The 140,345-nt window shown below is 37.1% G+C and overlaps 14 protein-coding genes, 2 long non-coding RNA genes and 2 other non-coding genes across 56 annotated transcripts in view; 6 read left to right on the top strand and 12 right to left on the bottom strand.

Annotated features, from left to right (window-relative positions):
- Positions 1–2,525: 2,525 nt before the first annotated feature.
- LOC113710739 (chromatin remodeling protein EBS-like) lies at positions 2,526–7,608 on the bottom strand. The gene is made up of 5 exons (XM_027233857.2): positions 7,403–7,608; positions 5,386–5,728; positions 5,228–5,296; positions 4,479–4,614; positions 2,526–2,815 (listed from the first exon to the last, which is right to left on the bottom strand). The coding sequence occupies exons 1-5, from the start codon at positions 7,473–7,475 to the stop codon at positions 2,789–2,791; spliced, it is 648 nt and encodes a 215-aa protein (XP_027089658.1). The 5' UTR covers positions 7,476–7,608; the 3' UTR covers positions 2,526–2,788.
- A 4,407-nt stretch (positions 7,609–12,015) lies between these two features.
- Positions 12,016–17,949, bottom strand: LOC113710546 (homeobox protein knotted-1-like LET6). Of its 3 annotated transcripts, none has more exons than XM_027233609.2 (4): positions 17,088–17,949; positions 16,374–16,617; positions 12,873–13,150; positions 12,016–12,576 (listed from the first exon to the last, which is right to left on the bottom strand). In XM_027233609.2, exons 1-4 carry the CDS (start codon positions 17,532–17,534, stop codon positions 12,373–12,375), a joined length of 1,173 nt encoding a protein of 390 aa, XP_027089410.1. In that variant the 5' UTR covers positions 17,535–17,949; the 3' UTR covers positions 12,016–12,372. The 3 variants fall into 3 exon arrangements, with proteins under 3 accessions (XP_027089410.1, XP_071921555.1, XP_027089412.1); XM_072065454.1 differs by having other exon boundaries at positions 12,873–13,120; positions 17,088–17,948; XM_027233611.2 differs by having other exon boundaries at positions 12,873–13,117; positions 17,088–17,941.
- Positions 17,950–24,320: 6,371 nt separating this feature from the next.
- LOC140014786 (uncharacterized) lies at positions 24,321–25,712 on the top strand. The gene is made up of 2 exons (XR_011821464.1): positions 24,321–24,852; positions 25,372–25,712. It is a non-coding gene; the product is annotated as an uncharacterized lncRNA (long non-coding RNA).
- A 7,503-nt stretch (positions 25,713–33,215) lies between these two features.
- Positions 33,216–37,740, bottom strand: LOC113709428 (plant UBX domain-containing protein 4-like). Its single transcript, XM_027232194.2, has 4 exons — positions 37,510–37,740; positions 34,677–34,962; positions 34,334–34,429; positions 33,216–33,930 (listed from the first exon to the last, which is right to left on the bottom strand). The coding sequence occupies exons 1-4, from the start codon at positions 37,668–37,670 to the stop codon at positions 33,550–33,552; spliced, it is 924 nt and encodes a 307-aa protein (XP_027087995.2). The 5' UTR covers positions 37,671–37,740; the 3' UTR covers positions 33,216–33,549.
- Positions 37,741–38,476: 736 nt separating this feature from the next.
- Positions 38,477–45,322, bottom strand: LOC113709427 (26S proteasome regulatory subunit 6B homolog). 5 transcript variants are annotated; one of them, XM_027232190.2, is made up of 14 exons: positions 45,070–45,321; positions 44,085–44,224; positions 43,610–43,777; positions 43,258–43,388; positions 42,916–43,054; positions 42,521–42,780; positions 41,939–42,063; positions 40,771–40,814; positions 40,375–40,506; positions 40,203–40,280; positions 39,623–39,705; positions 39,419–39,514; positions 38,964–39,024; positions 38,477–38,877 (listed from the first exon to the last, which is right to left on the bottom strand). In XM_027232190.2, exons 1-14 carry the CDS (start codon positions 45,185–45,187, stop codon positions 38,692–38,694), a joined length of 1,761 nt encoding a protein of 586 aa, XP_027087991.1. In that variant the 5' UTR covers positions 45,188–45,321; the 3' UTR covers positions 38,477–38,691. The 5 variants fall into 5 exon arrangements, 3 of the variants coding, with proteins under 3 accessions (XP_027087991.1, XP_027087990.1, XP_027087992.1); XM_027232189.2 differs by having other exon boundaries at positions 39,419–39,541; positions 45,070–45,320; XR_011821420.1 differs by lacking the exon at positions 38,477–38,877 and adding an exon at positions 39,139–39,246 and having other exon boundaries at positions 38,965–39,024; positions 45,070–45,322.
- Positions 45,323–51,119: 5,797 nt separating this feature from the next.
- On the bottom strand, positions 51,120–52,740 carry LOC113710600 (uncharacterized). Its single transcript, XM_027233703.2, has one exon. It carries the CDS (start codon positions 52,562–52,564, stop codon positions 51,356–51,358), a length of 1,209 nt encoding a protein of 402 aa, XP_027089504.1. The 5' UTR covers positions 52,565–52,740; the 3' UTR covers positions 51,120–51,355.
- A 6,485-nt stretch (positions 52,741–59,225) lies between these two features.
- On the top strand, positions 59,226–61,850 carry LOC140014719 (uncharacterized). Its single transcript, XM_072065824.1, has one exon. The coding sequence runs from the start codon at positions 59,226–59,228 to the stop codon at positions 61,848–61,850; it is 2,625 nt and encodes an 874-aa protein (XP_071921925.1).
- Positions 61,851–76,631: 14,781 nt separating this feature from the next.
- LOC113710793 (U4 spliceosomal RNA) lies at positions 76,632–76,782 on the bottom strand. Its single transcript, XR_003452975.2, has one exon. It is a non-coding gene; the product is annotated as a U4 spliceosomal RNA (small nuclear RNA).
- A 784-nt stretch (positions 76,783–77,566) lies between these two features.
- Positions 77,567–84,573, bottom strand: LOC113710314 (pyrophosphate--fructose 6-phosphate 1-phosphotransferase subunit beta). The gene is made up of 16 exons (XM_027233256.2): positions 84,271–84,573; positions 82,840–82,995; positions 82,556–82,677; positions 81,912–81,965; positions 81,708–81,814; positions 81,453–81,558; positions 81,104–81,167; positions 80,158–80,246; positions 79,771–79,902; positions 79,374–79,544; positions 79,170–79,285; positions 78,881–78,992; positions 78,608–78,692; positions 78,397–78,441; positions 78,128–78,196; positions 77,567–77,899 (listed from the first exon to the last, which is right to left on the bottom strand). The coding sequence occupies exons 1-16, from the start codon at positions 84,455–84,457 to the stop codon at positions 77,823–77,825; spliced, it is 1,692 nt and encodes a 563-aa protein (XP_027089057.1). The 5' UTR covers positions 84,458–84,573; the 3' UTR covers positions 77,567–77,822.
- Positions 84,574–91,846: 7,273 nt separating this feature from the next.
- On the bottom strand, positions 91,847–94,848 carry LOC113710748 (light-induced protein, chloroplastic). Its single transcript, XM_027233871.2, has 3 exons — positions 94,263–94,848; positions 92,571–92,766; positions 91,847–92,270 (listed from the first exon to the last, which is right to left on the bottom strand). The coding sequence occupies exons 1-3, from the start codon at positions 94,712–94,714 to the stop codon at positions 91,956–91,958; spliced, it is 963 nt and encodes a 320-aa protein (XP_027089672.1). The 5' UTR covers positions 94,715–94,848; the 3' UTR covers positions 91,847–91,955.
- A 3,938-nt stretch (positions 94,849–98,786) lies between these two features.
- Positions 98,787–104,417, bottom strand: LOC113710160 (uncharacterized). 27 transcript variants are annotated; one of them, XR_011821590.1, is made up of 8 exons: positions 104,187–104,417; positions 103,660–103,706; positions 103,470–103,509; positions 101,435–101,473; positions 100,883–100,933; positions 99,635–99,714; positions 99,178–99,353; positions 98,787–99,054 (listed from the first exon to the last, which is right to left on the bottom strand). XR_011821590.1 is itself a non-coding variant. In XM_072066524.1 (8 exons), exons 2-8 carry the CDS (start codon positions 104,217–104,219, stop codon positions 99,299–99,301), a joined length of 345 nt encoding a protein of 114 aa, XP_071922625.1. In that variant the 5' UTR covers positions 104,220–104,224; positions 104,322–104,403; the 3' UTR covers positions 99,152–99,298. The 27 variants fall into 27 exon arrangements, 4 of the variants coding, with proteins under 4 accessions (XP_071922625.1, XP_027088804.1, XP_027088807.1 ...); XM_072066524.1 differs by lacking the exon at positions 98,787–99,054 and having other exon boundaries at positions 99,152–99,353; positions 104,187–104,224; positions 104,322–104,403; XR_011821606.1 differs by lacking the exon at positions 98,787–99,054 and adding exons at positions 101,778–101,844; positions 101,942–103,095 and having other exon boundaries at positions 99,285–99,353; positions 99,635–100,933.
- A 4,030-nt stretch (positions 104,418–108,447) lies between these two features.
- On the top strand, positions 108,448–110,053 carry LOC113709690 (uncharacterized). The gene is made up of 2 exons (XM_027232527.2): positions 108,448–108,801; positions 109,136–110,053. The coding sequence occupies exon 2, from the start codon at positions 109,199–109,201 to the stop codon at positions 109,838–109,840; it is 642 nt and encodes a 213-aa protein (XP_027088328.1). The 5' UTR covers positions 108,448–108,801; positions 109,136–109,198; the 3' UTR covers positions 109,841–110,053.
- Positions 110,054–123,372: 13,319 nt separating this feature from the next.
- Positions 123,373–125,374, top strand: LOC113710424 (1-aminocyclopropane-1-carboxylate oxidase). Its single transcript, XM_027233429.2, has 4 exons — positions 123,373–123,599; positions 123,760–123,986; positions 124,350–124,683; positions 124,786–125,374. The coding sequence occupies exons 1-4, from the start codon at positions 123,495–123,497 to the stop codon at positions 125,074–125,076; spliced, it is 957 nt and encodes a 318-aa protein (XP_027089230.2). The 5' UTR covers positions 123,373–123,494; the 3' UTR covers positions 125,077–125,374.
- A 1,311-nt stretch (positions 125,375–126,685) lies between these two features.
- Positions 126,686–130,846, bottom strand: LOC113710422 (protein CLMP1-like). Of its 4 annotated transcripts, none has more exons than XR_011821380.1 (2): positions 128,011–130,846; positions 126,686–127,250 (listed from the first exon to the last, which is right to left on the bottom strand). XR_011821380.1 is itself a non-coding variant. In XM_072065924.1 (2 exons), exon 2 carries the CDS (start codon positions 130,437–130,439, stop codon positions 128,088–128,090), a length of 2,352 nt encoding a protein of 783 aa, XP_071922025.1. In that variant the 5' UTR covers positions 130,440–130,521; positions 130,613–130,846; the 3' UTR covers positions 127,704–128,087. The 4 variants fall into 4 exon arrangements, 3 of the variants coding, with proteins under 3 accessions (XP_071922025.1, XP_027089229.1, XP_071922026.1); XM_072065924.1 differs by lacking the exon at positions 126,686–127,250 and having other exon boundaries at positions 127,704–130,521; positions 130,613–130,846; XM_027233428.2 differs by lacking the exon at positions 126,686–127,250 and having other exon boundaries at positions 127,704–130,097; positions 130,613–130,845.
- Positions 130,847–132,203: 1,357 nt separating this feature from the next.
- LOC140014556 (uncharacterized) lies at positions 132,204–135,084 on the top strand. Its single transcript, XR_011821351.1, has 2 exons — positions 132,204–132,760; positions 133,189–135,084. It is a non-coding gene; the product is annotated as an uncharacterized lncRNA (long non-coding RNA).
- On the top strand, positions 132,707–132,836 carry LOC113710774 (small nucleolar RNA snoR111). The gene has a single exon (XR_003452959.1). It is a non-coding gene; the product is annotated as a small nucleolar RNA snoR111 (small nucleolar RNA).
- A 128-nt stretch (positions 135,085–135,212) lies between the features above and the next one.
- Positions 135,213–137,662, bottom strand: LOC113710399 (inositol diphosphatase DSP4-like). Its single transcript, XM_027233376.2, has 5 exons — positions 137,174–137,662; positions 136,971–137,064; positions 135,762–135,819; positions 135,623–135,666; positions 135,213–135,549 (listed from the first exon to the last, which is right to left on the bottom strand). Exons 1-5 carry the CDS (start codon positions 137,428–137,430, stop codon positions 135,361–135,363), a joined length of 642 nt encoding a protein of 213 aa, XP_027089177.2. The 5' UTR covers positions 137,431–137,662; the 3' UTR covers positions 135,213–135,360.
- An 868-nt stretch (positions 137,663–138,530) lies between these two features.
- LOC113709395 (E3 ubiquitin-protein ligase COP1) overlaps positions 138,531–140,345 on the bottom strand; it is a 9,039-nt gene continuing 7,224 nt past the window's right edge. For 3 of the 4 annotated variants that reach the window (XM_027232146.2, XM_072066200.1, XM_027232144.2), the window contains 2 exons: positions 138,957–139,067; positions 138,531–138,850 (listed from right to left, as the gene is read on the bottom strand). In XM_027232146.2, coding sequence (XP_027087947.1) covers positions 138,683–138,850; positions 138,957–139,067 — 279 coding nt within the window. In that variant the 3' untranslated portion in view covers positions 138,531–138,682. Of the gene's footprint in view, positions 138,851–138,956; positions 139,068–139,456; positions 139,651–140,345 lie in introns of all 4 variants that reach the window. The other variant, XR_011821458.1, reaches the window with a different exon arrangement.

A 140,345-nucleotide genomic window follows, 5' to 3' on the forward strand; every position in this document is an offset into this window, starting at 1 on the left:
GAAGGTGAGTCCCACGAAGCCTATTTGGATTAAGGTATTACTAGTAAGACAGGAGGCCTGGAGATCTAGGTTGCGGTTATATTTATACCCTAGCAAAACAGCGAAGCAAAAGAAACAATAAAAAGAAGCGCAACCCAAGATTTTAACAATTAACGTCAACAAGAGTAAAGGAAAACAGATACTGCTAAAGAAAGGAGAAGACAATTCGCACCTTAGACCTTACACCTTAGTTAAACTAGATCTTGGTCGTCTTTTTGGAAACATGCAACTGCCCGAGTCAACAAAACTGATCACAATTAATTCCTTCACCAGCATTTCTGTCTCCTCCTTCCTGAGTCCGGGCTGCTGGCAACCCTAAGAAGTATGGTGTATAAGCTGTCATTGGTTTGGCTCTCCTATCTTTCTCTACCATCTTGACCCCAGGAACATTCTTTATTCTGTTAACCTGAATTTTAAAATTTTTCTATTTGTCAATTAAAGCCAAACAAGAAACGATATATGAATGTAGCAGAAAAAATTGAGCATTGATAAACGTGTTCAGGGTTTTCCCTGAGATGGGTTGGTATGGACTGCGAATCCATTAACAATGTGTTTAAAGCTGTGCAGAGCCTTGGAGACTTCACTAGCATTTCAATCAAGAATAAAATATTTTCCAGATAAGATTTCCAAATATAGAACTTGGCAACATGGAAGATTGATTAGGAAGCAACTAACTCCTCCATGTTTACTGGATCTGTAAACGAAAGGCAGTGGAGAAATTACTACCTGTTGGGATCCAATCCCTAACCTTTCTGATCGGTCGGCATCGTTCTAGCTAGTATTTCCTTGATGAAATGCAACTGGCTCACCTTCCATTAGATCTAAGGTAATATATCGCCCTCTTCTGTAACGCAAAATCTTGCAATCGGAAAATGAGTAGTAGTCGAGTCAGAGATGAAATCCATCTAACTCTCCTTGCCATGATTGGGCAACAATAATCAGAATGCAAATATTCATTTAGGGTTTGGTTGCCCGGAATATGAATTCTCTCCTCTCTGATAAGCCATGCAAATCCAAAACTTTAACCACATTATTAGCGTGAAAAAGCCTGGTTTCGCAAGCTTTTCAACTGATCTTAATGAAATCAACCGTTACTTTTTTCTGCTTTTAACTTCTTTTGTTCAAATTCTAGGCAAAAAAACTGTTGCTGAGACGTGTTTTTTTTTTTTTGTCGCGTTACTGCTCCCTGTTCACGCTAACCAACCTTGCAAGTCCTATATGCACAGCAATAGCAGATCCAGTTCAAGACCTTTTCCGAAAATCACTTGGCTCTTATTTCCAGAGTCGGCAAAGAAACATCATCATATCCTGATTAAATAATGTCCCATCAACAAGTATCTCAATATATGGCTTGGCTCTATTCTTTTACAGCCCTAATCAATCGGGTTATTTAAGAACCTTTAATCATAAAATCAAGGAACCGGTTGGCTTTGATAGGGCAATAGATGCAGCTAATTTTGATCACTTAATGACCTAAATGAACAGCATTACCTGTGACTTGTGAGCCGATAACTTTTTGAAGGCATACACGCAGGGCTGGTTCTGCAGTTTGAAATAATACTCCCTCTGTCCCAAATTTTTTGGGAAACGCACTTTTTATGTACAGTAACATTACGGGACAGGCTTATCTGACTCTTCCAAGCATACCCTTTGCTGTTTGTGGAGTGAAACAACAAACTGGTGGGACCACTTGCCATTAAGTCACTTTGACTAAAAGGCAAAGACAATCAGAAGGGTATAACTTCCGATGATGTGTTGTGGCTGGGTCCATCAGAATTGATTAGTGCAATCTTGACTTGTCAATAGAAGGGTATAACTGGAAAATAATTGTAAAAGTGATTTGACTTTTTCAAAGTGACTCAAATTTTGGGACAAGCAAAAAGTGGAAATATGATATTAACAATGGGATGGAGGGAGTAACAATTACGTAAAGCAACTAGTAATTACATTGTCATGTAAAAATGAAACGAATCAAAATTCTGATGATCTTCCATGCACCAGCAGAAGCATCTACAGATGCAGGAGTTAATTATTCGTGAAGCAGAAAACATAATTGAGTTGAAAGCGGCCATCCATCCTCCAGGCAATGATACCAGTGGTAGAGTTAGAACCCTAGGGTCGGAGGATTCAATTTCTGACACCACATCAAATGTAGTTACAGTAAATTTACAATTAAAAGGCGTTTATGTTAAACATATCTTTCTAGCGTTATGTCAATTATACTTTGGCGTCTAAATTGTACTTCAGAATTTTTAGATTATTAAGGGAGAACAATGAAAATAAGAAAGAAATATTAAAAATTTTTAGAAGGGGTAATACAGATAAGAAAAAGAATTTCATAAAATATTGGGAGCAAAATAGATAAGAATGGGGAAATTGCCTACCCTCAGTTGCTTTTGGCTCCGCCCCTGATATTATGACAGTAAAAATCCAAATTCTTCTGAGCATATATCCAAATTTTTATATGCAAATTTAGCCTTTCCAAATAAAGTAAAAGCCCAAATTCTTTGCTTGACATTGAAAATTCAAAACCAACAAAGTTAATTTATCTAAAATTTGGCTTCACATTTGCAACAGCAGAAGCTCATCCTGAGCATATCACAAGCTTCAAAGCCATCTACTAATATCCATACAATTTACCCATTCAGGAGATGACAAAATATATCCACCACAGCTATACAACATCACAACAACACCAGAATAATGAAAATTGACAATCTCTCCAACAGCATCGTTGTGCTCCCCCAGCTTACTTCTTCTGCCGCTTTGTTTCCAACTGTAAGAACCATAGGCTTTATTAAAATTTAAATGAGATCAGTAATAAATATTATATCACTTGGATGTTGGATAAGAAGGGATGAAGAAATAAATGTAATTACTCCTACCACATGGGTTTCAATACCAACAGGAGGAAAAACTTTCCTGTGATAGCAGTTGGCATGCAAAACACCCTTGTGACAAAAGAAATCATACATTGGAGTAATGTTGTGATAGTTGCTAGAACTTTTCTTGGCACAGCCCTAAACAAACTGAGGCATATGACATCCCTTTTTCTCTCTGACACTACAATTCACACTTCAGTAAATACCATGCAGCAACCATGCAAGAATTTATATGAGAGAGAGAGAGAGAGATCCTTGGCCCATAAAAGCCATAATGGGTGATAAAATACAACTGCTCAAGGCAACAGGACAAAAGAAATCACGCTAACCAAACAGACCCAATTTCAGCAGTTCAATTATAGGGAGAGGCTGAGACCTCCAGCATCAAGCTACTTCCAGACAGTTGCTGTCATACACACAACAAAACATATTGAATATGAACAAACTCTAAGCTGATGGTTTTGCAACAGTCGGATTCACTGTCAAAAAGTAAGGTGAGACGTAATCCAAGGACCAAACACTAAGGATCAAGCACTCAAAATGACAGCAATTCTTTATTTATATTCATGCAAAATATACTTACACATAAAGCAATCACATACGTGTAGCAAACATCTTAAAGACTAGTCACAACATATGGTAATCAACACCAGTCTTAATAGTAATCACAAATTGCTACATGATGCCTTTTCTGTCAACAGTAGAAAGTCTTCTCTTTCCATGTTTACATCTAAAGGCTATGGCACCTGAAGTAAAAACTAGTATGAGTTAAGGTCAGATAAAAAGTAGATGCTTTATGTATTGTCAATAAACAAAGATCCCGGGGCAGAGCAAACATATGATTTGGCCCTGCAGAATTTATATCTGTATACACAAGCATGAGTGTAGGCCTGCAGAACTTGTCTTCTACTTTGAAAGCTAAGCAGCCATTCCAACATTTTCTTTCCCCTTGCCAATTGACCAAATATACTTGTGTTTTCCTTGGTAAAGTCCATCTATGGCAAAAGAAAAATGTTAACAATGCTAACCCTTCCCATGAAGATGGGGACTAGAACCATATTCTTAAAGGTCAATGTCCATGATTATATATGCTGAAGTAATCACATAATAACTGCCCATAAAACAAAACACTATAACGTGGAAAATTGTAAAAGAGCATAAATCTTTGACAGTAAAATGGCAAGTATACACAAATCGTTGACAAATTTCACCCCACCAAAAAATCAATGGTGCTTCATGGAAATAAAACTAAAAAAAAAATGATTTTATTCGATTAGAAGTCACCTGCAAGCGTGCATCAACCTGCGACTGGTAGTAAGTACCAGAAAAATTTCAATATGCTGACCAATCAATGGATATTCAACAAATGTACATGTCACACCAAACAGTTAGTGATATATATATATATATATATATGCAGTTTAAAATACAGCCGCAATTGTTTTTATAACCACTTTATGCAAATGTTAAACTAATGTTGCATTCAAGCTATTCCTGCAGGAAAAATTGTAGACAAAGAACTGTAATTGGGCAAAATCTGCAATTAATGAGCCTCACCTTTCCATTCATTACTGGAGATTCAGTTAATTTGGTCTGATGCTTTTTCACATCAACAGATGCACAATCAGAACAAACAAACAGGTCCAATTGCTTCGCCTGTTCAATACTCACCCCAGAACAAGCAGGATGATACCTATCATGGCATCAGATATTGTTGCTCAGAAAATTAAGACTGGAGAGATTACAAGGTAGAAAAGAAACCCAAGAACAAACTAAACAAATACTTGAGTATAGGCTTATTTATTCCCACACTTAATTTTTATTGTTCATTTTTTCTTCCCTTTGAGGTGGAAGGGGGAGTTTATCGCCGAAAAAAGGGAACTAATCTTGATAGAGAATCATAGGAAGTATTGCTTTCCAGAAATAGAACAATACTTCAAAAATTTTATCTTCTTAACAATCCACATCTTGCACATATGAAAACTCAAGGTATATCATTACCAAAGGATAGCATTCTTCAAACATCATTTAGTTCCTGCTTTTCACTGAAAGGGGATAAAAAATGCTATGCCTATATCTTAACGCCCTTGCAAAACAGACAGTTAACAAAACCTTTCTCCCTTCTTTTCCCTACACTACAACTACATCTTGAGGGATGGGAAGTCTTTTAAGTGGCAGAAAGCATTTTTTTTCTCAAGCTTCTTTACTTGAACAATTCATATTACGCAGAAATTCAAGGTCCAAGTAATACAACTACAACCATGAATCCACTAATAGAAACACGAGAGAAAGTTGGTGAGCAATACCAGTCTTTGCACCCATCACATTGCACCATTAAATCATCAGGGTTATATGGCATCTCACATTTGCAGTACCTTCATTACAAACCATACAAGAGTGCTTAGCAACTAGAGAAAAGAGAAACTTAATCCTAAAAACTATACCAGCCATAAGCAATACTCACACTGCAACACGATCCGGAAGAAAAGCACCAGTAGCAGCTTTATACTCAAATCGGCAATAATAATCCTCAGGCCTTACATTTTCAAGTTTGGTATAATTCTTGAAAGTATGGACGATGCACTTCCCTTCAATAGTATCAGCACTCTGAACATCCAAATGGTCTGACAGGAACAACTCCTTTGCTCCATGGAACTGCCTCCGCCCCCCAAGTGACTCCTCTGGCCTATAATACCACCTTACTCGAACCTTGCAATTGCTTCGATTATCAGCCTCAATCTTCTCAACACGTGCCACATAGGGGGCCGTATCACTTTCCGACGGGCGCATCGACACACAATCCCCAGCTTCAAATCCACAAAAGAGGACAGTAAACAACCCTCAGTTACTAAGCACATCAAAAATTTCCTTTGACAAATTTATTTTCAATTCCGATACAAAGCAAGGCACCTTAAATAATAAATCTATCCCATATAACAAAAAAATATCTGCACAACCATCCTTCCGGGCCCAAAAGGGCATTAATATTTCAGTCACATTTTTCCCTAGGCTCAAACAAGAAAAGGAAAGAATAAAACACTTGTTATAACATACTGTCTCTATTACATGCATGCATAAAAAGTATGAATGTAATAGTGTCCTACATTACATTAGGAGGACAACTGGATAAGTGGCAACATGGATAATTGGTTGATTAATGGTTTTACTTAAAAGCATCATGAGTAAAATATATCCAAACCCATTACAAACATGTAGTTAATCAATCTAAATGGATAGGATTCAAATAAATAAATGCAAAACCATTATCCATCCATTTAACCAACTCTCCGAACACCAAAAACAACTAAATCCTCCTCCGGCTTAGTCAGTCCACATATACTCCAACTCCAACCCATAGGAAGCTTATGCTAAAAATAACCCTAAACATGCACATGTCCACTTAATTTTCCCATTTGCACCATCTCTTCTCAGTTCTGGGTCAATTTTGAACCCATGATTCAAATGCTGGTGAATAGTAATTAAGAGCAGTCTTCAAACAGCTCAAAAATCCAACCCAGTTCACAGTACCACGTATTTGCCCAAGTAATTATAACCATTGTTCAGTAACTTGGCAAGCTTCAGCGCAGCCTTAAATTCCAAACTTACCATCATCCATGCTAGTACCACATTTGGGCCAACCCAAAAAAATGCCCCAACTAATTCTTGTATTGCAGATAAAAAAAAGGACTTCAACTCCAAATTCAGATAAAGAATATAAATAAAATCAGTCAATGCTTCCCAATGGCTAAAAAAGCAGCTTCCTGAGACTTCCCAAGCGTACAAGTAGAACTACGGAGATGGGAACTCTTCAAAATTTTCAGGTGGGTCGAGTAGTCAAAGCTTGCAACAGAGCAGACGAGTGTTTGAGTGTGTGAATGTGTGTGTGCCAGTTTGTATTATGAAAAAACTTTTTTTTTTGGTTTTATAATTAATTGGATATGCATGAATGTCATGGATAATCCATTTAAATGCACCAACTTATGTGGATTAAATGGTCATCCATTTAAAATCATATAGATTATTTAAGTAATCGAAATCCAACTAAGCGAGGTTTATGTGGATGGATAGCTGGACATATACTCTAATTGCCAGCTCTAGACAACACCATTCTCCAACCCATAAGGGACATTTAGAAAAAAACCCAAATTTTTTCTTGGTTCTTCGTAAAAAGAAAAAAATCAAATGCAAAATTCATTTTAGGATTAGCTATCAGAAGCCAAAAAAGACAAACTTTGCACTTTATGACATGCATGTAAACTCAATTAGCACAGTTTACCCCAAACAAACATCATTAACCCCCCCAACCCTCGCCCTAAAACACTTCACTTCCCATTATAAGACCCCAGGCCCAAGCACATCAAAGTTAAAAAAAAAAAAAAAAATCATATGAATAATTCATCCATACGAATATTTCTATCACACAACGAGATAGGATATGCAAAATGAGAAAATAGGCAATCTAGCTATAAACATATATATACCTCTGACAACTTTGTTGGTGCCCTTGATTGTGTACGAGTCCAGGTCCCGCTTGCCAGGTCTGGTTTTGGCCATGGGAGAAATGGCGAAGGGGAAATGGGGAACAAGAAATGAGGAAAGAGGAGGGTTTCTTTCCTTTGACTGTGCTGCGCTTGGCTTTGCTGTAAAGACTGAGGAGCTTTGCTTGTATTTTTTATTTTATTTTCCGTTGAAATAAACGGGTTTTGGTAGTAATTATTTATAGCTGTTTTCTGGGTCTGCGTCTGCGCTATACCAAACGGTAAAATTTGTAGGGGGTAGGGATCGTTGGTTCGGTCTGCTTCGAGGATTTAGGGGCACTGGCATAATTTTGGTGAAATTGGAAGGCTATCTGTTTATAAACAGATAAGTCAAGTGACAACAAATACAGATCAGTTTGGATTTTGGAAATCCAACTTGCTTTGTTTCACTTTGGTGAAATTGAAATTGAAATTGAAAAAAACTCTGTTAAAAGTATTCGTGGTTGGAGTCGAAATTGAGAAGGATTATCATTTTCTCTGCACAAAAGCCCACAAAATATCATATAATTTCATTTTGAGGTCTACACTAGTTGCAAATAAAATGCAACACGTAACAGAAACAAAAGATCAGAAACTCTAAATATACCCCAAATTTGAGAAAATATCAAATATTTCATTATGAAATCACCAATCTATTCTTGATGATATCAATCTCTTTGATTTCAATAAACATATGTGCATGTCTTGTCTTGCCAAATTTACTGTTTAACTATTTCATCCCATATATCAAGTTGAAACGTGACAAAATAGATCTCAACAAATTTCGATTGTAACTTTTCACAGAAAAATTTTTACGTTTTCCGTGAACACATTTTTCAATCACTTTTTTATTTCACATACATTAAATCATTACAATATATTTTCCTACAAAAAAATCCTAAAAATAGCAATCCAAATGGGGCTTAAGAAAACTCTTACTACTAGAATACCATCTTGCTAAAAATTCTTATTCTATGAGAAAAAGGAAATCTTTAACAAGAAGATCTTAAGAGAGGATAATAACCCACTAAAAATTTAAGAGAGACTTTATTACCACAAATATAAAAAAAATATATAAATATGGAAAGGGAGGGAAACCAAATGACCTCCCTCCACCTATGGAGGAATACGTTATTTTATTTGAGAGAAGTGGAGGAAATTAAAAAGAAAGAAGAGTTTTTTTATTTGAATGTTAACATAACCTAGATACGCGTGGCCGCTTATGGAATTTCTTTGGTGCCAAATTGGCAATTGAAATGTTCTGGTTGTCCTCCAAAATTATGAAGTTTCTTTTGTTTGACAGAAAATATGAGGTAAGTTAAAGTTATTGGTAAGAAAGATGATTTTCCTCCTGTCAAAAAAAATTGTAGACGAGATGAGATGAGCGAATTGTTTACTTGAAAAAAAAATCCACATCTTAAACTCATTTTTGCTCATTTCAGTCAAAAGTGTTCACAAAATAAAGCTTCATTCAACATCAGTTGCATTTCTCTAATCCATACCATTTTTTACAAAGCTATGTCTCTTTAGCCTCCTACTAAGCAACCATAGAATATTTTAATTTGATGAATAAGTAATTGTTTAGGTTTTAATAGCACTGTTCAATGCAATTAATGAATGCACGTAGTCCGCATGAATAGATTCAAATGGATATCCAAACAAGCCTCTTTAGTTGTTCAACACTTGCCGATCATAATGAAATGTCTCCCTTAAGCACATATTAAACTCAAGTTTGAGCTCGTCAAGCAACTCGAGCTTGAACTTGGTTAATGCGAGCTCGAATTTTGAGTTGTGATTGATTAAACTCGCGAGTTACTCAAGTGAGATTTACTCATTTGCACTCCTAATATGCGCTCTCCACCATATGAAAATATGTTACTCATTGAATTAAACTCCCTAGATTTTGTAGTTGACTGATGTATCCCCTGATTGATTTTCCTTTCTATACGATTGAAAAAGAAATTAAATAGCTGAAAACATGTCCTATTCCAACCTCTCTGCTGGTTTAACATCTTGTTCACAAATTTGTGGCATTATTGCTTTCCTTTGTAATTTACTAAACAGTATGGACGATTATAGTCGTGATTCTCCCTCAAACAAATTCTAATTGTGATTATGATTTTGATCTTCAATTTGAAATTTTTATACAACAAATAATCTACATATTTGTAGACAACAAAATTTTATTTAGTCAATTTAAACCAATATCAACATTGATAAATACAAATTGAAGGAATGACATTCCAAAGGGACTATAGAATTTTTCTATCTCACGTGCCAATTTGGATATCATATACTTAAGCCATTTTTGAACTTAAATTTTGAAATTTGAAGTTTGGCGTACAAAAAATGGAGCCAATTTCATGACTTCTCATATTACTATTTAATTTTTCTTGGTTTGTTATTAGGAATCTAGGTTTAAATGAGGTAGTACATTACATGCATAGCATAAATGTACTCGTAATGAAAGTTAGGTGAAGCAAACGGCAATAATGACATCCTTTTGACAAAAAAAAAAAAAAAATTGGCAAAGACATCTTTTACTGTTCTTATTTTTGTTGAAAGATTATTTAGTGTTCACCTGCGATGCAGCTGGATTAAATCCGTTACCCAGTCCTTCTAGGGCCCAAGTTTTACGTCTTGGACACTTGGTGAGCATATCAAGTTGTTACCTCACAGCTAGGTAAGCAATGAATCTGTTTTAGGCCCAGGTACCCAATTTGATGAAGAGCATTTCCTGGAAATGCCACTTTCAATGCCACAATAATGTTATTTTTGGCAAGTATTATAAGCCCTCATTTTTAAACCAACTACTCCTAGAGGTTTAACTCTCTACTTTCTAATATCCAGGCTTTTTTGGAAAATTTTGCCAATGGGTGTGTAGGCACCTATCTGGACCGGTGGTGATTTACCAGGTTTCCTTTGACCTCTTTAGGTCCCCTTTCCTCTAGTACAGAGTAAAAGTACGTATAGAATAAATTTTATCGTGTCGACAAAAAAAAAAGAAGCCTCATTTGGTATTCGAGAATGCCAGAATAAAAAAGTTTTTCCACCCGAAATACCTTTCAACCTAGAATAGTAGGGGAAAAAATTTTATCATTTCAATGTCTGGTACCCAAGTAAAAATAGGATATTCATTCATTTTCCAATATTTGGTATAATCAATAGTTAGATGTAAAAATGGAACACAATAAATACAACTTTGACTTAATTGCCCTGGATTTAGTTTTTGGAACATAAGATATTTATTTGTACTACTATGTTATTTGTTTGTTTACGTGGAATTTTGACAGTTTTTGCTTTCAAAATAATTGATGATTGATATTAAAATTTTTCAATTGTAATTCATTCTAGCATATCGATTTTGATGTTAAAATTTTACATCCACTAGCAATATAATTAATTAATTAGTAATGTAAGTATAAATTACAAGAAGCCAAATGAATATAATATACTTTTAAATTTTATTATTTTTCATTTTTATATAAAAATTTTTAAAAATTCGGTACAATTGTTCAAAAGTCAAAGAATAAAGTTTCTTAAGACATTTGTTTGCTACTAGAAAAGAAAATTTTATTTTAAACACAAGAAAAATTACATTTAATTATTAATTGAGCTCACAAATATTCTAAGATATGGTGATGGAGTAAAATTATTTAGAAGGATAAACTTGGCATCTTGCTACTTTGGGATTCTATGATGAAATTAGAAAGAGTTTCCCTACATTTTTTTTTTTCAGAATGGAATTTCAGGAAAAAGTTGAAATTAGCATTTCAAGAAAAAATGACTTTTCCACTGAAATTATCCATACCAAAATTGAAATGGAATGACCAAATTGAAACAGCCTTTCTTTTCAGGCCATAGGTCATTCCTGAGTGCCAAACGTATGGCAAGAGTAATGTGAAAAGAAAGAAAGTTTTCAAGTTACAAGTACTTCAAAAATTTGCATAAATGATACTATGATAAGATTTCGAATTTGATCCTTCTCAGAAAGTCATCTTAGATCGCAAAAAACTAGACGGTCCATATGCGTTAAGTGCATCGAAATTATGCAAGAAGATTTTGGGTTTTCCAAACAAAGGAAGTCAAGAAATGTGCCATATAAAAGTTTTTAACTACGAGCAAAACGAGAGACAGGGCTAATGAGAGAAATTGGCTCTTTTCCCCTTCTCAATTTTGCTGTTACAAATACAGAATCCCGACCTCCGGAATGAATCCAGTCACCGAAAACGAGCAAAACGAGAGACAACGAGACCTGGTTCATTTTTCAGCTCTAGGGTCAATATGCCAAGTAACCTTCAAGTGCTTGGTAGTTTATCAAACGAAACTAACGTAAATATGGTCGCCAGTTTAAATGCACATTTCACATTATAACCTGGGGATCGTGTTTACCAGGCTGTGAATGATCAAGAGTGCATAGAAACCTCCTTCCCATTCAATAATTACCATGTCTTATCCAAGCAATCATGACTGCTGAGTCTTCCCGTGAGACAAATTCGCTTCAATCTTTTAGTCTTAAGTAAAAGCTAACACAGATAGGAAGTGCAGATGGCAATTCAACAAATTACTAGCATGTAAAAAATGTAATCCATCCTTGTACTCATTTTAGTCGAGGGCAGCTGGGTCGGATTTCATCGAGTATGGCCAAGAAAACACAGAAAATAACCACAGCAAATGGTTAATTATCTACTAACCTCCCAAATATTTTGCTGAAACAAGCAGCAAGCATTAAGGAAATATATATTCCAGCACATCGTATTTGAGTACCTATCCACTACGTGTCCAAGGTAGACACTGAAGAGTAGCAACCTTGATACCAGGAGGAGGATGCAGTTACAAAACATATATAGCAAGGATCCGGTGTTGATAGTAGCAAGTAGTGGTTCATAAATTTTAATGGCATCTAATGCAAAGTCCATTGCCTTACAGCTCAATTAGAGCAGTGCAGGCGAGATGTCCATTGGAAAGGGATTACCCAAAACATTGTCCATATAATAGTGGGGATGTGTGGCATCCATCACCACAAGTTGCATATCCTCTGAAGGCTTCCAGTGCCGCTTCCTTTGATTGATGAACCAATTATTAATTTGCTTCTGGTCTAGACCTGTTGATTCAGCAAGCGCCAGCTTCTGTGATTCCTGTTGATGCATTAAGTTGCCCCATTTTTAGAAACAGAATATAAGTCTACATCTATGTTATTGTCATCTTATTATTTGGACAGCTGCCCACAATTTGAGATGCTTTACTGTGATTGAACTTTAAATCATAGCATAATAAGGGGTGTGTAAATGCCTTCCTTGATGCTTTCATGGAAAGAGTAGAAGTTCACAACCGATTTATGATGTTACAAATGCGGGGAGAAATACAATTTCTAAATGTTTAGCAAATGAATGCACTCAGGTAATTATGAGGTGATCTAAGTTGAATTAGTTACCGATGGGTATGGCCATTTGTAATGCCTGCTCCACCAGTCCAACAACTGTTGCCTGGCTTCCTTTGGCAGCTTTCCTTTCTTTCTTTTCTTCATGAATTCCTGCTTCAGGCTGCCCAAATATCCACTGTACTTGCGCAAAAGCTGACCTTTAAGCTCCCGATCTTCTGCTTGAGGGTCAATGAAGCTGTTGTTCACATCAACCTCCTCTTCAGAGGATCCATTCCTGTCCATAGCCTCTCCACAAGCTGCTAGTATTTCAAGAGAGTTCTCATGAGCATCTAGAAACAAAAAGAACTACTTGTTGCAACAATCACCACGAGAGAAGACCTTGCAGACCATGCATTATCTAATCAGTTATTCATTGACCTCGTGCAGTTAATAACCAACCTTTGGTTTCAGATACCATGTGTTATTTTTTCACAACATAATTCGGAATAATAACCATGAAACTGATGCAGATATTCAGCATATTTAGGAAAAAGAATAAAAACCAAAGGCGCTCAAGATGTATTGTTCCAATTGTGAGCCCATCAAATAAGGTTCCTCAAGATTGATGAGCTACACATAAAGGAATTTAAATGAAATGAAGTATGCTTAACACTTTGAACATTAAAACAAGTAACATTTGGCTAATGAAAAAAAAGTTTAACAGCAGGAAAAATAAATTGGTGACTTGAAAAGTTATAAAATCTGTGAAGGTTCGAACCACTTCGCTATTGTTCACAAGGTTAAAGACCATCCCGCTCTAATCAAAAGAGATTTCTTTATTACTTGAAGCACTCCATTGCCACTTGTCCTCCTGATTTCTTTTGTTTGTTTTAGTTGATAAAGGATAGCCAGACATACTGTCCAACTAAAAAGGTAAATCAACCATGTCAGTTTATAAACAACAGATCAGTTCTTCCTATGCATTTTCTGTAATGAGCCATCTATCACCTTAATCATGAACTCTACTCATGTTTTACTGCTTGCTCCTCAATGGGGAACACTGAATAAACATATTTTAGAGCCCAAAACATACATAAATTTTGATGAAGGGCAGAAAAATCATATTGGATAATGACAACCCCCCCCCCCTCCAAAAAAAAAAATGCGCCTCTTTCCTTTCCTTTTAATTTCAGAAGGTTCAAACAATGAAAGGAAATCATATTACATCATTTCATGAAAATGTTCACTGTAGGAAAGTAAACCTACATGTTTCTGATACTAGTGTTGTGTTTTCCGATACAGAATGTGCATCATAGTATTCCATGTTAAAGGAGGAAAAGAAAAGCTTTAACTTCACAGCAGAAAGTGCAGCCCAAGTTAAGAAGCAAACAAAGTTATGTAAATAGTTGAACATGCTAATTGAACTCTTGAAAAGTACTTGTGAAAATGTGGAAATAAATAATTTCAAACAATGGCATCATCACGGTCCTAGGAGAGGCACATCATTCTGCTTCATTTCAAGCGAAAAGCACGGGACCCAAGGCTTGTCATTTCACCATAATTCTTCAATTATCATGATAGACACATTTTCTACCACTTCAATAAGAAGTCACTGTGTAGTAACTGCAATGATTTGCTTCCTACACAAATTGTGTACCGCACAAAGTTTGGAATTTAAGTAGCAAGTCTAACCAATAAGAAGCCTGTGAAACCATTCGCTGAAAGAATTCTATAAGATATTGATCAGGCTTGCTACCATTAATACAAGTAGCATGAATGAACTACCTTTCGTTTTTCAAGAAGCGATCTTAATAAATTAAATTTATAACTTTCAAGTGTAATTAGCTCCAAATGCAATATAAAGTCTAAAATTCAACTTATAAACTTCTCTAGAATTGTGTATTTCTCTTTTGAAAATTACTGCATCATTCTCAAAGTCTCGTTATAGGGCTTACCTATGTTGCTAGGTCCTCCAATTATTGCATTTCATTGTGCAATGAGAAGTAATTGCACATGAAGGCATTTCTCCTTAAATACCACTGCACTACACCAAAATTTCAAGCTATAAAAAGAGATTTGATAAGTAAACTCGCACTAAACGTGCATGCCATAAAAAATATCAGTAGTTTAACACACATATTCATTCATGCTGAACAACTAGACAGCTCTTTTCATACATCCAAGTTCAGCAAAGGTTCGCCTTTCTCTCCTTCTTTGGTTGGTAAAGAGAGACAGTTTTCAGTGAGGATTTCCACAGCAGTAATGCAACTAAGAGATTAGATTCAAATGGTACAGTGATTTAATGCAAACTTGACCTGTATGTGAAATCATCAACCATATTTTCACAGATGAGACATATCTACTTCAAGGCAAGTTCCAATGCACCCCATCAATTATGGGAACCTAAAGAGTAAAAGATGAAAAATTGTGCAAGTTGAAGCAACTTGGCACGTACCATAATAATAAGAAGACTTGAACAGAAACATAAATTTGAGTGTGCCCCTTGGCTTGTTGAATTTTGGCAAACAGCTAATGATGCGAGATATATCAAATAGAGTAAAAAACGAAAAGGTGACAAAAAGAGACAGCTAAGGAAGTCAAGTCAATGAAGAAACTCCCAAAGAGAACGCTAGTAAACAGTTCATCAACACGTTATGCTTTGTAACCGATGGTGTCGTAGAGGCAAGACTTCACCCTATCTTCCTCCGTTTTAAACCTAGATGCAAAAAGCCCAAAATCTAAGTTCAAAGTTTTCGGTCCACCTTTAACCCTTGCTCTCCTATACCGTATGTTCATCAAAACTTTACGACTTGTTAAAAAATAAAAGCACAAGATATACAATTTGAAATGAATAAAAACTGTATAAATGTTGAAACTAGAAAACCTTTCATTTTCTGAAGTCAACTAGAAAACACTGAGCTTGTCTTAGCTTGAATACTGTGTAAAAACTCTGGTAACTGTCCAGTTGATAGCAACTTCTATTAATGCCTTCTCACGGACTAAGAGCTGCATAACATGCTCCAAAATGAAGCTAGCTTCTGTCTACACTCACCAAAACTTTAAAAGTAACTACGAAACTGGAGATGAACAATGCATAAAAACTGAAAAGGTTCTTACTCCAGGAGTCGCAAACACCGAGAAGGAATTAACAAAGGCAGGGATCAGTCCCACAAAGCCTATTTGGATTAAGATATTACTCCTAAGACAGGAGACCTGGAGAGACCTAGGTTGCAGTCATATTTATACCCTAGTAAAACAGTGAAGCAAAAGAAACAATAAATAGAAGCCCAACCCAAGATTTTATCAATGTCAACAAGAGTAAAGAAAAATAAATACTACAAAAGGGAAGAGGAGACAATCCGCACCTTATACCTCACACCTTAGTTAATTAAATCTTGGTCGTCTTATTGGAACATGCACATGATGGACTTGTTCATTAAACTATGGAGTAAAAAGACAAAATCGACCAGCAAACAAACTCACAAACAGTTTTAGAAGATCTGATCTGAGAAGAATAACTGTCCTTCATCAAGAGAAAAAAGAAGAGGGAAATAGGTATTTAGGGCCATCTACCAGAATCTGAAGAAGCAAGAGTGAGAGCTTTGAACTGGCACTCGACTCTTGACAAGAAAAGCATGGCTTCCTTGAAGGGTTTCGAGAGTTCCTCTTCGTATTTAGTCAGCATTTCACAATAGGCTTCCATAAATTGATCAAGTGCCGGATCTTCACCAATACAGCTTGTGTTGTTACGGCTAAGACTTGCAGCAGAAGTGCAGACTTCCTCTAGCCTTGCCACCACTTCAGGAGGTGCTCCTATCTGCAGCAAAATTTTACAATGACTAGTTGAGTTAGTTCCATTTTTATTAGCTCTTTTGCAATAATGGTTTTCATTTTTGCTAAAGAGGGTTTTACACATTTAGCTGATATTACTGTCTCTTTCATCGTTATTTCCGAAAGGGTTTCCTGTTGCACATCTTTTTCAACAGAGTATGTGGTCCTTGGAGTATCAGTTAAGGCAAGAAAAGAAAGAATACAAAACCCCTCCCATCACAGCCATCTCTGTCTGTGCTGATGTGAGATAAACAACTGCATAAGAACTCACATAAATATTTCGACATAAATGCAAGTAGAAGTTTTCTAGTAGAACAACATTTGGAGGTAAATATGAAAGGGTAGTTTTTCGTTTTTGCAAGAAAAGATGCAGAAAGAATGGATCTTGTTCCTCAACAGGAGGAAAGCGGTGAATTTGGTTTAAAAGCTTTTAGGTTGTTTGATGTAGCTTTAAACCTTTTGGCAATTGATATAGGCAGCCAAGAGACGATGGTAGTGAGGATGAGCCATGATCTTAGCCTTGACAGATGGAGGAGGAGACGAAGAATAGCTTCCACCGATATCATTGTTGCTGTGATCCACGAAATAACTGCCACCGCCAGTGGTGCTGCTGCTCAAGTTATGATGACTGTTGTTGTGGTTTTCATCATCCAGCTGCATCATAGAAGAAGCAGAAGTAGCTGCAGTGCGACGATTATTGGGGTGGTCTTGGGTGTCGCCGGGATGAGCATGAGGTAGAGGAAGATATAGGGTATTGGTCTCTGCATTAAGGTGGGTAGAAGAAGTCATCTGAGGAGGCATCATCATCATCATCATAGGACTTGTAGGACCTCCTAAAGCACCACTACTGTTGTCCCCCCCAAAAGCCATCATCAAGCATGAAGTTGAACTTGAGCCCTCCATTATAAGAACGCACACAACACACTCTTCCTCTTTTGCACACCCTCACTTTAGCGTCTTCAGTTTACCCTTGTTATATACTACTAGTACTAGTGTATGACAAGGGCTTCCCTAACCCTTTGTTGTTATTCTACTCAAAAAACTTCAACAGTGATGATAAAGGTTGGTTGAGGTTCCCCTTGTTGTCTTATACTATGTGCTAGCAATCTTGCTTCTCCTTTTGATGCTGGCTAGGCAGAGGGCAGGGGTCTCCCGAGTTTTATGCTACTGGTTTCAGCCTTTTTACAGAAAATCCTAAATAGTGGTAGCGTTAGTCAGTAAGTAGCGGAGCTAGCTGGTGGAACCAGGATTTTTTTGTTTTCTTTTTCTTTACTTTAGTCTTTGCTCTCTGGGATGAATATAGATAAGGTCTGAGAAAGGCTGTTGAAATGAAATAGATTTAATATTTTTTTTCCTTTCTCCTCCCTATGCTTATAACTACTACTAACACGTTTCTCGTTTAACAGCAAATGAGAATTAGTTCTAAACTCTCTGTCTCTCTGTCTTTTCCAATAAAACAAAGCACAAATGAGTAGTAGTAAGTACACTAGACATTGCAGAGCGCACGCGGGAATTGTAGTAGTAGCTTTTTAGCAAGTACTAATAGTAGTAGTAGTATAGGTTTAGTAATTTAGGAGGAGCAGGAGGAGGAGAAGTTCAAGAGGAAGAGAGCGAGTTTTTAGAGTCTGTGTAGTCTCTCCTCCTTGCCATGGGAAAATGTTACAACTAGTAAATTGTGCAAGGGAAGTATGTAATAGTAGTCGTCGTAGTAGTAGTATGTTTGAGGCTTGTGGTGCAAAGCTTTACCTTCCCGATGAAAACTCTCTCCCTCTTTTCTTGCACTGCCACTGAGCCACTGCCATTACTGGCAAACTAGAAAGAAAGAAAGAGAGAGACAGAGAAGGATAGAGGGTGAAAAAGAGAGAGAGAGAGAGAGAGAGAGGAAGGAACGATCAAATCGAGGTGTAGTGTAGTGTAATATGTAGTGTATAATATGTGTAGTGTAGTAATGAAGTAGTGATGGATGACGAGAGGATGAAAGGTTTTGTGTTTGAGGGCACGGAATCACGATTTCTGCTGCCTTTTGTACTCTGCCTTCCCCCTGCTTCACACCTATTTGTCCACTTATTAAGTGGTTCCTTCTTCTTACTACTACGTTGTCTTCTTCTTCTGCACCTTTATCTATTGATAATATATTTTTCTCGTCTACTATTTCTTTTCTCTTCCTCTAATCTCTGACCCCACGTCCTCATTCACACCCAAGATTTTAATTGTTACTTGCAAGTTTTTTTTTTTTTTTTGTCTATTTCTGGTCTGGATTTGGATTCTTGCTGTTTCATTTCCAGTAGGATCAATTACGCCCAACCAAGTCCTCGAGTTTTCTTGTACTAGTAGATTTTTTTCCCTAATATAAAATCTATCAGCATGGGTTGTTTGTGCTTGTGCAATTCTCTCCCATTTGCATTGTATTTTTTGGTAGTTTCACAAGTTTTTGTAAAAAATTAGGGTATTTTTATTTTTTTAAAAATTTGATGTATTTAAAAAAAGGGATTTTTTTTAACGGGTACCTATTAGTATTCAATGTACATTTTATTTTTTTTTACCCTTTCACCTCTTTTCACACCATTTCTACCTTCAACTATTAGGCACAAGATTCAAATTTTAAATTTAACGCTAGGGAAAATGTACACTTGTTAATGTACTTAAATCACACTTAACTTGTTAATATACATAAATTACACTTAACCTAACATGTGAATGTACGTATTGACAATTATTATTTTTTCTTTCATTTATTTACTTTCTCTAATTATTTTTAGTTTTCCAAAAATTTAACACTTAAACTATATCTTTAAAATGTGTCAAAAAATATTCTCCAAAAATTACATTCAAGCAAGGATTCTACTAATATTTAGTACGAAAGAGATTTTGAATTCAAAACCTTTCACAAAAAAAAAAAGAACTAGTATTTAGTACTATTGTATGCATTTACCTATTCGAATTATCTTAGAAAAAAATTCAATTTTTGAAGTTTTGCTCACTTTTTTCTTTTTTATTAACATTTAAAATCTTGCATTTATTTTTTGAAAAAATCGTTCACAATATCTCTCACATTTTGCAAAAATAACTTTGTTCGTCCTTCACTTTTAAAAGTGTAATTTTATGTCCCTTATAGATTTATGTTGATCAAATTTGGTCTCTATCTAAGTTTTCAACTAATTTTTTGCCAGAATATACCACGTGCTTTGCACGTGATTATTTTTTAGAGGTAAAATTATCAAATCACATTTCACATAATTCAATCCATAGTTCCTCACATTTCACAAAATGAATTTTTTCATCCCTCATATTTCATAAAATGAATTTTTCTATTCCTCATACTTCACAAAATGAAATTTCCATCCCTCACTAATCATGTGCTGAATACTTTTTAAAAAAAAACATATATATGTCTATTTGATTTTACCTAATAATGCGAATAACATGTATTATACGTGATTATTTGATTTCATTTGATATTAATTAGTAAAAAGTCTTGCATTCATTGTCAAGTTGGCTAATAAAGCTATTCGCGATCAAAATACAATAAGAATAAATTTTGATCGGGAATAGCTTTATTAGCCAACTTAACAATGAATGCTATACTTTTTACTAGTTAATACCAGATGACATCAAATAATCACGTATAATACATGTTATTCGTAATGTTAGGTAAAATTAAATAGATATATACACGTGTAAATTCAATCTATAACATGTTCCTACAAAATTTTGTAGGTCAGTCATAACTTAAACCACTGAATAACTATTTTATCACATAACTGCAGCAATTTTGTAGATTGAATTTTTGCACATTTGACTGGTATTATATATGGGATTTGGACTTTGTTCAGTTGATATAATTCTTACAACATAAATTCTTGTAACTTTGGTAAAGGTATACGAGTTTACGCCAACTATTACACAAATTACGAAGTGGATAGAATTCGACTAGTTATTTACCCACCTTTAAAAAAAAAAGTTTCATTTTCTGATGTGTAGCTTGCTTGAGGAGACAAATGGAATGAAAGGCAACTCTATCTGAGGTGGCTGGAATAAAGCTGTAAAAGGGGGTTAAACAAGGAATCGTAGCACTAATGTTTGTAGAACCAAAATGAATAATGTTCAACTTGGTGCTACTTCAATCTTCACGGCAGCTCTTCATAGCTTTTGGCTTACTACTTGGTACTACTTGTTTTTCTTTTTCCTATTTAGAGCATTGTCTGGAAAAACTGGGTTCACAAATAAATATCCGTTAAAGTCTCTCCAAAAATTGAGTGTGTTTGGATCGTCAAATAATGACTATAAATTATTTACTTACATCACAAATACAATTTTCAACATACTTTTTTATTCTCAAATACCTTTTTATCTTAGATACGTAACAATATAAAAAGTGCTACACTAGTAAGTGTGTTTGGATTGTAAGTTATTTGCCCAAATATATTTGCTTACATCACCATTACAATTTCCAATACACCTTTTTATCTTCCCAATTACCTTTTTATCTCACATACATCACATCATAAAAAGTGTTACAGTAAAAATATGGGATAATTTCAGAAACCTCCCCTGAGGTTTCTGACATTTACACTCACCTCCCCTGTGGTTTGAACAATTACACTAACCTCCCCTGAGGTTACTAATCCTTTACAAATTCAGTCCAAATGATTAAAATATTGTTTTAGAGAGTGAAATTAGAATTTTGTACCTGATTTGCCCTTTGTGCTACATATCCAATGAATGACAAAGTATTACAAATTAATTAATAATTAATAAACTTTAAGGAGTGTAGTTTATAGGAAAAAACGCATTACTTATTTAAAGTACCAACTCTTTACGAGTATTTTACTTTCAAACATTTACTTTATTACAAATATTTATTCTTAAATACAGATTTGTATTACTCTCAAATATTTAATTTTTGTTAAATAAAAAACCTACCAGTTATTCTTCCGTAGAAATATTAATATAACACTTTTTCAATTTTAGTTATAAATATTTATGTATTTAGCATAAATTAAATGATTCAGGATTAAATACTCATAAAGAGCTAATACTTTACCCATGTAATGGATGAAAACCATAAAAAAATAATACTTTATGGGGGCATTTCTTTTTTAAAAAAATATTTAATTTATATTAAATAGATAACCTACTGATTTTCTTTTTGCGAGAATATTACCGTAACACTTTTTAATTTTTAATTACAAACGTTACTATATTTATCAAAAATTAAATATTTGAAAATAAAATATCTGTAAAGAGTCGTTACTTTAAATAGGTTATGCGTATTTGCCTATAAACTATACTCTTTAAAGTAAGGAGTATAGTTTATTGATTTAGCTAGTAGAGAATCTTTTGTAGGTGGCGGGATTAGTCCTCTTAAGAGATAAAAATGGGTATGCTTTTGGTAAAACGATTAGTTTATACGTGTAAGTACGAGCGTGCACACAAAAGTGGTTGGGTCTATTTAACTGTCCGCACAATCAATAATCTTTGGTAAGCCTTCGACGAAACTTCAGAGAGAGAGAGAGAGGGGGGGACCACACTGGATCAACGTAGTATTATGTAAACTATTGGTATAGTAGTTGTTATGGTACTTGTGTCTAAATAAAATATTTGTGCCTGAATCTCGCACCTTCTAAAGACGCCAGGGAAAAGGAAAAGAAACATATAAATATTATTGTTCTTTGAAACATTTTCAAAAAAGATGGGTGAAAATGAAAGAAAACTTTAATTCCGAGACCGTTTATTTTATCAACTACACTCCTTATTTAAATTAATAAACTACACTCCTTAACTTAAATCAATAAACTATACTCTTTACTTTAAAGAGTATAGTTTATAGGCAAATACACATAACTTATTTAAAGTACCCGCTCTTTACAGATATTTTATTTTCAAATATTTAATTTATGATAAATATAGTAACGTTTGTAATTAAAAATTAAAAAGTGTTACGGTAATATTCTCGCAAAAAGAAAATCAGTAGGTTATCTATTTAATATAAATTAAATATTTTTTTAAAAAAGAAATGCCCCCATAAAGTATTATTTTTTTATGGTTTTCATCCATTACATGGGTAAAGTATTAGCTCTTTATGAGTATTTAATCCTGAATCATTTAATTTATGCTAAATACATAAATATTTATAACTAAAATTGAAAAAGTGTTATATTAATATTTCTACGGAAGAATAACTGGTAGGTTTTTTATTTAACAAAAATTAAATATTTGAGAGTAATACAAATCTGTATTTAAGAATAAATATTTGTAATAAAGTAAATGTTTGAAAGTAAAATACTCGTAAAGAGTTGGTACTTTAAATAAGTAATGCGTTTTTTCCTATAAACTACACTCCTTAAAGTTTATTAATTATTAATTAATTTGTAATACTTTGTCATTCATTGGATATGTAGCACAAAGGGTAAATCGGGTACAAAATTCTAATTTCACTCTCTAAAACAATATTTTAATCATTTGGACTGAATTTGTAAAGGATTAGTGACCTCAGGGGAGGTTAGTGTAATTGTTCAAACCACAGGGGAGGTGAGTGTAAATGTCAGAAACCTCAGGGGAGGTTTCTGAAATTATCCCTAAAAATATCTCAAATAACTTACAATCCAAACACACTACTATTTTAGTACGGACTGTTTGGATTGGGTTTTATTTCTCCAAATTTATTTGCTTATATCATTATTACAATTTCCAATACACCTTTTTACCTTTTCAATTACCTTTTTATCTCACATACATCACATCACAAAAAGTGCTACAGTAAAAATATCTCTAATAATTCACAATCCAAACAGATTTGTAAAAAAGAAGGATTCCTGATTCAATTCTCAAATCTTCTTGTTTTAATCCTTTCCCTATCGAGACGTGACATCACCATGTCCATATTGATGGCATGTCTCGCGGATAAACCACAACAGCACAAAGTTTCAAACATCACATAAGTAAATTTATAAATTTTCAGGTCAACATTAACCATAATCCACAGAAGAGTGAAGACCCTCACAATATGCAAGTTAAATAAATAATACAAACCCAATGATACAAAAGCTATAAGCAGCATTATCGATAACTTACGAGTATAGACAATGTCGTAGGATCAACACATTAATTAATATCAAACTACTTAATTGCCCCTCAAAGTCTAGCAGCCCCAAGCATCGCCATAGTCTAATAGAAGTATACCCCATTCATCACTACTATAGTCGTCACATAAGTTCGGGATACAAAATTTCCTATCAATCATGGGTATCTAATTGCTAACTTTAACTCAAGCTAACACCGTCCAAAACTAACTATTATCCTGTTGATATGGTCAAAAACAAATAGTATTTTGCCTACTTAACGTGGTCCAAAAAACCAACTTAATTCAAGAAGTTAGTACGGTCCAAAATTATTATTCTCGATTTGTATAGTTGAAATTAGTCTCGTTAAAAGTCACAAGTGATCGAGATTTCATTCGCTAATTATATCAAAAACATTTAACGTAAGACATAATTAAGTTAAACTTCGGAAACAATAGGTTTCGTAAAATTTAGGGTTAAATGCAGAAAACCCCCTGAACTCTCATATGAGTTGCACAATACACCCCTAAATATATTTATAAGCATTTTGCACTCAAGCTCCACTGAAAAGTAACGGATATTTACACATCATTTATTTTATGACCCAAATGACAACTTTATCCTTAGATAATAACTGAACGGACAAAAGCACCCTTCTTCTACTCCAAACCTATTATGTCGAGCGGAAAGTACAAGGCAAAGCAGAATCTTGAGTTTGCCAAAATTTTTTGCCTTTTTCTTGCGATCGAGGAAGAACCAAAGCCGAATAACTGCAGAGGGTAACTAGAAGTGGGCAAAAGTCGGTTTGAAGAATCTAAAACAAGTGGAATATTTAAAGTATCTCAGCAAATCAGGTAATAAGCAAAGCCCTAATTTTTTCTTTATTTAATCGACTTTTTACCCTTTTTGTGTGGATCTGGATGCCCAAACTTGTAGTTTTATGCCCTCGTTCTGCTGGCAGTTCATTGTTGTTTTTTACTAGTTGGTTTTATGTTCTCCTCGCCGTGATAAATTAATGATCGAGAGCAGTGGTTGGCGGTAAACGGTGAAGCTTGCAACTGTTTCCCTTTTGTTCGCCGCTGCTTTCAATCAGTAGTAGAGTTCAAGTTGTGTTGTTTAACAATTGCCACTGGGTTTGTTCCGACGTCTAGCATTCATGGGTGAGTTTTTAATTTTACATTTTTTTCTTCGTTGTTGCTTTCTGAATGTGAGATTTTGATTGTTGAGTTTTGCTATGCTTTTTCCTTTATTGTTTCAGGCTTTTATTTTTTTGGTATTTCAAGTAGCTCAGAAATTTGTTCATTTTTCTCTGTGATTTTTTTTTTTTTAGTCTTTCATTTGGTTGTTAGCTAATTTATTGGGCTGGCTTTGGTTTTTTAATTTGTGGCTTTGTTCTTCCGCGTCTTCTTTTCACTTTTTTTTTTCTTTTTGTTCATTGTTGGAACACAGCTTTTATTTGACTGCACTTCCCTTGGTTGAGCTTGAGACTTGAGAGACCATTTGTATTGCTTGTGCTAATTTAGAAGCTTCTGCTTTTATGTAAAGTATTTTGAGTCAATTATTTCCACCATGGTTAAATCATTGTTCTACGGTTGGATGAAATGTTTTTTGAGATAAAGATAAGCCATATTGAAGGATTAGATCACTTTATTTAATAGTTGAAGTTTGTTGCTTCATAGGCATTGCTTGAGCTGCAACTATTTGGACTGTGTTCCATGTGAGTTGAAAAAGAATTGTGCATCTGTGAAGAAGAGGAAATACAAGGGGGGGAAATGAGAAGTGATGGTAGGTGATTCTCATTTATATTCACTCGAAAGAGGACAATTCTGTCAGCAAATTCAACGGACAGAAAGTGGCTTCCACGCGTTTTGTTTCACCGTGAAATGTGTGAACGGTTGTTTTCTCAGGGTGCAAAATGCCTATAAACATATTTCGTGGTGTTTTGTGCAACTTCCATGAAAGTTCATGGGTGTTTTCTGCATTTAACCCTAAAATTTATTGTAAGTTCCAAAACATAAAAGAGTATATGAATCACTTCCATCAATCAAAGAGCTGTCATCAACTTAAACTCGAGCGGTCTTAATGGTAATCACCTTCTCCGCCAAGGAAACAATCAAAAGAACTTTATTGTAAGTTTTAATGAAGAATACCTACAAACGAACCCGTAACACATCACGAGAGATGAGTATTAAATTACAATAAGCCATCTGTTTGGATTGTAAATTATTTGAGATATTTTTACTATAACACTTTTTGTGATGTGATGTATGTGAGATAAAAAGGTAATTGGGAATGTAATAAGGTGTGTTGGAAATTGTAATGATGATGTAAGCAAATAAATTTTGGCAAATAATCCTCAATCCAAGGTTTTCACCACAGCTATGTTGTAAAATTAGTGCTTGGTTCATAATGAAAGATTAGTTACTTTATTCTTTTTTGGATTACATCACAAAAGCCAAAAAGGTAGAATGGCTGCTATTGATATTAAAAATGACAATGGAATCCCTACCTGGAATAAAAGATTACGTAAATTTGCAAGTAAGGAAGACGGGTTGATTACACCCTCTTTATTTTGAATCCACACCTTTTATGCGTTAATGTTTTGTACCGTCATTCTAAAAATTTTATACAATATGTCAAATTAGAATGAAATGGAAACATCATAGAAAAAGTCGAGAGAAGTCTCTCCTGCACGTCCTTTCCAGCTAGATCTTTGTTGTATATCAGGGAAGAGAGAATCTCCATCATTTCTAGTCCTTTGTGTTTTTTCATCCTCATAACCTTCTATCAATTTGTGGTCAACCTATTTTTATGTTAATACACCCTTCATTTCATCTGGGTGGTCAACTACAATTAATTTAATAGGTCTGACCAAGAAAGTTTTTTTTTTTTTGGCATAACTATAATAATCTACACTATTTCTATACCATGAGGAAGAAGGCGTCGAACTAAACTTGTACAGGGATTGAGATATTAACCTCCAAAGCAAGCAGACAAGTGCACTGCTGCACGCATCTGAATTTTGGAACAAAGGAAGCACAATGGTTCCCTGTAACTCACCGCCCTGATCTAGCGCACGCACGCTGAGGGGTCTAAGAGGATTTTCTCAACCATTGGATCAAAGCCTAATAGTTAACTATGAAGATTAAAATACAAGTAAATTGATGAACTAGTAAAAATTTTCAACATGGCCAACTTTTGTCGAGTGGAAAGGTGACTGCAACCTGAAATCACCGTGCATGAGTTGTCTCCAAATAGAATTTGCTCAGGGGAAAATATACCTTGCCAACAAAATCAGGTTTCTCTCTACCATCCATCAGTCTGATCTCTAATTATATTTACCGAAGAAAAAGTGGAGTTTCAACTTAAAAAAAGCCGGAAATATGTGGGACAGTCCAGATGTCTCTTCTGATTTCTCTCTAGCATTTGTACATATGTCTATATGGAAGAAGGGCAGTCTATGCGTAGAGGCTATACCCAAAAGTTAAAAACAAAAAAACCTGCTCAGAAGTTTTGGTACTGCCAAACAGAACTACTCATGGTTCATCCTTTCCTGTTATGTACAGTATGTTGTCAAGCTCTTGAATTGGACGAGAAGGAGAACTTACCAATAACACGTGTTCATAGTTTAATAAATAAGGGTTTTTGTTCTTTATCGTAATTTGATGTTAACCATATTCGTAACTTTTCAATTTCTTCCACTTGTAACAAAAAAAAAAATGGATATTATAAAAAAATGAGTAATGCTGATGATTTAGATATAGATTGTTTTGAAATTTTTTAAAAATTAATATTGTAACGCCCGTGACACTTTTTATAACATGATCTATACAAAATAAAAAAGCCTGTTTGATTAACAAAATGAGTGGAAAGTGTGCTTATGATACAACAAAATTTTTTTCTCCAAAAACTTTGACTGCGCACAAGGATCAGAGACTATTTGAAAAAGTTGTTTGAAATAATTAACACTCTAGCATTTTTTTTTTATAATGTGAGATGAAAAGTTAATTAGACAATGAGTTTTTTCTTTTAATTTTTTTTAACAGGAAAACGGTAAGATTTAAGAAATGGAGAGAGCAAATGAAGATCAAAATCCAATACTGCTGAGTCTTGGAACTTCAATCTCGACCATTAAACCAAGACCTTCTTGGCAATTAGACAACAAGTTAATGATGCAAGCCAAAATTTTTTTTAATTAATGCGGAGATGTATCATCAATTTAAATATCTCAAAATTAACTGTCCCCGTCACAAAGGGATATTCATATATATATTTTTTGTACGCACAGAAGACAAGTATTTGTATCATGAAAAAGAAGAAGAAGATGGGGTTTGTCCGTGAGTGTTAGATTCATTGCTTTTGTCCGTGAATGTTACAGATGATGCGAGAAGAGGATCGATATCGAGGAATCTCCCCGCTGGTTATTACAGAGGAACAGTGCACAGATCAGCTGTAAGCTTTATCTTTGTGCCTTCAATCATTCTCACGCATCCATGTGCATCAAAAGAAATTTAAACACATTTACGTAGAGAAAACTTGTTAAGGGCTGGATTTTGGAGAGGCAGACTTGGCTAAAGGGAAACCAGAAAAGTCATATTTTCTTCTTTCTTTTTTTTTTTTCGAATGTTCATAGAGCAGCTTGGTGCTGAAACGGATTTGATATTCATGCACCAATACCATTTATTTATGCAACTATTACGGATTTTTTGTTTGGTGAAAAGTTCGAAATGGCTAAATGATCAGCTTGTACTCGTCTGTTGTTATAGAGTGCGATTCTGAACAAAGTTGAAAATTTTTTAGATACTGACTCTAGCATGATGCGCTATTTCTACCGCTACAAGATCTAATTATAAAAAATAACGCAGACGCACATAAAGCTTCAGATATAATCACCTAAAATCCTTTTGGTAGATTTTGAATTTTTGAATTTTTTGGTTATCTAAAATATAGCTGTAAAAACCAATGAGAAACAACGACAAACTCCTGTTTGGATTGAAATTTTTGTAGAAAAATGTATTACAGATATATGTATGACAAAAAATGATTTGTGGTAAACTTTAATGAGATATGATCACCTAACTTTTTGGTAAACTTTTAATCAGGTAGAACTGTAGAAGTAGAACAATCCAACAAGACAAACCAGACTTCTAATCGTGAGTTCAGATAGAGAATCTCCACCTAAAACTCCCTCTCGTTCAACTAATTAATTACTGTACTTAAGGAGGTCTATCATCTATGCCTAGCTAGACTCAAATAGAAGAAGGCCACCCCTGGACTGGACTGGAATGGAATGACATGCACAACTCCCAGTAAGTTGCAAAACATTTACATCCCCTCAGAGACTGAGAGACCCACGTCCATCATTAAGCAATTCAAGCCAAAGTACGGCTACTGCATTACAGAGTGGAGACATTAAGAACTTAAAGGCTACAAACTGAGCTGAGAAGTGAGACCTCAGCCGAAGGAAGCTGTAGGGTTAGGGTTGGTTGGTGTAGCAAAGGACTAAAGACAAGGAGTGTTATGGTACAAGAATCCGTCAAAACTCAAAAGAGCACAGCGGATTTTGATAAGTTGTGAGATGTCATTGCTGAGGGCCCTTAAAACTGACTCAGGAAGATTTACGGCAAGATCTGTGCAAAAGAAAGATAAGAAGGAGACCAGAAATATTCTGCTCCATCTAGCTTAGCTTGGCTAACTGGCCGAGGGGGTAACTATGAGTGTGAGGTACATGGAGGAATAGGAAGTGGGGTGTCTAGCTAGGCCCTTCCAGGCAAGCTTTTTTACCATGAAGTAGTATATATTTTCGCTTTACGTCATTTCCATCAGCAGTGGCCATGATCGAAAACGGAAAAAGGAGGAACAACTCGATGCTACAATGGTACAATCAATTAAAATATTTTTAATCCAGCTCAAGTCTTAAGGTGCTGCTAGTCTTTTGATTGCTTTATCTTTCCTTTTTAAAAGAAAAAAATGAAAAAAAAAAGTACATATAATTAAGTGTGCAGGGGTGTACTTTTCTTATGGCTAAACTAGCTTTAATCTTGTCTTTGTACCAACTAAACTAGTCAGAAAGCCAATGCCCTTTTGAGTTTTGAGTAGATGTTTTAATTACTCTGTTAAATCTAACTTTTTGAGCCATCTAATCATATGCTCCACATATAAAATTAAACTCATATATCTATGATTAAGCCTTTCTTTATTCCACTTTGGGGTCTTTCACATGTTTAATTGATTAAGTTCATATGCCCTAATTATTGCGCACCCCCATTAGCATATGTATCCCCATCATTTCAGCAAAGACAAAATTCTCTCTCTTTCTGTTCTTCTCTGGCTTGGTAGCCAGTTAAAAATCGTCACATTACACCTAATATAAATCGTGAACACAAAAGTTGAGCACTTTAGCTTCATGCAAATAGCCGTCCATAAGACCGTAATTCTCCACTAAGCAGGCAGCAGCATGGTGCCTACTTTGTGGGGCAAAAAAGGCACGCTTTAGATGATTTTGTCCCATTTGATTCACCAACTGAATTAGGATAAACAAAAAAGGAATAACAATTTGAGATTGATTATTCAAAATATTATTGTTTAATCTTTCTAAGCTTCCACCATGTAATACATATAGGATGACCAAACACGAAATTGGCCAAATGATCTCTAGTATTTGTCATTAACTTATCGCATAGTATATAAACCAAAATAAAATAGAGCAAACATTTGTGAGTGCAAAGAATTACGTCTGACAAATATGCTTTTTCAATCTTCTTTCCATCTTGGATAGGTAATTATTTTGGAAAAAATGCATGACATTGGGTAGATAGTTATTTGGGAAAAAAAGTTGATTGTATCTTAAATATACTTTTCAATTTTTAATTTATCTTTTCAACGACCTTTTTATCTACATCACATTTCAAAAATTTTCTAAATAATCTCCTATCCAACCACTCAGATATTCCTGTGTACATTGTCTATACCTGACAAAATTATCAAATTTTCCCTTTAATTTATATTCACATAATGTTCATTTATGTACAAAACACAATAAGTGAAAGTGGGATAACTCCCATTTGGATTATAGGTTTTTGAATTTTTTTTTTTTTAGAAAAATACTACTATAATGTAATGTAATAAAGTAAAAGAATGATTGGAAGATGTATCGAGAGAATTTTTCAACGAAAACTTGTTGCAATTCAAACAAGGCTAGAGAGATGAAATCAGGAGGAGAGTTTTTCTTTTTTGTTTCATTCACTCTAGGGGATCAAATAATTGTAGGAGAAACAAGTCTAGCTTCTCACCACATAATAATAATGAGGCAAAGGTTCAGTCACAGAAGCAGTTGTTGATTTGTAATTCGTTTCAATGGAAATTCAACACTGAACCAAAATTGACGGAAGGTGTCTGAGATTGAACGTTGCCTCTGATGAGTCACTTGGTGTGCAAGTTTGCAATAACAAGAAAGATAGGTTTCCAAATAACATAGAGCTTATCGTTTTATCCCATGACAGGCTGCCTATTTAATGGCTGGCCATGGTAGGAGTATTCTTTTTCTTTAGCACGATATGACACCTAAATATATCCTCCTCCTGGAGACACCACTAAAGCTCTTCTTAGATTGGCTATATATATTCTTACACGAAGGATTGAGATTTGAGGAGGGACCCTTTGTGGACCGAACCCTAGATAAGAAAAGTCTTTAGGATATCTACACTAATCTATCTTTTGGCCGACAAACATTTTGCCTTTTTTCTTGTCTAATTTTTATATGCCACTATGGATGGACGTGAACTATTTCACCAAGCGATGGAGAGATGCCTCAGTCCTTCCTGTTGTTACTCGACCATTTGTGCCTAAACTCTAAAGCGTTCTTTCGAAAAAGTTAACCTAAGTGCATAGAGGGATCATAGGAAGAGGCAAATATTTGAGATCGGCATATCCTTAGATTGCGGCTCATGCACCCACATGCACGACTTGCTCATTCGGGCATCTTTACAAGCATATAGTTTAAATCAAACGAATAAATTATAGGAAACTTTTGGAAGTTGGTTTAGTAAGTAAAAGATACCGAGTGTGTTTAAATAGAGAGTTATTTGAGTTCTTTTTCTCTAACGAATGCAAGTCAGATAGGTGTGATTTTCGATTATTGAAGAAACAATTAGAAATTGCGTCTAATAATAAAAAAGAGCTAGACAATGAATTGCGATTCAATTGATGAAACGCTTCATTTGTGATCGAGAGAGGGAGACGAAATGAGTTTCAGTCATAAATAAATATGTACAAAATCACTATTCATCTTTTTTTCCATTTTCAAGGATGGTTACCAATTTACATGCCGCAACGGTATTAAGCTTGTGCAAAGGTTATTTTGTTGTCTCAAAGAGCAACAGATACAATCAGCCATTTGAAAGGCTATCGGCTAATGAGGGCCAAACATGGACAAGCATTATGGGAAAAATCGTAGCAGATTCAATTGAAAAATGAGTCATGGATTCTGGTAATAGTCATCCAAAAGCAAGAGGTTAGAACTAAGTGGAGGAGGAATGTTGTCCCACAAAGCTAGGGCCAGTGGGTCTCCAGGTGTCCCAAGTTCAAATAGAGATGGCTACGTTGATAGATGATGATATTAACTCTTTTTTTCTTTTTTTTTTCTCGTCAAAGTAGATGACATTAACAACCTGAGCTCTTTGTTTCAAAATTGCTCCATCTGCATTCGATAGGGAGAGCTCCAATATTTGCAAAGTGATCAGTAAATATGCCTACTCATGTATAATGAGGAAGGGATTAATCCTCGCCGTCTTATCACTTTTGTACAGATATGGAACCTTTCCTCACCAAGTGTACAATTTTTTAATATCAATACAAATCTTATATATTGTTTTTGGCCAACAAAAAAAAAAAAAGATACGGAATATCTTCTCGCGAAGGGGCTTTACTTAACCCCTGCACATAGGGTTGCTTGCTGCCGCTGCCCTAGTGGCCTATTCTACTCCACCTCCACCTACCCTCTCTTTCGTTTTGGTTTTACCGATCATTCCTCACTCTACTCTCTCCTCCTGCCCTTGAGCTCTTTTAATTTTCCACATTTCCTCTCTTTTTTATCCTGGAAATTTGGTTTGTTTTTGAACCAAAGCTCTCAGCTTGTGGGCATGCAAGAACAAAACTTCAAACCTAGCAAAAGAAACTATAAAAGAAAAAATAGAGAAAAGAAAAGAAGAGGAGAAAACTTCTAGTCAGCTAATCTATAGGCCTTAATTTCATGGTGATCTGGGATTCCTTTTTATGCGAGTTCTTCCGTTTCTCACCTTCTCTCTCGTGGTTGCAGAATTGGGGGATAAATGAGCTCGTAAGCAAAGCCAATGGATACAAATCAAATGAGGTCCTCAATACTACGATATTATGCAACAGAATCTGTGTGTGTTATCCAATAGCATCACCTCGAACCCATCCCTTCTCGACACAAACTAAGAAAATTGAGGCTTCGCATACCACGACTTTGATTTCTCCAATTCCAACCACCAAATTTGGAAAATTTCAGAAATGAAGGTTGCTTCTCGCTTTGATTGAATAAGAATTGCAAAATCAAAACATGTTCCCGCAACAAAACCATGATCACTAATCATACAACTCCACATGTAGGAAGTTACACGACCTAAAAACAATATGATCAGCAACATTGCTATGTAATATCAAGTTTTCTCAGGCCAGAAGAATCTCCTTACCAGCCTGTACAACTTCTATAGATTCACTTCCCCGCAAAGCATGAAATGTCCGGGAGAAGACAGGGAAGTCTGAATGCAGAGATGTTTAGGTACGAGGAAGAATAGCCAGAAGTGATAATAGTAAAAGAGAGGCTATGCCACTTGTTAAAGCTTCTGAATTACTACTGAATTGGCTAGCCCTGCCTGCTCTATTGTCTGGGTGGCATCAGTGAGGACTTTGGGAGGAAATCCGACAGTCTGTAGTTGGTATGCTCTAGCGCTGCCGGGTCTAGATGCATCAATGAAGGCGCGGATATCGCCAACAGTATGATTATAGTTGAAGTGAGCAACCAGGCGGGTTCCATCAGCCAGCCTCAGTTGAATGGAGGTGGATGGCAATGATTCATCTACAACCAGACCCCTTGAAGGGGATGGAGCAGTATTAAGAGGGGCATTAACAGTTGGCTCAGGAACTTCCACAGCTGAAGAACTGCTACCAAGAGTTCTTCCCACACCCTGGAAAGGGACATGACGTTTCTCTGGCTCCTGCAAGCACAACCAGCAAACAATTTCTTCAGTACTATTTTGACTCTTTACACGTACCAAGAAAAAATAGAACACCATCATACGCTACTCCTACTTCAGGAAGGCAGGAAAGATGCATGCAAAGCTAGTCACAGAGATTATGGCAGGTGTTTGTGGCAAATCAAAAGCTAAGTCACATATCTGAATAGCTCCTATCTTGAAAAGAAAGATATGAGTACCCTACTAGCACGTAAAACGCAAGCGCTATTTTAAAATCAGGCCCACTGTTTTTTTTTTCTTTTTTTCCCCCCTTAAATCTCAATGCCCCACTGTCGACATTTGTACCATTTACCAAATAAAAATAAGGATTCCAACAGGAATATTGATAACAATGCAAAGAGGACAGAGATGAACAGGAGCTCACAGGGTAATTCTCCTCTCTTCTTGTGAGGTTGACACTAACTTGGGACCTCCTATCTGCTGGTTCCAGCTCTTTTGGGCACTCGGACCTTCTAATGCTCTGAAATGAGAAATTGCCATATAAGAACATCCTTATCAGTGCCAAATTCCGGAATTAACAAAACACTACAAGATGACAATCAAAGGCTGCACCAGAAAAGCAACTTGCCTTCTGCAGCAACTTAAAAGGCAAAAGAAAACCTTCTTAAAAGCACAAGCATATATAGTCGCATAGCATCTAGAAACTCCTAAATACCTTTTCAATTTTCCCAGAGTCTATTTGGCACTTTTACACGTATTTCTCTTACCTCCAAGAAAGGTGCATTCTCAGGATCATCCAACCTCCTTAAAGGTCCATCATTAATGGTGAAACCATTTCTCCAGAAAACAATGTTGTGTACAACTGCCTCAGGTTGTTGCGGTGCAGATGGCACGAATTCTCCATTAAGTGATCTTCCAGTTCCAGAAAAGCTTCTTGAACTTGAAGATGGACGAAGATTCTCTAGGGGACCTTGCACGGCACCCATTTGCCTAGCTTGGTCAAAAATGGCATCCACGTCATCACCCTTTGAAGGATCTTGGACAAGCATACCACTGCAATCATGTCATAACTAGAGTTAGACCACACAAATCATTCAGAAGAATCAAAGATATAGCTAGACATTTACTCATTTTTAGACACCACAATGTAAAGCACTATTGTTTGCATCGGAGGATAAAATTGAACTTTTCATAGCATTCACCCAACTCACTAGGAAGAACAAAGAATGATGAATGAAGGGAAGAAACAAAGAAAACCGAATTGATAAGAGAGATATTAAGAGATTAAGCTCACCAATGTTAGATGAATCACTTTAATTCCTATTAATTATTATCCTACATGGTAACAATTTCCTGAAGAACCCATTTTATATCAAATCAAAAGCTGCCTTCATATGTAGGTAGTACATAAAGCGTCTTATTTGGCTCTTCAAGCACTGCACCAAGAAACAAATTTTGCGATGATTATAATATAGCCCATCAATAATGAGCTGTACAGCTCATACATACTTTGAAACAAGTACTTGTATTGACCCCTGAAGTGGTACCAATCCAGTATGTTTTGGAGGCATGCATACTTTTGATGTGTCTGTCTGAGTAGGCATGCTCTCTTGATAAGATATTTACTATTGTGGCGTGTACCTTTGGTTCAATGAGAATTTCATCAAAAAAAAAAGACAGGTAATTCCAAGCTTATCAGGTTGCCTGGTGACCAATTTAATTGTTGACTGTCTCCAGTTATGTTGGCTCTGCGAACCATACATCTTTAACACCAAAATTACACTAACAGACAAGTTATCAAATTCTACTAAATCCACTTTATGGCATCTGTAATCAGTATTAAATAACTAGTACTACTGATTGATTAATGCCATGCATTAAAATTCTCATCACATTGAGTAAGAAATATACACTAGCATTACATAATGTGATATTATCGATAGCTCATCACTTACTTCTTGACTAAAACAAAATTGTACGAGAACCTAAAATATAACTGACACTGCACATTCAGCATACAATCATGAATAATTGGTGTGCATTAGGGCGACAGTATACAAAAGGAAGCTCTTTAATGCATTTGTTGGACCAGACCACATCAACAGCTATTGCTTGCTTCTTCAGTTCGACACATTCTGGGTGAAACTGAGGATCACCTAGATAGCATGCTCCTATCACCAATATACCTATCTATTATATGCTCAGAAATAGTAATTGAACAACTAAAATTATAGTTTTGCATTCCAAATAAAGCTGCCCTGAAAACCAACCCAACAAAAGCATTCTTTGAACATAAATTGAATTAGCAAAACAATATATTCAAACAATGAATTTGTGATGCTCTTAAGTTTGTCTATTTGGCCAAAAAACAAAAACATTTAAGCAGAGGTCTGGTCATAAAATTTGGTGTATGCATGAAAAGATTTGCCAGATGACAACACAATGCAAGAGATATACCATTCGCCAAAAGAACATTAAATCATGGCATATGCACATAAAACAGAGGCGAAAGGACAAGGCATTACAATGAATTCATAGAAGTACACTATAGTGACTGTATTTCTGTCAAACAACTGGGGAATATTTAGGCTGTCAACTGCTACAGCTTCCAGCTAGCAGTTTTCTCGTGATTAATCAACTAGAAATGCTCTGAGTTTCTCCCTCTAACAGAAATTAACCAGCTGATACAGATTTCTTCCACAAAGCTCTATGGTATATAATTCAATCAAATACAAATTTTTTCCATTTCTTACTTTCTCAAGGTAAAAGCTACCATACATAGTGGCAAATCCTATCCTGCCAAACACGTGTTTACAAGCCATCATGTCAACTACGAGAGGCAATAGTGAAGTAATGCATGCAGACAAGACAGACAGAGTACATGTATTAACTACATACGTGAGACACATATTAATTATCACCTTTCTTGTGGTGTCACAGATGGCTCCAAAGGTTTTGCAACATTATACATACTATCACATGGGAAATTTCCTTGTATGACAGATGACCTCAAAGGTCACAGGGGATAACCGTAAATTTACCCAAAAAAAAAGTGGCAATGCAAGGAAACACTTTCATGCTTCATTTCCCAGGGAATTATTTGGAAAAGAGCACATTCCACATCCAATCGAAAGCAGCCCAGAAATACTGCTGTCTTCATTTCTCTTGATATCCCAATTCCAATCAACACATAAATTTAGCTACAATGGGAGTGATCTTCCAAGAACTGGTATGGGGAAAAAACAACCAACTTTGGCACAAATTGGCGTTTAAGTTATTTGAAACAAGCCCCAAGTTTCTTAGTTTCTTTTGGTCAGAACAAAATTTGTAGCCGAAATCATTAATAAAACAATACTAATATCTATAACCTGTAATAACATACTAAACAATAGCGTCCAAATTTCATAAACCCTAACCTATCCAACTGTTATATGTATCAAATTCAATCTGCAGTGGAAGCTTCCCGTAATTACGGAATCTAGAAAAAAACTCATTCAACAATTTCAAGAGCTCCAACCATAAGCCTAAAAATAAATAGGCGTAACAAATTTAAGGACATGCAAGCATCATTAATTGACAAATAATGATTCCAAAGTAGACCTCTTTTCACCGCCGGTATAGTACTCCTGAGGAGCACCATCGTCGCTGTCGGAATCGTCGCCGGCGGAGGGGCGATTCAAATCGGAGAGAGTTCGGATTCGTCCGCTGCCGGTACGACTGCTGCTGGAGGGTTTTGAGGGTTTCTTATCGCGCGAAGACATGGTTGCCGTCTGAAAGACGATGATGGACTTTGGATACTTTTTTGCTTGTATCTTTTACTTCCAATGTATATATATATATAGAATAAAAAATTAGCGAATGACTGTAGAAGCTACTACGTAATAGGCACCAAGCAAAGTAATATTCGGTGCTTGAGTTTACAGCTTTGAACATTTAATAAAGATTAAGAAGACTTTTGTACTACTACGGAAAAACCGGTGCTGGCAATGGGGCCCCGTGGGGCCTTGATGTCTCGCTATAACAGTAGATGGAAGAATCGTGTTCGGCTCTCGATCACAGTCTTCAATTAAATTAAAATCAAGCAATATTACCAGATCAAAGGAATTAAATTTACTTTTATATCCCAACAAGATTGAATGGTCATTAATTTTATGATTTATACCAACCATGATTCCCCAAGCAAAAATTTTGAAATCGCTTCTAAATAAAGTTACTTTGAATATGATTTCAATACTGCTTTATTTTTATTTTTGTTCTTTTACCCAAAGAAGGATAATATTTACAAAAAAAAGGGACGAAAAAATTTGAATCCAACGTCTCTATCTCTTAAATTGCACCCTAATTTAGCACCCGCTATATTATTTTCAAAATTTAAGTGTATGTTATACAAAAGTAATATACTCTCACATTTACTTTCCTTTTATAGGGTTTGGACTCATCTTTAAAAAAAAAGGTGAAAACAGTTTCGTTTGAATTACTATTTTTAGAAATTTTTATTTCAAAAATATTATAACAACTTAATATATTTAAAATAAAAAATAATTGAAAAACGTGTTCACGAGTAAAATTTACAATCCAAACAACAATGAAATATTTACAGTAAGCACGAACGAGTAGTTCAAGGGTCACTAGGCTTTTTCTGTTTGGTACAATACTTCCAGGCGGTTCTAAAGCTCCTCCCGAAGACTAACGAACTTGACAGCTTCAGATAGATCACCTATTCAACAACACGCTACAAGCTTGATGATTAATCTTTTATAATGTTACAAGTGAAGAAAATCTTTAAACAAAATCAAACTGGGGTTTTTTCCCCAGAGGATTGGGGCGTCGATTCTCTCCTTCGATACTGAGTAGAGATCTTTGACGGTTTGTAGCGCAGTCGACGTATTCCTGGAGAGGTGGAAGCGACACTTGCTCATCACCTTGATTGGCTTGCCCTTCACCTGGATTGGCTTGCCCTCGTATAATCTATCATCCAAATGGAGAACATATAGATTGTCAGAGACCTTCGCACAATGCAACTGATGTCAAATTCATTAAAAGATTAATGATACCTTTGATGCCCAACGCCTCTCTGCTTGTTGGCAAACATCCCTGATATCTCGACCTGACATACTGAACTTGGCAGATAGTTCAGCAACAATTCTAATTCGTTAATAATGTTTTAAAGTCTAATTTGTGGAAACTCCAAAAGCCAGCAGAACTTATGCTGTTTTTAGAATAGCCGACCTCATTGAAAACATGAAGAGAAAACCATAGATTAAACAAAGGCAACAAAAATTTTCTGATCACAAGCGTGTTACAGTCCATCACTGCAAGAAGCAACAATCATACTTCCTGAAAACATAGGAGAAGTCAAGTTGCTTCATTATCATGGTTGAGAAATATATATTAAAGATTGCGTTCGTCCAATGATCTTTAAGTAGGTAACCAGTAATCCATCATATTTAGCTTCTTTTTTTTTTTATCGTTCTTCTACTTTTAGGTGATAAATTTTGTACAAACTTACTTTTCTGTAATATTAGCAAATTCAGCTAGTTCAGATTGCGTCAAGTGCTTCGCATACTGAGCAGCAATTTCTCGACGAGTCAGGTGATCCGGGAGGCTGAAAGTTATCATAGAATCAAACCGACTGCAAGGATGTTCATAACTTCAGCCATAAGCCTGAAAAAAAAAATTAAAATGCTTTGCCGAGAAAAACACATACACTTACCTAATTAAAGCAGGGTCAAGGTCTTGTTTCCTATTGGTTGCAGCAACTACTACTACTCTCTTCTCCTGCTCAAATCCATCGATCTGCAATTCACAACGTTCAAAAATGATATGACAAAAAGGAGGTTCACCTCAGCAGCTGCCTGCTAGGTTATTGTGCTGCCATATAGGGGGCTGTAGCGTCCATGAGTTCTGAGACAGATAAATTAATTTTGAAGACAATAAAAAGGTATTGTGTAGCCCAATCATCTTTCTACATCTATCTAACAGCAAACTAGAGCACAGCAGAAGTGATGCCTGTCATGGAAAGTTCCTACTAGTGTAGCTAATTCAGTTATAGAACAGGATATGAATCCCACATATGTCAACAAGTGCAAACCCAGAGAACAAAATCCAGAACCAGGCAAAAGAAGAAAGGAATAAGTTATGTTGATAGTACTGTTTCAAAGAAAGATAATGCAACAAAAGTAAAGAAATGACTTCATTCTCAAGTCCAAACATAAAAAATCTGAGTCTCTGCATACAAGGGGTTCTATATTATCGCTTCTTTCTTTCTGGGTTAAGAAGATTTCCAATTTCACCTGTCGCAATAGTACTGATAAAACTCTACGAGTTGCCTCATGTGTTTCACCATCACGAGCAACAGCAAAAGAATCAACCTGTTATAAGAGGACAGAAGGAACTACAGTTTTAGCATGACCGCAAAGAACTATTAGAGAGAAAATTGCCAAAATGAATTTTTGTGCAAAGTACCTCATCTAGGAAAACGATTGCACCCTTAGGTAGCTCATTGGCCAGTGAAAATGCTTTTCCCAATAAACGCTCACTTTCGCCATAATATTTCGACATGATAACCTCCAGCGGCACATATAATAATGGTACACCCTGCCAAGACAGAAGAAAACTCTGTGTCTTATTCAATGAAACTGTAACACAAGAATACAAACTAGGGCTTTTTAATATTTTAGAGCACATCAAAGGGAACTGAGGCAAGGGGGGGAAAATGAAAACAAAAAGAAAAAAAATCAAATGGGCTCTAGTGTAAGAAATATTCGTAATGTCCAAACTCAATCAAAGAGAACAATAAAGAAAACATCTCTATCTAAAAATTACAAATTAGTAATCAGGAACGGGTATGTAGTGAAATACCGCTTGATTAGCAATTACTCGAGCACAAGATGTCTTCCCGGTACCTGAAACCAAAAAGTTAGAATGGTTGTAGCACTCTCTGCAGCAAATATATTGCCAAAATGTGTAATTGCAGGTGGCATTATGCATTGCTAGTGCTAGTCAGTGAAACTCACGTGTAATCTCACCAAATGTCAGTCTTGGCAAACAGCTTTCTCAGATGCACACATAACTGACTTGCAGAACTATTATAATCATCTAAAGGAAGATGCCAAACTTGCGTCTTAAAAGATTTTGAGTAGAAGTGGATAATGACAACTCAGAGTTCTAGAAGCATGGGATCCGGTCAGCTTACTCTCTTTTTCAGAATGAGTTTCAAAAGACAGAAATATGCATAAAAATCAGCATAATCATCATAGTCCTTCTGCTAAATGGAAACTGTTGCTCCAAAAAAAGATACTTCGCAATAGAATAAAACACTGCATAATTGAATGACAACTATCAAGGAAAGAAACAAGGGGCTCAAAGTGATACAACAATACAAATTCCAAAAATTCCCACTTCTATGCCAGCCACACTCAAAATGCTCTCCATCAAATACCATTCAACCCTACTATCTATTATTGGGATGGTACCCCACTAACTGGACACGTGCTCCTCACAGCCCCCTCCCCCATTTTATCTTTTTTTTTTTTTTTGTATAAAAAAGAAAAAGAAAAAGAAAAAAAGAACCAAGCGATCTACTCAACCTGCATGTCAACATGCTACCTCCAAAAGCCACCATGAAAAGAACATCAGCAGCTATAATTTGTGGTGTCCTTGACTCCCCTACCAGGTATTTGTTGCCTGCTTTTTTTTGTTGATTTTTAATTTATAGCTGTAGTTTGCATCAGAAAGACAATTTCAATAATTAGCACAGACACACCTTTCATTCCTTCGTCAATCTCTGCTTGCAGTTGATTACATTAAGAGAGACCAATGTGCAGAACCCATCACTCCAATTCATTACCACCAAACAGAACGTCTTTAACAATACCTTCTCAGATTGGTTCAGGTTAAATTCAAGCTAGTCACAATGAATCAACAATAGAGACCTATGAGTTGGTTATATGCAACGAGTAGATGCTTTGTTCATGGATGCACCAAACAATATAAATGTGTTGCACATATTTTGGCAAAGGGAACAAACCTGGAGGACCTTCAAAAAGCACTGCTTTTGGTCTGTTGCTTTCAAACTTACAGCGTGTCCCACGAGCAATATCATCATATACTTCAGGACTTTGCAGTGCAAGCAATATCGTGTCTTCAATTTCTCTTGTATAAATTAAAAAAACAACATAAGTAATCCCTGCTAAATAAGAGATGACATGTATGTGTACTGCAGTATAAGATACATTTGCTTCTTCCCAAGATAGTGAAGCAGCATAACAAACTCTCACTCTTTTGAGAACTTCTACTCCTAGTTGGTATAACACAATCAATGGTCCAGAAATGTTTAACAAGAAAAAGGGGGAGAAAAGAGACATGACACAACACGAAAATGTATAAGCAAGACATTTTTTTTCTTTCTAATGTCTAACAATGATTCATCTGCAACATTTTCAGATAAATATGACAATGTCTGATACAAGAGTTCAGTACAAGATACAGCCAATCAACGGTACAAAAGAGTTTATATATATATATGTATATATATTTGGCTTTTTTTTGTTTTTTTTTGGGGGGGGGGGGGGGGGGGGGAACCACTTAAACTCCTGCTACATTGCCATACCTTTTTTGTTGACTGTAGCCGGCAATGTTGTCCCAAGAGATTTCCTGTTTTGCATGATCTACATTAGGTTCAGTAAGTCCAAAAATCTTCACTCCCATGGCCTCCAAACTGGCAACAGTTTTGTCCATTGGAGGAGCCCTAGCAACGTCACCCCTCGGTCTTACTGCCAATGTTTTCTGTTGTCCTGCTATTTGCAGGACAGATACCAAAGCATCAAGCTCCTCTGGACTTAAACTTCCTGACTTCATAAATTCAATTTCCTGCACATATCGCAGAAACTGCTTATGAAAGAATTGCACTACACCAGCATTCATATAGAATTGAAATAAAGAAACAGAATAAAACTAGTAACTTCATGAAGTTTATGCAAACAGCTGTCAGGAAAAGGTACTAACTGCTTTATCAGATCCAATTAGAGGACGGAACAAAAGAATGCACAGATCCTCCTTAGTGGCATTTGTATCCTTTTCTTGTGCATGATTTTCACCACTTTCTTGTTTTGGTTGGCTAAGTGTTAGTTGCCAAGCTACACCACTGAGATGAAGGAAATAATTAATATCTTTACAACCAAAATAGTGATAGATAACTAATTGCTTACAAAGAACAAACTCAAAGAATAGTAACAGAGAAGAAGATTAGTAGTCAGAAACGAGCGGACAGAAGTGAGAATAAAGCAACAATGCCACTATAACCTAACCATAAATTACTTAGGAAACCAATAAGAAATGCCGCTATACCTGTCCCAGGCCCGTAATAACATATCTGCTCCAGACGCACTGTCATCAACTTTCACTCCGAGACGTGAAACTAGATTTGCAATCAATAGCGGAATTTCACAGGCAGGAGGAATTTGGAACCTAATGGTTACCTGTCAACGTATCATCAATTTAATTAGGATATTAATCCAGTCTTTCAATCATATAGCCATTCTCTAAAGATAACCCCTGGCAGTTTCAGGCTTACAATTGCCAAACTGCAGCATCAAACAAAAACAACCAAATAAATAGACCAAAATTGGGGTAAAAAATTGTGTAGTGCCATGTAGTGTTACACAAGAAAGAAAATGGTGGAGAGGGATGTACTAATAACCTTTTGCCCCTTAACAGCCACTGTAAATCGAGGATAAAAGCCATATCCCACTCCTTTGCTCTTAAGCAGCTCTTCAAGTCGAAGCCTCTCTTTCTTGGCAGTTTCCTCAAGATCACTATAACTTGAAGTTTGAGAAGGCTGTGGAGGCATAGGGTTTTTAGCTGCATCCTGCAGATATTGAAGCCACAACATACGAATTCATTAATTCAGCATTACATATAAGCCCCACATACTATATCAGTTTAATGCAGACTCTTTTTTTACTAATAAGTGTTGCATTCCAAACAAGAATCACATACTTACTACATGCACAAGCAAAAAACCACAAATAAGGTGACTGACTGAGAATGGTTCCAAGAGTTGCCAACAAATTCAGACACTCAGCAACATACTTTCCATCCTAAAGCTGTCCTGCCTTTCACGAAACTAAAACCAAAAAAAGAAAAAAAAAAAGTGAAGGAAAGAAAGTATTAACCTCATCAGCATCTGCATAAGCCACATTTATTAGCCCACCTCCAAACAATGCAGCTAACATGGCAGGAAAATACATTTCAATCTTTAATCTGGATGGAAGACCTTCAGATGCATTGGAACATCCACGATGCTCAAAAACTCCTGCAAGTCACGATTTAATTATTCACACACAGAAAGACAGGTGTTCTCAATTGCAATTGCGAAGTGAAGAAGCAACCAAATTCTAAGTTAATCAAGTACCCATTTATAATTTAGAAGAGAATTAAAAACATTTAAAAGAAGGAGAAGAAGAAGTTCTAATGCGTATCAGGTTTATATAGGGAAGCCTTCATGGCATAACCAACAATGCTGTTACACCCCATGAACTGGAAAGATGTATCGTTCATAAACCTCTGTGTGTGTGCATGTGTAGATGGTGCCAATCGACTAAGCAAACAGTGGGATTTTCCAAAAGACACTCTTATTGAGTGAGTAACTAATCTGTAAATGCAAGGCAAAGAGCTACTACAAAACTTAAGAAGTTACTACTCTCTATGATGAGTTCAAAAAACAATGTTGGAAGGGCTTATCCGAAACATCCTAATTGCCATTTTAGCACAGGAAATGGACTTGCTAACCTAATTTCAAAATCCAAAATATATTCACACAGTTTCCCTGAATTAGTCATAGTTTGCAATAACCTAAATACAAAAGAACCACGGAATTGAGACAATTAGCATCCTCCTTGAGTTGTAGTTGAGGATTATTAGACAGTTAGACGAGTAATTAAGTGCAAATATCGCACAACTTACAACGTTTACACTAACACAATTCCCAAGTGAAGCCATAAATTAAGTATGGTATGAAAGATGAACATTTCTTTAACAATTACTATTAGCAAGCATAAAGGCCTCAAAGGCAATCAAAACAACAGAATTCGAAACTGAGATCAAAGCATATATACACATGTACTTGTAACAAGAGATACGGGGGGAAGCAAAGCGTACGATTGTAGAGCTGAGGGAGCTGAAGGCGGGGAGAAGAACGCGAGGAGAGGGGAGGAAAGGAAGCTGGGGTTTTGGAGGAGGCGGCAAGTGCCCTGGCAAGACGCCTCATGGACGCCATGGCCGTTCCGACTGTGTTCGTCGACTTTGATCAGTATTCGTGTCAGTCAGTATTCGCGTACTGTTTGTTCTCTGCAGTTCGCGAAGCGAACTTTTTCGCCCCCGTCCCCCACAGTTTTTCTTTTACTTTTACTTTTACTTCCTTTTTTTTTTTTTTTTTTTATTTCGGGTCTCTACGGCGCGAGGCTAGGGAGGGTAGAGTTCTTTTCGTGGCGCGCAAGCCTCGTTCGAGTTTTCAGCGATTGAAAAGTGACCACCACCGTATTTTCCAGAATTCAAAATCGTGATTTTAGGTCTTATTTAATAACTCGATTTAACATCTAAACTTAGTACATTCAGATTTAGACACATCTGATAATTAAAAATACAATATCTAAACTAAGTAGCATTAAATTTTTTTAAATAGAACTTGCTCTTAAAATACTATTTACTTATCATTTATTATGATATACATTCGAATGTATCAACTTTAGTACTTTAATTTATGTAGATTTCAAAATTCAATTTTATTAAATGCACCCTTAAGCCAATTATCTAACTATCGCACATCTAAAAGCACAACTTTGGGACCCGATTTTTGCCCAAGTAATATGGATAGCAAAAATATCTCAAATAATATTTCGCTTACATCATAAACACATTTCTCAATCTACCTTTTTATATTCCTAATTACCTTTTTATCTCAAATACATCACATCACAAAAAAAGTGATACAGTATTGATTCCAAATAATATTTCAAATAATACTCTATCCAAACAAACCCTGAGATGAGAAGTAAAATTACATCTAATAATTAATAGGATATGTTTGGATAGGAGATTATTTCCCGAAAAATATTTAGAATAATATTGTAACACCTTTTACAATATGACGTATGTAAGATAAAAAAATAATTAAAAATTGTGTTTATGATACAAGTTATTTTTTTCGCAAATAATGCTAAACCGTTTTTCTATTCTCTAGCTTGAGTGTGCAAAATAAGAGTTAGTTTCAAAATTTTGATATCTACTAAAGTTTATTTTCTTGTCTAAAGTTAATTTAATTCAAGAGTGGATAATAGCTCATTATTGGCACAAATTTATTTGACTATATCATAACACTATTTTCTAATCACTTGTTTACCTTACATATATCACATAAAAAAAGTGCTATAGTATTAAAAAAAAATCATTCCAAATAATCTCCTATCCAAACACAAAATATAAAATATAGAGTGAACTAGCTGACTATATTTTGTATCATAGGGACGCATCATTCATGTAAAATCCAATTTAACGCGACTAACAAATTATTGAAATTAGAGGTTCTAAATTTTCAAATCTCCTTATTCCCTCGCTACTTCTTAAGTCACATCCATTCCCTGCTAAAAAAAATTAAAATTAAAAACAAAAGATTATCGGAGTTTCAACGAAAACAAGAACACCATACACTTGAACATGTACAGTCTTCATGCCAAACCAGAGTTCATCCCCTCCATATAATTATGGTGCAAGGAGATAGTTGGAGAAACATGCAAGTCTTACCTGATTAGCTTACAAACGTTAATGATGGCGGGGAATGTTTTACGGCGTGATAAGTCTGTTGGCAAGCCCAGGATAAATTTTGGCCCGAAAGACCCTAAATGCTTGGGCTTGGCCCTTTTCCCCCATGCACATTGGGTCTGTTTGCTTGTCAAGATTTGCCCAAAAAAGAAAAATCTAAATTTGTTTTGCTTAAATTGTAAACACCATTACATCACATGGCAAAAAATGTCATAATATTATTTCAGATATATATATTTTTCAAATAATTTGTTCTTATCTAAACGAACCAAAAAATGTTGGAATTTGCACACTTGGGTTGCTTAGATTCTTCTCCTTTTAAGCCAAGCCAGCAGGAGCGGGCGGATTGTCCCACCATTGTCTTAATTTACGAATACTTGAGTGACTGTAGTGACCAGACGCATGGTGCAGCTGTTGGTTAGTAGATTATATATAAAAAAAAATGAATCTCGATCCGACTGAAAATTAGAAGCACAAAAAAGGTTCCAACTATGAAGACAGAATTTATATTCTGTACGTACTCATATCAGTTGCCTGAAATTTTAACTTTACATCAAACATGATTTGGTAACAGTTCGTTTGAATTTGGTTCGTCAGCTAGTCAAATCAAATTTGAACAACGCTTATATTCGATAGTATTCAAACTCGATAGAAAGCTCGTTCGAATTTGGTTCGGCAAATAAACAAGTCAAGTGCAAACAAATTTTCAAATTTGTTAAAATAATCAAAAAAATTTGAATAATAGAGTGTTCGATTTAATTAGACTCACTGCGCCCCTGTCAAGATATGTCCATGTGGAAAAGGAGAATCTTTAATTCACTTTCACTTATAAATGGACGTAGTGAGTCTGTTCCGAATGGCAAGTGGCCTCGAAGGAGCTCCTGTAAACTTCTGATGGGCTTCAGCCATTGTTAGGATCACTGGGGAGAGAGACAAATGGGGTTTGTAGCAATTAATGGGCTTCTTGCAACATATATATATATTTTTTAAATCTTGTTTCCCATTCTGTAAATATCTAATTACAATAGCTATTTGTGACGCAGAAGAAAAGAATTACCGGTTTCGATCATAGCATGTCGTTGGCTTCTAATTCGGCCCTCCAGAATAGGTCTATTTCTATCAATGTCACAATATGCATACTGCTCCATAATATTGCTTTAGATCAACAAACTGGCCTCTGGGCTGACAACAAAAAAGAATAAAGCGGAAAAGAAATGCTTTATAAATCTAGTAACTCTCCATAGAGTTTGAAGCTCTCGATTAATCTTTTTTACATTATCAGCGTAAATAACCTGTGATTTTTCTTTTTCACACACTGTTGAATCTGCATGTGCGTGTGTTAATAATTTCAAATTCGAATAACAAAGATTACGCGTCGTGCATTCGTTTTAATTTACACTACAGGAGAAATTAGTTAGAGTTTGAGAACAGTTGGAAGTGGAGGGACGCCTTTATGATGGTATCTTTCAAGTTATGAATGATCCATCAGGCATTACCCATTGATGCTCTCTGGCGCATGCATGCATGCGTAAATAGTAAGGCAGCTTGCGTGTATCTGTGACGAGGTGAATTCGCGCTTGTCAAAGACAGAACAAAAAAAGCTTATAATTATACACAGGTCAAGTTCATTGAAGAATGTTTCCATCTTACCTGCGAATTTCTGGCTTTCTTCTGCCTCGTAGAACACACACACTCAAGTCTATGAAGCAGATGCAGGGATCATCAGGGAATCGAAGGAAATGAAGAGTTAGAATGAATAAATGAAGGAAGAGAAGAGGGTATTGGGACTCCCACAGCATTACATTCATCATGTGACTCGTGCCTTCTTTAAGGTTTGCTCAGAAAACTGTCATCAGATCAGACGTGCAGTCTTTGCACCACCATCCCGCATGTAACTGAATTATCTCTGCAGCCAAACTGAAGCTCCATTATGGAATGGAGTCTAATTATGTGATGCTATGGTGACCTTGTAACTTGGTATAAATGTAACTCGGTTTTTCCCATGTTTTCAAATACTACTAGTTTTTTCTTTTCCCCATTCCCCATGGCGTGATGTCGTTTTCCAATTCACATTATGAATTCTCGAACCTCCCCAATTAGAGATGGTCCCGTAAAGAAAAAAAGTAATTTTTTTTTTTGAATAAAATATCATAATTTCATTAAAATCTGCACTAATAACGCGATAGAAGCTACGCCATCAAACATGCAAAGATATCAAAGAACAGATCTCTGAAGACTGTATGCTAAACGCTGTACATTTTCATTTTTAGACGAGGCATTTAACATTTACTAGACGATGCACATACTCGTTTACTCCGGTTGAGTAATGGTATATGGGTCATCATAGTGCATCCAAGTTCACATGAATGACTGTTGTCGAGTATGGTAGACATATTCATGGGGAAAGTGTAGGGGGGTAAGTACAAATTATTGTACTTGTACGATAGAAATTGATACGAAGACATGTATAATAGTGTACAAGAAGAGTAGTGAACAAAAACCAGAACTAATTGAGATCCTAGAAACCCTTACAAAATAAAAGAAGAGACTCAATTATCATCCCTTCCATGGAATTCAACCATATATGTTCCAGCAACAAGCGGTTTCCATGTTCCATGCTGTACAGACAGCCGAAAGCCAATCATCTGGCATTGGATGGGTACACTTTCGTTTTCTGATGCATGAAATTGCAACTCCTCATACTACTGCTGCTGCTGCGCAGCAAGTGTGTTATGATTTTTTCTCAGCTACGTGTTACTCTGTCTTATGATGTTCGATCTCTTCTATTTCTTCCTCACGAGCTAGGGCATGTTTTGGGATTATAAATTAGGGATAATATCTGAAACCTGCCCTGAGATTTCTCTTAATATCGCTTGGCACCCTTGAGGTTTTAGAAATATCACTTACCTCCTCCTAGTAACTGTAAAAAGACTATATTAACCCTCAGTTGATACATAATTCACAATATATCAAATAAATGGAGCTCAAAATTGCAAAAAACAAAAAAAGAAACAAAAGTCACTTTTTTCTTTTTTCCCTTTTCTTCATCATTCTCTCTTACTCATATTTTTTGGATGACAATGCAATATTTTATTTGTAAATTATAGTAATAAATTAAATTTTGTTTGCCTTTTATTTTTTGTGATTATGATAAAGTGGGGTATGATTTATTTGCTTATTTTGAGTTTATTTTTATAATGATTGGTACAGTTTAATAGTTTGAGCAATGGTTGGGAAGTTGTTAGAAAAAAAATATAAATTCATAAGAAATCGGTTTTGAGCATATAGAATTAAATTGATACAAGTGTATTTCTTTTCAAATATCTTTTTTATTTTTCAAATTTATATTTTTATGGGGTATAGCATTGTGATGTGGTAGTACTATAAGAGATTGTTTTTGAGTTGATGGTTTTCTTGAAGTGAATAAAGTGGTTTAGAAATATTTCTATTTAGCAAGTGAAAGGGTAATTTAGGATTTTTAAAAATTTTCTTACACAGATAACAAAAGTAAAGAAAATAAGTGATATTTTTTAAACCTTAAAAGTGCCAAGTGATGTTAAGAGAAACCTCATCCCATGAGGTTTCTCTTAATATCTCTATAAATTACTTACAGCCATTCTTACAAATCATCTGCTAACACAACTCTCACATTTACAGTAAAATTTGAATATATGATCTTTTAAAAGGAAGTGATTCATCCTAATCAACCGAACCACGAATTCGTATTGGCTACATCCCAAGATGATCAATTACCAGCTAGTAGCATTAAGCCTCCTTGCATTATTCGTCAACTGCACATGGAACCAATAATTGATTTGGGTACATTTGATGGTTTACACACCACAATAACCTTGACAATGACTACACTACAAAACAGGATCGGAGTCGCTTAACCATTGTGGCCCCAAGCAATGTAACATCAAGATTTTCTCACCTTGCTTGACACAGTAATCTTCCTGAAATAGTCTTCCTGAAATAGCTGCATTTAGTTTTCCCACATCTCCTCCTTGACACGTAGTGACAGTACCCTTTTTTTTTTTTTTGGACTACATGCACAACTAATTTAATTTGGATGTTAAAAGAAGTTGACGACAAAATCTAGGAATATATGCTCTGGAGAATATATATATATATATATATATATATCCGTTTTCAACTGTTAATAAATAAAATATTCCCACAACCACACAAAATTACGACATGTTTCCGCAAGAAGAATTGAACGCCACTATTCTCACAACCTCAAAAAAAAAAAAAAAAAGACAAGTATTACTACAAATTTGCTCCAAAAAGATTAATAGTAGTAGTATTAGGCTATTACAAATTCTATAATTATATAAATACTGAGTACTTAGCCTGTACACTGTATATTAATAATAAAGCTGTCGATCGATCCCATAATACTCTCAATAAAAATTAATAATAATTTACAATAATACACTACTGTTAAAATTGAACAGCAGGAGCTCTGGTTAGTAGCTGCCTATAACTTTTCTTTAATAGATACACATGGAGTCTAAAAAAAAAAGCACTTTAATAAATTACTACAAAAGAGGAAGGTAGGCTGGGGGGGCAAGAAGCAATTAAAATAGTAACATGGCAAATCGGCAATTATCTTTGGAAAGTGCTAATGCACTTTCTTGGTAAAGAGGCTTCGGATTTTAAATAAATTACTGCTGCCACGTACACCTTCGTCGGAGCCACCTCCTCCTCTATGAGCACCACCAAGACCAGCGGCCCCTTCAGCCGCACAACCAACAGCACTATTTTCATCACTTCTACAGCTCAAATGATTCCTATAACCAATACACATCGGAACATTCAAATGCAAGGCCTTTGCCTTGGCTGCGCCACTGCTTGACACGGCGGCAACAGACGTTTTCCGGCGAGCTTCATTGCTAACCTCTCTTTTAGCACCCTTCTCAGCATTCCTTGCCACGATGTCGGCGGCGGCTCCCTTCCCGCCACCGGCAGCACCGCGGCGGACTTGCCAAACCGGGCTGCTCCGGCCCAAGTGGACCCCACCTCGACTTGGACTGCTAGGCCACTGTTTCCTAGATTTGGACTCACCGGCTGAGTTGCTCCTCGAGCACGGCGCACTACTCACCTTGCGAGTTGCACCGGCACCCGCCATCCGCGGCCTATTTCCGCCGTTCCCGGCGGATCTACTCCTCCTGAATGGCCAGATATTTATGTTCAGCTCCGCCGCGGCGCTCACCCCACCATTACTCGGCCCTCCTCCACCACCTGCGATTTTCTTCTCTTTCTTCTTTTCTTTCCGGCTACTATCATCCTCTAACTTTCTCCGGTCACCGCTAATCTTGAAAATGTCTTTCCACCGCTTGGAAGAAGTGAATGTGGGTGCTGACAAAGCAGACAAGACGTTAGAGACATCGGGTCTCGATCCGGGCCCGGGTTGGTCTGACCCTGAAGTTTCAGGTGGGTCGGCGGATGATGGCTTTTGGTCGGGTGGGTCGTCGGAGGAATGGTTATTGAGGAGGTGGAGAGGGAGGAGGACACCGTCAGAGAAGAGCTCATCAGCTGAGAGAAGGTTGGGCTGGGGAAAAGACGGGTTTCGGAGCATATTCCAGAACTCAAATTCGGGTGAGTTGGAATCTGTAGTGGTTCTAGAAGTGCTTCTTCTTTTGGCGCTGGTGCAGGGGGAGAGCACAGGAGGTGTCCTCGTGAGCAGCTCAACTGGCTCTTCCATCATTCCAGAGAGAAATATTCGGTATGGGATGGTAGAGTAAGTAGGAGTACTTGGCCGGGGCTTTTGTTGCTCCACTATTTTCTCTATTGAGGAGGTTGTTTTGTTTTTGAAGTTTGGTGTTGGCATAAAAAGAAATGAGGACTGAGGAGCAGAGGAGAGAGACTTTGGGTTGGGTGGCGACTGGTGAGTTAGTAGCACAATTACATGCAATAAAGATAGATAGGGGGGAAGAATGAGAGAGAGAGAGAGAGAGAGAGGACAAGAGGATCAAATCAAACCATGAGAGAGTAATACAGATGTTTGCATCGTAGGGGAGAGAGAGAGAGAGAGAGGACAAGACATGTTAATCAAGTAAAATAAGGTTGAGAAAAAAAAAATAAATAATAAGCAAAGTAGCAAGATTGGCAGTACTAGATTGTTGGGATAGACGATTATTTAAAAAATTATTTTAGTTTGCGTTTGGATAGAGGGATTTAATGAATGATTTGAAATCGTTTCAAAATTTTTAATTATTTAAAATATTTAAGAGGTATTTGAATTTGTAAATCATAAATTATTATAGTGTTTAAAATGTATTTCAATAATTAGTGAATTATAAATTCAAATGCTTTTAAATAAGACAAATAACTAGAGTGATTTGGGTGAATTTAAAAATTTTTATCAAATTCCTCTATCCAAACTGAATAACTATATAGTACTTTCTAGTTCGTTGGGATGGAAGATTTTTTCTAAAAAATAAAAATAATATTATGGAGCAGTATTTTTGTAGTTTGATATATGTGAGATAAAATGATGGTTATAAAACAAAAAAGGCAATAAGAAAAGTATATCGCGATCAAAAAATTTTTTTAAAGAACTCTTCAACCATAAATTGTATTCCAGTTATAATTAAGCTATTTGGTAACTCTCCCAACTTAATCCAACAACAATAATTCCCCGCATAATTACAAGAGGAGCGCTGAAAGTTGAAATTTTCGGGTTTATTACACGGCAAGTTAATTTATGAGCGAAAGACATATGTTTATATTTTATAAAAGTTAAAACACGTAGAATTGCTACATATATGTATAATATAGAAATCAAGTGAATAATCAACCCAATCTTAAAAGGGTGAATAGTTACTCAAAAGCATCAACTATAGACTTTTTATTTTTATTTTTCGCTATAAACATCTTTTGTGGTTATAAAATAATTCGCCAAGCAAGTTAAAATTTTTAACTTGGCCTATTTTTAATTCCTTGATTACATACTTAATAGGGTATTACCCTATAAATGGAAAAAGGCCAGATGTGTTAGAATAGTTGCCAGATTCATCGTGACAAAAAATTAATCTGCAGTTATGAGTTATATATTTAGCTGCAATGTGACTTTTTTTTCATTTATATTATCATCATCAAAATGTGCAGTATGAAGAATTATTAAATTTGAAATTAATTTTTAGACGTTAATGTCAACTCACAACTACTTGTGCCCTCGGTGCTTAATAACTACCACATAACTCATTCATGCAAAAAGATTTTTTTTTTTATAAACCGTATTCTCAATATGTAAAAACTACATAAATCCAAAATTACCGTACTTTCTTTGTGAAAATATTAGCATAAAATCTTTTGACCCAAATATTAGTATTGAGAAGACATGTTAAAAGATCAATTGCCTACGCAAGATGGAAATGGGAAAATGTTAAGAAAAAGAAAAGATAGTGATTGCATTCGGCCATAAATCTAATCATCTACCTAGAAATAATTTCTCTATCATTAAGAGTCTTTGCGCTAGCTCTTACGTACCTTGAGAAATGACAAATTAATGACATTCCAATCTATACAGGCAGTCGTTAGTGTGACCATGTTCCATGTGCCCGGTAAGGCTGTAAAGCTAAGCAAAAGCGGGACAATTAAGACAATGATATGGCTAAATAGAATCAACTCTTATTAAGAGACTTGGCCAATAGGTGAACAAAAAGTGCAGGTCAAGGATTCAAATCTCTGCACTTATAATAGAATTCAATTTTTTGATCAAAACGTAGGATCCTCTCCCTTTAGTTTCCTTGATCTAATTAAGACCTTCCCTAATATAAGTCAGATTAGGAGTAGCAAGGCTCCTTGGTCCTGTTGATGATTGACTAAAAAAGATATGGCTAAGTAGGGGGTCAGGGTGAGAAACGGTGCATAATCGAATATCGCAGTATATTGAATTTGGTAAATTTGATTATTTGACTTCTAAATTTTTAAATCTATTTCAATTTCAAATTGGGGGTAACTAATTTCATTTTATTTCTGAATTGAATTTGGAAATCGTAATGAAAATGGGTTATATTGTTTTCGAGGGAAGAAATAAAAAAAAAACGAAAACAACTCAAATAATGAAAAAAAATCAACTATCAACTATTCCAAAAACAATAAATCAATAACCAATTTTTTTGGGTAGGTAAATCAATAACCAAGTTCCTCCAATTAGTCTAATTAAAGCACAAAAAATGCCCAATTCAAAGGCAATCAACACGAATCAATGTATAATTACTAATTATGTTTAATATTTAGTACTACGCTTATTATCTAGTTATATATAAGAAGAATATGTATTATAGTGAGTGTACTATTATAGTTATATCACAAATATTAAAATACTATACAGTACATAGTTTTATATTAGTATAGGTATATGATAACACTATTTAGTATCTACTATTATAGCCTTTACTTATATAGTAATATATAATTCGGCAGACTAATTTGGTAAATTTTTTTGTAAGGAAATTGGGTGTACTAATGCATTCTATAAACTTTTAAAAACAAGAAATACTTGACTATATTTCTTGTGTGATATACTAGAATCACTAGATCAAACCTTGCCGACCTAGTGCACGGGAGAGATTTCAAAGAGAATCTTCCTGACCATTAAAGAAAAACTAATTTGATAAATAAAAGCAGAAGCAAAACGATGCCTTATCCCATTTTACCATCATATTTGAATTCGAAATAGATTGTTACTAAATTGAGAATCCAGTTACCAATTCCGTACTATATTCGAATTTCAATTCGGTTCATACCAATTTTTGTATCAAATCCCACTTTACCGGTTTCAAATTACCAATTTTATTTTGAAATGGTCGGTAAATCGATTCGCACTGATTTATGCTAAGGGCAGAGAAAGAAAAAGAAAAAGAAAAAGTAGTAATGGAACAAGATATGTAACTGTGGTGGGTTCCACATCTCATCGGTTCTGCCCTTCACCTGTCAGGCCGACCTCTCCACGTATCAGTTCGGCAGAAAGGAGCTTGTCCGTCTTGATGACCAGCTCGGGGTAGTCATATGTCAGCCCACCAGCTTGGCCGAGCTAAGAATGAGCGGGCCTGGTGGGCCGCGCCGCCCGAACTTGTCGGGACTAGTTAGCGGAGCCCTAGAAGGAGTCCCGCTATGGAAGACTCTTTGTCCTGCTGGGAGACTACCACCCTCGACCCTATAAATACAACACGTTGCAAGGATGCTAGGTACGCTTTTTCTTGAGAGCACATATTCACTTCGATTCCAAGCTTCTATTGACTTGATCGTCGGAGTTGCTCCGGGGGACCAACCCCGCCGCATCTTTGCTTACAGGTCGGCACGGCCACCAGGTTCTCTACCAGCTAGCTCGGCAGAACCACAGCTCAGCTCGGACTTCGTTTTTGGCAGTCGCATCAATTGGCGCCGTCTGTGGGAATCACGTTACTCTTCTTTGCGAATCATGCCGAGGACTAGGTCGCAGAGGAACGCTGGCGGATCCAAGGGGACCGAGCGAAGTGGCCCCCAAAACTCCACTCGGGATCCAACACCTGGTGAAGGAGGGGCGGGGCCCACACGAATCCCGCCTGAACAGCTGGTTCAGACGGTGGCGGAAAACCTGCCCACCTTCGAGGCGATCATGAACTACCTCAAAGGGCAGTCAGAAGGTCATCCGAACAAGGAACCTAAGGACAAGGGAGCCGACCTGTCAGAATCCCGAACTGGGAGTCCCAAGCTCGGGGCCAAGCGGGCGCACCGGGAACTCACACGTGAGCAGGTCGAGGTCGTAGAACCCTCTCTCAAAAACTCCCGAACTGAACCCCCGGAGCCCGTCCGGAGGCTCTCTCCCCTGAAGGAGCGACAACAGGTGCAGGACGAGCTGGACCTACTGCTGGACCCCGAGGCGGACAGGTACATTGCTTCCCCCTTTGTGCTCGATATTGAGGACTACCAACTGCCCGCGAAGTTCAAAATTCCAAACATGAAACCTTACGACGCAACTACGGATCCGGAAGACCACCTGTTCGTGTTCATGACGCAGATGCGCATACAAACGGCCGCGGATGCGGTCAGATGCAAGACCTTCCCGATGTTCCCAGAGGGAAGGGCCCGGCAGTGGTTCCAGGGACTTCCGCCCAGATCGATCCGGTCTTTTACCCAGCTCGCACGACTGTTCTCCGCGCAGTTCGTTTCTTCGCGAGCCTTCTCTAAAAGCACCGCTCACCTCATGACCATCCAGCAAAGGGCTGAGGAGTCACTGCGCGAATACATGGTGCGATTCAATAACGAATCCCTCCAGGTCCGCGACCGAGACGACAAGGTGGTCATGGCTGCCTTCATTAACGGGCTGCGGAAGCAGAAGTTATAAACTGAGCTCGTGGAGAGACCGCCCAAGTCAGTCAGGGAGATGCTGGACCGAGCTCACGAGAAGGCCAATGCTGAGGAGGCCAATCGCTTGAAAAGCGCGCAGGAGAGGCAGAGGGATGACAAACGCCGAAGGATCACCGACCAGGGAGACGTGCGACGTGACCAGGGGCGAAAGAATACCTATGACCATCCGCCGAGAAGCCGGCCCCTGGGGGGAGATAAGCCTTGGACTTCCCTCACGGCCCCCAGAGCTCGGGTCCTTGCGGTGATGGAGCAGGAGGGACTTTCCCGACCTCCCCGACCCTTGGCCGGGGACAGAAGCAGACGGGATCAGGACCTGTACTGTGCATACCACCGAGATGTGGGGCACGACACGGAGGATTGTCATCACCTCAAAAAAGACATTGAAAAGCTGATCAAAAGAGGCCACCTCGGGCAGTTCGTACGGGACGAGCGGGTTGACCAGCGACGGGCGAGACCCAAACCAGAACAAAACCCGGGCTATCCCCGGAACCGACCTCAAGGGCCTCGCGGCAGAACTCCCGAGCAAGAGGCTCAGAACCTGGCTGGGGTGATCAACACCATCGCCGGAGGACCGGCTGGGGGGGATAGTCATACAGCTCGGCGGCATAACCGCCCCCTCCCAGCGGAGAAAGCTCGAGCAAACGGCTGAAGATATACGAGGAGATTGTCTATGGACCTGAGGACGAGGTACCTCTTGCCTCTAACAATCATGAGGCCATCGTAATAGAGGTCGTAACGTGCAATTACAAAGTGAAGAAGGTGTACATAGACAATGGGATTGCCATCGACGTGCTGTACTACAAGACCTTCCGAGAACTGCAGCTGGAAGATAAGCAGCTCATCCCTGTCCGAACACCCTTGATAGGCTTCGCCGGACCGGCCGTAAGGCCAGAGGGAATGATAACCCTCATGGTCACTGTAGGAGAGTCTCCGAGGTGCCGGACTGTCCCGGTGAACTTTGCGGTGGTAAAGGAGCCGTCCTCCTACAACATGATACTAGGACGGCCAACCCTTAACGCACTACGAGCTATCTGCTCGACCTTACATCTTAGCATGAAGTTCCCCACGCCCGCAGGGGTAGCAGAGGTATTGGGGGACCCAGAGGTAGCTAGGGCCTGCTACATTGCGACCCTCAAAGGCAAGGAGAAGCTGGTAGCCCAAGCAGCCTACCTGGAACCCTGGGAGCCCGTTGAGAAGGAGGAGAGGTTGGAGACGGACGAGGGCTTGATCGAGCTGCCCATTCGCCCGGAGCGACCTGACCGCGCGGTCAGGGCCGGATCTGGCTTAAGCGAGCAGACGCGAAGGGCGTTGGAGTCTCTCCTGGAGGAGTTCGCCGAGATTTTTGCGTGGAGTGCAGACGACATGCCCGGGATTCCTCCCGAACTAGCAGTTCACAGGTTACATGTAGACCCGAACATCCGACCAGTGAAACAAAAGAAAAGGAAATTCGCGCCCGAACGAAATGAGGTCGTCAAGGAGGAGGTAGGCAAGCTGTTGGAGGCCAAGATTGTGAAGGAAATCTACTATCCGACCTGGCTGGCCAACCCTGTGTTGGTCAAAAAGGAGGACAGAGCTTGGCGGATGTGCGTGGACTTCACCGACCTGAATAGAGCCTGTCCGAAGGATTGTTACCCTCTCCCTCGCATCGATCAGTTGGTAGATTCAACTACAGGGTGCAAGATTTTTTGCTTTCTGGATGCTTTTAAAGGTTATCATCAGATAGCCCTGGACGAGGAGGACCAAGAGAAGACTGCCTTCATCACCGAATACGGTACCTACTGTTACACCACCATGCCCTTTGGATTGAAGAATGCTGGAGCGACCTATCAGAGGCTGGTCAACAAGCTGTTCCAAAATCAGATCGGCCGAAACATGGAGGTCTACGTGGATGACATGCTGGTGAAGAGCCGAACTCAGGAGCAGCTCATCGACGACCTTAGAGAAATTTTTGACATTTTACGGAGCTCGCGGATGCAATTGAACCCCAAGAAGTGCACCTTCGGGGTCAGGTCGGGCAAGTTCCTTGGGTATATGATATCACAGGACGGGGTGAGAGCCAACCCCGACAAGGTGAAGGCCATCGTCGACATGGCCCCCCTCGAAATATAAAGGAGGTCCAGCGGTTAGCTGGCAGGATGACGGCTCTAAACAGGTTCTTGTCCAAATCGGCAGTTCGGGGTTCGCCTTTTTTCAAAGCATTAAGGAGGGGTCCCCAGTTCGAATGGACCTCCGAGTGCCAGAAAGCTTTCGACGAGCTAAAAACCCATATAGCCAGGCTGCCAGCTCTGACCTCCCCCGCGCAGGGGGAAACCTTATTTATATACCTGGCAGTGGGGGAAGAGGCAGTCAGTGCAGTGCTAGTTTGGGAGGAGGACAAAGTTCAAAAGCCCGTGTACTACGTGAGCCGAGCTCTGCAAGGAGCAGAGCCAAGGTACGCTGCAATCGAGCGTTACGTTCTGGCATTAGTTCACGCGGCCAGGAAGCAAATTCTCTCCAAACCTGATGCATCGGGGAGGATGGTGAAGTGGGCCGTAGAGCTGTCCGAGTACGACCTCGATTACCAACCCCGCACGGCCATTAAGGCCCAGGCTTTAGCAGATTTCATAGCGGATGGGGTCTCTTGCGAACAACCGGGAGTCCAGGCCAAGCCGACCGGAGACACAGCTAAGGCCGAACTGGCCAGAGAGGCTGCCGAGGTCGCACAGGCCGTCAAGGCATTCAAGGCCGAGTCGACCGGAGACACAGGTAAGGCTGAATCGGCCGAAGAGGCTGCCGAGGTCGCACAGGCCGTTAGGACGTCCGGAGCCGCGCCGACCAGAGATACAGCTGAGGCCGAGCAGGTCGAAGAAGCTGATGAGGTCCCGCAGGCCACCAGGGCATCAGAAGCCGAGTTGGCCGGAGACGCAGCTGAGGCCGAGCTGGTCGTAGAAGCTGCCGAGGCCACACAGGCTACCAAATCAGCCAGGGACGAGCAGAGGGGAGACCCCGCGAGGGCCGGACAAGCCAGGGGAGTTGTTGAGCTGGTTTCCGAAAAGACAGGGCAAACCGCTCCAACCTGGACATTGTTCGTAGACGGGTCGTCGAGCAAGGAAGGGTGTGGAGCCGGACTCCTCCTAACCAGCCCCATGGGGGAAGAGCTGGCCTATGCCCTGAGATTCGACTTCAGGGTTTCCAATAACGAGTCCGAGTATGAGGCCCTAATCGCAGGGATGATAATTGCTCGGAAGTTGGGAGCCGAGGCGATAAAAGTTCACAGCGACTCGCAACTGATAGTGAATCAAGTGTTAGGAAACTATGAAGTCAAAGAGGAACCACTCAGAAGGTACGTCACCAAGGTGCATGAACTGAAAGCTCAGTTCAAGTTGTTCGAACTGGAGCAGGTCCCTCGAAGCCGAAATAAGAGAGCAGATGCTCTGTCCAAGCTGGCTTCCACTTCGATGGGGGCGCTGAATAAGGAAGTACTAGTGGAAGTCGTCCGAAATCGGGCATATGAACAGTTTGATGCGGCAGTTATTCAGGCAGTGGGCTCATGGATGGATCCTATAGTGCGGTATTTGACCAGTGGGGAGCTCCCCTCTAGTAAGGTAGAGGCGCGTAAGATTCTCCTCAAGTCACGGGGATATGTGCTAACGGATGGAGTGCTTTATAGGAGATCCTATTTACAACCATGGCTGAAGTGTGTGACATCGGCAGAGGGAGACTACATCTTGCGTGAGCTACACGAGGGTCTCTGTGGAAATCATGTCGGCCCTAGGGTGTTAGCCAAAAAGGGGATGTTGTCCGGATACTATTGGCCCACTATCTTCCGGGATTCAACCGAACTGGTAGCGCGGTGCCGATCGTGTCAACTGCACGCCCCAGTCAATCACGCCCCAACTCAGGAGATGATTCCACTCCAGAGCCCCTGGCCATTCTACCAGTGGGGCGTTGATCTGCTGGGCCCGTTCCCTCGAGCTCCTGGGGGGTATCAACATGTGATAGTAGCCGTGGACTACTTCACCAAATGGATAGAAGTGGAGCCGCTCAGCACCATCAGTGGTAGGTCGGTCCAGAAGTTTCTTTGGAGGAACATTGTTTGTCGATTCGGTATACCCCGGGTTCTGATTTCGGACAATGGTCGCCAGTTCGCTGACAGTTCCCTCCAGGGTTGGTGCGCAGAGCTCGGAATCAGGCAGCACTTCACCTCGGTAGGTCATTCTCAAGCCAATGGTCAGGTAGAAAACGTCAATAGAACCATCCTGCACGGCTTGAGGACTCGGATAGAGTCTGCTCAGACTGGATGGATCAATGAGCTGCCTACGATACTATGGGCATACCGAACTACTCCCCGAACGGCCACAGAGGAGACTCCATTCGCCCTAACTTACGGGGCAGAGGCTGTGATCCCAGCGGAAATCGGTGTTCCCTCGGGTAGAGTTCAGAACTTTATAGTCCAGGATCATGAGGACGAGCTACGGCTGAATTTGGATCTGCTCGAACAAAGGAGGGAGGAAGCGGCTATACGCATGGCTAAGTACAAGGGACAGGTCGCGCAGCACTACAATGCCAGGGTGAGACACTTGTACTTCAAACCAGGAGACCTAGTCTTGCGAAAGAATAGTGTGAGCCGAGCCCGGGGTACGTCTAAGCTGGATCCTAACTGGGAAGGTCCCTATGTGGTGAAGGAGACAGATCGAGCTGGGTACTGCAAGCTGGCGCACCTCAGCGGGGAGGAGGTACCACGTACCAGGCATAATTCCAACTTGAGGATTTTCCGTTAGGGAGTCCAGCTCGCACTGGCCAGGTCGTTCCAAGATAAAAGTTTTTTATTGATATGTTCAGTTAGGAATAAGTTATTTTGTCTTAAAAGTTAGCTCGTGCTTATAGAGGTCGATAACAGATTGTAACTTAATATTATGACACGAAAATTTTGAATCCAACTAAGTGTGGAGCAAAAGAGGGATTTCTTTTCATTTCATCAAAGGAAAACTGTACAAGGAAGAGCAGGGCTCATACAAAGCGAACTGAATTCAAACAGTTCGGATTCCTATCCTAGGGCCCTACTCTAGTTCTCGCCCTCTTCTTCCTCTTGTCCGGGCTCAGGAGTGGTTACTGGCAGCAGGGGATCGGCAACTAGGTTGGCCAGCTTCCGCCCATGGGTATAACCCTCCACCAGGCGATCGATCTGCTCCACAGCCTGGGGGTTGTAGCTGGGAAACTTCCCCAGATCGAACCCGGGCAGACCCAGCCCTTGCACTTCCTTCAGGGCCTGGGAGTATCCATGTTGCAGCACGGGGGTATTCAAGATGGCCAGGTCACCCCTAAAGTCCTCCGACCTGAGGAAGTCCCGCACACCCTCCTGGCGTCCATCAGCCTTGGCCGTCTCCACCTGAGCAGCCAGTTCGGAACCCCTCTGTTGCTCTTCCTTCAGCTGGGAGGCCAGCTCAGAGTTTTTCTTCAGCTCCAGCTCGAAGTTTGTGTGGACCTGCGCGAGCTGCCTCTTCAGACCCTCAGCTTCGGCCACAGCTGCTTCGTGTTGGCTCTGCAGCTTCTCGTTACCCGCCTTCGTTTCGTTCAGCAGGGGGAGCAGGCTCTCGTAACGCTTGGCCAGCTCGGGTCCAACCACGTTTACCTGTCCAATCAATCTCAGAAAACAGGTAAGCCCATAGTAAGGGAGTTTCTTGCCTATTGCGGGCAAGGAAGTGAAGAAACTGACCTGGGCTGCCCCGGTATAGTAGTAGTTCAGGAGGTCGGAGGAATCCATGACTTTTACAAGGTTGTAGTCCCGCGGAAGGATGGCCCCATGAATGAGCTGCCGAGCTACCTCCGGGAACTGAGCTCTGTCATTTATGGATAGCTGCCATGGCGGGCAGAAGTGCATGGGATGTGGGTGCGCGACCAGCCGAGTCTGGGGATTGAAGAGTAGGGTGCTCTGGCGCTGCCACAAGTTAGGAGGGGTCTCAGCACGGGCTTGCTCTTCGGCGGAGTTCACTCCGTAGTGATCGGGCTGGATAGGCTCGGGCGTCGATCCCTCCCCCCGAGCTGGGGATGAGGTCGTGTCCACCCTAGCTCTCTTGGCGATAGTCTTCTTCTTTTTCTTCTTCCCGGCCTCCGCGATTTTGGATGACTGAGCAGGGGCTGGCTGGACAGGTGGAACAGGTGCCGAGCTGACTGGGATACTGGAAGGAGCCTGAGCGGGAATGGATGAGCTGCCCCCAATGGACAACAGCTGCGAAAATCACTTCACTGCAAAGAAGAAAGGCTCAAGTGGTTAAAGCTGTCACTCGAATTAAAAAGAGCAAGGAGAGGACAAGGGGAAAGAGTATTACAGGTGGTCAGCTCGTCCGGGGCAAGAGCCGTGTTTTCGGGAGACGGATCCGAGGGATTAGCTCGGATCAGTCCTGAGGCCCCGAGTTGGGCGTTGCTGAACTCTTTCACGTTCAGCTTCATATCCGAGTTGAGTAGGCGAGTAAGTTCGGGTACTGGAAGCGGAGAAGGAATGGGGTCAGACACTTGAGTCTCCGCTCTCCAGGTCGGGGGAGGAAGACCAAGATTTTTTACAAAAAAGAACTGGGGTTTCCAGTCTTTAATAGATGAAGGAGCTCCCGTGAACAATTTGCGGGTAGGGGTTTTTGCTCCACTTCGACGGGCGAAGTAGAACCACCCGGGCACTTTTCCGCTGACCTTCATCTGGAAGAAGGCTCGGAACAAGTCAAGGGAAAAGGGGATTTCAAGCACCCGACAGAGAATGAAGAAGCCTATAATGGAGCGAACAGCGTTTGGGATGCTGGGCTATACGAATACCCCAAAAGGTGAGAATCTCGAAAAGAAAATGAGGAATGGGAAGACGGAGACCGGCCATCAGCTGGTCCCTGTAGATCGCCACGAACCCGGGAGGAGGTCGGCTGGCGACCTCTCCAGGACGGGCGGCTCTAGGCTCAAACTGGGCATGAATTTCATATTTTTCTACCAGTTCGTCAACATCTTTTTGCTCCAGGGCCGGAGAAATAGTGTCGACCTCACCAAAGTCGCCACTAGGTCCCCTAGAAGCCCCGGCGGCCGTTGGGTCAGGAGCCGCCTGTTCGGCAGCTCCGACGTGAGGCTCAATAGGTTGCTCGGACGAACCCATCGTTCTAGCAGGGGACAAAATGGGGGAAGGGACGAACTCTGACCCGGACGAACTAAAAGAAGGAAGAGAACTAGAAGTGGTGGACGAACTGATATCTACGAAATCAGGAGAAGCTACCCTACGGCCAATGGCTGAACTAGTAACGTCAGAACGATCGGAAGAAGAGGAAGACATAAAAAGGAAAAAGGGAACTTACTGGTGAGAGGAGGAGATCGGGTGAAGGGCTGATCTAAGAAGTGCGCGAACTAACCCGAGGCTCTGGAAGCAGGATGAACTCTGGGAAAGAGAGAAAACGAAGGGGCGAACTGGAAGGCAAAGGGAGCGAGCTGGTGAAATGAAGGAAGGAGAGTGAAAATGACGCCTGGAGGGTCCTATTTATAGGCAACGATAGCGCGGGAAAATGAAGAGGCGCGCATTTATTTCGAATTTATCGGGAACCGTTGTGATGTGTCGTGGTGACGGTTGAGGTGACAGGTGAGTGGACCGACGCGACGGTTACTCGGACGTGTGCCAGGCGAGGGTCCCACGACGAACTGGGAATTCGGCCTAGATTCCCTCGACTACTCGGTGATTCTAGACCAAAATAGGGGGGCTAGTGTGGTGGGTTCCACATCTCATCGGTTCTGCCCTTCACCTGTCAGGCCGACCTCTCCACGTATCAGTTCGGCAGAGAGGAGCTTGTCCGTCTTGATGACCAGCTCGGGGCAGTCATATGTCAGCCCACCAGCTTGGCCGAGCTAAGAATGAGCGGGCCTGGTGGGCCGCGCCGCCCGAACTTGTCGGGACTAGTTAGCGGAGCCCTAGAAGGAGTCCCGCTATGGAAGACTCTTTGTCCTGCTGGGAGACTACCACCCTCGACCCTATAAATACAACACGTTGCAAGGATGCTAGGTACGCTTTTTCTTGAGAGCACATATTCACTTCGATTCCAAGATTCTATTGACTTGATCGTCGGAGTTGCTCCGGGGGACCAACCCCGCCGCATCTTTGCTTACAGGTCGGCACGGCCACCCGGTTCTCTACCAGCTAGCTCGGCAGAACCACAGCTCAGCTCGAACTTCGTTTTTGGCAGTCGCATCAGTAACGGAGATGCACCTTGAAATTGATGGATGTCAAATCCTCGAGGGTTGACTTCTATTTCTTTTCTTTCATTTTTTTTAATAATAAAACTAAATTTCATTAGAAGATCAGCTATCGAAGCGTCAATAAAATTTGACCTACTCAAAAAGTATACTCACGAAAAGGATAATAATCTTCTGTCCATTGTCACGTGACCACGACACGCGATTGGCCTTAGCCAATCACAAATGGGATTTTACCTTGAAACTTTTATCTGCAAGTTTACCTTGAAACGCTTGTATGTTTGTGCCTTTGGATGACGGACGAGTAAAGCAGCCTCTGGTATAATTTAGAATGCAGCCTTGGATGCGAAACATGAAAAACTAAAAACACCAAAAGCTCCAAAATACACACCAAACAAAAATGTATAAACTCGGGACAGAACCGTTTTCGTCGGCAAACAAATTGGATTAAGTTTAGAATAAATAATTGCACTTATTAATGAGACTTTAACTCAGAAATTAGAGATCGTGAATTCTCAAGTCTCATTATATACGAGCTTCTAGTTTAGATTGTACTTTTATTTAATTGCAAATTCTTACAATTTGTGAGTTGTTGTGTTGCTCTTTTATGCGGTTGTGGTTTGTTGTAATTTTATTGTTTAAAAAAGGGTAAAAAAAAATTTTTTTTAAAAATCCACTGTGGTATAGTTATCCTACAAAAAAGTTCCATGTGGTATCAAATCATATTTGTTGGTACCTTATGATTTTAAAATAAGGTGAAAAATCGGCAAAAATCGTTAGATCTAACGCATTTGATGTAAACACGCTAGAGCTGCGAGTGATTCTTCCGAAAAATAGTTTTTTTTTAAACAAAATTTGATATGATATACCTATTTTGCCCCTCAGACCTTAATAAAACCGCCTTTGCTCTTCTTCAATTTCGCCCCAAACTTGCAGAAACCGACGATTTTTATTTGTATTATTAGTGAATGAAACTGATGAATCTCTTCTGCTATTTTTAAAACTACAAGAGACTTTTTTTATATAGAATAACTGTACCATAGAGGACTTTTTGATTTTTTATCCTTTCAATAAAAAAAGGTACGTTACTGGAAATAACCTATATAGATATCCCACACGTTTGAGGTAAGAGCCTGATGTACCGACGTAGCCCCATCCATTTGCTCACATGTTCTTTCCTGGCACATATTGGAAGTGTACAGGTTTGGTTTGGTCCTAAACAAACACCCTTCGGCCACGAATTCAATCATGGTATCAAACTTCTCCCGACTCCCTCAACCATGTGATCATAGGAATGGGACGACATCCATCGAAGTTCATTCATCCTTTTCTTATCACCCCACCCCTAATTGCCACTTTTGCTTAATTATACCAATTCTTCCTGCTACGGAATGGAATTATAGTTATGACATTACATATCTTGACCTATTATACAAATTCGGAATAGGCCAAATAGATGGAACAACCAAATTAAAATGTATCTAAAAACCAGACCGCTTAGGACTAGACGCTGCATTCTGGGCATGTTCAATATCTGGATAACACACTGGATATTTGGCGACAAAGAAAAAGGACGAAAAAAATCTCTAGTCTCTGTAAGGCGGTAACGCTAGTGCGATTTTGGACTGTATTTTTGTGTGTTGTCATGGAAAGTGGTTTTGATGATGAATCAGAAGAAAAACAGCGTCCCCCCACTCCCAGAAGTCCATAGGGATGCCTGATATGAGTGAACAAAATTGCATGGCGGGCAAACGCACCTCGACCACACAAGCTAAGCTAGTATTCCCTCCACGGCGTACCAATATTAGAGTCTATTTTTGGAAATTCAACCTTTTTTGATAACATAGTAATTAGTGTATTATATATAGAAGATGATGAGGTGGGATTGATGAATTTACATATATATATATATTCTTTAAATTCAAAATATTTTTTTATTATATATGCATTGAGATTCCAAAATGTTACTTTTTTAAATGATCAGATTAGAAATCACGTGTTAAATTTGAAACGGTGACTCTTATTTTGAAACATCGATGAAATGAGAATACGGCGTTGTTGTTAACAACGACACACGAATGATTACTACTGTAGTTATCTCGCCAGGGAATTTAGTAACTGATGATGTCAAGTCATGTTTTGTGTCATAACTCTTCATTCACATGGCGTACGAGAGAAAGAGATTGTATATATGATATATGATGGATTGTGCTGACATTCATGGCGCCTCCCAGTTAGAAGTTAGAACTACCCAAAGTCCAAAACATCTGGTAGTAAACAGAACCACAACCAGCGTACGTGAATGATGACCAGACCTCTCCGTCCATTTTACTGACCATGGATCCTAATAATTACTCGTATTTTCTCAAGAAAAAAGAAACAAAAGAAAATCATTTACTACCCAGAAATAAGAAAAAGACAAGATTAATCATTTACGATTCAGGCATCTTTAATTCCGAGAACTAATAAAAATATGCTAGCTGTGATATATTTTCTGCTTTTGGTGCAACTATCTTCGTAAAGCAAACCGTGCAGAATGATTTCTAACTGGTTTTTTTTTTTTTTGTGTTAAGAATATTGACTTCTGTTTTATTAAAAAATGAAAATAAGCTAATTAGGTTAAATAATATGAATTAACATGCCGCAGTTAGGCGCGGTAAATATACCCGATATTTAATTTGCTTCGAGAAAAAGAAAAGTTGTCGCTGCATTTTCCACTTTTGTGTTTTTTGTCATTGCCTTGTGCGGTGTCCCCCGAAATATCTCCCAGAAAAGTCTTTCAAAATGTTTCCCATGTTCACCTAATCATTATCCTCTGAAAAAGGATATTAAGAACATAATCATAATTTACTTTACCTAAGATTGTCATGAGAGAAGTTAGTTGCCGAATCAATGATTTGCTGATATGAATTTTTTCTGTTCACTACGAAAAGGATCACTTTCCTCCACGTCCCTAATTAAATTTATGGCTTGTGAATTCAAGAAAACATTCCTAATTAATTTTCCTTGCCTTTGAATCATTAGGTTTGAAAGAAAAAATGAAAAAAAATTTTATTTTTTTTCCAGATTTGCTGATATGAATTTTACATTTCACTAATCCCTTTCCTCCACATCCCTAATTAAATTTACGGCTTGTGAATTCAAGAAAACATTCCTAATTAATTTTCTTTGCCTTTGAATCGTTAGGTCCAAAAGGAAAAATGAAAAAGAAAAGAATTTTTTTCAAATCATTTACTATCCAAATAACATGTTGCTATCTTTTTCCTCTCAATCTAACGTAGGGACCAGTTCATGAAACTGACGGCCTGTTTAATCACTCAATTTAGTATTTATGCTCCGTTTGGAGATGCAGTGCTTTTGATAAAAAAAAAAAAAAACAATTTTGGATGCTAAAATTATTTTTAAGGTGTTTGGTGAATATCATCTCATAAATTTCGCAGTGAAATTTTTGGTATCAAAAGCACTATTAGCAAAAACTAAAATTTGGTCCTTTTAAAATGGCTTTTGTGTTTATTTAATCACTTATTCTATATTATGAATCAAATAGAGAGATAAATATATTTAAAAATTAAAAATTATCCAATATAATAAGTACTTATTGAACTATATATCCAGACAATATATATAGAAGTACTTGAACACTTAATAAGCACTTTTATTAAAAATTTTATTAGGTGAAGTATTTTTCAATAAATTACCGCAACTCCAAATTGGTTTAGAAAATTCAGTACCACTTAATAAATTTAGATGATCAATTTTTAGTTATCGAGCACATTTGAACATGAATCTATTAAGTGTAAGTCGTGAATAGAGTTATCAAACATGGTCTTAATGTGATATATACTCAAATATATCAAATTTAATATTTAATAATTCGATAACTTAACAGATTCAAATTTCATATTTCAGATTTTAGTCAGACTTCAACTTTATGAAACGCACCCTAGTTGATTACATTATCTTCTTATCTTGTATATATAAAGTGTGATAATTGACAGATTTCCCACCACTAGCAGTTATTATTATCACTTTAATTTGCAACAGGGCACTACTCACCAGAGCGTTTAACTTCAACTCAGGCAATTAATTGTGTAGCAGAATGCAATTACTACTGTGGAGACAGAGCTGGAAGAATCTGGTGGGGCAGTGAGGATCAAAAGGCATGAACAATTAAAGAGAATTAAATCCGTCTGTAAAAGGCTTAAGTAACTAAATGTCTCTGATCTAACTGTAATCTATGCCAGCTACTTCTGCAGTTGTAACACCATGATTAAATGCTTTCAATTAAGCTCCAATGGCTGACCCTGCAAGTTGAATTCACCAAGTTTCATTCGTGTGTTGAGGTCAATCTAGAGTTTGGCAAAAGAAAAGAAAGATGATATCGAAATTCTGTACTCTTTTCAACACACTATTTAAATATTTTTCAAGTCAAATAACAAGCATGTATAGTGATGTAATCGAGTCGAGTCGAACTCGAGTATCACCATATTCAAACTCGACTCGACATGCAAGATGGATGCTCGAGCTTAAACTCGAGGGAGTAGTATTATTGGAACTCATGCTCGAGGTCGATGCATTACTCACAGAATTTGAGCTTGACTCGCATGGATTCGAGTCAATGCGAGTCTTATCGAGTTCGAGTAAAAAAATTCCATTTTCTTGATAATTTTTGAGCGAAAAGATATTATTCTCCTTTAAAAATTTTCATACGACCTAAAACATTTCGTGAATTCAACCACTCTTTTGGGTATAAGGGTAATTTCATAATACTAAAATATATTAAAGAATTAAAATTAAAAAGTTCGATAAAGTTCGGCGAGCCTTCGAACATTATTTCTGGATATTCGAATTCAATCAACTTGAATTCGAGTCAAGTTTTTGACCAAATTATTCGGTTCAATTACAGCCCTAAGCATGTATCATAAGTTAAATGCAGTAGAGATGTGCAAGAAACTTTAAAAAATAAAATAAAATCGTGGATATGTTTAACTAAAAGTTTGTTGGTGTAGTAAATCGAAAATGTCGACGGCAGAGGTCAAAGAAGCAGAAAAATAATACGAGGATAAGGCAAACCCTGTGACAGAGAAGAATTGAAGGTAGGGGAAAAAATGGACATAAATTGGTGATTTTTTTTTTTTTTTTGAGAATAAATCGTGAAAGGGATAGTTTTGTGGCTTATGCCCACAGGAGAAAGGTTTGATACCATAATAATTATTCTCTCATAGAGACAACAATATATGTCCCTCTGGATAAATTGACTTTTCTTCACCAAAAAGAAAGAGAATTCTATAGTTTTTTTGGGCCTAAGCCTAATTTTGGGTTCAAATCATTTAATCCTCCCAAATGATGCGTCACCATCTAATTGAATTGTCGATTTAGCAAATCTCCTTATCAAACAACCCAAAACGAATTGACCTTAGCAAGATGGGTGTAATTCCATGAATCGGGAGAAAATGGGTGAAATTGAAGCACACAAGATGATGATAAATAAGATCGTCCAAAGGTGACAGCTCTCGTGGGGGCCAGGAGATGATGGGTGGATGGATAGGATTTGGTTCGGGAGGATCAATATGGAGCGGGCGGTGTTTGGTAGGGTCTAAGAATCCAAACGGACAAGGAATGGAATTGGAGTTGGAATTGGGATTGGGATTGGGATTGGAGGGGCTGAGGATTGTTGAGAAGGATGTGTGATTGATGGCGTTTGTTTGGAAGCAAAGGTAAAATGGTACGGTGTCATGTGATTGCAAAAACAGCGTTATTTCATTAATGCATTTGGGCCCCCCCATACCAAACAGCCCGTCTTCCTTTGATGGTAACTGCCACGTGCCAGCAATTTGCTTCCCAAGATCCACATTCCGGTGCTTGCTCTTGCCTCTTGCTGCTGCCTTCCTCAATTTTTTTCTTGTTCTTATTAGCATTAATTGTTACAAATTTGGTCCCATTTGGAATATTTTTTTTTTTTTGGAGTTTTGGTAGAACAATAATGTACCCCAGCTATTAGATGTATCGTATTTGTTTGTGAGGTAAAAATGTAATTAAAAAATAGATTCATAAAATATGAAAAAAAAATTGCAATTCAAACAACACCATTACGCACGTAATCTTGGTTAACCTATTCCTCTGTTAATTTTCTTTTCTGGTCTTAATTTTAGATTTTTTTTTTTTGGATTAGAGAGAAATTAAACTCCACTTTTGGAGTGAAATTTGCAAGTCTGACGACTCATATAAAACGGCTTTGAGGTCGAAATTCTTACCGAATTTACCTTACCAAAACGGAATGACAAATATTTCACTGGGGAAAAACCTACAATAGCTCGACCATATTGATTGGTGTTGCCTTTGATGCCTTCTCTTCATAAACTTTACCTTCTTGTATTCACGAACAAATATAAAATTCCACCATCTTTTGGCCTATTTCAGTACGAAAGATATTATTATTATACTCTACACTTCAACGGCAAACTACAGACTCTCCAGAGAAGTGCATAGCTGGTGGCGGGGAGGCTGCTTTGCTCACTTTTTTTTTTAAAAAAAAAAAAATTATTCCTTCGTAGATTGATTTCTTTTGTTTTTCTGTCCAATAATAGAATCCAGATTCAACTCCCAACTCCTGAATCATTAATATAACATTAATATATAGTATTTAACTCTTTAATAATGGTGGCCAGAGAAACCTCCCCTAGACAATTTTGTCCACACAAGAGACAAACACGTATCAACAAAATAATAAAGCAGGAAATAAAATATAATTTTATTTAGTAATAAAGAATAGGCCGCACGAGAGGTTTGAAAAGGCAACATTAATTGCATGGTAAGTCCCGCGACGCATGGATTGCTTTCTAATTAGAGGATCAGAGACTTACGGTAATAATTAATGCTTCCAACAGCTGAATGAGATATTTCAATATCTAACATTATATATATGGGGATGTGCTGTTAAGGTCAATCTCTGCATCGAAAAATGGATCTACAGTAATGTTTCCTATTTTATCCGTATCCGTGAAAAGAAATTTTATGAACACGTCCATATTTCATTCAACCTACCGTGTATATAAACACATTAATAATTTTTATATATTTTTTTAAATTAATTTTACATTTCTAAAAATATAATACTCGAAATATATATTAAGTACGAGAGCCTTATGGACAACCGTTAAACAGACCGAAAAAAGAATTGGATTTTTCTAGCAGGTAGGCTTGGTTGTAGAAATGGGCGAACCTATCCTCAAGGAATGTTAGCAAATACAGAAATTTATACTAGGGCTTCTTTAGAGCTGATTTTGTACCTACTGCAACATTGGTGCTTTCTGCCAAAGATGTTACAGCTAAGTCAACTTCTATGACAATAGTAGTGGCATTATTTCTCATATACTATCTCTCAAAGAATTCAATACCATTTCGTTTCATCCTCATGAGTATCTAATAGATAAATGCTCTTAATTAAATCATCACATCACAAAGTTCAGAAGTATTATTGTCTTTTTCAGCGCAGAAATTGGTAAATCTAAAATGTTATGTTTATAATAATAATAAAAAATTAACAAGTTAATTTAGTTCGTAATGCACCCTCAAGTCTAATGATTGCGCTTAAATGTATACTGTAGTTTCATTTATTAATTTGTTTTCGCTTTATGTACTTTTGTAACTGTTGTATTGCTTTCTACTTTGGAAAGCTTTTAGTACAAAAGTTTAGAGACTAAATATTTTTTAGTAAAAAACTTTAGGGATTAGATAAGTGACTTTTTTATCTCTTCATCAAATGTTGAAAAAGGACAAAGAGTTCAAGCAAGTTTATAAAGAAAACTAAAAGATAAAAAAGAGAGAGGAAAGAATAGGATATTATCATCCATTTTTGCAAAATAATCATACAAAACATGTAGTAATACCAAATGGAGCTGGAAAGTACCAATAGCTTCCTAAGTCCATCCGGTGTCAGAGTTTCAAGAATGTATAATTGTAAATTTATTTCTTTAGTACCGTCACCGAAGCTTTACTTTTTTGGTCGATTGATATATATGTTAGGAGCAATAAATTAATGGAATTTATTAAGAAGTATATATTAGGACCTCAGTAGCTGGTGTAGTGTATCGTATGAACTCCTACGAAGTTGCTTAGGAACTTAAAACTAACTAAGATCAGTAGCAGCCCCCCATGCAAATGAATCAATGACATAAAAGGGGAACAAATTTATAACTTGAATTCCAGTATGAAATATATGCACAAACTGCAGGAAGAAGCTTTTCCTTTTTCTCTTGGTTCTTTGTTTTTGTCTTTGTTCTCCTCAAACCAATGCACCTGCTGTCAGAACTCAGAATCGTGGAAAGCTGATGGATCATATGGCGTGAACTTGTGAACGAAGATGAATCAATTCCCAATTTTTTGCTCCTTCTTCAAAAGTCAAAATCATCTAATAAATACTTGATGGAGTAGAAATCTAGAAAAAGCACCCACCATAGCATATGCTTAGGTAGACTTGATGGACTTGCATGTCCTGCGACGACTCTGTCTGATTACTCCACAAAATATGAAAAAACTAGTCAATATACAAATATGTTTCGTTTCTAATTAATTCTCTACAAACTTTACTTTAAAAAATGGCATGATCATTGATCACATCATAATATATTATCTTTTGTTACACCCTTAATTTCTTGCAAATAAAAATAATTTCTTTTAGGCCTACAACAATTTTCTTGGTTAAAAAGAAAATATTCGGTGTTTGGGCTTTGGACCCCAACCCTTTAGGGTTTAGGCTCGTAGCACAAGATGCCCTAGATTTCTGGTGCATTGCTTGGTGTCGTCTGTAGCATCTCGAACCTGATGCTTCTCTTCTCGTGGAGTTCAGTATCAGGTACTTTCACTTTGGTTTCTACTACTCGACTCGACTGTTTATGATCAAGACTGAAGAGGAAATTATTATAAAATGCGTGGGAGTTCTTTCTTTAATGTTTTTTGATTGCACCAAAGTACTTGTAGTTCTATGCAGTTCCAGGTTGTCTTTACGAAACACGACTATTGGTTGGGACTTCTTATTTGGGTTGTTAGGATGTGATGCACACCGACCTGTACCTGTTTCATAAAAACTATGCATTTCTCTTTAAAGTTGCACCCATTTGCCTTTCACTCTTCTCGGTGCTATGCTCACATGCAAAAAAGGTACCTCTGCATTTCGCTGGTAGACTTTACCATCCCCATCAATTATTGCTTGTCTGAGCTAAAAAAAAAAAAAAAAAATAGACGTGCCAATGTAACATTTTCCAGTCCTCAACTCAAGATTTCGATTATTTTGAAGGATCCTATGCTTGCATGGCTAAAGTCAGACCAATTAAAGGTCCTCCAATCTCCTTCCCAAGAAAAAAGAAAGAACCTATCCAGATTACGACCGTATGCAGTAATCTTGATGAATGCATTCCTTATCCAGACCCACTTGGAAATTGATCGTAATCGTGCATCGTAGACATAACAGAACTTAGTAGCAAGTCCACAGAACCCGTTTGGATTGCAATTTTCCTCAGAAAAATTACTGCGTCTTCCGTAAACACATTTTCCTATCATCTTTTTATCTCACATTTATTAAATCGTCACAGTATTTTTTCTAAAAAAAATTCAAAAAAATGCAATCCAAACAGTTTTTCTAATCATTGTAGAACGTTTTCTAGTGTTGCAAATCCATATATGATAGTAGACTTGTGAATGAATTTGCCTCCTTATTTGAAGAGCTTGCCGATAATTTCATGTAATTAATTCATCAAGGTATCGGTTTGATTACATCTGCCAGGCTTGTTTTTTCAACTGCCTGATTTACTGTGGTCTTTGAATAACGGCAGAAAGTTAAATCTACAAAATTAAAGAGAAATGGGTCTCTTTCAGCAATAGTAAGTATGGTAAGGGTATTGAGTACAACGAGCAGTCTGAACTAGTACGTGAGAAACACGTTTCCATAAAACGCTTTTACTAATTCCTACGGTAGGCTTTGTACCTGTATTCATCCAACTGACAGATGTTCCTTCACAAGCCACCTTCCCTATCTTTTAATCTATTTTGGAGCCCTAAGGAAGAATCATGAAATCTTTGTTCTCTTTTCATTCTATTCTTTTCTAAAAATAATTAGTCGTGATTGCCGCCTGGTGGTGGGGTTGCTGATAAAAGTACTCTAATTATTAATATACACAAATTAGCTTTTTACTAGAGTTCCATTTTTCTTACCTTTTAATTACTTCTTCCGCTAATCAAGGTATCCACCAGACAGAAAAAAAAAATAGAAAAGAAAAGAAAAGGTATCCACCTGAACACCCTAACTGATATCTAACTGTTGTACTGATTTGTTTCTGCCGAAGATGGAAATGGAATGAAGAATTCCACTAATCGTTACATCCAATGTCAAATTCAAACATCCAATGTCAAAGGAGTGCTATGCTTAGGTATAAATTGTGGAGAAATTACCTTGATCAATGAGTCAGACAGGAGAGATGCCGAGACGGAGAATCGAGCGATCATATACTACGTCATAAGAATAAGATGCATCTTATGGATAAAGATACAAAAAGGGGAGGTTTTTTACATTTTCTACAGAAATACAGTAGTGATACACACCTCTTTTCCTCTTAACTAGCAATAGACAAGTACGCGTCGAAAGTTTTTTTTTTTTTTTGACCTCACAGGCGTTTCTCTTAATTTTTTTTTTAACTTAGGCACGAAACTCGAACCGAACAAACAAATGTGATTATTGGAATATCCCATGTATAGTCCACTTTGGATAACCTTTCTGGAAAAGAGCCTACTCCTTTTGGTATTCAACCCCATCCACATTTCCTTAAAATAATAATACTAATAATTTTAAAAAAAAACCACCTACATCATCCATAACAGGTAAGAGAATGAAGGGACCCACACAAGTCACAAATGCGGGCATTTACTTCGATCGCCTATATGTTACTAACCATGCACCATGTTACCAAACAGCTTGTCCCATCAAATAGAAATAGAATAGTCTGGAGAATAAGCTGAACTTAGAGCCAAGTTTTTTTTTTTTTTTTTAAATAATAAGCTGAGAATGTTTTGGCTTCAACAAATTTTAGCAATTGACTTTTTGTGACCAAAATACTAAGTGGTGATTTACTCCCTATCTAACTTCGCATGACAATTTGAACCCTTTCTTCCACCTAAACCCTAAGATGCAGCATCAGTAAATACAGATCCTTGTTGACCCTGGTGCTTCCACTGCCAAAATTTACCCCATCCTCTCATGCTTATGAAATTAAGACGGACGATCATATCAAATTAGGACAGACAATAATCAATCATGTTAGGTTATACGATACATAAAACTTTTTTAACTAGGATTGTAGGGCTTTACCCCGAAGGGAGCCCTTCCAGAAATTCTCAATGCCCTAGGCCAAGCCCAGGTCAAAGAGGGGGTTTGGAAATAGTTTTCAACCAGCAACAGACGCGCCTCGGTTAGAACCTCACTAGCTGCGTCATTGCCCCAAGCGCAAAGATAGAAAGTACCGAGTCCCCAGGCGGCCTTTTATACTGCACTGCTCTCTTGGGTCTCCCATACCAAGTCGATGTGGGATGTAAGACAAATCCTACAAATAGACGTAATCGAGGCAAGACACACCAATCAATCCCACTTGAGGCTTCTAAATCAGAGACTTCTAAATTTTAAGTTCAGCTTATTATTTAAAGCAACCATCAGTTCTCCAGCAAAATCCTTCAATGAAGTTACCGACAAGAAGCAGGCTGCACTCTAACATTAAGGGCGCCAGTGACTTCGCAGTCTAGATACTATATTGAGAACAAGATTGCATCCAGCGCTCATAGATAAGGATAGTTTCACTAGCTTCCTATTCCAAAATGCCATCAGATTCACTGATAATATCTAGAAACCCCCAGTAAGGAGTAAAGTTTGATGATAAGCTTAGCAGTTGAATTTCTTGTGATCCTTTTAGATCGCAGTACACTAGAACGCTGTTTAGATCATACACCAATATTACGAAACCAAGAGTGGGCTGTTCAGCCTTCACATTATAACCAGACATCAAGCAAAGAAGTGCAACAAAAGCTAACAGAAAGAGATGGACTCTCGCTGAAGATTAAAAATGGGTGCAGAACTTGGTATTTCACTGTCCTCCGAAGAAAATGGAGAAGGATATCTTAACAGTCACTGCAAGATGTATATATAAGAGCCCCAAGCAGAAATCTTTTTAGGGCCACGAATGGCAAATACAGCACAATATCTAGAAGAAATCTGAACCTAAAATGAAAGCAAAGGAGACATCAGTTGATGGTTTTAATTAACAGTTTAATATCTTCTGATTGCATTTGATGATTGAAATGTAGAATGTTATTCAGATCAAAAAGAAACAAAAAAACAAGTCAAAACTAGGCTGTTGACATTATAAGGGACAAGCGTCCTTGAGAAGAAAGCAACGAAAAGGAACGGTGAACAATTGGATGTTGCTTGAACATTAGAAGGGTGCATAACCTGGCAGTTCATCCTTTCAAAGAAGCAAAAAGATACTCTGTGATATACCTACTTAAGCTTGAGCACCAAATTCCAACAATAATGTGTGATTAACCTTGTCAGATGCTGGGCCAACAAATTGAATTGGACCTGATACCAAGTAAAAAATAAAAAAAAAATAAAAATTAAGCGATTAACAGCGAAAAAGCAAAAATAAACAAAAACAGGTATTAAGTTCTCCTAGGTAATAAGCCAGATTAGAGGAAAATAGAAGCTAGCATCTCTTCAGTGGCAAATGATATAACTAGACTAAGCACATTGAGATTAACTTAAAAACTATCTTCAATAACAGAACACAGGATGATATCTTAATCATACCAGGAGAAATGTATCGGTTGTTGAGAGCCCACTCTTCTCTCAGTGAAGCAAATTGTTTGAATGGTGCACCTGAAATATCCGCGATCAGAAATTAGTTTACTGTTACAGGTCAGAAAAGAAAGTAAAACTGAATGAAAATCACATAAGTTCATTGTTCATGCATTTTGCAACAAGAACCACCACATTTGTTGTAGAACATTGCCAGCATGATGGACTAATGAACCACAAGAGGGAAAAAGAAAAACGCTTGTATGTGAAGATTTTCATACCTTCAAGTTCCACCATGGCTTTTTTAATCACTGGCTTGAACTTACCTAAACAGAAGTAGAAGTAAAATATAAAATGTAATGCTTTATATTTTGGCAGAGTCAACAAGGTTAAAAAAGCAAAAGCTCCTATTGCAGGCCAAATTTCTTAGTAGAATGATGTTCTGTGACACGAGCTGTCAGACAACTTATAAATGGCTGTTGATTAGTATACCATGTCGCCTCTCAACATCCATTAATGAAGTCAATGCCGTTCCTCCAACAGTCCATTCTTCAACTGGAGCGGCCAAGTTCCCAACCTAGAAGAACAACCAACCACTGATACATGAAAGTCTGTTCAAGGGTAAATAAAAAGTTCTGAACACCAGTAGGAAACAAACTTGTAAGAAGACTATTGTGAGGAAATCCAGCCAGAACGGAGCTAAACATGCTTAATGATACAAATAGTAGTAAAAGAAATTGGGCAACAGAGTCCAGAAATACGTACTGATGAAATTAATCCCGTTTTCCCACTTTGAAGCAGTGCTCCAGCACCATAACCCAGTGCATAGCAGTATGTAGAGTCAAAGTTAGAAGGCAAACCGCACCTTCCTTCGTATCTATGATGTGGAAAAACGGAACAGAAAGCCAACAATTTAGAAATGTCAAAACTTGCTAAGACAAGGTGATATTCATGGTAAAAATCGACACAACTCAAAGAGCAAAACACCTTAAATAAAAAAAAAGAAGAAGAAGAAGAAAGTTGAGACATCAACATATAAAAAGCTGACAATTACCCGAAAAAATGAGATTGTCCTTTAAATTGACCCTTGTAAGCACCAGCCTGCTTCCTGTTCTCCAACTCAGTTTCAACCATTTGAATGAACATTTTCTCTGTTTCGATTTTCGCAACCTGCATCCATGTAACAACCATAACTAAGATGCCCATCGTAACATAGATATACGGATTGACATACTGCAGCAGTGAACCCTATCAGCACCTGGACGTTTCCATGTGGATCTCTCTCAAGCATCAGTTGTTCCTGAATTGCTGCAGGCAAAAGCTCAAAGAGCTCCAGGGACTGAGGCTGGAGTTTCTGTTTCCAAAGACCAGCTTCATCAACTTCGTCATGAGCCAAAATCTCATTAAGCTCTGCAATGAGCAGCTGGACCTGAAATTTGCAAGCAAAGAATCAGCCAATCCAAGGCCAAGCAAGAGAAAAAACTAAAGTGCAGATGGCAAGCAAAGAATCAGCCAATCAAAGGCCAAGCTGATAGGCTAAGGAAGAGAAAAACTGAAGTGCAGAAGGAAGAGCAATGTTACAAAAAAGACTTTCAATAGCTTGTGATCACCAACTAAAGAACAAACAATCAAAATAGCACAAGTGATGATTTTACCTCAGGAATGAAATCTATAAGCCCTTCTGGGATGAGAATCACGCCATAATTGTACCCAAATTCTGCGCGTTTTGTTATTATATCTACAATGTAGTCGGTCACATTCTTAAGCGTCTGTTTCTTCGCTGCAACCTGCATAATAGAACTTTTTCAACAAGTGCTACAAGCTTCTAACTTGAGAAAGAAATGGCAGAATAAACTGGATAGGAACATATAATTCGATCTTTAAATCACACTAAGGCTCAAGCTTTTAGGATTATTATTTACCATACTAAGAGAAGATTCATTAGACATTCACCCCCTCACAATATGATAGATATGCAGTGCATTAAAACGAGTATGGTGATCCAGGAAATTCAAGATAAAGCTAGGTTAAGTAAGAAGTACCTCTTCTCCAATAAGAGTAATGTTAGGATGGGTTTGCAGAGCACACTCCAAAGTGATGTGGGAAGCAGCACGCCCCATAAGACGTACAACTGCAAAAGGTATAAAGTCAACAAAACGTATAAGACAAAATAATAGAGAAATACAAAAGCTTATGCATAGGCTGAAAAGAGAATGCACAGCCATGAACTGTATATCAGATATTACCATTAAATACTTATATGTAATAGCCTGATCAAAAAACATATTTAGGACAAGAAAAATATGGACATAGACAATATCAGCCAGAATGAAAAGGTTCTAGTATTTAGTGTTATGTGATCATCTGGAACAAATACACAAGCAAACCCACACACAATCCAAGACACAATTCAAGTAACACCTGAATTTATGCTATTTTAAATAACTGAGCAGCGGTTGGAAAATACACAAGAAATTAAAAGCATTAAAAGACATCCAACAACCCAGGATGACAAGGTCAGAGGCAGGAGATAAGACAAAGTAAAAGAAGATTTACAGGAGTGGAAGCACATGAAGATGGACAAAACAAATTATGCAAGAAACCATATACTGGCACCATGCTGGCAATTCATTATTTTCCCTTCCCAGATTCCTAAAAGAGTTTTTCCAGCCAAAGTCAAAGTTGCATATACTACATACAAATCGTAAAGCAGAATATGCTTTTGATAAAAATGCTGAGTGTAATTGACATTAGGGACAGGCTTCTATTTCTGCTTCAGGCTAAAGGAATTTGCAGACAATTCTTTTGAAGATCAGATTACTTAAGTGGTCATGACCAAGCAACAAGCTAAAGTTCTATATCGGCCAATAATGGAAATATTAAACGCAAATATGGATTGAGCATGCTACAGTGCTTCCTATTTCATAATATCCATAAAAGTAAAAAAAAAAATGTCATAGAATGAATGTTTAGGCCTACATCACTCACAATGATAATATTTTCCAGTTGAGCGAGCATCTACCATGACATTTCCAATCATTTCAGCATATATCTGCATTTACAATACATATTTAAACCAATCATCAGCAGTTGAGAAATAATCACAATCTTGACTGACAAGGAGAGTAACCAGAACAATAGATACAGTGCCTAAGACATGACAGATTTTGCATGCAACCTGACGTCCATTACCAGATAGCATATCAAGCTAAAATCAAATTATAACTACATGAAAAATAAAAAATTCATCGAAGATGATTTCAGTTTCATAATTGACAAAGACTTTGATGCATAAAAATGTAAAAGATTTAATATTGAAGATCAGATTTAATATTACCTTGCAGGCAGTATCAAATCCAAAACTTGCTGGAACCTCCTTGCATTTCAAGTCACCATCAATTGTTTTTGGACATCCAATCACCTGAGTCTTCATGTTTTTACTCCTGAAGTATTGGAAAAAGTTAAACAAGCTATATCAAAATTTTGCAACAATTTCTAATCACTACAGAGTGATGGCTAGTATCAAGAAAACTAAGCATCCCGAATGGATTTCAGAATAAAAGACTATCATGGCCAATTAAAAGCAATTTACCTGAAGTTCTCAGCAAGGAGACATGCATTTGTATTTGAATCATCACCACCGATCACAACAAGCCCATCCAAATCAAGTTTCAATGCAGTTTCTTCAGCTTGCTTAAACTGAAATCGAGTTTCATATGTAACCTCTTCATCAGTCTAAACCTCGACACCTCATGGATACAAATGCAGATAGTTTAATGGAGAACCGAGTCAATACCTGTTCAGGAGTCTCAATCTTGTCTCTACCACTACGGATCATATCAAATCCACCCTGATATGAAAGCATGCAGTTAGTGAAGATTTACTATACTAGCAAATGTACAGCAGAACTGTGTTCTGAGTAAAATGCAGAATGTTTGACCAATTGCAGACATCATTCTCAACTTTCATTTTCGAGTAAAAAAAAATTTCCTAATAGAGTTAGGAACAAAGATCAAGACACAACATCTCACGGATGATGTGAAGGAATGACCACACTATCAACTTAAAGTGGTAACCATATTACTACCATAAGTTAATAAGGATACCTTAAGAGTGCAGGCTCAATCAGAAATTCAGACATCTCGTCTGAAAAGTATAGAGCTCGATTAGAGGGAGAAGGGAATATAAAAACTAAGAGTAAAATCATTCATCATGGAAAAGTGTGGAATGCATTATGCCAGGTCTGGTGCCTTGTATTGTAAAGAAAAAGACAGTGACACAGTAAGGAATCATAGGTTCCAAAATTTGTTGCCTATTCGTATCGACATTTGATGAATAACGTTATGTATATCAGAATATGTTGCATCACTCTGATGTGCGAGAATTAAAATCCTAACATTGTCATTGAACAGAATTTGGTTAACAGAAGTTTAAGCTTACCTGGTTTCTGAATGGGTAGATATATTCTGAATTCAACACTGTGTACTTGCACTTCATAATTCCAGCTGGTCCACCCCTAAACCCATACAACGTGCTTCCTTTGCAATGATCCTGCAAGTAATCTAGGAACAATTTCCATAGACAAACCAACGATCATCCATGTACCAAGATCATAGAAATGCCAACAGTCAAATGTTCACAGAATACTCTCAGATCTAGGCAATTGGAAAAGTAATGAATCAGGTAATTCCCTCTTACTATTAAAAGAAGAAAAAGATTCTGACCATAAATTCCAGAAATAACATTGTGTCCTCCAGGAGCTTGGCCTCCTGATAACACCACGCCAACCTTCAAGCTTTGTGGTGCATTTCCAGCATCACCTGGTACCAACACTGCTGATGGTTGTCCAAACAAGCATGGGAACAGCTTTTTTATCTCATCTATGTCATCAAAGCCAGAAAAAGACTCAGTTCAGCAACACCTCAAAACATAACAAACTCTGGATCTGATGTTCAAACTCAAGCATGGGGTGTCTTGGTGCAGCTCACAAGAGCTCATAATAATTATCGCATAAGCAGCCAATGTCAAAAAGAAAGAAACGGAGTTTCAACCACTTTCCAAATCATTCATCAATTGAACATCCAAAGTAGCCCAAACAGAGCTTCAAACTAAAAATCTGATTTTTATTAGCTTTGTAGTTGAGTCATCTTTCATGCTCCAACCAAACAGGGCCTAAAAAGGAAGGTGCACTTGATTTCTGCTGATACCAGCGATAATGTTAGTTCATTGTTAAACTATGATTTGTTAAGAAGCTAGAGGTTTGTCTAAACAGCCTCTTGCCCTTCCTGTAAGTTAGCTTCACAAAACATGGACTAAGATAAACTTACAAAATTACAATTGTTTCATATCAAAGTGGAAAACTCAAAATCTTTTTTTTTTCTCGTAAGCTCAACTTTTATTAAGCTTTTGACAAGAACGCGCACACATATACATCAGAGAGACTATCAAGGCAAATCTGTAAGAATATACAATCATATAGATATAAAAACTAGGAAGGAAAGGCCTAATGACTGAGACAAATCTACATTAGCCTGACTTTGACTTTATTCCTATCCAACCTGCTGCAATCCACGTTAGTCTTTCAGAAAAGTCGAAAGCTTTACGGTAATATCTATTATTCACGTGCAAGTTTTGAGTCAAATCCTAGAAGTCTTATCTTTCTACCTTGCTAGACAAATAAATCCAAAACTTTGACTTCATTCAGCAGTCTAGTGAACAGGCTTAGATAAACAAATCACTCACTGCTCTCAATGACCACGGATTAAGCTACTGCAACATACTAATCGCCAGTTGCACAAAGTAATTAGATTCAGGTGCAGAACAAGACTAACAAATATGTCGTCAAACATCTGCAATTAGCAAAAGACAAGTCCACAGAACTTCCGGACTCACTACTTTTCCCCCATAATTTACCAATCTAAGCATAACCACTAGCGCAGATCACGAAATGCTATATTTTCTACACGCAGTCAGAAGTGTTGGCGCGTGCAAGCAAGCCACCAAGACCTCGAGCTCAACAAAACAAAACAGATTCGAAGATAAATCCGACTACTACTACTACCACCACCACTAATTGGCTTCCACGAACAGATCACTTTTTAATATAAGCGCATTAATAAACAAAAGACTGATTCCTATACAGGAGTAGTGCTGACCTGGATTGCCGGCAGCGGAGCTGGGAGGACCGTCGACGACTTGGAAGGATTTGCGAAGGACAGCAGGGAGGGGGAGAGAGTGATCAAGACGGTTGTTCTGAACTTCACTGTAAACGGAGGCGAAGCGGCCAGTGTTCTGAGGCTTGGCGTCGCCGTTAGAGAGGAGAGTAGCCGCAGCGGCCGCCATTGAGATCGGAGGGGTGAGGAGGAGTAGAAGTGAGCTTTTCAAAAAGCAAGGACCAAATTCAGATTCTTTCGGGAGATAACTTAGCAGTAGAAGAAAGTGATAGCTTTTTGGGGCTTGCTTTGCGCCGTTTGTCTCTTTCTTTGCTTGTGAATACTACTTGACACTCTCATCGAAATGGCAAAAACGTCCTCAAAGTCTCGGCTGGATTCCCAGTATAGTTGGGAAACGAGGCAAGGGCTTTTACGTAATCAATCATCCTAATACGCAAGCGAGTTGAACATGCGCTTCATTGTCTGTTTGCCTATGCCTCCTAGCGCTAGTGGTACGGAAATGTTAGTAGTATGATCTGACTCAAGAAGAGGCTACAATATTTTTACTCCTAATTTCTCATTTTAAGTTTTTTACTTTTTGAAGCATCTCATTTTAACTTTTGTGCGTTTGAAATTGCATAGATTATTATTTGAAATATTTATCATAGTATTTTAATAGTTTACCTTTTTAAATTGATTAATTGTTGTTGCAATACCCAAACCTTTTCTTGAGTTTTTTTGGTTTGATGGGGAGTGGTTGGTGGTGGGGATGGAGGGTTTTGTTTAGGAAAGGTGGTGCTTTCTTTTGGTTGTGGTTGGTAGGTGAGTGCAGGTATAGGTGTGAAAGGATATTCCAAAAGACAAGTCCATTTGGATTAGCTATTTTTGAGAATGTTTTTGAAAAATTTTGCTGTAACAGAGTTTTTAGATTATATTTTGAAATATTTTCAGAAAATATTTTGAGATATTTAAGAGTAGAAGAGTTTCTAGAATATATTTTGAGATATTTTTAAAATTTTAAACTAATTTTTAAATTACCTTTTAGAGAACTTTTTAAAAATTTTTATTATATTTGAAAAACTAGCTTTTGAAAAACAGTCCCATCCTACAGAGGAACTTCGATCCCATTTGATGGGTAGGTATTTAACACTAGAAAACAGACCCAACAACCAAATAATAAAGAAAAATGTTGTTTGCACTCGCATCATTATTTTATCATATTATTTTTATTTATTAGATTATATTATAAAATAAATAGTGAAAATGTAATTGACAAAAAATGAAATCATATAATTTTTATTTATTGTATTATATGATAAAATAAATAGGCAGACTGTAATTGATAAAAAATAGAGTGCAAATAACATTTGTTGAAAAAGAAAAAGACGAGCCCACTGCCCAGCCTTCTAATACGTGACAGTCTTCGTTGACCATCTTCGATGGAGTTTCTACTCATATCGAAAAAACAAAAAAACAAAAAAACAAAAAAAAATGAAATGTTAAAGGGAGTGTTCTAAGATTTCAAATGGACTTGTTCATTGCACAATTTGACAGGCCTGTTTGCACTGGGGAAGCAGGCTGTTCATGTGTTCCCAACTGACACATACTTTAAATTTCTCATTAGCATGATCTCTTTAATGGGCCTTGGGCCTCTCGAAGTATTAGATTAGACGAACATGGAACTGGGTTCCATTTGGACCCTAGCCACTCCGCATAGCCCATAGGGATTTATAGTTCACTAATCGAGTTCCAATCCAAGATTTGTTGATATGCACAGAGGTCGGAGGGATCCCATCAGTCCATCCAAATCCTAAATACCATATTAAGACTTCCAAGATTTTATTTAAATTGTATTAGTACTTTAGTGCCCTGCAAAATTTTTAATTAATGGTTATATATATATATAAGTTGTGTATGGTATGACAACCAAACTGCTAATCTGATATCGTATTGGTACAATGCAAACATAGCAATTCAGGATGCAAGGAAATTGAAAAAAAGAAAGAAATATGAAAGGAAATACAACTCCATGAGAAATCTATTTGTACTACATCAAAATTAGAAAAATTATATCTATTAGCCTGTGAAACTATGTAAGTTATATAAAATGTAAAATGGGAGGACCAACTGTTATGCCTATGTAGTTTGTTTTCAAGTATCGGCTTTTCTTCATTCCTGCAAACTCTTTTGTTGCAAGGACCCTTTTATTTTTCTTTACAATTTCTTCTATTGTATTAAAGTCTTAGTTTACGCGCATTATTTAAACAATTGTTTTTCTTTTTTAGATATAAAAGTACAACAAACCTTTTTTTTTCATGTAGAAGACCTAAAGAAAATTATAAATTTTATTTTAATATGTCATTTTATACATTCCATATTGATTTGGAAATCATTAATAAACTACTATAGAATTAGTGTCTCTTCACTTCGCGAATTTAAGTTTTGTTATTTTGATTCATACTTTCTCTTTTAGTATAAGCTTTTGAATGCTAGTTATTGTAGTTTTGAATTTATTTTTTTATTACACTCTCAACCCTTCTCACACCCTTCCTACACCTCAATTGCTATTTCTAAGAATTGAATTCTGAACCTGATAGTGGAGAAAAAACTCTGATAACCCTCTTCTAATTACTGAGCTAACCCTAATGGTTGAATTTAAATTTGTTATATTTTAGTTAGTAAATTATTTTTTTTTATTTCTGTGTATTTAGTTATTCCCCCCCCCCCCCTCCTCTCTAAACTAATGTCCACACATTTACTTGTATTTTATTTCATAAGGTAGCTACATACCCATTTAGTTAATATTACCACAGGATTTCACTCGCGGCATGTTTTGTTCATATTTTCTGCATTCAATTGTATATTTCGTTTACAAATTCAGCCCATTATGTATGATGTATTAGATATGTTTCCCTGAATAGATGAAACAACGAAGTACCCTTCTATCACCCTTTCGACATTATATTGCTGATTCGGAATTGTTAAACGAATAAAAAGTTACAGTATGCAGAACGGGTCCTTGCTTAAACTGGAAATACTACTATATGATAATTGTCTTCCTTTTAACCAAAAAACAAACACTCGAATTTTCTGAATTTTAAGGGAACAAAACAAGAACTAAAACATGATGTTTATGTAGGAGAAATAGCAATATAATAAAAAGTAGGACAGAGTATAGGACAGAAGATCGGTTGCGCTCGATGCAATCCTAGTGTATCTTTGCTTGCTGCATAGGTGCAACTAAGTCGCCTATAATTCACGTTCCTGTATTAATTATAGTAATAAGTTAGCAACTTCTATATGGTAAGGCTAAAGCTTGAAAGTACATATTGCAGGTACAACTTGGGTTAAACAATCAACTTCTTGTTTATCATAACCAAATTCCGATAAAACTAGTCCAAGTAGTTGATTTCATGTCCTCTCCCACCCCAACCCTCAGCCAAAAGACAGTTTTCCTATTGGGTATGCTTTTAGTTTGTGATCATTGCACCCACCAAGAATCCATGTCTGTATAACAACTTGGTTGGAAGAAAAATAGGAAGATTAATTAGTGGATGGAAACATTTGATATCATGCATGCTTTGTACCATAAGTGATATCCACTAAACAATGACACATATATTAAGGGTGCGTTTGATAAAACTAATGTGTAAAAATTGAAATCTGAATCAATTAAATTATTGAATTATTAAGTATTAAATCTAATACATTTGAACGAGTTTTGCTTAAGAAATTCAGTGCCAATTAATTAATTTAGATGTTCAATTTTTGGTTATCAAATGATCTGTACATGTTAAGATCTGAATCTATTAAATTCAAATACTGAATTGAGTTATCAAACAAGCCTAAATCTTTATTTGCTATACTTTGTTTTATTCCTCTTGTCCGCATGAAGCAACCGTAGTACAAAGAGGATCTGTAAAGTGGAAATTCCCTTGAGCTGTGAAATCCATGCCTCGATTCTTTCCATGATTATAACAATTGCTTAAACATTTGTTCTGGCTTCCTAAACTGTATCAACTCTTAGGACATCAAGATAAACTAACTCTCTCTTCTTCTTTAGTTAATATATTCAAAAGCGAAGACATGATAGGGTAAAACTTACTAATAATAGTACTGAATCACGAGCACCATCATAAATGATTTATGCCTAAAGGCAGACAAGGCTACATTCTCAAATTCCAACTTTAAATTGCTGCTCATTTAACTAGCCTAAGTGTTATGCATGTGGTCCTTTCCTGTTCATGAACATGTTTCTCAGCAATCATCTTTGCACCTACCGAGTGTTCAAAACTGTTTCTACGCTAATTTAATCAATGATTAGGGATCAAGTTGCCAAACCAATTAAGTCAACTGAATCAAAGATTACGTCATGTCCAATGATCTTGATATATTCCCACATATAGATTACTTCAATCGGCATGCTCTTAAAGTTCAGGGTTGAAAATCGTAGTATACCATGTACATGAAATTTTGACATATTCAGCATTTGTCTTTCAGTGATATGCATGTCAAATCATGTAATGTATCTACATAAGTCCAACTAAGATGTCAATTGGCGTTGAACCTAGCATAAATCCCTAAGTTTAGCAGTGAAAAACTGATGGAACCACAAATGTAATTACTGCTGGACTTGAGGACTGCAAAAATGCTACTAAGCTTACATTTCTTTTGCTATTCAATGTTTCAAATGGCTATCCTTGAAGATCTCGAATAATTAATGTACCATTTTTTATTACTGTTGCCTAGACTTCAAATGGTCCTGGATCTATCACCAATCATAATAGGCTCAAAACAAAGCAAGGATATCTAGTAGATTGGATTCAAAGGCATCCCCAGTAGGTATTCATGCTTGAGCATCAAAACAGCGACGCAAGATGGAGGACTATGAAGGTTTTCCAGAACTGGATAAAAGAGGGTGTAATTCATCGTGCCTTTGATGATGAAACCAAGTGGTTTAACGTCAGAAGTGTCTCCCCTAACTTAAACTTACAACTTCGATACCAACTTAGACTATATTAAATCAACAAGTGCATGATAGTTTAGACTGATCAACCGATAGATCATCCCTTTTTCCTTTTCCCTCTATTCCCTATTTAGTAGTATTTTAGTGTTAATGGAACGTGCTCTTTCCATCTCGACCTCACGTACAAAAGCTTCCCATCTAATGCACTCCAAGCAGCAAAATTAAAGTAGATCCTGATGCATCATGATCATAAGCCCTTCTACATATTTCCCCACCTGACCTTCACACTACGGCCAGACTGCAACTTTTGGGATATAAATTACAGTTTTGTGGAGACATAATCACAATTAGTGCGCCCCACTTTCTCATTGCATAAATGATTTCTTTAGCTGGCATTCTTCTTCAGGGCTTTGCAGTAATGCCTAAGAATGCAAAGCACCAGAGAGGCCAAGAAGCAAAAGCTTCAAGTTAGAGGATGCAAGGCCTTGTGCTGCAGTTGTAGGCTGAGTGTTTCATCATCCGAAGAAGCTGAAAGCTCTTCCAGTTCTGATAGATACCCAACAATTTCAAGCCTTGCACATGCCATGGTACAAGAAAGATTAGACCAAATGATCAAAGAGAGGCAGGAAACAAGAAACGAGGAGAGGAGGCGACGATCAAGAGGTGTTCAAGGAACGAAGTTCGTTGTAATGGTAGCCATGGAGAAGTCCTCCTATGATCCAAGAGAGGATTTTAGAGAGTCAATTGAGCAGATGATAACAGCTAATCGGATTTATGAACCTAGGGACTTACGTCGCCTCTTGAATTATTATGTCTCAATGAATTCTGAAGACTATCAAGGTGTTATACTTGAGGTATTTCATGAAGTATGTACTAGATTATTCCTATCTTGTAAACACCATTTGTGTAGAGGTACTTTGTAATGATCTTTATAGGCAGACTACTCCTGTTTCAAATGCCGGCATAGGATTTATATGCTTAGTAGCTCATTCAACCGCAACTTTAATATTTTTGATGAATGCTCTAAGCCTAAGATATGTTTCATTTGTTTGAACTTTGAATCTTGAGTTTCCCATCACGCTGCAAGTAATTGCGTATCATCCAATCAGCTAAACCAAAACCAGGAACAAAGTGCATTGGCATTCAACTTCTGATTCGTGAATGCATTAAACATTTCGATTGAGGGTTTTAAGAATAATGTGAAATCCTTCTAAGTAAGTCTCTCTAGGTTGTATAGATGACTTGACAGCTACTTGGATTTGTAATTCATTAATCATTTTAGTATTTAAAATTAAGAAAAATTATTCAAAATGTTTATCACATTTTATCAAATGAATTTTTTTGTCTTTCATTTTTAAAACGACAAATTTACTTCTCTTACAAAATCGAGTTAGTACAATTTGTTTCCAACTTAGATTTTCAACCACTTTTTATCTTAAATCTATCATGTGATCCACACATAGTCTTTTTTTAGGAGCAAAAAAAAATAGATCATATTTGTAATTAAACAAATGACCTAATCAATCTTTATTTTTGCCCCAAAAAAGTAAGATTTGACTCAAACCATATCCATTTTTTTTCCCAAAAAACAGGTAAGATCTAAACCAATCTATGTTCATTTTTGCCATTAAAAAGTAGGATTTGACTTTTTATGCATAAAAGATAATTAAATATGAGTCATGTAGTAATTTCAAGCTAAAAAATTGGTCATAAACTTAGGTTTGGATTAGATTTTACAAACTTGCATTTGATTTGTAAGAGACGTAAAGCTAACATTTAAAAAGTAAAATATGAAAACAATCGTTTAGCGAAATGTGATCAACATTTTAAACGATTTTTCCTAAAATTATATTAAATAACTGATGGATTACAAATTCAAATATCTTTCAAATTTTCCAAACAATCTAGAGAGATTTGAGAAAGTTTCATATTTTTTTTAATCAATTTCTCAACCTGAACGCAGCCCAAAATAACTTTCCCCATGCTCACCCTACTTCTTGAGCTTTTCACTAGTTAATAAAGTAGCATGCCTTCCTTAGTTATACGACACAGCACAAGTTATTGTTTATGCATTTCAACCAGCCTTTAGACCCGTTAGAACATGCAAGTAAAGCTATCTCGAGATTATAACTGTTTTTTTATGTCCGCTTAGTTAATTTAGGCAATGGTGAAACCGTGAAATCCTTATCGCTCATGATACTGCAACAACTTAGTCTGCAATGAAATCCAGACTGCATACCCTGCTTTCCACCTGCATAAATTAACTTCAATATATTTCATTGGCTTTGTATAACGTAGATTAAAAACCAAATGTTCTCTGTGTCATTTATGGCTCAAGAACCCCCGAAACTCAGTATGTATGTCTTAAGCCGTACATGCCACTCTTTTCCAGGTCATGTAATCAACCAGAACAAACTCCTTATCCCCACTTTCGGGGCTGCAGGATCCTGCTAAAACAACAAAATCAAATCAAATAAACAGACCTGTAGGCTAGAAACCTGCAATTCGTCCAGGCATGCTATAGGTGCTACAGGCCTATCTATACCCTTCGAGTTCCCATATGCTATACATGTCCCAAGCACAACCATATGGAGACATTCTCGCAGACATCAATTAGTCATAAAAATTTCCTTTCATACATATCCAGTGTACTTGATAGTTACATCTAGTTTTACAGACAGGTAAAGGAAGGAACATTATAGGTAACAATTCAGTAAGCAGTCTAAGGTTTCAGAAGAGGGCTGCCTTCCTTGATAAGCACAAAAATACTGCCTCCATCTCCCCTTGAAATCCGAAGCTCATCATCCAGGTATGTGGTGAGAAGCCACGACTCGGCATTCCTATTAGAAAGAGAGAATTTCAGTGGTGGTCGGCTAGAAATGGACTTTGCGACTGAGGATGCTGTGTCCTGGACAGAAGTAAGCAAGCCCTTAACGGGGTTAAGATCGATCTTTTGTCCCAGAAGCTCCACACTTTCTGGCAGCTCAATGGAGTCTGTCAACTGGGGAGTTCCAATGACACCTTCTTCAAACTTTATCTGAAAATGAAGTAAGTGCAATTTACGCGAGTGGCACCAACTTGTACCAAATAAAACAAAAGTGAAATAGGGCAAGATTAACATATATCTCCGTAATGACAAAGTTTAGAGCACTCCAGAAGAGTAAATTGACATAAAGACCACAAAGACCTTTACAATATGAAGCTCCAAAAAACACAAACACAAATTCTTGTTCATAAGAGAAAGGGCCCCCATGCTATTTAAGGACTATAAAAAGCACACCATTACAACATGAGAATGTCCTTCAGATGATCTACAAGACGAAGGTCAGAAACCAACCTGCACGCGCTTGGGACTGCGGACTTCAAATTTGGCATTTGTAGTAATGGAAGTCGTAGCCAATGGCCCAGCAAACTGGACGACATTCTCAACAGTGAAAGCCTCTGAGTCAATGGTCTGTGATATCTCCTCCACCTTCACCAAGGGCAGTGTGCCTCTCGACAACAAAGGAAACAATCCAATAAAAGACGTGTACCTGCATTGACTCGCATAAAAGAGTTTTGGCATCACCAATTGATTAAACTGACATGACTAGAGAGTTTTTCATCGAGGGTCCTTAACACAATCAAGTTTCTAGCTAGCTGCTAATACAACCAAGTTTGATTAAGCCATTTTCATTGACAAAAACATTCCATATTTCAAACCTAAACAACCTTGTAGGCAGTGCAAAAGAGACATCAACAAGAATCACGATAACATGCTTCTTCAACAGAAAAAAACAGTTTAAGCACCATGCATGGGTTTCAGTTTGACCAATTGGATCAACTAATCAACGGGAAAAGTAAGTTTCCCCGGTCAGATAATTATCTCTGACCATCATTCAGCTGCACATCTCTCCAATTTCAATCGGTGAAGGAGTAAGTGACGTAGATTCCTCAGACAGAATGTCCATCTCATCCACTGTGATTGTCTAAAAGAAGAAGAAGAAGAATAAAGCAGAACTTTTGAAAACTAGCAGTTACTTCCAGCAACAACACACAAACTGATAACCATACAAGCATTGAACATTATTTGTTGCATGAGTTGTACGCTGATATCATTCATGAATAGTCCCGACCTATTTGTGTGAATGCTATAAAAAATTTAATATTTTATTCCCTAGCTGGCAAGGCCAAATTTTATCATTAATTAGACAGCAAATGGCACAAATTGCCATTAAACTAATGACTATTTTTTTCAACCACTATTGTTTTGTGACGAAAAAATGTATCTTTTCATTAGTTGCGTTATCAAAATTAAATTATTTTTTATAATTGAAATAACTATTTTGGCAAAATAAAAAAGTTCAGTGACACAAATAGATAATTCTGAATAGCTTAGTGACTATTTTTGCTGTTAGCTCTTAATTAGAAATATCTTTCTTTGAGAGAAAACAAAAACAAAAAAAAAAAAAAAAAAAAAAGCAAAACACATGTCTGTGTTACTACTTACAACTAAATATTTGTGGCAACAGCCTGGTTAGTACGTCATATTGTAGGTGGTACGATTTAATTACTCCTACACGAGCATTATGAAACCGCAATTACCCTTACAAGACCTGTCCAACCAACGTGCACAAAAGTTCATCAAGGAAAACACACCAGGTCCATCGACACTAGAAAAGTACCTTCACTGAGAGGTACAATCATTTAAAGGTTTAGTTCACCGTTAAAGGTCCACGTAAGTATATTCCCAAACTAAAGTACAAGAAATCGAAACAACCACATGCACACCCTTCGGCATTGGTTTTTTTTTTTTTTTTTGGTTAAAAAGAAAGTATGGAGATGGAAGGGATTTGAACTCATGACCTCTAATTTCGACGACAACACTTCCTACTCTATAAACAACAATAATTTTGGGGGGAAAAAGGAAAATTAGGATGAAATCGAAACTCATGGAACTGAACCTAGAAGGAGGATAAAAAGTACTTATCATAAAACTAATACAGGGTGCAATAATTAAACTTAAAAAGGAAAGATGATTAGCACTCACGCAAGAATCCATTTGCCATTGAGCAGAGTCAGCGCCTCAGTTGGAGCCGGAGTTGGGTTTTTAGCCTCCAGCTGGGTGATCAGCTCCACCACCTCCGCCCTCGTCTCGCTGCTGGCACTCAATCCTCTATCGGTTCCATAAAAGGAGTCCACCAACCGTTTCTTCAAGATATCAATCTCCGTCGGCTCCTTTGGCGGCTCCTCCTCCGCCACCGCAACCCCGGCTGCTTCCTCCTCTGGGCCATAATCATCGCCTGCAGCCACCAGGACTACAAACCCAGGCCTTTTCTTTGACGATTCTTTGATTGAAATAGAACTTTGGAGCGGCTTTTTCAGTCCGAAATCGGTGAAATTCACGGCAGAATTTGAAACTTTAGTGCCGAATTGAGGATGTTGAAAGGTTTTAGACTTTATTGTGTATGAGAATTGATTGAAAGAAGTGATGGAAGACATTTTTTGTGATGGAGATTGGGAATGGAGGAGCGTGTCCTGTTTGGAAGTGAAACAGAGAGATTTTGATTTTTCGAAGCTGGAGCAAGAAACAGAGGAACTCTTATGAACTGTTTCGAGTCAGATTGGCTGTTTGTATGACTTGGCGGTTGACGGATAGTCAAAAGACTTAATAGTCCTTGTTTTATTACCAAAGATTCGTTGCTTAATGAGGGTAATTTGGGGGTTTGGAGTTTGTTCTGTAGTCTTATAGTATCTCGACACGTGGTGGAATTTTACGAAGCAGGGTCAGATTGCACGTCTTTGATTAGTCAGTGTTCTCCAATAGAGCTCTCGAAAATTCTTAAAATTTTTTGGGAAGGAAAATAAGAGAATCTATTTGTTTGGATAAAGTATTATTTGAAATAATTACTGTAATACTTTTTATGATGTGATGTATGTGAGATAAAAAAATGAATGGATTGAAAAATGTGTTTATGATACAAGTGAAATATTATTTGAAAAAAATTGATATTTAAACATAGCCGTCGTCCTCCTCCAAGATTTGTCATAATATTACTTAATACCTCTAAAATTTGCAAAATCTCTCTTACCTCCGTGATAAGACCACGATGTCCCTAGTGAAGATCATTTATTGATGATACTACCCCAGATAATCCAAGTATTAATTACTACAAAAAAAAACCCAAGGGAAAAAATAATTTTTAGAACAATAAAATCTAGACAAAAAAAAACCAAATTGCCATCCCATATTCGCATCAGTTTGGGTGTATTTTTTAACATATTTAAATAAAAGCAATACTTCTTGTTGGAGTCTATACTTTCTTGCTCTTGGAAAAATCGAAAAAAAGATGAGCAGATTTTGATGACTACCGGAAAAGCACAAAAAATTGATGGGTTGAACTAAATTGGCTGAAAGAGGAACAATTTGGCAAGACTAGACCTTGCTCACAAGAAATCTGTATGAAGATCTCAAGGCTTATCCCCTTAGTGAGGGACTGAGGGTTAATTAGATAACCTTCTACCATTATCGAGTCATTGAAAATAACTCTCGAAAACCAAATACTTATCTCAGGAGGCAATCCTATATGATTCGAGGATGAGGCTCACCTACACAGAACTTTACCCATTTCGATCGTGACCGAACTGATATAGTTCGATATAGTTTGGTCATGTCACCTGTCATCATATCTTTCGTTGTCTTTCCAATTACCTACAAGATTTGTCATGTTTTGCTAGAAGACTTTCTTTAATTTCATCTCAATTTACCCATTTTGTTACTAAATTTGTTTGCTTCCATTGTTGCGATTTATGCTATTGAAGCAACTTATAGCACTAATGATCATTAAAAAAAACTGCCATCTTGTTGCAATTTTACTTTTATTGTGCTTGCATTCCTCCCATTTCACCTTAACTTATTAGAGTTATTTTGATTTTATTGTTGCTCTAATGTTCACAAATAAAACACATAAGGGTAGAAATTAAAGTATTATCTTCTTCTTATTACTGTTGATTAATCCATAGAGACTGAAATGTTACAGGAAGTGTCAAATCAAAAGTGATAACAGAGATTTTGAAAACGTCATATTATATTACTAAATAATAGCGAGTATTATAACAAACCTTAATGGAGATTTTTTATATTATTTTTTTTTAAAAAAAAAAAAAAAAAAAGCTGCTTCTTTTAAGGCACGTCATCCTGGTGGTGATGTTAATTTAATATTGAGCGTTCATGGTTTGGATCGGGTGTCTGGGTCGAAATTTGTAATAATTGTGTCCCTAATAAACAACAGATTAGTCACGTTGATGTGCATCAATGGAAATGCTGATTTGATCCCAAACGCTCCTCGTCCGTTAGGTAAGTCACCAAGCTCACGTGGCTACAAAGGGCTTCGACAGTAGTTACGTTACGTGTGGGTAATTGTTGTTAAACAGGATTGCCGGTTGAAATGCAAACTGCGAAGACGTGCTAATTTCACGAAGTCGAGGAACACGCAAAACTAGTGCCCCCAAATGTCCATCCAAACGGGTCCTTAACTCCTCCTTTTATTTAGTTGTTCAAGACGAGACTCAAATTATAGTTCCCGTAAATGCCTCTCCAGAGTCCGAGGGGCTATTTCATAACTCTACTTAATGTTACAAACTAAGTCATTTAGAACTTATTAGAATGTTAGTTTGTGTATAAAATTTTTAAGTAAAAAATATTTGTAAAACGTTTTGATTTGACTACACATACTACATACCTCACACACATAACGTACTCTCGTATATATGCTCTCGCATAGAATATGCTAGTGCTCAATGCAAACCAATGTGCGTGCAATCAAAAGATATAGTATAATATTTATGGTCATATATTTTAAATAAGTTTTTTATTACTAAAGTAAACTTTAATTTTTTAAATATTTTTCATAAAATATTTTTATATTGGTAATTATAATATTTAGGGATAGTTATGTTGAAAACATATACTTTAATAGATATAAGTAAAACTAGTTATAGGTAATTAAAATAAAAATAGTTTTTACAAGAGTAAAAATAAAAGTTTATAAAGTGGCGATAAATGTTAATTCTGAACCCTTTTCTCAGGCCTTATATATGGTATAGATATTTGTTTACTTTCTATTCAACACACATAGACGCATGCATGCACACACACACACACATACACATACTCACATGGAAATACACACACTTAAACACCACCTTTAAATTGTGTCATTATTTTCTCTCTCTCTCTCTCTATTTTTTTTTTCACACAAACACACTTTCTTTCTCTCCAAATACATAAATAAAGGCAATTGTTTAAAGATAAAGACATATTATCTTTGTGAATTTCAATTCAATTTGTTATCAAATAGATACTATAATTTAATCAATTTACCAATTTAATTTTAAATTTCAGAATTCAGATTTTAGACTTTAATTTTAAATTTCCGCTATTGAATTGGACCTATCTGGGACTGAAGTATGGGCTCGGAAGCTGTCCAGCTTGTCGTAGAGTGAGAGGAGCTTCCGATGACTTGATAGCATAAATGTTGATACAAGTGAACCCCTTCTACCACACCCACGGGACTGGGATCTGCCGAGTTCAGTCAAATGGCCCAAGACGAAACTCCCCATCTTGCCACAGTTTCCAGATCGTTTTTGAAGAAAGGGAATGCATCTGATCCTTAAAATTTCGGGCTGGGCTTGTGTTCCCTGATCCTACGCACAGAAGGAAGTGATGGCTTTTTTGAAAGTTCTAGGGAAGCTCGGTGATTGAGGTTATAACTTATATGGCAGCAAATGCTAGAACAATTATTTTGTAATTTTTTGTCCTCGGGACCCTCTTAATGACGTAAATAGAACTCTTACGAAGTCAACTTCATGTGTTGATTAATTGTCTATAGTAATGTTCGGTGAAAGGATTAGTACTAATAACGAGTTACAAGATGCAGGCTTAAAACTTGGTTTTTATAGAAGCTCAGGTTAAACATTAGATTAAAGGTTACCGCATAACTTGAAACAAAATCCTAAAAAGTTAGTACAAGGGTTCCTATTGTCTTCTGATTTATGGCTTGTTGGCAGATTTTAATAGCACGATTGATTTTTAAAAAAAAATCACCTGTTAATATAGTTATTTGTTAGAGGAACAACAGCTTCTTTGAAAGGCCTCATAAGCAAATAAAGTTGGAATGCTTGTGTAGATTGATCTTGATTTCAAGACTATCCGATCACTAGGAAAAATAAAACCAAAAAAAAGAAAGCATCGACCTGTAATTGAGTACAAACGCTCAGAGATGATAAATTTTTTTTTTTTTTTTTGAAAGTTCTCTCATGAAACAAAAGTAACTTAAACTTCATAAAAAGGTGAAGATGCTTTACAGCATATCTCCAAGTTACTCTTTGCTAGTAAATTGAAGCTAGCCAGAACTAGAAGTATCTTCAGCTAGAAGGGTAGTGGGATCAGTGGTCTTATAATTTACTAGGAGGGGATCACCGCGCAATGCGCGGTGTGAAATTAATAGGTAGTATGCCCAGTGTAAAGCCCATTATAATAGTTTTTTTTTAAAACAAAATAGATAATCCATAATTAGGAGTAATGACTAAAATAAGTTATAAAACTATATTGGCCAAATATGTTGAATCAAGGCCAACTATATTAATCAAGAATACAGTTTAAAAAAAACTTCTATAAATTATTACAAGTTGTATGCATGATTGGATACTAAGTGTTTACTAACTATGGCTCAAGCTTGCATTTCTCAATCTCTTTACAATGCCGAATATCGTTCAAGAGTTTATTTGTCTTCCTCTTCCCAGAGCTTATTCGAATAATCTCCTACTGTCATGTTTTTATCCTGCACAAGAGGTAATGCAATTTTATGTTTAAGCCATATGAATTTTATGTATCATTAAAGATATAATCTGGACAGAGTAATAAATGAACTACTCTGATGGAACTAAAAGGAATATAATATTACAGTATAAATTGAGTTAGAATTGGCCCAGCAAGAAGCAAATAAAAACTACTTTCTCCGCTATAAAATATGCAATTTGCTGGTAGCTATGCTTGATGTGCACATGCAATGGTGATGACGTTCTTTACTGCCATGGCCTTGTATGTGTCAAAATCAACTGTAGATTAAGCTCTTGTATGCTGAAACCAAAACTTTACACATTAGACAAAATTAAGAATAACACCATGTAAAAATAGGAACGAAATATGTGATAAGTTTTGAAGCCAAAAATATTGAAATTTGAGAAATAAAAATGAAAGAACTAACATTTCCATGGGAAACAAATATGAAAAAGAAATTATTGATTAAGTAAAGAGGCCAATCGATCTCACAATTATTGATCACTATACCAGGGAAAGATAAATGATAGCAAATAGTAAAATAGTTCATATCCACACTATTTGTGGTTGCAAAACCATACCTTGCTTCTTGATAAGAATTCATGAGAAAAGTCTTGTAGTAGCCAGCCAACTCAAGCAATTCATCAACTTTCTCACTTTTCTTCCCAAAATTTCAAAAGCAAATTCAGTAAGCACTTATATGATTCATAGCAACAAGTGATTATTCAAAAAACAACGAGTGAAGGAAATGCAAAGGGATTTAGAAATTTGAGGGATGAAAGCAAATGAACCTAAGAGGGTTCAGCACATGCAGTCCTCAACCAAGAGATGTTGAATTTAGGCGAAAACTTGCTATTCATCAAGAATGACAGTAATACCTATACATTATTTGGAAACAAGCACAATCAAGTCATCCATGTGGTTTCCATCATTTAATAGAAAGGCAATGAGCGGACAGGATGACTTGGAATTCAAGAAAAAATCAAGCTAACAGGAATACCTAAAACCAAGAAAAAATGTAAACCACCGACCAACTTGATATGAACTATTTAAACTATCAATGAAATAGCAAGTTGAAGTTCCCATGGATTACATCATCTTCATTAAGAAAAGGCATAAGATCATTACATGCAATCTTGGACCAATCAGTAAAGTCAAGATCAACTGAAAGCTTTTAATGCAGAAATTATTAATACAATTCCATAAGGCTTCCATAAATATGCCTTTTTGAAATAGAAACAGGGCTGCAATGTAACAATTCTTAGATCTTGATTAAATTGGGAAATTTGTATTATAGGTCCAATTAAAAACAAAAGCAAAAATTTTTTTGGTTCAATAAATTGGGGAATTTGTATCAGTTAAGTTTCTTTAGAAAAAGTAACAAGTAACCGAGGATAGCATAAGGTAAATAAGTACCTATTTAACTCAAATTCTGAACTACATCAATTCAAAAGAAAACCAAGACTTGCGTTCCGAATCCAAAGCTAGTTCGAGGGTCTTGTAAAGGGTTTGACTTGGCATCTGGACTGCTATATCCTTCAATTTTAGTTTGTAAAGAACCACATTGATCATCTTCCAGTAGCTCAAAGACAATAGTGCCAGGCTAATTGTGATATTTCCATCACCACATATCTCGACTAATTTTTTCACCATAAGGTGTCAGTTTAGATTCTTTATCCACTTCTTCACCTTGAAATCCATAAACAGCCTCCAATGACTTACCCAAAATCCATCAATAGTTGTGCAAAGAATAAACTGCTAAATAAATTTGAAAAAAAAAGAAAGCAAAGAGAGAACAAAAACACTGAAACGATAACTCCTGCACATACCTTGAAGGCTGAAATAAGAAAAGTAGCCTCCTTATTTCGTTCTTCCTTCATCTAACAAAAATTTAGTGTAAACAAGCGTCGGCCAAATGAAGAATATAATTAAAACAACCTCATGGTAATAACATGAGAATGATTCAGAGAAAATTAATGAACTTATTCTCCATATTCTTCAACATGATTAACAGTTGTAAATGAAATATACAACCCACCATTTTTTCCTTGCTTTTTTTACATTAAAATAAAAGTCTATAGTTACATGAAGCAAGATGATATGTAGATTAATATCACAAGTTTTCCTCTCCTTTCTGAGTAAGACCCTTTTGATTTCACAGCCCTTTCAAGAATTCAATATTTTCATTTAATGGTTCACAAACCTTACATGGTTTGAAATTTAACTACTTCAACCATTAACAGCCTAGAATTTAACCCTAAGCATTGAATAAATAAAGTAGATAGCATGCTTAGCAAAGCAAACATGACATTCTAGTCGTTAATCAAACAATTTTGATCCAAATCCAAGGAAAAAAGACCCCAAGATGGAATTTCACTCACCTGAGCTATAAAAAGTTGTCCAAAAAGCGCATTAGCTGGCTGCAAAAAGAAAAAAAATGACAAAATCATTACCAACTAACTAAGAGAGTTTAACAGAAACAGTCAATCCACACCCTCTTACTTTGAATTTTTTACTTATAAAGAGTTATTGGCAATATCAACTGGAAAACAAAAATTTCTATGAACATGAAAAAAAAGAAAGAAATTAAACCATTTCATCTAAGGAAATAATCACAAGTTTCAATGCAAAAAAGTGAAAGCATAAAATATTGGATCTTAAGTAAGGATAATTACTTAATGGAGTTGCTTAAAAAGACCTGACAACCTCTTAATCATGACTTACACTGGAATTTTAGGAAATACTTCAATAAGAGGCAGATTGTCCTCTCCATAGTCCATTTCTTGAACATCTATGAAAGAGGAGTAAAGATAGGAGAAGATTACAGTTGACTTCGGGTAAAAAGAAAGAAAAAAAAATAGAAAAACAGAGATCCTAAAAGTATTTACTTGAGCAAAGAATTTCCAATCATTCATACTTGGTATCAAATCCCTATTTCTCAACCCGTAGCAAACATATAAAACTTATTAGAGAATAAAATAAAATTTAATCAAGAGAAAAAGTATACATAGAACAAGAGTGGAGAAGCCAGCAGTTTTTAGAGAGAAAGAAAGGAAGATAAGAACAGAAGGGACTTTTCAAATAGAAACTTTGAGTTGGAGGGGATTGAGATATGGAAAATTATTTGATGGGAATTGATTAGTCTTGTTAGCATTGAGCCAAACTCCTCTATTGCAGGAATTTGAGGGAAGGTCTCTGGTTTTGTAACTCCCAGTACTTTAACTCGCCAGCAAAGAGGAAAACAATTACTTTTTGCACAGAAAGGAAATGGGAGAGATTTTTTTTTGACACAAAAGATAGGAGAGAGATGGCTCTGAGGTCTTTCTGTCAATTTTTCTCATAAAAAATCTGAGGTAAGATGACTCCAAAAACACCTCTCCAAAAATAGTTGGATGTGTCAAAGAAGTGATTGTATTCTCAAATTCTAGGAAGAATTGTATGCCATTTATCTCAAAGTAGAGGCATCTTGTCCTCATATTTGAACATCCAAATGTGTTATATTTAGTACAAATTATCCATCCAGTTAAAACAAATTAGGAGTTCTACCAAATTTTCTTCAAAAGTAACATGCCCTTCCTTTAAGTTCTTTCCTGCATAAAAAACTTCAACATAAATTGAAGGTCTGCATCACATTCACCTTTTTGAACCTATCAATTGGAATACCGTCTTCATGTTTGTCACAAAATTTTCTGTTTAGGCTTATCTCAATTAAGTTCATTTTTACAAGTAAAAAAACTATCATAAGGTTCAGTTTTCCAGACTTAATCTTACTGAAATGTTACAAATCTAAGAGAAAATCATGTTTTGTAAATATAGACTTAAGTTAACCAAAACTGATTTTCCTAATAAGAATTTCCAAGCTATTAAACATCGTAGTCCATGATTCAAGAGGCAAAACTACAATTATGTAGCAATTTAATTCTTTTTTTGATCAAGGAATAGAAAATTTAAGGTGTTTTATTAAAACAGTAACTTATTATTTCAAGCAGGTGCTTAGAATATAATATTTGAGAATCCTCGTCTTGGACAAACCTTTAACCACCTACAAATAGGAAAACCATTTAGATTGCCATTGTAACAAAAAAATATATTGCTCAAGATACTCAGTTTAATATCCACTTAAGGTTCATAAAACGAATATTCAAGAGGTTTTACCAAGAGACAATTTATGTACTAAAACAAAAAATTTCAACACAAAGCAATCAAAAGAATAGCATCACACGATCTTTTGTAACTCAAAGTTTTGGCCAATGACCAATGTGACCTGGAAGTTCCTGATTCTCAGAGAAGAAATTTATTCATTCTTCAAATGTTGAAAACCCAATGAAGAAAAAGGAATCGGAAGAACTGGAGCAAATAGAAAGACATTTTGAAGATGAAGAAATCTATTTTAAACAAGTGAATCTTTTTGGTTACCATTTGGATTGCTTTTCTGAGCAAGAGATCAACAAAACACCTGCACGAAAGACACCAAAAAAATGACTAAAAAGAAAACTCAAACGAGGTTTGAAAAGACCAAAGGCCAAAGAAAAGTATACCATCATTTGAGCTCTGAAAAGAGCAATTTAAAGTAAAAATTAAATTAGAATGATAGAACAAAGCTTACGTTTTTCCCCTCAGCAGTTGTCTTTCACGGGTGGCCAATTTTCCTCCCTGTTGCAGAAGAAATCCAAGAAAGGCAAAAATGGAAAGAAAAATGGGACAATAAAACACCAAGTAGGTACAAAAAATAAAGTAAATAAATATCTACAAGCCAGCTAATCATCAATTATTCACCATCTCCGACCATATTAAAAGGTTTTTGTTGAAACTAAAAATAAAAATTTAATGATAAAACTGAAACGAAACAAAGACGTTAACCATGGAAAGAAAGGGGAAGAAAAATACCATATCTGTATTCTACAAATTCATATAGACAGTAGAGATGAAATATTAACCTTTCACTTCCTCGTTGTTTCAGAAAAGGACCAAAAAAAAAAGAAGGGGGAAGAATTGATTGTTTTTAGCCAAGGAAATATCAGGCAAAATGGCAGAGAAATAGAAAAAATCAGCTATAATTACTTGAGGTATGGAGAGAGGGAGATGAAGGAGAACAGGAGGGATAAATCGACAAAGGGAGGAGAGGAAGATTACCAGTCGCTTTGCATTCTTGAGCCCATCGTCCATCAACTCTGTCAGAAGAAAAAAAATTTGGACCCCAATTGAGATTACAACCTGTTTCAAGTACAATCAAATGCCAGAAATTCAGGGGAGAACTATGGGTCTCACGAAGATGGAATTTTGTCTGGAGGATAACAGCAATAGGGATCGGTCTTCAAGAGTTCTTGACACTGACTGATAGTTGTGCGTTTGACTGAGAGAGAGAGAGAGAAAAGCGGAAGAAAAAGGATTGAAGATCCATCAGCATACGATGCCGTTTGATTGATCAAAAGTAAAAAGGGCAAAAGACCCATAAATCCTCAAACCATATGCAAAAAAAAGTTCCAAAGGTAAAAAGTTCTTCAATATAAAAGACTTCCAAAGGTAATAAGTAGATCAACAATTAATCGCAAAAAAGTTGACAAATAATTGGGATTTATTTGGTAACCAAAAAAAGAGGTAATAATTACAAAAAGCTAGTAATTAAATGTTATATGCTAGGCAATAAAAAGTGACAATTCACTTCCAAAAAAAATTATCAATTGATTGCAAAAGTTGGTAATTAGATGTGGTTCATTTAGCAACAGAAAAAAAGTGTTAATAATTGCAAAAGGCTAGCAATTAAATGTTATTTATTAGGCAATAGAAAGTGAAATTTCTAATTAATTAATTAATTAACAATTAATTGCAAAAAATTGATAATTAACTATAATTTGTTGTACAACCCAAAATAAAAGAGGACATTTTTTATGACATTTGAAAAAAATTTATAATTAAATGCATTTTTTGTGCAACCACAAAAAAAGAAGCCAATTTTTTAATAATTCCAAACAACTGTTATTAAACATGATTTGTTGGGTGACCAAAAACTTGACATTATTAATTAGTTATTAACAATTAATTGCAAAAATTTGGTAATTAGATGTGATTTGTTGGACAGCCAGAAAAAAATTTGATAATTAAAGGTGGTTTTTGGGCCACCACAAAAAAGAAGTCAATTTTTTGCTAATAATTGCAAAAAAATTGTTAATTAAACGTGATTTGTTGTATGACAAAAAACATGACATTAAATTAGCTATTAACAATTAAGTGCAAAGAATGGTAATTAGATGTGATTTGATGGACAACAAAAAAAAGGAATCCAATTTTTTTGTTAATGTGATTTGTTGGATAAAAAAGAAAGAAGCAAAATTTTAGTACAATCCTATATGCAATTAGAGAACTACCACTTTTCATCCAATCAAAACTCGCCACTTCATCAATTTCATATGCAATTGGGAGGACTACCACCAATCGACGAATCAGAGAACGACAACTCATCAAATTGGAATCAATTGGAGGACTACCACCAATTGACCAATGGGAGAGCGCCACATCAGCAATTGAGTTCAATTTGAGGGAATGGCATTCACACATTTAGCTATATATGTTAATAAAAGCCTGAGTCTTCAGTCTTCACCTTCACGGGGTGATTGAAAAGCCTTGATGTTCAACCTGTGGATGCATATGATGCTATTAATTTCTTTCCGTTAGCCTATATTATGGGAGGATTTTTTTTTTTTCAACTGGATCAAAGATTTTATACTAGGATGAGACTTAACCGGGTTAAAGAGACTAAACAAAGAGAAATTCATGATCTTTAAATTAGAGGAATGTACTACTATACTTTTTCTAGGTTTAGGGCGCATTTGATAAAACAGAAATTTGAATTTATTAAATTATTGAATTGTTAAGTATTAAATCTAATACATTTGAGTACATATCACATTCGGCGATAAGTGAATAGTTTATCACTTAATTTTGAAAGCAAGTTTTATTTAGAAATTTGAGTATCACTTAATTAATTTAAATGTTCAATTTTTGATTATCAAATGATCTGAATATGTTAAGATCTGAATTCATTAAATTTAAGTGTTAAACTAAATTATCAATCAGGCCTTAGTTGAAAAAGTTTGAATCCTTAACTTACACCTTAAACTAACATCATATGGGTTGCTTGTGACTAAACCATCTTGTAAAAATTCTAAAGTCTAAACCGAGTCTCGAAGGATGGCCTCTTTACTTCATAACGAGCCATTTATTGTTGCACCTTTTTGGTTGAACATTCCGCGTTCGGATTTAGTGATATTTAGCAAAAGCAATGAAAAGCTAAGGTTATATCGATACTCGATTGAGGGCAAAATGATCAGCTCGATTGAAAGGGAAAGTTGACTGGACTAAATAATTTGATGCCTGGGGTACGTGTCTCATGACATTCGAAGTCGTGGACTCGCAAATCAATTATGGTATTTCTTTGTGTTAGGTTGCTCAATGATTACTCATACCCTAACCGTCCAAGATTAATCTGATTTAAAATTGTAGTATGGGTATGATGGCACGGCACAGCGGTATAGAGATTAATTATCAAGATAACAAAAACTAATAAAGATGAAAGGATCAGAAATATATATATATACTTTTCTTTAACAAGTCACAGGTGACCTACTTATGTCCCGTTTGATTTAAATGTTAGAAATGATTATTATGGGTCACTCTGCGGATAACATGATTTAGTTAGTACATATTTTTTGAGTCCTCAGCTGTTATTGCATGTATTATTTGATCTTTTAAGGTGGATTTTGACCGGTGCAAAGGTATTAGTATTAGTTAGTTAGAACGGATAATTTAAGAAACTCTTCGAGATTTCTGATAATTTGACCTACCACCGTTCTAATTTTCCTTCATAATTTAAATGACTATAATATCCTCATAAAAGAATGGAACTCATCCTATTAAAAAATTAAGGCAAAAAACTTTTTATGGAGGAAAAAAATTATGAAAATAGGTAGTAAAAATGTCAAATGTCAATTCGAATTTAGAAAGTTGTTCTTGAGCATTTGCCCTCTCTAAATAGCCCTATCATCACTACTGCTATTTATTTCCCCAACTTCCACTCGTCTCTTCTCTCCATCCAAGTTCTAATTTCATCTTTCCCTGAAATCCCAATTTCTATATCTAAGAAATTTTAGCATTAAAATCATGCCCCTTAATCCACTTATCTTTTATTCTTCTCATTCATTTTCATTTTTCCTCCCTTTAAAGTTCAATAAAAAAAAATGAAAACACAAATTCACAATAGTAAATTGGGCTAAAGGAACATGGGAAGTGATTTGGGAGTTAAGCAAGACACAAATTCAAGGCAGTTTGATTAAAGAATTTGGAGAAGTTTGAGAATCATTATTAGGGTACAAGTATAACTACACCTACAATCTACATGCTTGCAAATTTCCAGTCAAAAGCTTAGAAGGAGAACCATAGATATCAATTTTTGCCTCCGCTGGCCGATCGCCAAGATTCTCATTTTTTGACCAGAACATGCATTCACACAAAATCTCACGAATGCAAATCCGTTTAGAATTATTATGAGGTTTAGAATCTCTTTTTTTTTTTTTTCCAAAAAGAAAATTAGAACTGTTCTAATTCTTTCATTCCAAAACAGAAACATGTAGTAGTAAAAATCTGTCTTTTAATTCTTTGGGAAGTACTAATAATAGTTGAAGCAGTCCGTCCAATATAGGCAATTTATTTCCTTTAATCCCAAATGTGGCCAGTTCTCAAGTTGAAGCAAATGCCATATGGGTAAACCTCGGAGAGTGAGCCTGCTTCCCATGAACTTTCTTGCCATCGTTATGGGCCACTTCTTCGGCCGGCGCGGCCACCAACAAAAACAAAACAACTGTTTTCTCTTATCTCATCAACCAAAAAAAATTATTGCAACAACTTCAATATTAAAATCCTCATTATTATACATTATTCCAACTCCAAACTCCAAACCAACTAGGATAATACGTAGGATTAATTATACCATTAAACACCCCTGCTCTATGATTTCCAACTTATTAGTCTTCCTAGCACTGTTTGTTATGTCATTAAAAGTTGAGTAAATCTTATATGTACTGATAGCGTATATATTATCACTGTTATATTCATGACATGTGTATAAAAATTGAATTTTAAATTTAAATTTTATATAGTTATCATTCATTTAATGTTGACAGTGTATACTGTCAGTATAAAAAAGATTAATAGTTAAAAATTAAGCCAACGAATCCTTTAAAAAAAAATTAAGCCAAAGAAAGGTTACTTAAACCAACAAGGAAAAGTAGCAGAAAACTCTCCCCGACCGATAAGCCAAGAAGACCAACCAATTATATTCTCTTTTCGCTGCCTTTAAGTAACTTCTTCTTCTTTTTTTTGTCTTTTGTTCACTTCTTCAAAGATTCTGAAGATAAAAAACGGGACGCTCTCTCCTTCTCCCTCTCTCTCCATTTTTTCTCCTCCCTTTTTCTATGGCGGAGCTGTCAATGACATCATAAACGATTCAACAGAAAAAACCCCACCTCATTTGAGTAATTGACTTCTCTCTCAATTCTGTTTCACACAATCCGCTAAACCCAAAACCGCCATCATTTATGTCAAGTCACTTTCTTCCCCTGTGAACTCCATCACATACATACATATTATTCACAGAAGAGGAGGTGGTGGTGGCCTTTGTACTTTGTGGGGCTTCTCATTCTTGATTCGACTCACGAGGATTTAATGCTCTAACCCCTCCATTCATCCATTTCTTGTACGTTTACTCTATCCCTTCTCTCTTTCCATATATATATATATATATATATATATATATATATATGTATAGAGTAGTTCCTTGCTGCATTCATGCATGAATGTGTATTTTTGCTTATTTTTACGTCAGCAAAAGAAAATAAAGAGCCTAGTTGGTAAAAGAGCACAATAGTTTCCATTTGTCAGCTTAGAACAAGAATTGGATGCTCAGACGCGACGAGAAAGATGTGTATTTCTTGTTTTTGAAGGAGGATTCGATTCTTGCCATCCTCATTCAAGATTTCTTGAAATTGAAGAACGGGCAATAAATAATAATGTTGGGCTTTGGATTTCAGGGAAGAATACAGGGAGGAGAGCGAGGAGCTACGATTACGTTGGTGGAGTTCTTGAGGGAAAGAATGGATGCTTCTGATCGCATGGTCAGAAGGAAGAGTATAACTGAACGGTTGGGATTGAAGGGGTTCAGCTGTTGTGGGGCCACGTGGGGTCTTGGACCTGCTCATACTCATAGTAGCGTTAGTGTGAGAGATGATGGTGGGGAGGCTGAGGGAGGAGGTGAACGGCAGCGGGAAATTGAGGTGATAGACGTCGGTCATGCTTCGCCGGAAAATGGGTCAACGGCGGCGTGCGCCGATTGTGTCCCGGCAACTTCCGGGATGAACTTGGCTGCAGCTCTGGCGGCAGAAAGGCAATTCAGGGCGGCCCAAGAATTGGTGGGTTTAAGTCCAAGCCCAATGAGGCCCATGACTGAGGCTGATGGGGTAGCTAACGGTGTGGCTGCTGGTGGGACGCCGTTCAGGGTGTCGTTGATGACACTGCTTGAAGAGACGGACGGTTATGATTATGGGGACTGGGAGAAAGAGGAGAAAGGAGCGGGTTCTGATTCAGTGTGCTGCGTGTGCATGGGAAGGAAAAAAGGCGCAGCTTTCATACCATGTGGGCACACTTTTTGCCGGGTGTGCTCAAGGGAGTTGTGGTTCAACCGAGGGCTCTGTCCCTTGTGCAATCGTTCAATTCTTGAGATTCTCGATATATTCTAGTGATGCTGATGCTCTTTCATTTTTTTTTTTTTTTTGGAGATTGGGAAATGATGGATTTCATCTGAGCAGGGCAATTTGATGACGAAATCCATGAATTTTTAGCAGAAGTGAATGATGTTCAATGGATGACCAGGGCAATGTATTCTCACATCTATGTAACACACCTATAATTCTATATCTGTCAATGAATTTTACACTACTGTCATTGCAAAATTTTTGTTACACTTGGACTGATTTGGTTGCATGTTATTAATATTATGTGTACGAGACGAGAAATTCAAGTATGAATTATGTGTCATGCATTTAGATCGATCGAGACTGTTATTATAAAAAATTTATCTTAATAGTGTTGAAGAAATTAATTGCATTCGATCTTGATCTAGTCTTTCTATAAGAACTGTATAGTTGGAAAACATGAAATGAGGATGTTAATTAATCCTGGTTTTTTCTTCCTCCTCTGAGTTTGGTGATTTTCTTAGTCCAATTTGGCAAATTCAACCGCATGAGGTTCAAGTAAATGGTGAATGAATGAATGGAATGTGTCATCTCAAAGTAACACAAGAATTTCCTAGTTGGAATTAGGGATAATTTCAGAAACCTCCCCTGAGGTTTCTGACAATTTCACTGACCTCCCCTGAGGTTTCCACAATTACACTAACCTCCCTTGAGGTTTCTGATTTTGTAACAAAATCAGCCCATGACCACAAAAGTAAACATAAAAAAGTGTTTTCAGGAAAGAGAGGAAATTTTGTTCCCATAAATGCCCTTAAGGTAGGTGTACAAGTTATATTAGTGAATTAATGAAAACTAATAAAAATCAGAAATAAATAAGAAAAAGTGAGGGGATGGGTATGGGAATCATAAAATTTTACTTATGGATATAAACAATTGGGTAACGCAACCGACCCAATTAACCCATCTACCACCACTCAGGTCATTTCACAAATACATTCATCAGACAAAGCTTTCCTCTTGTCACAAAAATTCAAAGCAATGTGGTACATGTTCACAAGCAAGCAGGTTAAAATCCCGCCTGCATAATAACGTTGAAACCCGCAAGCGGGATTCTGTGTTTTTTCTATTTCAAGGTTAGCTCGCATGCGGGTTAATGTTATATTTGAGCGCGAGAAGAAAAAATTGATAATTAGGCTCTTTGGGCATTATAAGTAAATATTTAAATTAATGGCAGTTTTATTACACCAATATTATTGTATTATCATTATTATGATTATTGTATTATTTCTTATGCAAATATAACATTTAATTATTTAAATTTGATTTTATTTTTACAATTTATAAAATTTTTATCACTTATATAATATTTTTAAAACCCTAATACATCTAAATTTGATTTTATTTTTCAAATTTATAAGATTTTTATTTAAAAAAATGGGATACGGATAAGATATCCGGTTGGTTCGATTTGCATAGGTGCATATGAGAATATCCGAATACTCTTTAAACCCGCATGCGGGTTTAAGGAGATTATGTCAACTCTCTGACACACTAGTTACCCGTCCAACTTGTGTGTATTAAAATATATTTAAATATTATATTTCATATTTTTGTTATTTAGAGTTTAACAAAACATTAATATTGGGTAGATTTGAGGGATATGCATAATTTTGCATATTTGTAGGAATATTAGAAAATGGAAAATTTGGGTAAATTCCCAAATTTTGGAGGTAAGGTGTAATCCAAGAACTAAAACAGTCATTTATAAAACATTAACAGTAATAAGGTGCAAACCAAAGCTGCAATCCAAGAGTAATATCATTACAAATTTCATAACCATACATTAAATAAATAGAAATGCAATCCAATACTATCCAAAAACACCATCTGCCTTATCATATTTTAGTCCTATAATAACACAAAATGTCTTGGGTATAATAGTAATTTTGCATTATATGATGTCAGCAATTGGGTCCCAAGTTCTGCCAGGGGAGGTCAGTGCAATTGTGGAAACCTCAGGGGAGGTCAGTGAAATTGTCAGAAACCTCAGGGGAGGTTTCTGAAATTATCCCTTGGAATTAATATTGCTTAAGCATCCATATGAGGCAAAGAAAAGGTCTAGCTCAAATTCATCCCTTCCAATGCCCAGCTCTCTGGTGGCGTTTCACCAGTATTCATTCTATCAAAGTTGATGCTCGACAAGCTCAATTACTGATGAAATTACTGCTCAAAAAATTTTTCAATCAGCTTATGAGTGATTATTAATAAACTTATCGGTGACGTTTAATCATCCGACAGTTTATAGATTAATTTATAATGCTGCTGATTAGTAATGCGTTTGTAATAATAATGTCACAATCTAGAGTTAGTGTAATATTACAAAAAATAAATAAAACTTGGAGGGATCCAATCAATAATTAAATAACCTTAGTCATGTTTTAGCTCTAAATGTAACATCCAAAATAAGTTGGGATGTTGATACCCAAAAAAAATTTTAAAAAAAAAAGAAAATGGAAAAGTTGGAATTTACTGACAATTATCTCTCCTTTTGATATATAAACATTAAAAAAACTAACCTTTTCTTTTGTTGGGTTGCTTGGGGGGCTAAAAGCCCAACTGCACGTTTAACTTTTATTCCATGAACGAGTCTGTATTTGTCGTCCAAAAGTCTGGCTTGAGGGGACCTTACTGGTCATGGATTCCAATATAGACAGGGCAACCCAATTACTCTGGGCTACCGAGGGGAATTAACAGATGAATTTGTTATTCCAAAACACTAGGCAGCCTCACCAGCTAGCAATTTTTTTTTTTTAAAGAATAGTAGTATCATCACATATGTCCGTGACATTTAGAGTTACTATGCTTGTTATAATCGGTAAATGCTACTATTTTTTTAATCTTTTCATAAGAGTCTTTTATAATTATAATTTGTAAAAGAGCCTATTATTAATATTAACTTAAAATTAGTTATCGTTGGCTATTCATCTTCCAACATATAAAAATAAAAAAGGGCAAAGCAACATTAGCCTTTTATACAACCGGCAGCAATTGGTCCAATCAAAGCAAAAGTCGTGTAACCTATTCACTGCTGTCCGTCGTTACCACTCGCAGGTCATCTGCGGCAATTGCTCCATGTAGCCTTTACTAGGAAGGGACATGAGTCGAGTCGAGTTCAAATAGTGCTATAGTCGAACTTGGTTCGAACACTATTGACACCCTACTCGATCGAATTCAACTAGGTAAAATGATAAAAAAACTCGAACTCGACTCGATATGGCTCAAGGAAAAAACGAGCCATATCGAGCTCGAGTACTGATGCTGCTTTCAAGCATAGAAGCTCGATCAAACCCCATTTTTGTGCATTTAAGCTCGAAACCTAGAGAATGAAATTGAATTATATTTATTTCAAATTCTATTACCTTTTTGCCATTAAAGAATTTTATTAAGTACGCAAATCATCTTGTAAATTATTTGAAAGCATATATCCTTAGTGATAATTTCATATTTAAAAATATATATTATTTAAATTATAAAAATACTCCCACATCGTTAAGGCCTAGTAGAAGTTTCCCTACTCACTTTCCCGTAGTCCCACATCGATTCTTTGGGGTTGGGGTGTTGGATAGTTAAGTCCCCAGGTTTGCCTCAAGAGTTGCCGGCTTTTGGGGTTAAATCTGAGATTAGGTTTAATTAACTAACGTCAAAAGTCTAAGGAAAAAAAAATTATAAAAATACTCGATGAGTAGCTTGTCGAATTTAAGCACCATATATTCGAACTCAAAACTTGACTTGCATCCCCGTCCCACTAGAGCTACTCGAGCTCGAATTCAATCAAACCGAGTTTGAGTTGAGTGGTTGACTGAGCTGTTCGCTAGCAACTGGCAATTAGCCCCGGCCTTTACTCGATTTCTCCTAACCATCGCATCCTCTTTTACAGCAAAAGATGCAAATAAAAATTGGGTGTTTCAAATAAAATATCATGTCAATTTCAGTTTGTTGGAGGCCGCTTATAGATGGGCTGAATTAATAGGAAAATTTTGTAGTTGGGATTGTTGGTACTTACATGGTGGCAGAGAAGGAGTTCACTGGTGGCTGAAGAATGAGGAGGAGGAGGATGATGACGATGTGATGGGTAGTCGTTTTCCCGTCGACATGGATGAACGGTCAGCATTTGTCCGTATTCTAAGTTACGGACAGCCATGTTGCTATTTTCCCTTTGTAAATCACCAGCAAACAAACGGAGAATTTTTAAAAAGAAAAAAGAAAAGAAACTTGAAGAGAAAAAGAGGAATTATTTACAATTTGCATGGATGGCTGTCTCATGATTACTTCTCCACATTGGTTATTTTCATAATCGAGAAATCCAATTATTGGCTATATAGTTTTGTTTTACTTTAGCATTTTAAAAATTCAAGTCACTTGATGCCAATTAATTACGGACTTCTATTGTACAATATGAAGTTTTTTATCAATAAGTGGGAGGTTTTGAATTCAGAATTTTATACTTACAATTCCTCCTTCCACATGCGAATATTTGAAACAATAAATACGGCAAAGTTGTTTCTTAACCTAATAAACTCGTATTGGTCTGAATAAACAAATCGTTGATCGTTAAAACACTTGCAGTGATACAACGTCGACACATGCACGTAATCAACGCAAGAGCAATTATACGGAATTAATAATATTATTGCAATTTCGCCATCTGACCATTGATCGGTTGCTTTCTAACACGAGCAAATAATAATTGTGGAATTGATCGCAAAAGCGACTTGACCGTTGATTTTAGAAAGTATTTTTTAAAAAAATTTATTTTGGCACTTTTAATAATGCTTCCCTAACAATTTCTGGCGAGTGAGTTTAACAAAACATGCTAGTGCACACAACTGGAGTCAAGAGGTCAACGAGGCAGTCAACAACACAAGCAAAATGCGAAAGAGAATTATTGTAAACTGCCAACCAAGAAAGGTCCCGCACCCGTGATAGACTCGTCTACGTTCCCATATGATCTGAGATACAAGTGTTCCCACATGCATTTCAACATCAATACTCCAAGATCAATGACCAAAGGTTTCCTGGAACTAACAATTCTCTTCTCCCATTGACTTTCTTAGTCAAAAACTCAAAACGTTTGTTCCCTTTGCATGTAGGTGCATTTTTAGATTTACTTGTTTGTTCTTTCTTTCTTTCTCTCTTAAGTGAAAACTGACTACTGAGAAGTGATCTAGACCCCTGTGGCCCCTCTTCTTTCCAGGCCACCCCTGAGCCCCGTAGGAAAATTGGACACTGTATCTAGACATTCATCATTAGGCAAAGACAGGCATATCGCCCGGAGGCTGAATGAGCATAAGAATACTAGTCTTGAAGGTTATCAAGAATTCGTGGAGGGCATTTATTCAGGTTCTCTCTCTCTCTTTTTTTTTTTCTTTGCTTTTGCAGAAGAAAAGGACTCATCGCTCAACGCATTAATGATGTCCATCGTTATTTCACCTAACCATATGATTTTCCTTTCTCCTGAAATTAGTCTCTGCCTCTACCGATATTCTCGGCTCGCTTCGAGCCCTGGTCAATGATTGCAGCCAGTAACAACCATATTTTTCTCAAGGTGGAAGAAAGCACGTACTGTTTCAACATGTAGTATATAAAAATCTAGGTTGAATCACATGCATTCTTTTGGGAACTATGTATAAAAAGTTTTCATCTGTACTTGTCTTGAAGCTAAATTGGTGCTGGAAAGGTAAGTACTAACTAATGTCTGTTCAGGAAATTAGGTTACATTATTGTTGGCACATAAAGTAGGGAGGCAAGGTAGCGATTTGTGCGAGGTATCTTATGTCTTATGCCATATTACCCTGCTTTTCTCATTGTGTAGTGGAGCCGACGTATGTTATCTATCAATTTTGGACTCCACTTACGAACAAAAGATCTGCAAAAATGTGGGACTGCAAAAATGTGGCAGCAGGAAAGATCATACACATATTCCTGGCCAGCAAAGCGAACCTGCTTATATAACTTTTTAAGTGCATTGAGGGACCTAAGTATTGCATCATGTAACGAGTTGGAGACCACGGAAGAAAGGGAAGAAGCTGCCTAAAGTTTGAAATTCAGAGAACCTAAAGACTAGGTTCAGAAAACCAACATCCGACATGTTGTGTTTCTTGTTTCATTAGTGCTACTTCCATTTTCCCATTTTTTCTAGATGTCGAATTGATTTTTGTGTTAGTTCTTTTCTGATTTTTTCTATGGAAGAATTAATGGAAAATTGTAGTAGTAATTTGCAATAATAATATTTTAACTTGAAATAAAATTATAACAGATATCTGAAAAAGAGGGTGGAGACTTAATTAATGACTTTAAGAAGTTGAGTTAGTTTTTTGCCAAGTGTATATTAAATATAAAAAATTTATTACACAGGCCTAGTTTGGGATTTTTGAAGAGAAAAAGAAAAGAATCTAAACTAGATTCACAAAACCAGCACCCGACATGCTGTGTTCCTTGTTTCATTTACTGAATGCTATCCTCTACTTTTCCCATTATTTTAGATGCCATGGTGAGTGTTTTTTTCTAACCCTTTTTTTTCTTTTCTATGGAAGACTGGAAAATGGTTGTAAGTTGCACCCTCATGAATGCACTCTACATACTAGTGATTGAAAAAAACACCTCATATTCATTATATTATTTCATCATGAAATAAATTATAACAGATATCCGAAAGGAAGAACACGAAAAGATGGAGATCTAATGAGTTTAGGAAGTTGAGTTAGATTTTACCAAGGGTGTTTTAACAATAAAAAGTTTATCAGATATGCCTAGTTTGGGAGTTTTGAAGAGATAGAAACAAAAAAAAAAGAGAGAGAGAGAGAGAGAGAGAGAGAGAGAAGAGAAAAGATTCACGAGTTGTTTAGGAATTTAGGTAAGAAAGGGAATGATTTTAGATATGTTAGGTAGTACTAATAATTTGTTTAATGATGTTTTATAAACGAACTTGGCATTTAGAAAAAAATGTTGGGTTCCGTTTCTCTCCATGTTTGGAACTTTGTATAACCATCCATCCCTCCATTTCCTTCCTTTTCATTCCACTTAGAAACTCCCAAACAAAGTAAAGATAGGCCTTGCCCTTTAGGGTTGGCTCGGACGGTTTCGAGATAACCTAATTGGATCTCGAGATCGTGTATTTTAATCACCTTTTTACCGCTTGTGTATCCTTGGGGGGTGGGGTGCACAGGTACAGGAAGATTATTCTCACAAAGTTGGGATACTTCCTGTGTTGAAAAAAAAATGTAAGGATAGGCATTTCCCTTAATTTCTCTCCTTTCATTTACATATCCATCCAAACAAGGCCTCAAAGATATGGTATGTAGTTATCATAATGTAGTAATAATAGAGAGGATTAGGTTACCTACTAAGATGATGTTCTTCTCCACGCATATCAAGATGCAGTAAAGTGTACCCTGACCTGACAGCAATAATCAAGAAGGATCCCAAAGAGAGAATACTTGAAAATATATAATACTACGAGAACAATAAAAGTTTAATCAGAAATGATTACGACAAGTAATTTTGGCCATTCCTATTGTAACACGGTAACACTAGATTTTTAGCTTCCTCATAATCGAGGTAATCGGTTAAAGCAACACTCAATTTCAGATTTGTCGAAATATGTTTCTAGTACGGGAATGACGAGAGGCTGAAGCAATGGTGGGAAGCCAGAGGTTTTTCGTGGTTGATATCAAGAAAGGAAGAGACATTCGACCAAGGTATAATGAGAGAAATAGCAACAAAATTATTAGTATCAGCCATCAGCGGATTCTAGGTCACCTTTAACGCATGCAGGCAAAGTAGTGCTCCTCCTTTTTCACTTTGATGTGCATAGGACCTGTAGTTCATGAGCAAGAAAGCTGACAATCCGGAACAAGCTCTTTTTTTTTTTTTTTTTTTTTTTGCATGAATTATTCGATCCAATCCATCCCTCTCCCCCAGACCGAGCTATATCACTATAATTTCGCATAATTCCTTTGTTTTTTTTTCTTTTGTTCTTTTTTCCCCCTCAAACTATTTCCTTCTGTTACTGTAATAAAAAGATAGAAAACGTCAAGTTGTAGGGTTTTTCCCTTGGCTACATAAAGAATTCAATAAGTTGTCTCATGTAGCATTCTCATTTGTTTGGCATACAAGTTGTGCATGAATCCAGGTGAGAGGGAGACCCTTTTCTAATTGTTATAATAGAAACAAATCAGGCGTTAAAACCCCTTGATGCGACTGCCAAAGACGCAATCCGAGCTGAGCTGCTGCGGGCCGGGCTGCTGAGAGCAACCGAGCTGAGAGGGGGGAAACGAGCGGGCTATCCTGCAAAGAAAAGCGACAGCGGGGTTGGCGTCCCCGGAGTAGCTCCGACGATCAAGTCAGCGAGAGTTTGAGAGTAAAGTACAGTTTAGATTACTGTAGATGGCGTACCTTGTGTTGTCGCGTGGTACTATATTTATAGGCTTGTGGGTAGTAGTTTCCATATAGGAGTCGGAGTCTCCTAGGGTTCGGAGTCTTTTTAGGATTTCGTATGATAACCCCGAACGGTTCGGAGGCCACGGCTCACGAGGCCCACCGCATGGAGAGGCGGCGGGCCCAACCGAGCTGGCATTCCCTTCTCCCGAGCTAATGTGTCCGAGCTGCCCAGATCTCTATTGCCGAGCTCGCACGTGGCACGGCCGAATTGACACTTGTCACCTTGTGTATTGGCCCCACTACACCCCTCATTTGTGATTTAACATGACGAGTAGAGTTTAAGTTCTACTACTGAGCTAGGCCAATATCCTCATCTTGACGAGGGAAATCTAAGCAATCTGGTAGGACCTTTTTTGTTAGTCTTCCTTCTTATCGTTCTTCTTCCTCCATTTTTTTTGTGAGCTGTTCTTCTTTATTTTAATTTATACTAAGGTGAGTATTTTATCTTTATTTGTTTATCCATGTCAAGCATTAAATTGATGTTTAGATTCACACGTAAAATTGGATTCTGAGTCTGTATTGCATGGTTTAAATTCAACTGGTTTCAAGCCAAGGCAAGAAAGCCACGAATTATGCATGAAGTTTGTTTATTTTTTATCCTATTTTTCCTCGTTTGATCCTTTTTTTTTTTTTTTTTGGGAGGAAGTGGGGAGGGGGCTGTGCATGAATAGGACTTGCAAGTATCATGAGAAATCAAATCTCCTACGTTACTGTTTAACTATACATGAATCTGTGTTTTATACGTTTCTTTCATACCATTAACGTTTACAGAACTCAAACAACGACATATCATGAAACCAATCTAACATTTTGTTCGTTTTTTTTTTTGGATAAATGTATTCAACACGACATATCCTAAGAATCAGTTGGCTATCTTGTACATCTTTTCTTCTACATCTTATTGTAAATCCAAATTAACTGTAATAAGTATAATTAATTTGGACCCATGCAGGTTAGGTCCACATAATTTGCTTTTAGAAAATCTTTGGCCGATGTAAGCGAAACTTTTGTTTGTCGAAAATCTATCAAAGTTTTTCACCAAGCATGAATACTGTCGCCATTGATTTGCATTACCCAAGTATTTAAAATGGTGAAAAGGAGGGCAAATAATCAAACAGTGAAAAGGAACACAAAAGATTCAATAATTTGTTGAATTTGCAGAATCAGATATCCGTGAATAAAATGTCAAAGTGGTACGGAGGAGGGAGGGTAAGAAGAAAGTAAAAAAAAAAGGAAAAAAAGAAAACATCTGCAGGGTTCCGCATGCTCATGCTTGGCATCCTCAATCGTTCTTTTCTTTAGATCAAATCATCTCATGAACTTTTTACGGCAAAGTTTCTTTCATATCAGGAATTCAGGATCCCATCTTCACAAGATAAAAACAACAAAAGGCTGATTAGAGTTTATGACGAAAACAAATTTTCAGAAAGGCCCACTTTGTTTGACACCTTTTTAACCTTTTTTAGTCAATTGTCATCTCTAGTCCACTTTATTGTCAGTTACTTTTTCAAAGGTAAATCCGACTGGTCCAGGTGATTTCTGCAGGGGAAGACCAAATGCCTTCAAGTGCTAACCAATTACTATCCATTGTGTCAGGTAAATCCTGTACGTCTGGATTTCTGCATTCAATAAAATTTAATGGATCACCTAAACTATGGCCTTGGACATTTATGCAAGTGCACGTGCATTTTTGTCCATCCTACAGGCAGGCGGCAAGAAAGAATTATCCTTCAATTCTTTGTACTCGCAACATTAGTTGGAGCAAGAATGACACCTTTTATTTCACGTACATAACATATCCCATTGTTTTTTCCTTAAAAAAAAAGAAGACGTAATTGTTTTTCTGCCTTGGCACATTTGAAGTGCACTCTACTACACTAAGAAAAAAAAAAAACATTGGTGAACTAATATAATTAGTTGGTATTTAATAAGCTCGGTTTAATGTTGGACAAGGAATCCTTCCTATATGTCCTCCATCAATATTGAAAGATTAGCTACAGGGTATTAGAAGTCCTGTTTCAAATTTCTCGTCCTTCTTAAATTCCATCATTTATTTATTTGTGCTTTCACTTACAATATGATTGTACATATGGAATAATTACATATATTGAAATACAAAAAGGACAATTCATGAGATACGTCAGAGTATCGGTGAATATTAGTTGGACCGTAGTTTTAAGTTAATAAAAAAAAAAGTGGATTTCAGTCAAGCACGAGAGAGTTAAATTAATGTTAATGGGGGTGGATTATATTCTATTCCTAAGTGAAGCCTCAAGGGTAGTAGCGTCAAGCAAGGGCTTGATTTGAAGATAACGCGGCAAGAATACTTGTCGGTCCGCATCGTTCTTCATTTAGCAACTTCAATTCAACATTGAACACTAGGGCTGTGAACCGGAATCAAAATTAATAATTCGAAACTTTGAAATTGAAAATTTTTAAAATTTTGGCATCAAAATTTTCGACCAAATTCGATTTCGAATTCATCAACTCCGAATTCAAATTCGTTCCGAATTCAATTTGAAATTCGGTAAATTCCGATTTCACAGAATTCAGAAATATAAAATTATTATTATAATATAAATGTTATATTACATATATATATAATATATGAAAAATTATATATATAATATATGAAAAATTATATATATATGAAAAATAAATTTGAAATCAAAATAGGAATTCCGAATCACCGAATTCAGGAATATAAAAAATATTATTATAATATAAATGTTATATTACATATATATTTAAAAATTATATATATGAAAAATGAATTTGAAATCAAAATAGGAATTCTGAAATTCCGATTTCGAAAAATCCCATTAACGAATTCAAACCAAATTCGCATAATTTGAAATCGGAAAACCCGATTTCAATTCCGAATTCCAAATAATCGATTTCGAAAATTTCGAATTGGTCGATAAATCGAAATTTTTCGATTTTGCACACTCCTATTGAACACGGAAAACTGATAGCTACAAAACCAATTAGGGGCAGCAACAAACGTTAGTGAAAGGTCAATGGCCCGAATTGATAAAAAAAAATGTACAACTTAAATTAGTTACGTTCATGTTAATTCTATGCGCGATGGGCTAGTACTTGTTAGAGACTTTGGCATGAAAAGTATGCTAAATGACCACACGTAGGATCTGTAATGCTCAGGCCAAATTCTAAATAACTTAAGTACCCGAGATTTGCATGTCCAAAGGACTAATCAGTGTTTTGAAAATTGAATCCAACCGATCAGTTAGCCATATCAATCGATCAATTCGACTGATTGAACTGCAAATTAACCATATCTTTGGTCTGGTTCAATGAAAAACCCAAATAATCAATTGAATTGGTTAAATTTGATTAAGAACCGATTGGACGGGTAAAAATCAGGGGGCTTAGCCAATTTTTATTTCCTAAAATAAAATTTTAATTTTATTCAAAATTTTTAATACTAAAATAAATAAAAAATCAGAAGCCTCAACGGTAGTTGCGTCAAGCGAGGGCTTTGATTTGACGATAACGCGGCAAGAATATTTGCCGGTCCGCTTCGTTCTTCATTTAGCAACTTCAATTCGACATCGAACACGGAAAACTGATAGCTACAAAACCAATTAGGGGCAGCAGCAAACGTTAGTGAAAGCTCAATGGCCCGAATTGATAAAAAATAAAAAAAAAAATTTACAACTTAAATTAGTTACGTTCATTTTAATTCTATGCGCGATGGGCTAGTACTTGTTAGAGATTTTGGCATGAAAAGTATGCCAAATGAGCACACGTAGGATCTGTAATGCTCAGGCCAATTCTAAATAACTTAAGTACCCGAGATTTGCATGTTCAAAGGACTAATAAGTGTTTTGAAAATTGGATCAAACGGATCAATTAGTCATATCAGTCGATGATTGAACTGCAAATTAACCATATCTTTGGTCTAGTTCAATGAAAAAACTCAAATAATCAATTGAATTGGTTAAATCCGATCAAGAACCGATTGGACGGGTAAAAATCAGGAGGCTCAGCCAATCCTAAAATAAAAATTTTAGTTTTATTCAAAAACTTTAATACTAAAATAAATAAAAATTTATTAAACCTTTGAATTGGAATTGAATCGATCGAACCACGGACAGGAAGGTTTTCTGCTTCACTCTTCGATCCGAGTTTAAAAACAGTGGGACTAATTAAACCATCAAAAAGTACCAGTTGACGTTGTAAAATGTTTTGAAGCATAGACTCACCTCACGTCGGCTGAACTGCAACTTTTTTTAGCGCGGGTACCAACATCATCTGGCTTTTTATTTGCCGCTCATGGTTAACCTTTAGATCATGATTAGTGATTTATTTTTTGCAAGCGTATCTAGTAGGGTACCACGTCCTTTTACATGGATGCCACATTAATTTCCAAGAAATTTAACCAAAAGAGCTGCTGGTATCTATCTACTAACCTGCCAATGAACATACGTAAAATCCTCTACTTTGCAAAGAAAAGTGAAAAGGTTAATGGAATCTATGTAAGAAAGAAGCAACTTCATTAGATGACATCCTTAAAAAAATCCAAACATATGCAAGAAATACGTATTTGCAATCATCCAATTACTCGTTTTTCTCATACATACGTATTTAACTTTAATTTCCAAGAACTGGTATCATGGAGACATCTTGTCATGATAAAGAAATCGGCGTGCATGGAGAGAAAAGTAGCAACTAGCCACTTGGTCGGAAAGCAAAGAAATGAGAGAGAGACCACCAAATTAGGTGCAACCCCACCAAAATGAGCAAAGGCAAAGCGTAGGGAGGTGAAGTATTGGGATAAATCAGAAAAGGCCATAAAACCCCCCCTCCCTTGGCAGATGGCTCCAGGCTCCAGCCAGCTTAATTACTCCAAATTCTGCCAAACTTTGGAGGGGTCCATCAGACGATGTGGTCACATACTTGCCCCACGAGTTTTGTTCCCACTAACTACTGTATCCTTAGATTTGGTTGTGATGCTTTCACTCGCTATTTTGCTTCCAAAGTAGTAATAGTAAATCAGCCAATCGATTCTTTCTTATCCCCTTCCTTCAAGGCCTATAAATATCCCTCTAACCCCCTCTTCAATTTACGCATAACACAGTAGTTTATTTCACAAACACACGCATTCTCACACACTAAGAGAGTGAGACACATCTGTAAACGAAGCATAAGCACAAGCAAACACAAACTAGAAAGAGAGATGGCTACATTCCCCCTAATCGACATGGAGAAGCTTGACGGTGAAGAGAGGGCTGCCACTATGGGAGTCATAAAAGATGCTTGTGAAAGCTGGGGCTTCTTTGAGGTGATTGAAGAACACACACACACGAAAAAAAAAACTTGCTAAGTAGTTTTCTTACCGTAAAGCAACAATCTTTTTCAGTACTTTACTAGGTAAATGATCAGCTAGAAGTGGTTGCTAATTGTCTGGTCTTTTTTTTTTTTTTTTTTTTTTGGGGTTTCAGGTGTTGAATCATGGGATATCTAATGAGCTCATGGACACAGTGGAGAGGCTAACAAAGGAGCATTACAAGAAATGTATGGAACTAAAGTTCAAGGAAATGGTGGAGAGCAAGGAATTGGAAGCTGTTCAGACTGAGATCAATGATTTGGACTGGGAAAGTACCTTCTTCTTGCGCCATCTTCCTGTTTCCAACATCTCAGAAGTCCCTGATCTTGATGATGAATACAGGTTATTAGACAACTCTTTTCACTCCTAAATTACTGCCAGAAGACTCTGATTATCTTCCCACAATCTGGGACACTGTTAAAAAATATATATACCTAGCTACACCTGTTCTTACCTACCCAGGACCACATTACTGAAAGCGACATATGACCCACTGACTCTTCCCAACTATTTTTCTGCTACAACTCCGTTCACATGCTTACACAGGAAAATACAGATAAGACCCAAAGATAAGAATGATCAAGGACCTACTACAGTGATTAAAAAAGAGTTAAAAATAAAAGAATGGAGCAGTAGTCTAATATTTTCATCATGGAAGAAACTACTAATTTGTTTCATTGCTGGATAAATCTGAAATGATTGCAGAAAGGTTATGAAGGAATTTGCGTTGCAACTTGAGAAACTAGCAGAGCTCCTGTTGGACTTGCTATGCGAGAACCTTGGCCTAGAGAAAGGCTATCTGAAGAAAGCCTTCTATGGCACCAAAGGACCAACCTTTGGCACCAAAGTCAGCAATTACCCTCCATGCCCTCGTCCAGAACTGATCAAGGGCCTCCGGGCACACACCGATGCCGGCGGCATCATCCTGCTGTTCCAGGATGACAAGGTCAGCGGTCTCCAGCTCCTCAAGGATGGTGAATGGGTGGATGTTCCGCCTATGCGCCACTCCATTGTAATCAACATCGGCGACCAACTTGAGGTACTTGAATAAATTCCCAAATCTTTGCAATTGAACCTCCCAAATGAAGTCGCCTTACAGCTCCTAATTATCCACTAAATCACTCATTTAACATATTTGAAGGTAATCACAAATGGAAAATACAAGAGTGTGATGCACCGGGTGATAGCTCAACCAGATGGGAACAGAATGTCACTAGCATCATTCTACAATCCAGGAAGTGATGCAGTGATCTATCCAGCACCGGCATTGGTTGAGAAAGAGGCAGAGGACAAGCAGATATATCCCAAGTTTGTGTTCGAGGACTACATGAAGCTCTATGCTGGCCTTAAGTTCCAAGCTAAAGAGCCCAGGTTTGAAGCCATGAAGGCCGTGGAAAGCACCGTAAACTTGGGTCCAATCGCAACTGTTTGAGATCACGCTTTGATCTGCTGCTGTCTTATAATGCGCGTTTGCGTAATCATATCCTAGCATAGTAATAATATCTGAGATCTGAGTCTGTATTGTGGTGTGAGTTTGGTTTAGCCCCTTGTTAATGCTTGGATTGGACTAGTTAAATGTGGAGCTGGTTTGTTAGATAAGATAGTCTTGCCAGGATCTTTGAGTAAATATGATTCTGCGGAAGTCTGCGGTGAATGATAACGTGTAAAGCAATCCGAAAGTTACCTTTCTGGGGCTTTGTCATATGCAATGGAGAAGGAATCTTCCAATACCAGCACTGCTAAGTGGATACAAAAACTTTGATCGAGTTATCTTATCTGAAAGGGAATGCGGTAAAAAGCAAGTACTACTGTTATTTAAATCAAATCGGCCAGCAAGTTTGAAAAAAAAAGAGTCTGTGATTAGAGACTGACTTTATCCAACATTATTATGCACCGTTTGGTTTCTAGTCAGTAGAAACTTTATCCAACAATACTACTATTGTTGTGCAAGTTCACCCCTGCATTCTCAGCGTCAGAGCGTGGGGGCGAGGTTTTGTCATGCCAACCAATAACTTTGGACCCCATGCCTAACCTGTAACGCAAAGATACGCACCGACTTCCGATCGTTCTTTAGCAGCCCATAAAAACGATGATGTTATTGTTCTTCTTTCTTTTTCCTCGAGCAAATTAGTCCATCCATCAAGAAAATTAAGTACGTGTCAATTCCGAGAAATCCGCAATGATCTTCTGAAGAAGAGATTGGGCAGCCAAAAAAATAGTCAAATAGGAGATAGAGTACTACTATTTATTACTCCAGTTGGTCAGTACAACAGGGTCAGAAAAGAAACCATTTGCGGCTCAATTGACGAATTATGCTGGAAACTGGAGACCCTACCATGGTCTCTCAAAGAAGAAGAAGAAAATTTCCCTTCGCAGAATTCTGATTCCAGTTTGGCGTTTCCTGCGAGGTTATTGGATTGAAACACTACTACTATTCCCTACACCGTGACCAGGGAATGAGATGAAACGCGCCGCGAGTATATTAGATTGACAAAATAGGCTGGATCTTTTAGAGAAAACGACTATTGCTGACAGCTATTTTTCATCTTCACGACGGGAGCTTGCTGAGAAGCATCCGCATTTCCTTCCCCACTACTCCAAAAATGGAACTCAACTCTTCAGAAAGGGAAAGGAAATAGGTAAAGGTACTTCCTTGTTATGTAAAATCCCACTGCGAATGGTGGGATCAGCAAATTCAGCTGTCATTCTGATAACAGTCGCGTGAGCATGCATATGCATGCATGCGTGCCGGGTATCCCATCAGGGAAGTGGAAAGCCCTTGCTACCATGTATTATAACTGCAAGCCTGACTGACACTTCCAAGCCCCACCATCCCAACCTGAGATAAGAACGAACAAACCAAACGAATAGAAAGAAAATTTCCCACTAAAAGCAGCATGTTAACTTTCCTTTCTTTTTCAGGAAAGTGAAAGCAACTAAGAAAAAAGTACTACCCCCTGTACTGCATAAGGAAGACTGTACATACACCAATAATTAAAGAGGCATCCTCCCCAGAAAAGAAATTTTGAAGGCCAAAAGCATCAAAAAAACCAAATATCTCAGTCCTGTAGGCTTCAATAACAACCTATTGCTTTTGTTTGATAGGAAACATTCTACTATCGTCTCAAAAGATCAACGTAGTTGGCTGGTATGTATGTTGAAACAACTTCTGTATCCATCCATGTGCTAACAGGTTCAGATAACTTCTGTATCTACTGGGGATGACATACAAGAAACCGAGGGTATCCTTGTTATATTCTAACGAAGACATTTACACTCTCAGGCTCACTCTATTCTGTCAAACAACCGCTTCCTTGAACTTCATCTAATCTCGGTCTCAGTAAATTACCACCACCATGCTACTAAAATTTCATTGAGAACAACGCGTGAATATTAAAGAGTATGCTTTCTTTGATAGGCCACAGTGGGTAGAAAAAACCAGTGTGACACCACTAGCAATTCAAGCCTACGTGTTATTGTGTTTCGAGTGTGAATGGCAAGTATGTGCAGCACAGGGAGTGTCCACGGCATTTACCAATAACACACCTTGGCCAAACCTCAATAATCATCGTTTGATTGCCAACTTAGTCCCAAAATTCAGTCAAGCTGCCAGATTAAGGTGACAATAAGTTAGATTGTTCTCTGAATGTATACCCAGATTGTATATCTATTTCATAAATTGCAAAACTCAGAAAACACACACAAGCCAGATTACTCATAATGGTAGTATGCGAAATGTCCTAAAGATTTGTTCTTTGAAATGATATGGGTTAGAAAGTCAGCAAGATATCCTGTTCCAACCGAAAAGCCCAAGGTGAAAAATCCTAGTTCAGACTATAAATCGTGCTTGACACAAAATTCTGATTTATTTTAGCTATTAGTGTGAGCCAACTTCAAAAGAGATAAGTTCCATTTAAGAGGATAAAAACAAGAGTTTAAGCAACATCATCTCATTTAAGAGGATACAAAATTCATATCAAAGTTCCTGCACTCAAAAGTTTAAGCAACAGCTGAAATTTAAGAGGATAAAAACAAGAAAGGGAGAATTCACACTAATAGTGCAGGAAAGGACATCATCTCATTTCATAAAAGTTCACTACACGGATTGGGAATAAAAAATAAAATCCATGAGTCAAGTGTGGAATATAACTATTGCAGCCTGAAGCCATAATTTAGATCCTAAGCAATGAAGACTCCTTTGCACTATAACATTAGCATCAGTCGAAAGTTCAAAATTATTAGCATACCCCAAGAAACAAAACTGTTCGATTAAGAACATGTATCAAGAATGTTGATGCCCATTCTGTCTTAAAAATGCGAGTGAAAAACCTTAACCCTTCTGCAAAAGAGATGGACAATCTCTTACCCAATGAAACTTGAGGATGAGGAAAATGGTAAGGTATTTGGCTGAAGCTATAAGAAATCTCATGCACTCCAAACAAATTACTCCCCTGAAGTTTGAGTTACCTCATTTGGATCCTCTATCTTACTAGAAAGAGCCATGCTTACATTCTCAATTCTTTTCTCTTGTCCCTCACTAGCTTCTTCATTGGAGCAATGATTCTTCAGAACTGTTGCAATGTCTGTTTCAGAGGCTCCAGCAAGCTTGAATCTCTCGATTGCAGTGTCCAAATTCTTCTTCCAACCAGTCAAATTCAATTTAAATTCAACTTGGGATCGTTCAAAAAGCATATTACCCCAGAATAGATGTATTTGAGATCTCATCACAGCAGCTTGTTCTGCTGCTTCATCAGCTGAAAGTGCCCCCTGACTGCCAGCAGATGAGCCCTCATTTTCTACTCCACTTCCTGGCTTCTTCCGTCTTTTCAACAGTTCTTCCTTCTTACTTGCTGCTCCAGGATCCTTCAGTTCATTTGCTCTATGCTCTTCCAACTTCTCCCACATTTGAGTAGCTACTTTCATTTTTTCTTCTGCACTGTCAAAAAGTTGTAGGGTCTCCGTAGGATCCCACTTTGATAGGTCTTCTTTCTTTGCCACAACAAAGGACCAATGGAGCTTTGCCATTTCAAATTGCTGCTGCCCAAGTGCCAAGAGACCTTCATAAAAGTCTGGTTTGACAGAAAGTGCCTCCTCATACTTCTCTCTGGCCAACGAATACTTTTCCTTGACCCAGTCATAAGCAGCTTGAAGTTGTGAGGCCATCAAGTCCTTTGAAGCTGAGTCATCTATAGGAATCCGCTTCCTTGCTGCACACATGTGTACATTTCCCCAGTTAAAGAAAGCTAGAGCAGCTACTTCCTGAAACTTTAAAGCGGCCTTATCAAAAAGGGTTTGAGCTTCTTCACTTGTCACTGTCTCCTCCAGAGCTTCAGAGCATAGCTCCATCCCAAGCTCATGAAGATCAATGTGAGCATCTGGGTCAATACCGACATGGCTTCGGAACAACTGTGCAAACTCAAATAACCAGTCATCCATCTCCACTTCCTTGCACTCAGGATCTTCTGATATTCCAGTTTTCTCCTTTGGAGCTGGCTTTTCTGTCTTAACAACTTCATTGTCCACAGGTTCCACAACAGACTCACCTAGTGAAGAGTTAGATGCATTTTCATCTTCTTTAGTTGCCTCAGTCTCGGCAGGTTTCTCTTCTTCCTCTTCCAATAAAGGTGGCTCATGTTCAGGACTCACCTCTACAATATGCAACCTCAACGTCCCAGCTGAATCTTGTTTATCACTATCAGGGTCTTTCGGACTAAGCCAGTCAACACAGGACTCAGCCAATCGAAGCTCAGCCGTGCATGTAATTGTAACTAAATCACCGTCATTATCTTTATACTTAATCAGAACAGACTTTGACATCGGGAGCCGTTTGCCTACGATATCCCTTAACACCTTAAAATTGCAACTCACAGGCATTTGAGCAAGTCTAATGTCGTGATCATAAACAAGCTTCAATGGTCTCCATCGAGTTACAACCTCAACAGATTGCGCATGTGTTGAAACTGGCAATGATGAAGATGATCCATGTTCCTTACTCTCCTTAACTGAAATGGCACTCGGTTTGGAAGAACCCTGTGAAGGCTTTAAAACAACGTTTGGTAATTGAGATTTGGCTTCTGGACAATTTTCAGTTGGCAAAGCTGGACAAGACTTATCTGCCTTATTATTAGCTGATAAAGCTGAAACCACAGCTGGAGTTGCTGCCTTCTTTGATACTGGTCGAGCTGGCAAACAAGGTCCAAGGCCACCAATCGGAGCTCCCCGGACAGCAGAAGCACCCAGGGCAGCAGGCGATGGGCGACTCTGGAGGTCCTGTTGGGCCTCCTGGCGTGGGCCAAGCGCCATCCTCAATCTCCCCACAATCTCCAGTGCATCCCTGTGATTCGGGTCAGCACTCAATAACACTTGCACATCTTGCATCGCCATTTCATGCTTCCCTACTGCCTCAAAAGCACGAGCCCTCCGCAAAAGGGCCCGAACAAATCCAGGCTGAACCTGAAGTGCCAGAGTACATTCCGAAATCACACTATCATAATCTATGGGCTTCATTTGCATTAAACAAGCAGCTCTATTGCTATGAAAAACAGCTCTTTCTGGGTGCGTTTTCGGGATCAGTTTAAGGGCAATATCATACTGTTGAAGAGCCCCTGCATAATCCTTGCCCTGAAATCTTTTATTTCCCTCTTCTTTAAGCTCGTGGGCTCTTCTCAAGAAAACTGAAGAGTCCAAATCAACACCACCATTAATAACAGGTGCATGATTATTTTCCCCAGCAGAAGCTTGGTTTTGGTTTCGGCTAATTGCACCCTTCTTTTTCCTACCCCCAGATTTCCCCATAAATTATATCACGACCTTCTGAAAACTCAAACTTCAATCTAGATAGTGCAAAAATTACCAATCTTTGACCTTTACTGGCAACCTAGAGGTATAAATTAATATCTTTTTCTAAGAATTGAGGAAAAATAAAGGGAGGAGAGAAACCCAATAATAAGCCAGAAGGGGATACTTACAAGAACTGAAGTTCACACCTTTTCAGCAAAGAGCAAAACAGTTGTGTCTGGGGATTGAAATGTGAAGAACCCAGAAGCTGTAATGAAGAAATGCTGGACTAGAGAAGATGGTTTTTGATGAAATGCATGATTGAGCAAAGTCGAGCAATGAAAGATGGGGTTTTTGGAAACCCTAGATAGGTCATAGGAGAAAATCAAGTTATTAAACTGAATGCCCTCCGCCTCCGTGGGTTCAATCTTCTGGTTGTGCTGAAGACTTGGTTATATGTATTCTCGACACTTGGCAGTTGATCGACCGTTCATCACTGGATAACTTAGAGTACCTTAATCGTGCGAACCAGATAGACCCTGTCTCCATACGCGATTTATGGAGTTTTTCACTTTTTCGCATCGAAATGAAAAGATTGGCGAATAGATCTGGGTTGTTTGGATTGCGGTTTATTTGTCAAAATATATTTATTTATATCATCATTACAATTTTTAATGCACCTTTTTATCTTCTCAATTACTCCTTTTTTTATTTCATATACATCACATCACAAAAAGTGCTATAGTAAAAATATCTCTAATAATTCACAATCCAAACAAACCCAAAATCCGTATCCAAATAATCAGGAGCTATTAAACTAATCAGGAGGTAAAGGTTTTTTTTTTTTTTTTTTTTTTTGGAAGGATCAGGAGGTAAAGGCTTTCATTATTACATGTATAGTATGCATGAGACCATTGAAATAAGTATATTTTGGTATGAATTCATACCAAAAATGGCAAAAACGTGTTTTTAATTAGAAGATTATTGGGAACAATACTTCAAGCATTTTGTGTGACATGATTTATATGAGATAAAAGGGTGATAAAAAATTACATTTATAATGTAATTTGAATAATATTTAAAAATTTATTTTGCAAATCATGCTAATCAAACGATTATTTTCAACGTGAATTCTTTGAACTAAAGAAATTTCTATTAGAATATTGTTTGAAATTGATATTTTGTTATGACTACGAAATATCGTATATAGCCTTGTTCTTATAACTAGACCTACATTTCTTCTTCTTCTTTATGTACATTTCTTCTTATTTGTTATGGAAGTAAAAACAAAAAATTGCCGATACAAAGAACCTATATATAAACCAGATAAATGCTTTCACTTGTGCATGTAATTTCCCAAGCGATTCAAAATCATTATTGGTATATTTGAGGAAATCTTTGGTGGTGAAAATCGCTAAATTGTGAACAATTAAACAAGCATTAGTAGTTTGTATATAAGATTATGAGTCTTTATTTCTTATTTATTTTATTTTTTGTTGTGTCAAACAACAATCATGTTATGTTAATAGCTGGATAATACAAGATTAATTAAAAAGAAAAGCAACTGTCCTATTATATATATCATCAGGCACATTCATCCTGAGTCACACTACAGAAATATGATCCCGTTTGCATTTTGTTATTTACTGTAACGATACAACGCATATAAGATTAAAAAATGATTATGAAATATGTTCGCAGAAAATATAAAAATTTTTAGATAAAAAACTGCGATACAAACACAATCCAAGCTTCACAACAAATTTGCTAACGTGTGAGAACAAAAACATTTCATGTTTACGCGAACTATTGAATAAGTACTTTATTCAAAAAAACATTTCTCTTGTGGAAGAGTTGCAGTGCTGGAATCAACCGACGTGATGGATGAATGAAGATTGAAGATTCTTTTATTTGCGGCTTTGGACTTCAGGGAGGGGTTAAAAAAAAATGCCCTACACTTATGATAAGGCCAATCTGGTAATTGCACTCCATGTTAGGGTTTGTGGGCTTATCATGAGGGGATGCCGCTATATAACCCCCACTTCTACCGCAGCTGTTTTCCGTCGCAAACTCGATCTTCATTATTTTGCCTCGCTCACTATAAGACTGAGCTGCAACCTTGATTGCTGGAATCATTTTATGCCTTCTTTTTTTAAAAAAAAAAAAATTTTTTAGTTTTTTGTTCTACTTTTCATTTTGTTTTTGTTCCTGATGATGAGATTTACCGCATGATTTCTCTTTCAAATCAGTATATAACTTTGAGAATCCTGTGCTCGTGAAATAAGAAAATGTGAGAGGCAAAATTTGAAAGCGTGCCTCGTCATTGAGAAGAGCAGCAGGTACAATAATGCTAGCGAGATATCGTTTCAGTCGTCATATCTTCAGATTGACGATTCGATTGTTGCTCGTTCACATTTCATTCTAATATCTGAGGTTGCTTTTTTGTTTGCCTTTTCCAATTTAAGTGCATTTGCTCATATAATTCTTTCTATAAGCCCATATTTGCTTGTTTGTGCATATTTGTGTGTTTGTATATGCTGAAGAGGTGCGGGCGATGCATTAGATAAAATCTCTTTCTTCAGTTTGAACCTATTGGGTGAAAATCCTATGCGGATGTTTTGTTTGTAAAGGATATCTGATGCACTCTCTTGTTGATAGTTTTACCTGCTCTCGAGGGTCTCGGGATTTTGATTTTAACTGCCTTTTGTTGTTTTCTGCTATTAATGTATTGTGTAATTGGCTTGTTTGTTCTACATATGTTGTGTAGTTTTAGATTTCCAGATTGTAGGGTAAGAGTCTATGGTGGCGACACTCCATTGCCATCACCTCAGTAGAGACCTAAAGGTACAGCCCTAAAACAAAGTAAACCTTCTGGTATCTTTAATTAGGAAGGTCATTTATCGTGTAGTTTTTGAATTGTCTCACCATCAAAAAATTCTTAACAAGTAAACTCTGGGTACTCAGAACCAATTATGCACACTTAGTGTGGTTGAAGGTGTGACCTGGATGCGTCTAGGGAAAAAAATTCCCTTTGGATGGGTAGAGTTTATAAGCATTGGACCAAGATCCATGTGAAAGATAGGCTTGCTGAATTTGGTAATGTGTAGAATTTCATATATGCTGCCAGACTGGTAGAGTGCTGTAGATTTGTGCGGTGGACTCCGTGGCAGCAATTCATCTGAACAGTATAATGCGGATAGTCTAGGTGAATATTTTGTGAATAAAATTGGGTAGACAAGGCATGTGGAATTAGGAAGCGGTTCACCTTTGGCATTATATACGGTCTAATGAGCCGTGGTCCATAACAAAACATCTCAAGTCAAGTATCCGATACTTGAGGCATGTGAAACTAAGATTGAGACGTTCTGTGATGGATCACGGACTTACTGAATTGCCTCTTTCAACTAAGGTGGATCACGACTTATAGCTTACTGGACGTCAACTAACAACAAAGTTAGATTACCTGTGTTGAGATGTAGTTCACTAAATCGTAGTCTATCTGGAAAAAGTCAACTAGGATTACTTGTGCAGAAGAGCTTGACAATGCAGGCTCCTTGTCAAATGGCTAGCCAATGTGATTTGTGTCTTGCATTTTACTGCATTGGGCACCATTTAAGGGGAGTTTAGATGAAAAACTTGCCAGTAGATATTCTCATGTTACTAGGTTGAAGTGATGATTGGAAATGTATAGAATAAGGAATTCTAGTTGAAAATGAGACTTTAAAAAATAAAGGTGGCACTGGGTTGAGAAAGGCTTTATTGATTTTTTTGGTTTGGATAGACTTTGTTTATTTTTTATGGCGGGGAAGGGAAGGGAAGGGAAGGGAAGAGGGGAGGAGAAAAGAGAGGGAGAAGGAAGAAGGTGGGAGAGGAATGAGGAGGAAAGAGAGGGAGGAGGAAGATGGTGGGTGGAAGAATGAGATAGCGTAGATTTTATTTTTTAATTTTTTTTGTATAGTTGGAATTATTTTTGATATATTGTATAAATATAATGTTTTGGAGTTGTTTTTGTTTGTGTATTTCTTTAACATTATATATGAAAAACTTGTTTTTAAAAAAATGGAGAATACAATGAAGATGATTGCCGCGGCTCTCTTCGGCTGGAGTTGCGAAAGTTTCGTATTAATGTAGATTGTAACCGACGTCAATGTGCTGCCAGAGTTGTGAAGGGACCTTTTGGGTTATCAAAAAAAAAAAAAAGTATGACAGCAGGCAAAATCACTAGGATATAACAGCCCAACTTACCTAATCGGGGCTCTAATTCGCGCAACATGCTGAGAATTGGCATCTAATCATCAGACACTGCTAGCGTCAAAACTTCATTTCAAGCTAATGTTACTAGGCAATGAGAAAAGGTGAAAAACTCGATGTTCAATTCACTGGCATATCTTGTAACTGAATATAAATTCAAATTTTCGTACATTATAATGCCTCAGAAGACAAGGGCGGATATCGGCAGGGATGCTCTCCTCTCCCTTTTGAATGACTGATATTCGAAAAGCTTGATTGCCTGTATGTATGACTGATTTTGGAAAAGTTTGATTTCCTGTATGTACATCAGAATGGTGACGAAATGGAGACAGGTCAATATGTGGAAAATTGAACTGTTTTCTAAAGCTGCCATTCTATGTTCGTAACTAAAATTGCATATTGATTCGTGTCATCTTCAAGTTCCCATTTCTGACAGATAAAGAAAGCTTCAAGATTAAAAATGTTGTTTTAATACAAACGGAAGGAAACACCTACGCAATCAGTGAAATAAAGATGACCGACCCCCTTTAAGAACGATGATGAACTTCAAATTTTTTGGCTTGCACTTAAAATAAAGATGAGTCCAGGCAAAATGTACTAATGCGTGAAATGAGGCAAAATATTTCCTGCACTTGACGGAGAAGGAATTCAAGCAACAATGCGTTTCTGAAGGGCATTTTTCCACTAATTATTGACCCTTAGAACATGAAACAGGTACGCATGATTCCTTCAAGCTGGAGATTTCGAATAATTCAATGAATCTCTGGTCCGAAACTCTGGCTTTGTCAGCAGCAAACCTCTGGTACTCGTAAAAAATAGAAGTTAAGCACCATCTTTGAAGTTTTCTCAAGCATCCAACAAGACATCCAGTTCGGTGCTGCACAAATAATTAAAACAGCATTAGAAAAATGAACTCTTAATAGGAGGAAAGCAAAAGGTAAAAGAAATACCTTCCCACGTTTGCAATGTATTAGGAGGGGCCGGTTCTTTTCATCTAAACGGTGAACGTTCAAAACAAAAGTTAGTATATGATAGTGCAAAGACACAAACGCCTGTCCTACGAGAGAATTCAACACTGATTTTGTGTACCTAAGACAATTTCCAATGCTTCACGAATCGAATCCTCAGGGATGTTTACAAATGGTTCCTGTGCAAAGTATTGTTAAAGCTTTAAAACAAGCCTCTGTATGCACCGCGGAGAAAGATGTCATTGTATAAGAACCCTCAAGAGTTCCTACTTAACAGCAAACATGTCAGGTAACTATAGAAAGCATTCATCTTGGTTTGATACCAGTAAATCAAAGAAAAGATCGCAAATCTTTTGGCGTACAGCAGACAACCAACTTAACAAAAAATATATATATATATATAATCTTGCTGACTTTTCCTCCTATATTAAATTAGATAAAGTTAATAGTAAACCATGATATTCTGGAAGAGTAGAACCCTATATGTGACGGACTATGTAAATCTTAAGTGAATAACATGATTGGGTTTTGTACATCATAAGGCAATTGCTGTTAGTCTCCACCGGAGGAAAGAGGGAGACACGGGTAGATATACGTATGCCTACAGTCTAACCTTCTAAAGTAATACCTTGAGAAAAATGCCTCTCTCATTGCTCTACAACTTCTACAAGAGAGGCATCTGTACATACCTGGGTCTTAACGTACAATGAGTGATTTGCGAAATTCAAGCAATTTACCCTGCTGATTTTGAAGGAAATCGTCGTTTCATATCACCAAGACAATGAGAAGAGATGAACCATTAGATGATGTTAAGGTAGCTTTATAGAACCCAAACTTTTAAGTAGATCAAGAAGTTAACTCGTCTGTCAAAGCATTATCAAAATTTCTTTAGCTCCTCTAAAAACACGACCATAATTCAGCACTAGCTCCTCTGAAACATGATGAATATGTGATCACTGAAATAAATAATTAACCAAAGATTTTTAAAATACCTTCCCAACCTCAAACCACCGTATTACTCCTAAAACTGTCTTGAATGAATTAAAGAGAAAAACTGAAACATAATATAGCCTTTTTTTTTCCTTTTAAACAAACAAGTTGAGCACCTAAAATTTAGAGATTTTTCCTTCCTCAGGAATCTAATTGATAGCACCTTCATCAGTGTAGCCTCCAATACCTAGCCCCTAGCATCCTTTCTTTCTCCCAATCCAAACGACCAGCAAATTAACTCAAAAACGTACATCAACTTCCAGTAAAAGCGCTAATTTACACTACCAGCACATGCATACGCGCGCTCACGGACACACACACACCAAAAAAGAATAAAAACCTTTGATCCTTCAATGCCGAACTGAAAAAGCCGAATTCCGTTGGCTTTCAGAAACTCCGCATTCGCCACAGGATACGGCTCTGGACACAAGTATCTACAAGCACCGCCAATAAAATAAAATTAAAAAAAAATCAACTTTGTTAAACGAGCCAAAAAGAGGAAAAGACTAAAGCAGAATTATTGATCATAAATATCGGACCGACATAATTGAACGGAGGCCTAGGGTTCGCAAGAAGGAGAAGTTAGCAGGCTCTGGAAAACCGGACCGGAAAACACCATAATCAACCATAGAAAAATTCAGTGGCGGCGCGAGAAGCTCTTCCCCGGGGCTGTCGAAAGAATTCTTCTCCTGCGGCGAGTTATCTGCTTCGGCGGCGGGGAAAGACTGCAGTTTTGTAGCTCCGATCGCGTTTTGGCACATCGGTGTGTTATCGTAATCATAGGGCCCTTCAATTCTCATAGCTTTTCGCGCCAAAGTTAGTGAATACGGTCTCTTTTTTTTTCCAGTCAAAAAATATTCATCATGAATATTCAGTTGTTATTGTTTCGATTAATATAATGGTCAGAATATTCTGGAATTTATGGATTTGGGAATCAGAAGGAAGAATTGAACTCCAACCTATGCCTCCAACGACCCATCAGAGGTTTTCCCCCACTCCACAGCAGGGAAGGGTGAAGAGACCGGGGGCCAATAATGGAAATGCAAGTATAAATAGCGTCCCATTTTTTTTTCCCTATTTTCGTTCTTTTTTTTTTTTTTTAAGCATTCCTTTTTTCGTTCTTTGTTTTTGGTCAATTCGGTGGAAGACATTAGACAGCGTGACGCATTGTTTGGTCCCTTCTTTTTTTTTAAGGAATTGTTTGGTCCGTTTCACTTACGACTTGCGACTCAGCAGCATATTGCAGCAGTAATATTAGTTATCTTATCATAGCCGGGATCCGATTATATTCATTTGCCTGTTTCAAATTTTAATTTGGAGAAAGTATGGAAGATTATTGTTCAGATTCAGCCTCTTATGTTACAACGAATCCGGTTGTATGATGGGAAATGGGTAAAATAGATGATAATAGAACATTAAAAATATCTCAACAGTTACTAAATGTAAAAAGTAAAGGATAAAATCCGAACTTACATGTTAATTGATTGCAAAAAGAGTGAGGGTAATGAATTCCACTACTGCTCTTGTAAATTAAGGGCACGAAATTAAAAAAAAAATTCACCAAGCAATTGTAACTTTAAGTATTGTAGAACATAAGAACGAAAAAAATAACTATGCTAATTTCATCTATGATGATTTTTTTTTAGCATTGGTGACGCTTTAAAAAATAAAATAAAATAAAACCATGGGAAATGAGCGTGTTTAAAAGTGATTTGGCGATTGGCATTCTTAGTAGTAGAATGTGTGTGCCCATAGTTTTCAGAGTTTGATTCACACGCGTATGAACTATTATTAGAAAGTAGAAAAGCACATGTGAATTAGACAAATTATCGCTTCGATATTTAGTCATCTTCTTATGTCCTTCAAGCCAAGCCAGCGAATTTAGAATTCACAACCAAAGTAGGCTTAAAAAGAGAACCAAAGGTCCTGAGTCACATCCTTTTTTAATTTTGCAATACGAGAATCAGTCCAGTTTTACGATGTAGTCTTCTCTTATAGCAAGAAACTTAACGCAGACAAATTTCTCATCTTTCATCACTATCGTTCTAGAAGTTATTCAGCCAATAGAAGCACTTTTATAGTCCCTTGACTATTTGCGGTCAACATTGTCGGGCTGTCACTTTTCCAACACACGGCACTAATGAAGTAAGATCCTGCATCTTCATCCGCATCCTGTACATCTGAACCAAATTTATGCCAAGCAGCTGGTTTTGAAATAGCCTACAGGTTTAACAGCAACGTCAAACTAGGGCACCCCAAAATTCTTTCAAACTAGATGTATCATGATTACAGACAAGCTCCAGCTAATATGCAAACTTAAAGGTACCTTATGATAGACAAAGACTTCATTTGTTTCACTACCACAAGCAATGTATTCACTGTTCACGGTAAGACCCACAAAATTCTTTTCATTTGTGTGCCCTCTAAAAGTCCGCAGCTGAAAGATAAGAGCAGCAACACAAAGGTAAATTTAAACTTCCAAGCAAAATTTACAACTAAGGAGTCAATTTAGGCTTACAGAAAAACTTTACAAGCCAAGCCATCAAAATTGCTATCCAGTACGGTTACCCAAAAATAAATAAAATTTTGCAATCCAGCATGGTTTCTCATAGTAGTATACGTCCAGCCTTGACACTTGGTGCTAAAGCTCCAGCCTTGCACTCATCCAAGTCAGGATTTTATGAAAATCGCATGATTAAAGGCCATTAAGACAAGAACCACTACACTTGTAGCTAACAAAACCAAAACATACTCTCAAACACCATTTTAATGACAGAAATTGATGAAGTTCACAAAAGTTGATAAAACTGTTAGAAATTGGCATACTAGAGTTTAGATGCAACTAGCTTCTGCATATGTTGAGGAAGTTTACGCTCAGATATCGTTTCCTTAGACAAAAGAGTCTTGTTTTTCATTTATACAGGTAATGCGGCGATCCGGCTAGTTGGATGGTCATCTGTAGCAGTAACAATTTGAAATAGCACCTCTTTAAAAAGACTCCAACCCTTCGGACAATTTGCCTGCACTTTTATAGGGCTAAGGTTTGGTTTAGCTGTATCATGCAAATTCATAACACAGGTGCCTTTCTAGCACCATCTAAAATGAAGAGAGTATGAGCGTGGACGATACATGACTCGTATGCTATGCAATCTAAACCTTGGAGAGTATAAATTATTACAGGTGAGCAAATAGACAGGATGAACCTGTACCCGTACAAAAGAGGAAGACCTAAAACAAGAAACAAGTTTAGCACACCGAGAATGGGTTAACACCCAAACTCCTGAGAACACCCAAAATCCGAGCTGGCTCTGTTTGGATTGTAAATTATTTGAGATATTTTTACTGTAGCACTTTTTGTGATGTGATGTATGTGAGATAAAAAGGTAATTGGGAATGTAAAAAGGTGTATTGGAAATTGTAATGATGATGTAAGCAAATATATTTGGCCAAATAAATTGCTGTCCAAACAATATAACTTGGAAAAACTAGGGCAAAATTATAACAGATGAACTCTTTGATTAGCCAAATAACCTCTTAAAAGAAACCATCAAGAAGCAACAGTGGACAAGGACGATATAAATCCACACTACAGGAAAAAGGTTACGGAATAACTTTTGACTTCATCAAAATGAGGCAACTTGAAAGAGAAAATTGGACTTTCAACATTCAGTTATCTGCAATTTAACTGCACGATTTACCATGAGGAACAATCATA

This window comes from Coffea arabica, chromosome 9e, assembly GCF_036785885.1.
Source record: "Coffea arabica cultivar ET-39 chromosome 9e, Coffea Arabica ET-39 HiFi, whole genome shotgun sequence".
NCBI lineage: Eukaryota > Viridiplantae > Streptophyta > Magnoliopsida > Gentianales > Rubiaceae > Coffea > Coffea arabica.

Bases quoted from the DNA above. Each gene is read 5' to 3' on its own strand.
- LOC113710739 (XM_027233857.2), bottom strand. From the start codon at position 7,475: ATGGCCAAAACCAGACCTGGCAAGCGGGACCTGGACTCGTACACAATC. The intron at 5,297-5,385 runs GTGAGTATTGCT...TTTGTAATGAAG, and splicing joins CTTCCGGATCGTGTTGCAGT to GTACTGCAAATGTGAGATGC. The intron at 2,816-4,478 runs GTGAGGCTCATT...TGGTTCTTACAG, and splicing joins CTCCAGTAATGAATGGAAAG to TTGGAAACAAAGCGGCAGAA.
- LOC113710546 (XM_027233609.2), bottom strand. From the start codon at position 17,534: ATGGAGGGCTCAAGTTCAACTTCATGCTTGATGATGGCTTTTGGGGGG. The intron at 16,618-17,087 runs GTTTAAAGCTAC...ATTTTGCTGCAG, and splicing joins CCTATATCAATTGCCAAAAG to ATAGGAGCACCTCCTGAAGT. The intron at 13,151-16,373 runs GTAGATGGCCCT...TTTTGTTTCTAG, and splicing joins TCTTGCTTCTTCAGATTCTG to ATGCTCATGAGAACTCTCTT.
- LOC113709428 (XM_027232194.2), bottom strand. From the start codon at position 37,670: ATGTCTTCGCGCGATAAGAAACCCTCAAAACCCTCCAGCAGCAGTCGT. The intron at 34,963-37,509 runs GTCTACTTTGGA...ACATGATTGCAG, and splicing joins TATACCGGCGGTGAAAAGAG to TGGTATGCTTGTCCAAGATC. The intron at 33,931-34,333 runs GTGAGCTCCTGT...TTGTGCTTGCAG, and splicing joins GAAGAGAGGAGAATTACCCT to GAGCCAGAGAAACGTCATGT.
- LOC113709427 (XM_027232189.2), bottom strand. From the start codon at position 45,187: ATGGCGTCCATGAGGCGTCTTGCCAGGGCACTTGCCGCCTCCTCCAAA. The intron at 42,064-42,520 runs GTATGGCAATGT...AATTTATACAAG, and splicing joins GGCTACAGTCAACAAAAAAG to AGAAATTGAAGACACGATAT. The intron at 40,815-41,938 runs GTTTGTTCCCTT...TTTTGGTTTCAG, and splicing joins GCTTTTTGAAGGTCCTCCAG to GTACCGGGAAGACATCTTGT.
- LOC113710600 (XM_027233703.2), bottom strand. From the start codon at position 52,564: ATGCCAACACCAAACTTCAAAAACAAAACAACCTCCTCAATAGAGAAA.
- LOC140014719 (XM_072065824.1), top strand. From the start codon at position 59,226: ATGACGGCTCTAAACAGGTTCTTGTCCAAATCGGCAGTTCGGGGTTCG.
- LOC113710314 (XM_027233256.2), bottom strand. From the start codon at position 84,457: ATGGCGGCCGCTGCGGCTACTCTCCTCTCTAACGGCGACGCCAAGCCT. The intron at 82,678-82,839 runs GTCAGAATCTTT...AATTGTTCCTAG, and splicing joins TGTTATTTCTGGAATTTATG to ATTACTTGCAGGATCATTGC. The intron at 80,247-81,103 runs GTGAGTGATGTA...TACCTTTTGCAG, and splicing joins AACTGGAAAATATTATCATT to TTGTACGTCTTATGGGGCGT.
- LOC113710748 (XM_027233871.2), bottom strand. From the start codon at position 94,714: ATGTCTTCCATCACTTCTTTCAATCAATTCTCATACACAATAAAGTCT. The intron at 92,767-94,262 runs GTGAGTGCTAAT...GAGTCAATGCAG, and splicing joins AATGGCAAATGGATTCTTGC to GTACACGTCTTTTATTGGAT. The intron at 92,271-92,570 runs GTTGGTTTCTGA...CTTCATTTTCAG, and splicing joins GCAGTCCCAAGCGCGTGCAG to ATAAAGTTTGAAGAAGGTGT.
- LOC113710160 (XM_027233003.2), bottom strand. From the start codon at position 104,219: ATGGACGATGGGCTCAAGAATGCAAAGCGACTG. The intron at 103,510-103,659 runs GTAAGCTTTGTT...TCTTTCGTGCAG, and splicing joins CAACTGCTGAGGGGAAAAAC to GTGTTTTGTTGATCTCTTGC. The intron at 99,354-99,634 runs GTATGGTTTTGC...TTTTGGTTTCAG, and splicing joins AATTCTTATCAAGAAGCAAG to CATACAAGAGCTTAATCTAC.
- LOC113709690 (XM_027232527.2), top strand. From the start codon at position 109,199: ATGGATGCTTCTGATCGCATGGTCAGAAGGAAGAGTATAACTGAACGG.
- LOC113710424 (XM_027233429.2), top strand. From the start codon at position 123,495: ATGGCTACATTCCCCCTAATCGACATGGAGAAGCTTGACGGTGAAGAG. The intron at 123,600-123,759 runs GTGATTGAAGAA...TTGGGGTTTCAG, and splicing joins AAAGCTGGGGCTTCTTTGAG to GTGTTGAATCATGGGATATC. The intron at 123,987-124,349 runs GTTATTAGACAA...AAATGATTGCAG, and splicing joins GATCTTGATGATGAATACAG to AAAGGTTATGAAGGAATTTG.
- LOC113710422 (XM_072065924.1), bottom strand. From the start codon at position 130,439: ATGGGGAAATCTGGGGGTAGGAAAAAGAAGGGTGCAATTAGCCGAAAC.
- LOC113710399 (XM_027233376.2), bottom strand. From the start codon at position 137,430: ATGAGAATTGAAGGGCCCTATGATTACGATAACACACCGATGTGCCAA. The intron at 135,667-135,761 runs GTACACAAAATC...TTCACCGTTTAG, and splicing joins AGCATTGGAAATTGTCTTAG to ATGAAAAGAACCGGCCCCTC. The intron at 135,550-135,622 runs GTATTTCTTTTA...TTATTTGTGCAG, and splicing joins TACATTGCAAACGTGGGAAG to CACCGAACTGGATGTCTTGT.